The sequence below is a fragment of the Equus przewalskii genome, chromosome 9 (genome assembly GCF_037783145.1).
Source record: "Equus przewalskii isolate Varuska chromosome 9, EquPr2, whole genome shotgun sequence".
Classification (NCBI taxonomy): domain Eukaryota; kingdom Metazoa; phylum Chordata; class Mammalia; order Perissodactyla; family Equidae; genus Equus; species Equus przewalskii.
In genome coordinates, this window is record NC_091839.1 from 33,272,079 (window position 1) to 33,383,055 (window position 110,977).

At 38.4% G+C, this 110,977-nt stretch overlaps 1 protein-coding gene across 3 annotated transcripts; it reads right to left on the bottom strand.

Annotated features, from left to right (window-relative positions):
• Nucleotides 1-24,492: 24,492 nt before the first annotated feature.
• Nucleotides 24,493-92,481, bottom strand: LCA5 (lebercilin LCA5). Of its 3 annotated transcripts, XM_070559016.1 has the most exons (9): nt 91,969-92,150; nt 86,976-87,063; nt 71,603-71,993; nt 65,342-65,871; nt 33,454-33,591; nt 32,397-32,493; nt 31,530-31,672; nt 29,243-29,375; nt 24,493-27,337 (listed from the first exon to the last, which is right to left on the bottom strand). In XM_070559016.1, exons 3-9 carry the CDS (start codon nt 71,799-71,801, stop codon nt 26,478-26,480), a joined length of 2,100 nt encoding a protein of 699 aa, XP_070415117.1. In that variant the 5' UTR covers nt 71,802-71,993; nt 86,976-87,063; nt 91,969-92,150; the 3' UTR covers nt 24,493-26,477. The 3 variants fall into 3 exon arrangements, with proteins under 3 accessions (XP_070415117.1, XP_070415114.1, XP_070415116.1); XM_070559013.1 differs by lacking the exons at nt 86,976-87,063; nt 91,969-92,150 and adding an exon at nt 92,258-92,481; XM_070559015.1 differs by lacking the exon at nt 86,976-87,063 and having other exon boundaries at nt 91,969-92,171.
• Between the last annotated feature and the right edge of the window lie 18,496 nt (nt 92,482-110,977).

The following is a 110,977-nucleotide window of genomic DNA, read 5'->3' on the forward strand; positions in this document are numbered from 1 at the left end:
CCATGTGCCTTTGAGTCTATCTCTCCCTCCATCCTATGGAACTTTTCCTTGTTAATTTATCCTTTTCCTGTTTTTTGTTTTTTTTTTTTTTTTTGGCGAGGAAGATTGGCCCTGAACTAACATCTGTTGCTAATCTTCCTCTTTTTGCTCGAAGAAGATTGTCGCTGAGCTAATATCTGTGCCAATCTCCCTCTAATTTGTATGTGGGATGCCACCACAGCATGGCCTGACGAATGGTGTGTAGGTCTGCGCCCAGGATCCAAACTCGTATACCCTGGACTGCCAAAGCAGAGTGCACAAACTCAACCACTACACCACTGGGCCGGACCCTTATCCTTTTTGTTGAATTAGCAATGGCTCCCTTTTTATTAGGTCATTTGCTTATGCTTATTCTTCTTCACCCAAAATCAAAGACAAAAATTAAAGTTAAATCAAGTTAAAATTTAAAACTCAAAGCTTCCTCAAACCTGCTACCCCATCAAGCTACCTGGGCTTCCCACCACAGACATTGAAAGCACAGTCTGTATTCATTGCCCCAGCTCAGTAATGTTGCTCTGTCTCCATGCTCTGCTGAATCTGCTCTCTCCGAGTCATTTTTCTGTAAACGAATCCAAATGTCAGGCCAGTCCCAACTTCTCTGATCACCACATCCTTCTCCTTGAAACTCTCTCCTCCTTTTTATCCATTTATCTGATCAATATTTACTGTTGACCTACCACATGCCACACACTGGGGTAGATGCTGAAAGTGCAAACGTTGATAGAAACCAGTCCTTGCCCTCGAGGAGGCCAGAAAGGCTGGTGGGAAGACAGACAACGAAACAGGTGAGAGCCATGGCAGAGGCACATGAGAAGAGGAAGCATCTAAATCTACTAGGAATCGGAGAAGCTTCAAAAAGAGGCAATTCTTGGACTGTTTTTAAGAAAAAGTAAGGAGTCTGTCAATTGGAAAATGTCAAAGGCACAGGGATGAGCAAGGTGCAATCAGGGAACCACAAGTCCTCAGTGTGTGTATTGGGGGTGGGGGAGGGTGGGGGAATGTGGGCAGGTGGGATGAAGTTGTTCCAGAAGGCCGAAGCCACGTCGGTCAAGGGTTTGGACAATGTGACAGAGATCATGGGTAGCCACTGAAGAACTCTGAGCCATTTAATGGCATGATCAGATTTATATTTTAGAAAGATCATTCTAGTGGAATGGTGGAGGACAGAACAGGCCAGCAGATGCCCAAGAAGCTGGAGGACTCGTAAGAAAGGTGCTAAAGAATTCACATAAAGATGAGGATGTTTCTGAACTACAACTGTGGTGCTGTGTGTAAAGAAGGTAGAATAAAGTCGAAAGATATTTAGGAAATAAAAATCTATAGCATTTAGTGTGGGATAGGAAGGAATGACCAGTAAAAAATGGGGAAACCAAGTGGGAAGAGAAATTCAATAATGTCAAATATAGCAGAGTGACCAGTGAAGAGAAGGACACAGACTCTTCCTGGTTTTCTCCTTACTTCTAGGACCAGTTCTCACTCACGCTTGGGCCCCTCAGCAGAGGCGCTCCCAGTGACACAGCCAGAGCAGGCTTCCTGACACCCTCCCCTTCACGTCATCGTCTGGTCTCATGACTTCAGCAATTACAGCTATGTCACAAACCCCAGATCTACATATTTGAGTCTGACTTCTTTCTCAGATTCCAATGCGAGTTTTCAGTGGCTTCCTCAGTGTCTTTATTTGGACGTCCACTTACGCATTCTAACTAAATTGAAATCATCATCCTCTTTCCAAACTTATTCCTTCTCTGTTTCCTAATCTGTCAATGCTGCTACTGTCCTTTTAGCTGGACAATTTGCTGTCACATTTGTATCCTTGTTAGTCCATTCATTTATCTATCAAATATTATTGAGCACCTAAAATATGTCCTGCACTCTTGTGTGTGCTGTGGACATAGCAATGACCTAAACAAAGTCCCTGCCCATATGGAGCTTCATTCCAGTGAGGGAATACAGGTCGTATCATATCAGATAAGCACAATGATTTACGATGAAGTAGGATGCAGAGCATTAGAGTGACAGAATGCTTGCTTCCCACATTCAGTCAGTGGGGAGGGCCTTTCACTTCACTTCTGACGCCTCTGGCGTTTTTCCTCTCCCCTCTATTCCCACACTGTCCAGTTTGCCCCCATGGCCTTTATCAAAATCCTATGAATTGGCAGAGTCTATGAAATACAAGAAATTTGAAGAGGAAATTTTAGTAGACTATCTCCAGACTTTAACAAATGTCTGAACAAAAATACCATAAATATAGTTTCTTCCAAAAATATGTTAATAATTATCCATTTCTAGAATGAGACATTATTTCCCAAAGAGGTGCTAATTTGTCTTTCTAAGCAAAAGACTGAAGTGTTTAAGTTCTGTATCAACTTACAAAAGGAAATTCCCATTTAGAGGACTTTCAAAAGCAAATAAACCAGCTGAAGTTTCCAAATATAGACCTATATGTGTTGAATTAATCACTTGTCGTAACCACCAGCATTCTGGTTTAGCTTCTGAATTATTCTGTACATGGGAAATCTCTTCAAAGTATAGATTTGGAAAAGAGTGTAGTAGAGTACTAATAGCCTACTATATGAGTAGATTTGAAGCCCCATATGATTTCAAAATTGGCCAACTTTGCCATGGGCTCATGAACAAAGGTTGCCATAGTTTCAGAGAATCAATAGTGCCCTCTAAAGGAGATCCATGTGAGGTACATTCAATATCTACGTTTAATTCAGCATTTATTCTGCCAAAATGTTACCCAATTGTCATTCACACTATGGATTCAAAAGTGTAAAAGGAATGCAGGCCAGCCTTTGTCGTAAGTCCCACAGGTCGCTGCCCACCCCACTTCTGGACAGGCAGAACAGAAAGGCCATTCTTCAGCCCAAGACGCTTCTGCTGACTGTGAACTGCTGTCAGCATCCTTGAGGAAAGCTCCTGGAAAGGGAAAAGGTGATGATTTCTGAGTTGTGGGTTGGGCATCCTGGACTCTGAGAGATGGGAAACTCAGAAGGGGATCCAGGTAGATGTCTCAGGAAAGAGTGTTACACTGAAGGAAAAATGGGTAGAATTGATACTGAGGAAGCCGTGTCAGCTTTTTGCCCAGGGCCAATTCTGAAAACCTATATATTGGGAAGAAAGCCAAATCAGCTGAATGGGAAGGGGTTGGGCAGTGTAGGATGGCTGAAACACATGAAAATTAAAAGAAAAAAGTGATACGAAACTTTTATAGATTGTCATCTGTCCGTCTAATTTTGTGGTTCATTCTTACATTTTTCTTCTGTCCTTTTTACAGGATACCCAGAGAATTATTCACAAATTGCTTGATAATGTTACAAGAAATACTGGGCTAAACTTCATGTTGTTATTATCAATTAGGAGCAGGGTAACTCTTAGAGACTAAGATCTGCCTTAGAGACATAAGAAATCAGTAAGTACAGATGACTGCTAATCCCAAATATAAACGCCTGCAGCAGTTACTATTGTCAGAACGAGATGGTTGAGAATGAAGTTTAAAATATTTAATGTCTTCTCTTACCAAAACTACACCTTTAGAACACTGTGTACATTTTTAAGACTTTTCCTTCAGAGCTCAGGTCCCATGTTCTCAGACGATAAAGACCACAGATTAGGCTGGCGCTCAGCACAAACATCTGGAGCAGGCCGACAGCTCACCTGCACATTCGAACATAATGCTGCCTGTGAGCCTCGCAGCGACCTTGCAGAGCAAGAAAAAGATCTCAGAGAGTATGAGCAGCATTACGTGGGAAACAATTTTCCAGTATCATTTTTTCTACTTATTAATTGGAATATTAAGACATTTGAAGATCTATTAGGTTAAATATTAACGGAAGTTTCAAAATCTGCTGAGATGCCCCATCAGCCACAGTCAGCAAAGCTGGTCCCCAGCTTTGGGGACAATCCAGGTTAAATGGCACATTCCAGCAGAGCCCGCCGTGCTTAGTAGAGCCAGGTGACAGCACTGCACCATCTTAATCAGATGTGACACGTCAGTCTGAAGAAATGTGAGAGTTACGGCGAATAGAGTCATTCTGAGCAGATTGCTCAGACTCCTCCCAAATCTGGCAGGGGCGTCATCAGAGCGGAGGCCTGCAGGAGCTGCAGTGACTCACAGGCCTCCTGGGCTGCATCTGCCTTCAGGGGCTAGAGTTAAAAGGGGTTTAAATGTTCTTTTAGGGTTCCCTTCCAAAATGGCTCTAGCGAAAGACAGACCCAGAAAGCACAGATTCCTTTAAATTTCCAGGGCAGGAGGTAACACAAGATCCCTCCTCCTGTGATTTATCCTTTTTATTGATTTATTTTTATTGAGTTCATAATAGTTTACATCAATGTAAGATTTCAGTTGTACATACTTCTTGTGTCACCACATAAGTGTTCCCCTTGAGCCCCTGTGCCCACCCCCCACTCCCCTTCTCCTGTTAACCACTGAACTATTTTCTTTGTCCATGTGTTTGTTTATATTCCACATATGAGTGAAATCACCTAGTGTTTGTCTTTCTCAGTCTGGCTTATTTCACTTAGCATAATTCCATCCAGGTCCATCCATGCTGTTACAAATGGGATGATTCTGTCTTTTTTCCTGGCTGAGTAGTATTCCATTGTATATATATACACAACATCTTCTTTATCCAATCATCAGCTGATGGGCATTTGGGTTGCTTCCATGTCTCGGCTATTGTGAATAGTGCTGTAATGAACATAGGGGTGCATATGTTACTTTGGATTGCTGATTTCAAGTTGTTTGCATAGATACCCAGAAGAGGGATAGCAGGATCATATGGTATTTCTGTTTTTAGTCTTTTGAGGAATCTCCATACTGTTTTCCATAGTGGTTGCACCAGTTTGCATTCCCACCAGCAGTGTATGAGGGTTCCCTTTTCTCCACACCCTCTCCAATATTTGTTATTTTTAGTCTTAGTGATTATAGCCATTATAACAGGTGTAAGGTGGTATCTTAGTGTAGTTTTGATTTGCATTTCCCTGATGATTGGTGGTGTTGTACATCTTTCCATGCGTTTACTGGCCATCTGTGTATCTTCTTCGGAAAAATGTCTGTTCATACCCTCTGCCCATTTTTTGATCAGGCTGTTTGTTTTTTTGTTGTTCAGTTGTTTGAGGTACTTATATATTATGGAGATTAACCCCTTGTTGGATATATGATTTGCAAATATTTTCTCCCAATTGGTGGGTTGTCTTTTTGCTTTTTTTAAAAAATTTTTATTGAGATTATGATAGTTTACAACCTTGTGAAATTTCAGTTGCACATTATTGTCAGTTGTATTCTAGGTGCACCACTTCACCCTTTGTGTCCACCCTCCACCCCCTCTTTCCCCTGGTAGCCACTAATCTGCTCTGTTTGTCTACATGTTTAACTTCCACATATGAGTGGAGTCATACAGAGATTGTCTTTCTCTATTGGGCTTATTTCATGTAACATAATTCCCTCAACGTCCATCCATGTTGTGAATGGGATGATTTTATTCTTTTTTATGGCTGAGTAGTATACCATTGTATTTATATACCACATCTTCTTTATCCAATCATCAGTTGATGGGCACTTAGGTTGCTTCCATGTCTTGGCTATTGTAAATTATGCTGCAATGAACATAGGGGTGCATGGGACTTTTGGAATTGCTGATTTCAAGTTCTTTGGGTAGATACCCAGTAGTGGGATGGCTGGGTCATATGGTATTTCTATTTTTATTTTTTGAGAAATCTCCCTACTGTTTTCCATAGTGGCTGCACCAGTTTGCATCCCCACCAGCAGTGTAGGAGGGTTCCTTTTTCTCTTCAACCTCTCCAACATTTGTTACTATTTGTTTTAGTTATTTTTGTCATTCTAATGGGTGTAAGGTAATATCTTAGTGTAGTTTTGATTGCATTTCCCTGATGATCTGTGATGATAAGCATCTTTTCATGTGCCTATTGGCGTCCGTATATCTCCTTTGGAGAAATGTCTGTTCATGTCTCCTGCCCATTTTTTGATTGGGTTGTTTGATTTTTTTGTTGTTGAATTTTGTGAGTGCTTTATATATTATGGAGATTAACCTTTTGTTGGATATATGACTTGCAAATATTTTTTCCCAATTAGTGGGTTGTTTTTTTGTTTCAATCTTGTTTTCCCTTGCCTTGAAGAAGCTCTTCAGTCTGATGAAGTCCCATTTGTTTATTCTTTCTATTGTTTCCCTTGTCTGAGAAGGCGTGGTGTCCAAAAAGATCCTTTTAATACTGATGTCAAAGAGTGTACTGCCTATATTTTCTTCCAGAAGCCTTATGGTTTCAGGTCTCACCTTTAGGTCTTTGATCCATTTTGAGTTTATTTTTGTGAATGGTAAAAAAGACTGGTCAATTTTCATTCTTTTACACGTGGCTGTCCTGTTTTCCCAGCACCATTTGCTGAAGAGACTTTCTTTTCCCCATTGTAGGCCCTCAGCTCCTTTGTTGAAGATTAGCTGTCCATAGCTGTGTGGTTTTATTTCTGGGCTTTCAATTCTGTTCCATTGATCTGTGCACCTGTTTTTGTACCAGTACCATGCTGTCTGGATTACTGGAGCTTTGTAGTATGTCTTGAAGTCAGGGATTGTGATGCCTCCGCCTTTGTTTTCTTTTCTCAGGATTGCTTTAGCAATTCGGGGTCTTTTGTTGCCCCATATGAATTTTAGGATTCTTTGTTCTATTTCTGTTAAGAATGTCATTGGGATTCTGATTGGAATGGCATTGAATCTGTAGATTGCTTTAGGTAGTATGGACATTTTAACAATGTTTATTCTTCCAATCCATGTGCATGGAATGTCTTTCCATCTCTTTATGTCGTCATCAATTTCTTTCAGCAAAGTCTTGTAGTTTTCATTGTATAGGTCTTTCACTTGCTTAAATTTACCCCGAGGTATTTTATTCTTTTTGTTGTGATTGTGAATGGTATTGTGTTCTTGAGTTCTTTTTCTGTTAGTTCATTATTAGAGTATAGAAATGCTACTGATTTATGTAAGTTGATTTTATACCCTGCAACTTTGCTGTAGTTGTTGATTATTTCTAAAAGTTTTCCAGTGGATTCTTTGGGGTATTCTATATATAAGATCATGTTGTCTGCAAACAGCAAGAGTTTCACTTCTTCTCTCCCTGTTTGGATTCCTTTTATTCCTTTCCCTTGCCTAATTGCTCTGGCCAAAACCTGCAGTACTAGGTTGAATAAGAGTGGTGACAGTGGGAATCCTTGTCTCGTTCCTGTTCTCAGAGGGATGGTGCTCAGTTTTTGCCATTGAGTATGATGTTGGCTGTGGGTTTGTCATATATGGCCTTTATTGTGTTGAGGTAATTTCCTTCTATACCCATTTTGTTCAGAGTTTTTTTTTTATCATAAATGGCTGTTGGATCTTGTCAAATGCTTTCTCTGCAGCTATTGAGATGATCATATGGTTTTTATTCCACAATTTGTTGATGTGGTGTATCACATTGATTGATTTGCGGATGTTGAACTATCCCTGTGTCCCTGGTATGAATCCCACTTGATCATGATGTATAATCCTTTTGATGTACTGCTGAATTCAGGTTGCCAAAATTTTGTTGAGAATTGTTGCATCTATGTTCATCAGCAATATTGGCCTGTAGTTCTCCTTTTTTGTGCTGTCCCTGTCAGGCTTTGATATCAGCGTGATGTTGGCCTTGTAGAATGCGTTAGGCAGTGTTCCATCCTCCCTAATTTTTTGGAATAGCTTGAAAAGGATAGGTATTAAATCCTCTCTGAAAGTTTGGTAGACTTCCCCAGGAAAGCCATCTGGTCCTGGGGTTTTATTCTTTGGGATGCTTTTGATTGCTGTTTCAATCTCCTTCCTTGTGATTGGTCTGTTCAGATTGTCTGTTTCTTCTTGACTTAGCTTTGGGAGGTTGTAAGAGTCTAAGGATTTATCCATTTCCTCTAGGTTATCCATTTTGTTAGTATATAGTTTTTCGTAGTATCTCTTATAATCCATTGTATTTCTGTGGAGTCTGTAATTTCTCCTCTTTCATTTCTGATTTTGTTTATTTGAGCTTTCTCTCTTTTTTTCTTTGTAAGTCTGGCTAGGGGTTTGTCAATTTTATTTATCTTCTCAAAGAACCAGCTCTTTGTTTCATTGATCCTTTTTACTGCCTTTTTTGTTTCAATAGCATTTATTTCTGCTCTGATTTTTATTATTTCTCTCCTGGTTTGGTTGTTCTTGCTCTAATTCAGTTAGGTGTAATTTGAGATTGCTTATTTGGGATTTTTCTTGTTTCTTAAGGTGTGCCTGTATTGTGGTGAATTTCCCTCTTAATACAGCTTTTGCTGTATCCCATATGAGTTGGTATGGCATGTTATCATTTTCATTTGCCTCCAGATATTTTATTTCTTCTTCAATTTCTTCAATGATCTATTGGTTGTTCAATAGCATATTGTTTAGTCTCCATATCTTTGTCCCTGTCTCAGCTTTTTCCTTATTAATTTCTAGCTTTATAGCATTATGACTGGAGAAGATGCTTGTTATTATTTCAATTTTTTAAAATTTACAGAGGCTTGCCTTGTTTTCCAACATATGGTCTATGCTTGAGAATGTTCCATGTGCACTTGAGAGGAATGTGTATTCTGCTGTTTTTGGATGGAGTGTTCTATATATGTCTGTTAAATCCAACTGTTTTAGCTTTTCATTTAATTCCACTGTTTCCTTGTTGATTTTCTCTCTGTATGATCTGTCCAATGATGTGAGTGGGATGTTGAGGTCCCCTACTATTATTCTGTGATTTTGGGTATCTTCTTTTAGGTTTAATAGTTGCTTTATGAACTTTGGTGCTCTTGTGTTGGGTGCATAGATATTTATAAGCGTTATTTCTTCTTGATGTAGTGTCCCTTTGATTATTATATATTGCCCCTCTTTGTCTCTCTTTACCTGCCTTATCTTGAAATCTACTTTGTCTGATATAAGTATTGCGACACCTGCTTTCTTTTGTTTGCCATTAGCTTGGAGGATCGTCTTCCACCCCTTCACTCTGAGCCTGTATTTGTCGTTGGAGCTGAGAGGTGTTTCTGGGAGGCAGCATATTGTTGGATCTTGTTCTTTAATCTATCTCACCACTCTGTGTCCTTTTATCGGAGAATTCATTCCATTTATGTTTAGGGTGTTTATCGATATATGAGGGCTTAATGTTGCCATTTTATCACTCATTTTCTGGTTCTCCTTTCCTTTCTCATCCTGTGTGTTTTCGTGTACTAATTGAGTTATGTAGTTTATGTTGAGTTTTTTTGTTTTCTCCTTATGTATTATTTGTGTCTCTGTTCTGCTTTTTTGTTTAATGGTTACCATGAGGTTTGTATTCAAAATCTCATGGATAAGATAGTCCATTTTCTGATGGCCTCTTATTTCCTTAGACTAAACTGATTCAGGATGCAGTCCCTTTCCTCTTCCCCTCCTAAGTTGTTTTTCTCACATCTTATTCCATCTTTTGTTGTGAGTAGTTAAAATGACAGGATTATCTTTGTTTTCAGTGTTTCCTTCCCTTTATCTTTAATGTTATACTTCAGTATTTGCTAACCTGTTCTGATGTATAGCCACACTTCTCTGATTTTGTCTACCTATTTATCTCCTTACTCTGTGCTATGTAACCCCTTTATCCTTTTTTATTTTTCATGTATGAGGGCCTTCTTGAGGATTTCTTAAAGGGGTGGTCTTGTGGCTACAAACTCCTTTAGCTTTTATTTATCTGGAAAAGTTTTTATTTCTCCATCATATCTGAAGGATATTTTTGCTGGGTAGAGTATTCTTGGCTGAAAGTTTTTGTCCTTCAAAGATCTGAATATGTCATTCTAGTCTCTCCTAGCCTGTAAGTTTTCTGCAGAGAAATCCACTGAAAGCCTGATAGGGGTTCCTTTGTAGGTTATTTTCTTCTGCCTTGCTGCCCTTAGTAATTTTTCTGTCATTCACTTTTGCGAGTGTCACTACTATATGCCTATGGGATCAAGGACAATTTTCCCATAACGATCATCAACTCAGTAATGCATACATGCATTGGATTTCCCTCATTTCCCTGTTTCACTCTCCCTGGTCTCTCACTCCTGTTTCCTGGTATCACTTCCCAAATAAATTCCTGTACACAAGCTCTTGTCTCAGGATCTCCCTTTCCCAGGAACAGAAGGTTAGTCAGGCATGGAAATCTCACCCTCAGGATGGCCTGGAACCTAATTCACCAGTCAGATGGCAATAAGAACCCCACTGTGGTGGAATGAACCCAAGGTAACTGAGAGACGACTGGGAACCTTACCACGAAAAGATTGCCTATGAGCACTGGAGATATTTAGCTACAGAATTAAGACTAAAGCAAATGCAGAATAGAGTATCAGATCAGAGTGCAAATGTTTTACACCCTAACATTATGGAAATTATAAAGCTAATAAAATTTGAGAAGAGAGAGAAATAGGAGGTATAGTAAGTACATTAACTACTTCTGTAATACTTTAGAGTTAAAAGATAGCATTTAAGGGGCTGGCCCTGTGGCTGAGTGGTTAAGTTTGCGCGCTCCGCTGCAGGCGGCCCAGTGTTTTGTTGGTTCGAATCCTGGGCACGGACATGGCACTGCTCATCAAACGATGCTGAGGCAGCATCCCACATGCCACAACTAGAAGGACCCACAACAGAGAATATACAACTATGAACCTGGGGGCTTTGGGGAGAAAAAGGAAAAAATAAAATCTTTAAAAAAAAAAAAGATAGCATTTAAAACTGATGACCCAAGAAGTAGAAATATAATAATATTTAACAATAAAAGGGTAAGAAAGATAATATTATCAACTAGAATCTGTTGTTGGAGAAAAGGGGTGAAGAGAAAGAAACATGCTAATTTTTAACACTGTTGGAAAGGGAATTAATAGATACTAGTCCAAATAGTTAATAGTCCAAAGTAGCAGAAGACTAATAGGCAATAGAAAAAAGAATCCTCACAAACCTTTCTTCATATCAACAAAAATACACACACACAGGTATACGCATGTGCAAAGAAAGCAAACTACACAGTGAAACACATTTGAAAAATTGCTATAAAGAGTATAATACAGTGGAACAAAGATTAAGCTTATCTGATTATCAATAAGTGTAAAGTTACTTAATTTATATATTGAAGGAAAGATTTTCAGACTGGACCACAAAGTAATACCTAACACTATGCTTTATATAAAAGACATATTTAAAACAAAATGATCCAAAAAGTTTCAAAACAAATACTAGGAAAACACCTCCCCAAACAAAAATAGGATCAGAATCCTAATATCAAAAAAGGTGGAATTCACACCAAAAAGCAGTAAAAAATACACAAAAATAAGGACTTTCTTAAACCAAATGGGCACAATTCATAGTGAGTGTATAATTATTAATCTTTCACGCACCAAATAATACGCCTGCAAATTTTATAAAGCAAAAATTACAGAACTGTAGCTATACACACACAAAAAATAGAAACACATTCTATTGATATAATTCATCACATTATTAGACCTAAAGAGAAAACCATATAATCCTATCCATTGCCACCAAAAAAGCATTTGGAAAACAACTGAATCACCATTCTTGATTACAAATATTCAAGTAAAATGGGAAAAGATTATTATTTGCTTAACATGATAAAATAAATCTATCTCAGCCCAAAGGTCAGCATCCTGCTTAAAGGGAAAACAACAGAAGCATTCCCACCAAAAATTATGGACAAAACAATTGTGACCAGTGTCACTACTATTACGTGCTGGAGGTAGGAGCTGATGCAATCAACCAGGAGAAAGAAATGAGAGATGTGTGAAACAGAGACAAAGAGCTAAATCTATCATTACCAAAATGATCACAAACCTGGAAAACTCAAAAAATAGCTTTTACATATACAAATAGTAATCTGATAAAATATATGATGAAAGTAAAGTTGCTATTTACAATAGCAACAAAAAGATTAAAAACCTAGGAATGGACTTAACAAGAAATGTGCAAGACCTATACAAAAACAACAACAACAAAACTTTAAAACATTACTGAGGGATACAGAAGAACTGAACAAATGAAAACACGTATTATATTCTTAGATAAGTCGGCCAAATATTATAATACAACTTAATTCAATTTTAATAAAAACATCAAAAACTTTTTGTAAAAAATTGGACAAGATGATTCTAAAGCTTATAAGGCAAAAAGTAACATATATCAAGGAAAACTCTGAGAAACATGAGATGAGCAATGGGGTGGGGATCTAGTGCCACTAGATATTAAACATAGTTTCAGAAGTTAAAAGTGTAATATTGGCACACGAATAGAAAGGCAACCAACGGAACAGAAATTCCAGAAATAGATCCAAATACACAAAATAATTTCATATATGATAAAGGTGGAATTTCAAATAAAAGTCCAAAGAAGGACTTTTAACAAATAATGTCAGGACAATTGGACAGCCATTTGGGAGAAAATGAAGTTGAAACCATATCTCACAGGATATACAAGTATAAACTCTATATAAAATGAAACTAAAAAATTGTTAGATGAAAATAATTTTTTTATAATGCTACAGTGATTCAGAATAAATAACTGATAAATTTTACATAAAATAAATTATGCATGTTGAAAACAAAAAACAAATAAGCAAAATCAAAAGACAAAGGACAAACTGGAGGGAAAAGTTTCCATGTCATGTCACAGATAAAGGGCTAATCTCTCTAACATCAATAATCCTAGATATAAAGATCAATAACCTAATAAAAAAATGGAAAAAGAATATGAACAGGCAGTTCAGAAATGTAAATGGCTCTTAAACACAATTGCACACTTAGTAAGGGAAATACAAATTAAAACTATATCAATATCTATCAGAAGGGCAAAACAGGCACTTACATTGCTGATGAGTGTATAAGTTGGTTAAAACCATGGAGGATAATATTGTAGTATCTGTCAAAATAACAAATGATATACCTCCCGGCCCATTAACCCCACTTCTGGGGATTTGTCCTACAGATATACTTAGATATACCTGAAACTGATGTACAAAGTCATTCGACAAAGCATTCTTTGTAAAAGCAAAGATTGGAAGCAATGCACATGCTCTGGTTATCCATAACAATGGAACACCATGAAGCTACTTTTAAAAAGTGAGGATGCTTTCTATCTAATGATGCGAAAAGACGGCAGTATTAGCTTCTCAGGGCTGCTTAACAAACCACCCCAAACTGGGTGGCCTTAAAACAACAGAAATTGATTCTCCCACAGTTCTGGAGACGAGAAGTCTGAAATCAAGGTGTTGGCAGGGCCACATTCCCTCTGAAGGGCCTGGGAAGGATCTGTTCCCGGCTTTTCCTAGCTTCTACTGGTTGCCGGCAATCCTTGGCACTCCTTAACTTGGAGACATCACTTCAATATCCACCTCCCTCTTCATATGGTGTTCTCATTTAGATTAGTGTTGGATTAAATAACTGGGTACCACAGCTAGCCAAGTTGACAAATAAAACTAACCATCACAATTGCCAAGAAATAAAGTGAAAAATAAATCAAGGTACAGAATAGTGTTTAAAACATGCTACCTTTTATTTACAAAAGAGGAAGAATAAGAATTTGTATTGCTTGTATTTGCATAAATTCTGGAAGGCTTCTCTCAGTTAAATGTGTGCTTGTGTAACTGGTTACATTACGGACAAGGAAAGGAACAAGAATTTACTATATACCTTTTTATATCATTTTGATTTTTAAAACATGGAATGTATTATCTAGGCAAAATGTTTAGTTAAAAAAAAATGATGTAACAGTAAGATCTGTGGTATTAGAATGGGAAAAGATCATCAGAACAAGATACAAAGTCCAAAAATAGAAATAAACATGCACGCGCGCACACACACACCCCCTAAAAGTGGTATTTCAAATAAAGGTAGAACTATATGTGAATTTTACGTTCTTTTGCTTATCTGTATTGTCTATTTCCTCAATGAACTTTCATCTGCAGCACTAGAAAAACGATGTAAATGTCTTTAATCCCTTTTGGGAAGTTTAGCAGAGGCAAACGACTATGGATCACAGCCTTTTGAGAATCAGAGAATCCCTCCCCTTCCTAAAAATGTTTAAAAATTGATAGCCTCTCCTACTTGTTGTAAAGATACATTTCTTACCTTGAAGGATTTGAAGGGAGGAAAGAAAGGAGAAAGGCCTAGCAACTTCATAAATTGTGCAGCTCAGGTATATACGAAACTCAGAATTAAAAGCGTGAAATGATCTTTAGGGAAACTGTTTGACGTGATTTTCTTATTTCTATTTATACTTTTTACACAGAGTGACCTTGTGCAGACCCGTCTACACATTTCATACATGTGGAGTGAGTCTTAAATCTTCCTTCCGTTTGCTGGACCCGTCCATAAGGACATCCCAAAACCAACTCAACATGCTTGCAATGAAACTCCTCATCTCACCTCCTACCTCTCAGATCTGTTCTTGGCATAGTCCCCATTTCAGTCCTTGTCACTGTCTTTTTTTTCCTTTTGGCCAGCCCTGATGGTTTAGTGGTTAAGATTTGGTGCTCTCACTGCTGTGGCCCAGGTTCATCTCCCACTCGGGGAACTACACCACCCGCCTGTCAGTTGTCATATTGTGGGGGCTGCATGCTGCTGTGATGCTGAAAGCTATGCCACTAGGAGTTCAAATACCAGCAGGGTCACCCATGCTGGACAGGTTTCACCAGAGCTTCCAGACTAAGACAGACTAGGAAGGAGGACCTGGACACCCACTTCTGAAAACATTGGCCATGAAAACCCTATGAAGAGCAGCGGAACTCTGTCTGATACAGCGCCAGAGGGGAGAGGATGGGGCAAAAAGACCGGGCAGGGTTCCACTCTGCTGTACACAGGGGCGCTGGAGTCGGAATCGACTCCAAGGCACTAACAACAACATTGTCATTTCTGCAGTTACTGGGGGGCCTTTTTTCTTTCCTCCTCTCCTGTATCTAATTGATTACCAAGTGCTGTCAATTCTCTCTCATAAATAAGTCTACAATTCATCTTTGTGTATGCCCATTGACTCATTATTTCTTTTTTCCAGTTTTACTGAGATATAATTGACATACATCACTGTATAAGTTTAAGGTGTATAGTATAACGGTTTGACTTACATATACTGTGAAATGATTACCACAATAAGTTTAGTTAGCATCCATCATCTCCTATAGGCACAATAAAATGAAAAAGAAAAAAGAGGAAAAAAAATTTTTTTCCTTGTGATGAGAATTCTTAGGGTCTACTCTCTCAACAATTTTCTTGTATACCATACAGCAGTGTTAACTATAGTCATCATGCTGTACATTACATCCCTGGTACTTATTTATCTTGGAACTGGAAGTTTGTACATTTTGACCACCTTCTTGCAATTTCCCCACTCCCCACTATTCACCTCTGGTAACCACAAATCTGATCTCTTTTTTTATGAGTTTGGGGTTTTTTTAGATTCCACATATAAGTGAGATCATACAGTGTTTGTCTTTGTCCAACTTATTTTACTTAACATAACGCCCTCATGGTCCATCCATGTTGTCACAAATGGTAGGATTTCCTCATTTTTTACAGCTGAATAATATTCCATTGTAAATACATACCACGACTTCCTTATCCATTCATCTGTTGATGGACACTTAGGTTGTTTCCATATCTTGGCCATTTTAAATCATGCTATTGACATGGTGGTGCATATATATAACTTTTCAAGTTAGTTTTTTCATTGCCTTTGGATATATTCCTGGAAGTAAAATTGCTGGATTATATGGTAGTTTTATTTTTAATTTTTTGAGGAACCTACATACTGTCTTCCATAGTAGCTGCACCAATTTACATTCCCACCAACAATGGACAAGGGTTCCCTTTTCTCCACATCCTCCCCAGCATTCGTTACCTCTTGTCTTTTTGATAATGGCCATTCTAACAGGTGTGAGCTGATATCTCATTGTGGTTTTGATTTGCATTTCCCTAATGACTGATGATGTTGAGCACCTTTTCATGTACCTGTTGGCCATTTGTATATCTTCTTTGGAAAAATGTCTATTCAGGTCTTTTGCGCATTTTTTAATTGGATTATTTGGGGTTTTTTGTTACTGAACTGTATGAGTTCTTTAGCTATTTTGGGGATTAACCCCTTATCAGATAAATGGTTTGCAAATTCATTTTCCAATTCAGTAGGTTGCCTTTTTACTTTGTTGAATTGTTTAGAAATCCACTGATAGTTTGATGAGGTCTCTCTTGTGTGTAACTTCTCTCTTTTCTCTTGCTGCTTTTAAAATTCTTTCTCTATCTTTGACGTCTGACAGTTTAAGTGTAGTGTGTCTCTGTGCAGCCCTCTTCGGGTTCACCTATTTGAGGTCCCTTGGACCTGTTGGATCTGGAGGTCTATTTCTCTCCCCAGGTTGGGGAAGTTTTCAGCCATTACTGTTTTAAATATACTTTCTGCCCCTTTTTCTTACTCTTCTCCTTCAAGAATTCCCATAACAAGAATGTTGTTTCTTTTCACTGTGTCCCACAAGTCCTGTAGGCTTTCTTCACTCTTTTCCCTTCCTTTTTCTTTTTGCTTTTCTGTCTGGATAATTTCAAATGTCCTACCTTCCTGGTTGCTGATTCTTTCTCCTGCGTGGTTGTTTGCTTTTGAAGCTCTTTATTGAATTCTTTGAGTTACTGTGCTTTTCAGCTCTAGGGTTTCTATTTAGGTTTTTTGGATGGTTTTTCTTTCTTTGTTGAACTTCTCATTTTGTTCCTGCATTGTTCTAATTTCACTTAGGTGTCTGTGTGGTCTTGTCGTTCACTACATGTCTTTCAGAGGATTATTCTGAATTCTCTGTCTGACAGTTCACAGATCTCATTTCTTAGGATCAGCTATCAGAGCGTTGCTAGTCCCCTTTGGTGCTGTTGTGTTCACCTGATCTTTCGTGATCCTTGACTCCGTGCGTTGGTGTCTGCACGCCTTAGGCAGTGGTGTCCCCCTCCAGACTTTGCAGGTTCACTTTGGCAGAGCCAGTTCTTCCCCGGTCAGCTCAGTCTGGGCTTCTGGAGTGTCTGCTGGCTGCAGGGTGGGCTCTGCTGTTGCCTGGATTCTCTGGTCAGCCTTACTAGATGGTCGGGACTGGGTAATATACTCAGCAAGAGGTGGGGCTACGAATAAACTTTGCTGCCGTGGTGGGGCAGCCAGATGGGACCCAGGGCCCACAGAGCTTGTTGTTTGGGGCCCGGAACCAGACAAGAGTCTGCACTGAATATCCTGGTCAGGTGAGGCCATCAGTTTTGCTCTGCAGACAATGAAAGCCACAGGCTGTGCTGTCTGTTCAAGTGCCACCGTAAGCAGGGCTGTTGTGTGGGCTCTGCAGCTCCGTGTGCTCTGGTAAGGTTTCCTGGTCGAGTGGGCTGAAGGCTGTATTCAGCAGTAAGTGGGGCTACAAATTAGTTTCCCTGCCTGGTGCCGCGGGAGCAGCAGCTCCAAGGCCACTAAGGCTCTTTATGGTCTTGACTCAAGCCAGCCTGTGCCCCAAGTTCCTTGGTTGAACAGGCCACTGGCTTTGCTCTGGGGACCATCAGTTCTGCCTGCCCACCTCTTGGCTCGAGTGTTGCTGGGTTACACAGCTTCCAGGTGTTCTCGCTGGCCCTTCCTGTGAGTTGGAGCTGCCACACTCTGCAGCAGGTCAGGCTATGACTAAGTTCTTCTGCTGGCCATGGGCAGACCAGGCTCCAGGGCTGGCAAAACTCCTTGTTTAGGGGCCTGAATTAAGCAGACCTGCACCCTGCGGAGTTCCCTGGTCAGACTGCGCTGCCGACTTGGTTCTGCAGATGAGCCAAGCTGCTGGTTGGGATTACTACCTGGGCTCTGCGGGTAGGAAGTTGGTCTGCCCAGCTCTGAGTGCTGGTTGTTGGAAGCCCCAAGCCCCCTTCTCTGTCACAATCAGATTCCCAGAGGTTGAGCCCTGTAGAGTTCCCTGCCCTCCCAGTGGGGCAAAACCAGAGTAGGAGCCCTCACAAAGTGGCCCACAGTGCTGGGGGGGCTGGATATTACCTTGGGCTCTCTTTTCCCACTGGAGGAACCATAGCTGTGGTGCTGGGGCAGCCTGGGGGAGGGGCATTGAGGTCTGCATGTAGCTGTTCCTCTCACCCTTCTAATGCAGTCTGTCTTGGTCTCTGTGATGAAGGGGTTTTCAGTCTCACTCTCCTGCTCTGGGGCTCTCTCAGTGGTGTCTTGTCTGTGAATAGTTGTTGTTCTTCTTGTGAGAGGGAGTGAAGTCAGGAATACTCATCTTGGTGGAGTCACTCTCTCATTATTCTTATGTGCAATTCCTGAATGGCTTAATCCATTTTCCACATTAGATGTTACAGTTCCAAAATGAAATCTTATGTCATCTAAAAATCGTCTTTTGACTTCTAGTAAATTGCATTTTATATTACAGAAGCTCCATAAACTCTTGTTAAAGGAATGAATAAATGGACAACTGGATGATGGGCAGTGAGTAGATTCAAGCAGTCATTTTCAGACTTATGAGCCATAAAACAATTGTTAGAAGAAATGCCAACCATTTAAAGCCATCTGCTAGTCCTTAGCCTCAGAAACAACTGTCCATATCACATCAAACTATTATAGATGACATTGTTTTTCTTTGTAAGTTTCTTGATTTTATTTTATTAAATCAACCAGAGACAATGATCACACTTCATATGAAATTTTGGGATTGAATACACCAATAAATAATAATAATAAATCTTAACAGAATTTCTGCTGTACTACAGATACAATGGATATATATTTCCAAGTGGTAATTTAAAATTCAGAATTCTTTTAGCTCCAAATCCATACACAGTGTGCACCACAAAGGAATGCTTTCCCTAAAATAGAAGTGACTAATTCTCACCCACTAAATCGCTATTCAAAACACACTCTCTGTAAGTATACTAAACCTCTCTGTCAAGCTTTAAAAGCAGCCAGAGATATAAAGTACTCTTCTTGCTACAAATTTAAATGCAATCCTGACCTGTATTTTTATGAATAAAAATCTTACTTGGGCAATCTGGGTTTTGCAGTTAATCAAGAAAATTGTATCTTTGACGGAGTATCCTAGCAACCTCTCAGCAGCTAAGGAAAGACACAACTGACAAGATACACTGATTTAATTATGCTGCTGGTCTCCATCAAACTTTGCAGTTAATCAAAAAGATACTTAAAAACAGAACCACAGTTAAGCCACAGGTGAAAATGAGACCTAGTAGCAAAGGGGCATAAGAGAAGAATTTCCTAACTAAAAGAGAAGTTTTTACTCTGGAACATGTTTATCAATAAGCAGTGTAGCAATGAAATTGGTAGTTATGGTTCTGCAAAGGAATTGGTAAAATTATGATTGCAGTGGGGGTGTCAGAACCAATATATTAATTACTCTAAGAGATTGCTGGTCCCGGGGCCAAAATTACAGTGGGATAATCACAGCTTTATAGATATATTTGAAACTAGCAACCCCGCTACATTTTGAATGGCCCATCCAAATGTACACTTTCTAGTGGCAATGCATTTTATGGGAGATAAGCCTTGGATAAATACGCTTCTCTTGAGTGCACATTTGGAATACAGCTAATTTCATCACCACCACCTCCCTCAACCACCAGTCGCCTACCCCATAATCACCACCACTATTTTACAAGGCCCAATACTTGGCACCATCTTTATCTGTTTATATCTACATCCGTTTCTAACAGATTACACAGACACAGGTCTATCCTAGATGAGACGAGGTTTTTTGGTAATAGATGCATAAATCAAGGGAGCCAGAGAAAAACAGATGGAGACTTTCTATAGCAAACAAAATCCAAACTCATGCAAACATGATCTACTTTGTCTATAAATAAACACTTTCTCTGGATATATGTAAGAATTCTTGTTTATATATATCTGTCTTCACAGATGCTAAAGAGTGGACACATGACAAATTTGAATAGTTTTAATTTTTCTTTTAACATATCCCCTGTATATAGGCTAACTTCTTTTAGATAACTTTAACATTTCTTAAACCTCAAGCACAGAAACTACTTGCCTGGACTGTACACGCACACATACACCCACACACACACACTCTTCTCAAACTTTGAAAAAGCTGAACTTAAATTTAAGAAACTTGTTGCTCTAACACAATGCATGCTCACAAAGAACGCCAAATTTAAACCACATTGATTAGTTTTTCTTCAAGGAATACTGTAGGACAACGTTTTGAAGGTTTTTCTGGAAGCTTGGGGCTTATAGTCTGTGATGGAGGAATGACATATGAACTACACAATCGTTTTGGTGCTGGTTATTCCAATAGCATTTCTCTTTCCTGACTAATTCAAATCTTCTGATATATTAGTCACAGACAACTGACAGTTACAGACCATTACTGGTTGGAGCCATAAAGACGACAGTGGTTTGTTTCTAGCCCAGACAGCATGCAGTGTGAAGGGGCAAAGGCAGTCTGTACACTGCACCTGCACACTGCAACCCCGCGCCCTAGGTGCTGGATTTGAATTTGCAACACGCCGCAGGTAGCCATTTCTGTCTATGTAGGAAGGCCGCCCCGCTAGTGTTACCGTAAAGCAGTGGTTCTTGCGCCACATCAGGGTCCCCTGGAGGGCCTGCTGAGATACAAGCTGCCCCACCCCAGAGTTTCTGGGTCGGGCGGGGTCCAGAGAGCTGGGAATGGGCATTCCTAGTAAGTTCCCAGGGGACACTGCTGTGTCCCTGGGGGACACATTTTGAGAACTACTGCCTAAAGTATAAAGCAAATGTGCCTATTTAAAGGATGCTGAATCTGTTCTTCAAAACCGTGGATATTGTCCAGGGAAATACTATTATTTTCTGCTTAGGACCAAGGAATGCATTTTTATTAAAAATCCGAGTTCAGAGTTACAGGCCCCATTGATTCTGGACCCTGGTGATAATGTTTGAGGTGATAACATTAACAGATTTTCCTGGCCTAAGTTCTTTGGTTCCATAGATTCTATTTCTCTACTGAAAACTATTTTAGATAAAGAACAGATTTGTGCTGATTACTTCAAGGAGCTCTTCTGTAAGTCCTTAGGAGAGTAAGTAGTACACATGTCACTGAAATGAGAAGCAAATATTGAAGCCAAATTTAAGATTTGGGAGGTAGTTCTTACAGAAGAAAAAAGACTTCAATAAACCTCTGTTCCTAGGTGTACCCAGTAGTTTATGGTATCCATGACTGCCCATGCAGGCTAATTCTGGGGTTCTTTTCATCAGAGGGAAAAAACACCTGAAGTGTATGATGTTCTTTTATAGACGGTGTGAAAGCAGGCTAACCAGGATCAATATCAACTGGGAGAGGAATTCTGAAAATTGACATTCAGCTCACAGAGAGGAAAGGCCACCGCCGTTGGCCCTGCTGTGCAGGGCGTCCTGGCTTGTCCACGGGGAGGCCGCATCCTGAATCCTGATGCCCTGCCTTCAACATAGTATGGCCCTGATTTCTATCTGTCACTCCTCCATGGAGACGCCCAGTGAAGCAAAACCACGCAAATCAAACTGCTTCTCCCGTAGCTGCTTGTTCAGAGCAGCAGCACAGGGCCTTGTGTTCTAGAAGAGTGTAACCTCTGCAGGGTCTGTACAGACAAGCGCCATTTCAAAGATGGCAGAGTGTAGGGGAAAATAACATGTTTAGTTTTTTGAATTTCATATTGACAAGCTTCTGCTGTTAAAAAAAATCGGGTGTGTTGATACAGAAATAAAAGAAAATGCTGAGTAGGTGATGTCTCGTTATTTTACTTATTCTCTTCTGTCAAGAATACCTCACCTCATTTGATCCTCACAATAACCTCGGACTGTATGATCAGCACCACTTCACATCTGAGGAACCTTAAGAAAAGTTAAATTATTTGACCAAAGTTGTAATTAGTAAGTGGCAAATTCCAACCCAACTCCCGACCCAAAAGCCAGTGCTTTTTCTACCTTACCCTGGCTACCCATTTCTAATTTTTTTGTTCTGGATCAAGATAGATTATATTCATTTATATATGGATATGTATTTCACGAATGTAGCATTTAGTATGGGAAAATATATATCTGGATCTCTAAGCCTTTTCTAAGAACTTTAAGAAGTGTAGTTTAAATGTCTTGCATATTCATCTTACCGACTGCTGAAATTGTTCACCTTTTAATAACAAAATAAACTTGATAATACAACTCCATGGGGTAATCATATCTTATTATGGAAATGGCTTATTGCTAGGAATAAGGCATGTTGAGGCTTTCTCCATAAGAGACATTAACTTAAAACTTTTTAATTGGAAAATACAGTAATTTGGGGGGGGGGGCAGGATACCCAAACTTCTTGCTCAGGGGAAGATGCCTCCCACATTCCATAGAAATCCTGACCATTCCATGAAGAGGAGGAGGAGGGGGGAGTCCCTGCACAATGCCACCAGCCCTACAGGTGAGCAGTAACATAAACTAGCCAACCAGACTTCTGCCAGAGCTACAGGAAAGTGTTTCTTTTTTTGAGGTGAGTGCCAGCTGAAAGGATGATGTGGGTCTGAGGCCATCAACTGCAATATTGTTACCAAATGTAGAATTTTCCTGGAAATGACACCCAGCAAGGCTATGAGGTAGACAGAATAAGCATTATTATTTGAACCTCCAGACCAAACCACACTTTCTTGAGCTTTCCAAATTCAAGCTAAAAATAATTTCCTTATTTTGCTTAAGCTAGTTTTATTTGGGTTTCTGTCACTTACCACTTAAACAGCACTAATGCAAAACTTTCAGATATTTTATTTCTTTGGACTTCTTAAATTGAGACTATTGGATGCAGTCTACTACCTGTGTAATCTATCACTTATATAGTATAATCTATTAGCTTTAACTATAAAACGGGAGGAACAAGTAACTACTTTAGAAAAAACTTGGTGAGGATTAAATGAGTTAAAGCACATAAATAAAAACACCAACTCCCAGACCTAGCATTCACCGAACATCAGTTCTCTCCCCCTTTTCTCCATTACCTTTCAAAACACCAACAACAATTATCTGCACATTTAAAACTGTTCTAAGTGTTTTTCATGTATTAACCCATTTAATGTACTCAACCACCCCGAGGCAGGCACTGTCATTAGCCCCATCTTATAGCTGCAGGAGGCGGGGGTGCCCAGACAGATTTTGTAACTTATCCAAGGACACACACAGACATTGTGGGAGAGCTGGGATACAAATTGTCAGATTATGCAATCAAGTCCTGTGTTTTCTGGATTTCACTTTCTTTTTGCTGCAAGGCTGTTAACTCTCACCTCTCCTTATGTCACTGAATCTGTCTTCAGAAAATCTTTACAAAGTTTAGCTTTTCTACTCTCCTGTGGATTCGGAAACAAGCTCATCAACCTTACTGCACAGTTAATGCTGAATAAAGTAAGGAAAGTCTTAAGAGGCAAAATACATTTAGTACAGATGCTTTATGATAATTAATTTGGAGCTTTAGAAGCTTCTCTTGCTAGTGCAAGAGTATAGTGTCAGTGTTGTTATATACACATACCTATGCTCTATTTTTTCAATTATTGCCTAAAAGAAACCCGTAATTAGCTATGATAGTAACAGCTGATGTTTACTGAACGCTTATAATGTACCAGGCACCATCTACTTCTCATAACCACCTTAAGTAATCTTACAAGAGACCAGCACCAGCTGAGGAACCCCAGGACTCCCAGGGAGTGGGCTCGGGTGCAGGGATGTGACCGGTGCAGCCTGGCTCCATGCTCGGCAGCCACTTTGTGAGTGCATGGCCAGTGGGGGGTCTTACTCTCCTGGCACCTAATACAGAGCAGGGCACCCAAGAAGCACTCAAACAGTTAATGAAGGAATACATGCTCTTCACTAAAAGGAGAGCACTTTCAAAGGATATAAAAGGGGACTTCAACGTGAAAGAGGCATTCATTGTGTAGAAAGGAAAGAGCTTTAAAGGCAGATCCTTTCTTAACAATTTATGGTACATTCCTTAATCCTAAAAGACCCATACTGTCACTGTAATACAAATGTCTCTTCCCTTTTTCATCTGGCAGATCTGCATGCTCTGCCCAACTGACACCCACCCAGGGACACCAGAGGTTTAGTATGCCTGCATATGAGACGAAGAGGAGGGTTAGAAACACAGTCAGCCAGGAAACAAGTTTAGGTTATGATTCAATTTAATCCTCTCTACCCCCACCTTTTTTATATTTTAAGCAATATATACTATTATGATAGCTATTAAGGGTGAAAGGATTAATTAAAACTCTAATTATGTGATAAGACTAGCATACTGTCTAACCTGATTTAGGGCAAATTCATCTACTTCAAATAAAAATACCAGACAGAAAAAAAAGGTGAATAATGAATAAAAATTAACCGTGCAGGTACTGTTTTTATATATTTCCTAAGTGACCTAAGGTATCATTCAAACAAAGAGTCATAGTGCATTTTTAATTTTTATTAGTAAGAGTTGGGTACAAATAGCAAATTTAACTTGATATTTAGAAAAAAATGATTCACTCACTAAGGTCTTCATAAAGAAAAATCCATTCTGTACATTTTAATCTCCAATTTTAATTCTTAACACCATAATGCTTCTAAGTCTGAAACTTCACTTTAGGTTTAATTTTAATAATTCTGTCTTGTTGCCTCTGGTTAAAGAGATTAGAAACATCAGGTAGAAAAAAAGCATGAGACTAATTAAAATCACCTGAATATAAAACTTAACTAGAAAGTTTTTAAAAATCTTTAAAACCACCTAAAAATGAGAATACTTTTGGCAGAAAAATTAGCAGCTATGAACGAAATTAACATTACATAATATTTTATCAAGAACCGCATTACAATAATATTGTGGTTTACATATATTAGAATGATTTGCAACATACTAAATGCCTATTTATATCAAATAAAAATCTCTTTATTAAACTTTTTTTTTAATATAGTTTAGCTCTTTTGGGAGATTCAGTTCCCAATAAATGACAAGAACACAATTTAGAAGATGATAGGTGGTACATCTTTTAATTAGAGACCTAACCAGGTAAGTCTGGTCAAATGGTTGTGAAATTATATCCAATAATAAGCATCTATAAAAACTCAAGACAAAAGACTAATTCTGCTCCCCTCATCAGGATGTGTGCTCGGTGTCAGAAATCACACTATGAGCAAATACATAATAAATTCTTGAAACAACAGCTCGTTTTAAAATAAGTGCCAATCTACATTTTTTTTATTCTTCCCCTGACACAATTTCTACTACTCTTCATTTTAAGTGTTTTCTCCTTGGTTGGTGGTATATTACTGCTTCTTAAAGACCAATCATACACAGCATATTCCAAGCTCATTAATTCCTTCACAGGTGAGCTGAAGGGAGCTACAAACAGCAAAAAAAAATGGATTTCAACAGCAAACCATCCACCCTACTCAGGCAAGGCAAAGCCCCATCTCCAAAACACTTCCAACCAAGGTTGCCCTAAAATTAGTCCTGTAAGTCCAACAGTATTACACTCTCATTTTCTCTTTGGTTTGACAGTAAGTTCATATCTTAAAAGGATATATTAAAATTTCCAAGTTACACTACTCTGGAAACATAATTGAGTTGAAAATCCTCTATTGGGACGAAATTTCTTCTATGCTGTGTATTTGGTATGAAATCTCACACCCAGTCACTGAGTTACAAAGAATGTAGGAGAACAAGGAGAGGAATTACTGACTGCACTGTCTCCAGGCCTCTGGGAGCCAGGACAGGGGAACTGCCCATGCCAACAGACAAAGGTCTTCTGAATTCAACCTAATATGTTAGCACAGTTGTAGCTAAGTGATTTGATGAGACTTGTACTGGGAAATGAGTAGCATTTAACTGTGGTTCCTTCCAGAGATATGGGAAATCCCAACATTGTCACTGCTTCCACTTAAGAGTAGCTTAGCCTTGCCGTGTAAGACAGGCGCCCCTGCCCCCATGCACAGAAGACAGTTTTCCACCACCTGGGAGCCACACTTTCCAACACAGAGCTTCTCACTCTTAATGGCCATTCAACAATCAGCAGGAAGACTGAACTTAGCTCAATGAGAATATGACCAAAAATAAATTAATTAATAAATAGGGATAAAAATTGGAAAAGAATATGAACACCAATGGAGTAAATCTTCCCATACAGCTGATTCGAGAGAGAAAATCTATTTGTAAATAACAAGTCAAAACCAAGTAAGACACATCTCTGATTTTGGTTTCATTCAAAAGAATCTTTCATTCCTGGCCAACTAGCTATGTGGTGCAATATGATCTACTTCTTTTTATTTACACTCTATCTATTAAAAATAATTCCTTAGTAAGGACTTGTTAATATTAAAAAGTCTAAATGTTTATAATAAATACTGTATTACAATATTTTAATATTTACAATTGGGAAAAATGTGTACTCTAGTCAGTCATCTCAGTGCTACTTCTTCAATTTCCTCTTCTACAGAATCAACTGCTTTTACTGCTGGTTTACTGTTTGCAGGTTTTAATCGGTGTCTATTTGGATTAAAACTTCTTCCTTCGCCGAAGAAAAAGTCATCATCTTCATCATGTTCTCTACCCCTCCTGCTTTTATCCCCAGGGAGAAAACTGAGAGGGTCAAAGTCTCCTTTGCTGGGAGCCAGGGAATTTGGGTCACTGCTTTTAGAGGAAGTGGTACTGCTGCCACTGGCACCAAAGAGCTGTTCCATCAGATTAGCTTTTTTCTCTTTTCTTGTAATTAAATCTACACTGTCATTACTAAGTTTCTCTAGGCTGTTTCTTTGGAAATCCAAAAGGCCACTTTTTTGGCTAAAAGGATTTGACTTTCCTGATGTTTTTGCAAATGAAGGTACATAGCTGCCAAATGTAAGCTCATTTGGAGAGGCTGGGCTTCTAATATTTCCTGGATTCTGACCATCTCCTTTGGTTAAAAGGCTGAAGTCTTGCAAATGATGCCCGTTAAACAATCTCTCTGAGGATTCAGAGAACATGTGTGTTTTGGGGCTTCTCTCTGGGGAGCGCAGTTTTGATTCCAAATCAGGCAGCAATGGCAGAGGAGGACATTTTAGATTCCGAGAATCTTGGAGTTCTCTGTTGATTTCATTCAGTTTAGCAAGTAGCATTTCTCTCTTCAGTCTTTCTTCCTCCTCTTCTTCCAGTTTATCAATATTTTGAATCTGACACATTTCCATTTGGTATCTTCCAGTTTCCAACCCTGGTTTTTCTTCTCTCTCCAGCAAAGATGTCTTTTCTTTCTGCTTTTTAGCAAGCTCTTCTTTTTCCCACTCTGTATGAAATCAAATTTTAAAAATGGGATTTTATAGCAGTCAATATTTTTAAAAAGGAAAACAACTCTCATCTTTTACAAAACAACAGTCATTACCTAATTTTGGTATTATCAGTACATTGAGGATGGATATCACAAATTTCATCTCTATACTTGACATTCTGGGATTCCAAAAGAATATACTTGATGTGTATTGCATTTAAGATTCATTTACAGAAACAATTTTGTTCTTCAATTTAGGGGTGGGGAAGAATTTCTTGGTTCTCTGCCTATGTTTTATACCTAGTATAGGTTCGTACACTGAATGGAGGGTGGTGGGATGGATGCAACAAAGACTTTTATTTTAAACTTAAAAATAAATTGAAACTCTGGATGTCATACCCTGAGAAGGACACAACATCACTTATATAATATTCTAACAGAAGAAGCATTAAGCTGAATCTAATGAAGAGAAAACTTCAGATAAACCCCAAATGAGAAACATTCCTTTTAAAAAAATGAGTCTGTATTCATCAAAAATGTTAATCTCACAAAATATTTTAAAAACGCTGTGAAACTGTTCCAGATTAAAGGAGACAGAAGAGATGAGAACTAAATGTAATTCATGATTATATCCTGAAAGGAAGAAAATGCTATAAAGGACAACACTGTGTCAACTGACAAAATTGTAATATGAACGGCAGATTAGAGAAATGTGTTGTATCCAAGTTAAATTTCCTGAAATTGAAAACTGTACTGGAATGATATAAGAGAATGTCCTTATTTTGGAGAAATACATATGGAAGTATTTTAGGGTATGGGCAGGAGGTACACAACTTACTCTTAAATAGTTCTTTGGCTATTACTGCCATTTTGCTATAATTTTGAAATTATTTCCAAAATTAAAACATTAAAATATGTAAGAATACTATAATTGATAGCTTTAGTAAATAGCATACATTCTCACTAATGTCAGAAATCATTCCATGTAGATTCCAGGAAAAAAAATCAGTCAAAAATGACAAACAGAAGTGACAGTCTTCTGTTACTTTATTCCTTTTCCTGGTACCTTCACAGAACTGACCACAGTATCTAATTTTCTGTTCTATAGTTTAACATGTGAAAGCATCTCCCTTTGTGCATTAGCCAACAGTGACGTAAATATACCTTCTATTTCAGCTGTTATATTGTTTTAAATACATACACACACACACAAATATACAAATACTAATTTAAGCAACAATTAGGTCATGATTTTATGTTCCACTGACTTTAAGGAAATAAAAAAAAAAGGATTTCTCTGTAAGCAGTTACTTTATAACTATTAAAATACATTCAAAGGACTAGAGTCTGGCATCCCTCTCACCTACACCTTTAAGACATTTCATCCAGATGGAAATGAATTTATTCCTGAACTTCATTTCTAGTATCTGAAACTATGTGAGTTGGTTCACTAAACTTCCACACTAAATGGCTGAACATGTTAAAGATTTACTTTACATGTTAAAAACAAAGAAAAATTAAAGGAATATATTCAGGACCTCACAATTCATTGATTTTAAAGCTTGGGCTAGTCTACAGATTCATGAGTCTCAAGGTCAAGCCAACAAAGAGGCTTGTCTTTCAGTTATCTCTTCAACAAGCTTTAGTTAATACACATTTTCCCCCTTATCTGAATTTTCTGAAGTCACCTGTCCTTACTCCCTAACCCCAAACAGCAACTGACTGATAGTCTTCATTGTTTTCTCTTCCCTTGGCAACTTCATTCAAATGTTTGTGACTCCTCACAGACCATCCCCCACTTCTGAATCAACCTCTTGCTCTGTATGACCAAGTCACTGTTCAGCTGAAGGCATCAGGAGAAGCTAACCCTCTCCTTCCCCAAGGATGCTGACTCATCGTTCGCTCGAACAAACTCTTTCTTACCATCCTCCAGTTCCTCAACCTCTTGTTTTACAACTTGGAGTCCTTGATCTTTAACGAACTTTTCTTCTCTTTCCACAATTGAATTTAGAAGCCCTGCTTCTCCATGCTCATCCCTCTCTTGAGATTCCAGGTCCTATTACACATTTTTTAAAAAAACGCAAGTTCACATGTAGGAAAAGGGGAAGAAATTATCTAAATATCATAGATTTATCTCCCACTAAGCATGATACCAGGCTTAAGTCAGAAATAAAAGCAAATTTAAATTAATTTCAAATTTCAATGAATAAAGCATTAAGTCACAAGTTACCATCCCTTGAAAAGCACACAAAATTATTTCTTAGTTAAAATTTTTAAAAAGCATTTCTAAGACATATCAGAACCAACATAATGGAAGCAAAGCCAACACCTTACATAAAATTCTGAAGAGACAAGTTTCAGAAGTATCCTTGCTTTGTACATTGCACAACAAAATCTGATTAATTCAGTTAACCAGAAAAGGCTATTAACCAACTATGGAGGCCAAGTGAGATGGTACTGGAACTGTAACACGGGCAGTGACAACTGTATTGAATCTTTCAAGTTTACACTATACCCAAAGCCTCCAACTAATAAATTTTATAATATTTAAGTCAAATAAAAACGTAAACAAAATTCCTTGTTTCTTATGGTCCCTTTCACGTGCATGTACGTAATTTTTTAAAATAAATGTAAAATACCTATTATTAGTAGACTTATATAGTTGAGAACTGTCCCCCAGAATGCATTCTCTCCTTCTTCCTTTTAGATACAGAATCCCTTGAGTTTTAGCAGGGCAGACAGCTGTTCAACTGGAGACTACATTTGCTAGCCTCCCTTGCAGCTAGACAGGACCAATGGGATGTGAGTGGAAGTTACATATGCAACTTCTGATCACACTTATAAAAACAAAAGCTGCTTGCCCTCCACTTCCTCATTCCTTCTCAAAGGGGGGCTGAGCCAGTTGCAACCAGACACTCTTTAAGATGGAAGAGCAATAAGAGAGAGGATGATTATCATGGAACAAAGCTGTCTACCTGGATTTCCTACTGACCTTCAGCCTATAACAAGAGAAAGAAACTTGCATCTTGCTTGAACCCACTGAATTCTGGGTCTCTTTACAATAGCAACTTAGTTTCCATAGCTCCCATTTGCTGAGGCCCTTTAAAGTGGCAGGATCAGTCTTAAGAGCTTTACAAACTTCATAAACAGTTATAAGCACAACCCTGAAGGGTAAGCCACCCCTGTTCTATAGATTAGGAAACTGAGGCTCCAAGAAGTAACAACTAAAACGTTAGAACTAGAATGTAATTAAAAAGCAGTGCTAACTCCAAGACTACACTCTTTTCACTGTATCAGGTTGCTGTTCCTCCTGTTGAACCTTATAAAGACCAAGGTTTTTTATCCTTTTAAAGAATTACTTTGCTATCCTACACTTTACCTTTCTCAAAAAGACAAATTAGCTTCAAAGTACAAACATAGGAAGAAACACACTTAGCAGATAGAGCTAACTTGTCTAAATTGTAAAACAAAAATGAAATAAAGAAACAAATAAAAAACTAGAGTACACACAGGAACCAAATCAGTCCATCCTTTCTGTTTTATACCACAGGAAGAGATCTCGGGGTGACTGAAAAACGTACATGGCACACAAATATAAGATCATATGAAACACACAGGATCCCTGGTATATTGGGTTTTTGGGAGCTTAAACTGTAAATACTAAAGAAAAAACCTCAGAGAAAAGGAACTTCCAGTATTCAGTGTATAAGCCCCTTTAAATGAAGGTCCAACGCAGAACCTCTGAATTCCATTCTCATTTCATTGATACAAAGTCAGATTCCACTGGAATTACTTTGCTCAGCATTCAGTTAACCTATAAAATTCTCTTACATAGGAGGCCAAAAAAATTAAATGTAGTCAAATTCTAACAAATCATTTGAAAACTACTACAATTTGCTATTAAACATAAAAGCAAGGAGGATTTTTAGTGACTATTTGGGTACATAAAGGTAAGAACTTAGAAGGCAAATTTTTCTTCTCTTCTACCTCCAACCTAGAAGGAACAATCAACCTTTCTGAAGCATCTGAAAGACGCAATGTGAACTAAGAGTCAATCCAAAGAAATTTAACAAAACGCAGATACAACAGTTGCATATTTACACAGATAGAGCACTAGATTCACTGTTGAAATTTTTAAATGTTTCACATTGCGTTTTTAGGAATAACTTCAAACCTAGAGCCTAGTATCTGATCATATTGCTAAACTCACCAAAGTAAGATGTTCAGGTTCTTCCCGTTTGTTTTCATAACACATAACTGTTTGTGGTGATAGAGGAAATGCTTCCAGCTCCAAGTCTTCACTGGTTTGTACTCCTTTTGTACACTGGTCTGTAAAATCACTCTGGCATGCAGCTATCATAAAAATTATAAGAGATTTTTTCTAATCATATTGAACAATGCTAACATATATGGAATTCAAACTGCATTATGTTCACCATCTAAATAAGATAATCCATGTTTTGTTCAGCTCCACGACTACTCACCATTACTATTATTGTTTCTAGGATTTACTGGCAATTATGTAATTTGAAGGCAATTCTGACAGGTAAATCCTATTAAGCTCTTACAAAGTTCATGTTTTTAACATTTTATAATTCACAGAAGAGAGAAGTTTATACTTGTGTTTAAAAAAAGTAAAGATATGCATAACAATACCAAAATGTTTATGAGTGAAATGAAACAAGAGCTGGGATTTACTTTAAAATACTCCAGAAAAAAAGCAGAAAACATAGATGAAATAAAATTGGTAAAATATATAACTGTTAAGGCTAAGTGATACATAAACAAAGGTTCATCATGTTATAGTCTCTAGTTTGCGGTATGCTTATATATTTTCATAAAAGTTTAAGAATTATAATAAGAAAAATTTTTGAAAATTACGTAAAGCATAATGTTAACGGCCTCAGGAGAAAAAGCTGGGAAAGTTGAAAGGATTTCTGAAAATTAACTATAAGGAAATTTAAATTTATTTCAATGAAGTTCTTTCCCCTTTGCCTTCCTTCTACTTCAGAATTAATTTATTTTATTAATAAGTAATAGCCTACAGTATGTTTTTCACCCATAATAGCTACTATACCATTTTTTCTTGGTGTAAGTTCTTTTTCTTTCTTTGGAGAAGACTTTGGAAGACGATTAGAATATATGTTTTTTATATCCAGCTCTCTCTCCTTTTCCTGAAAACAAACCCAACATAATTAACAATGCAGAGTCTCAGTTTAAAACAAAACAAAAACTCTCACCTTGTCAACTGGTATTTTCCTGACCAAACTGGAATATATGTAATTCAGCTTCCCTTTGTAACTACTAAACTATAGAAACGAGTATCCCTGAGCCATTTAGGTTAGAGTAGAGCAATGACTCTCCCTAAAAAGTCCAACATGCACTGGCAGCAAGAAATTGAGAGCAAATACCGAAAAATTCATTTTCTACCCATACCACCTGTTAGAGCTAGTATTGTCTTAAACTGTCTTCCAGGCTTAGCCATAGAGACAAAGAATTTAGTTAGCATCCTTCAAATGTGGGTTCTGAATTACCAACGAGTTAAAAATTAGCCCATTTTTTTAAACACATATGTTCTTGACTATTTTGGGACTATGGCTTTCTCTAAGAATTTGATTAACAAAACAAAAATTCCACGTAAGATAATAGATAGAACCTCAATTTTGCTAAAAATTTCAACCCATCAATGACCTCTGGATAGAATTAACATCTGCTTTAACAAAATTAAATAATTTGAATGTTTCCTCTAAACACTATGTACATGAAGGACATTATTTGAAACAATTTCTAAAATAATCAATCATGGGGTTATCTGAGGAAGAAGACTGAATTATTCAACCATGAAACATAGAAAAACTCTAGTTTCCATAATTTTCTTCCAGGATTTTATCCCTCAGTTCAGTTATATCTCTCCTATTAGTGTATTTGATGTTTCATTTTTAGCACGCGTTGTAGTGATTATACTAAAAAACCTTTTCTTTCTAAGTGCCAAAGATAATGTTAGAATTTTGTAAACTACACTGTACCAACTTACAAATATGAATGGTAACAGTGTTTTAAGTATTGAGTTCTCATCTAATATATATTATAGTGAGAAATAATGCAATTTTTAAATTTATTTTAAAAGTGCTTACTTTTAATTTGTGATATAGACGTTGTAGCTCCTTTTGAAGAACTTTATTCTCATCATGAGCCTCATATGCCTTTTTCCTTTCAGCAAGCAACTGTCGTTGGAAACTGCTAGTACTCAGCTCAAGGTTTTTCGACAGTTCCTGTGATGTATATAAACACATAAAAAATAGTACTTGAAAAAAATTCAACTGTAAAACACTGCATTTAGCATCAAAATGACATTTTTAGTGGTACTGTACAAGACATAAAAATCAGGCTGGGCTTAGTGTTCATGAACATAAACTGGGAAATAGATTTACCAACAATTTAGTAAGGTACTTAGCCTATTATTCCTTTCTTTGTTTTTCACAGATTTGTAAATAAATTCTTAAGCATTTGCCTGAAATATATAAGAGCAAAAGACAGCCAAAGGATGTGATGAGAAACAACGGCTTTTGGGAATCATTGTTTGGGTAAACAAATACCAATAAAGCTGTGTAAAATAACACAGCACTATTCAAGGTACAGAGATTACCTTGTAAAACATTTCTAGATAAAAACAAGAGCAATTTCCATGGTCTTTAAACACGTTTTGTGAAGTTTATGAAAGAATTTAGGGCAAAATATTTTCTTTGAGGTGACATCAGCAGCATGGCAGTGTGAGTCATTTCTTTTTTCTCTCTCCTTTGATTTACAACTAATCAGACATCTATAACCAAACAAAAGCACCTCTGCACAGCACACCAGGACATCTGAGAGATCCATCCATCTGTGCACCCAAAGTGGGTGGACTGGAACTCAGAGGAGGCTGCAAAGCCAGGGGAGTGGTGGTGATAGAGGCAGGGGCCATGGGCCAGCATGACCTTTCTGGCAGAGGAGGTGGAGGGGGAAGGTAGTGAGTGAGGGTCTGCCGGGCATGCACGCTGCAGCTAGCATTGCTCAAAGAGAGACCACAACGACTGGAGGAGGAGAAAGAAAGGGATGAAGACAGACAATGCGTTTCCTGCTGTCTGCCCTGGGATTCTGGCAAGAGATCCACCCACAGACCTCTCAGACTCCCCTACTGGAGGACCCCCTACCAGGCCATGGGCACACCCAAAGCCCCAAGTCCTAAGCACATACCTCCCCCAACTCTGCTGCCACCCATGTTTTTCTCTCCACCTCCTTTTTTTTATGTACATGCTCCTAACCTCAGCAGCAAATCAGCTCTCATTAGAGAAACCAAAAACTCACGGTATTGTGCCACCTTCTGAAAAACAAAAGAAAGGCTCCTAATTACCAACCTGTTGAACTGTTATAATCAAAGTAAACAAAGCCTTACCTAAAGAAGGAAGATGTTCGCTACTTAAAACACAGCAGCAGAGACACTTTTCATCAAACACTACAAAAAATTATAGTACAGTATTACAAAAAGAAAAGGACAATTTTCCAGCAGCCAAACCCAAAGACATGGAATATCACAAACTAACTGATAAAGAACTCAAAATAGCTGTTATGAAGAATGAGCTACAACAAAACTAAGAAAAGCAATACAATGATGTCAGAAGTAAAATTAATGAATAGAAGAACTTTACCAAAGAGACTGAAATTCTAAAAAAGAGCCAAATAAAAATTCTGGAGCCAAAGAACTCAATAAATGAGATGAAAAATGTATTAGGAAGCAATGGAAAGAGAGCAGATCAGATGGAAGAGAGGACAAGCAAGCTCGAGAATAAGAATTTAGAAATGATTCAGGCAGAAGAGGAGAGAGAAAAAAATTTTTTTTCTGGTGAGGAACATTGGCCCTGAACTAACATCTCTTGCCAATCTTCATTTTTTTATGCTTGAGGAAGACTGTCCCTGAGCTAACATCTGTGCCAATCCTCCTCTACTTTGTACGTGGGATGCTGCCACCGCATGGCTTGATGAGCAGTCTGCAGTTCCATGCCCAGGATCTGAACCTGTGAATCCTGGGCCACTGAAGTGGAGTGCGTGAATGTAACCACTACACCACCAGGCCAGCCCCAAGAACTAAAATTTTTAAAAAGTGAAGAAACCCTACAAGAACTATCAGATTCCATTAGAAGAGCCAATATAAGATTAATGGGTATAACAGCAGAAAAAGCAAGGGGGAAGAGAGCAGAGAACTTATTTAGAGAAATAACAGCTGAGAAGTTCCCAAATCTGAAGAAACTGGATATACAAGTCCAAAAAGCTAACAGAACACCTTACTATCTCAAGCAAAAAGATATTCTCAAACACACATTATATTAAAACTATCAAAGAATTGTAAAGGCAACCAGAGAAAAAGAGACTGTAACATACGAAGAAACCTCCACTAGGCTATCAGAAGATTTCTTAGCAGAAACTCTACAGGCCAGCAGAGAGTGGAATGACATGTTCAAAGTATGGAAAGATAAAAATTGCCAGCCAAGAACACTCTATTCAGCAAAGTTATCCTTCATATCTGAAGGAAAAATAAAGGCTTTCCTAGACAAACAAAAGCTAAAGGAGTTCACCGCCACCAGATGTGCCTTACAAGAAATTTGAAAGGAGCTGTTCAAGCTGAAATGAAAAGACGAAAGGACACAAAACTCTGATTAGGGTGAAAGACAGAACTAGAAATCTGTAACTCTTTTTTAGAATAATATATTAAATGGTTATAGCATAAAGGTTAAAGGAAAAGAGCAGTAAAAATAACAATAAAGAGCACTAAAAGTAAGTAGTATAGTTACTACAACTTGGTAACAAAATCACAGCACGAAAACAGAGAATTTCTGACAACAAAAAATGTAAAATAGGTTAGAGTAAAACAATGGGACTTTTATAAGTTGATGAAGATAAATTGCTTTCAGCCGTAAAAGGACTACTACATTGATGAGATGCTGTACGTAAACCTCACGGTAACCGCAAAGCAAAAATCTAAAGCAGAGACATAAAACATAAAAAAAGGGGAGACTGAGCAAATCACCATGGAAAACCACCCACTGACAAAGGCAGACAGAAACAGAAGGGAAAAGAAACAACGGAGAGAAAAAATAACCAGAAGGCAAAAGATAAAATGCCAGCAATAAATCCTTACATATCAATAATCACCCTAAATCTAAATGAATTGAACTCACCAATCAAAAGGCACAGAGTGGCTGAATAGATTAAAAAAACAAGAACCAACTATAAGCTCCCTACAGAAAATTCATTTCAGCTCTAAAAGCACACAGAGGCTCAAAGTGAAAGGATGGAAGATGATATTCCAAGCAAATGGAAACCAAAAGAAGGCAGGCATAGCTATTCTTATATCATACAAAACAGACTTCAAGCCAAAAAAGGTAATAAGACAAAGAAAATCATAAGACAATGATAAAGAGGTCAATACATCAAGAAGACATAACAATTGTAAATATATACGCTCCCAACACCTGAGCACCAAAGTATATTAAGCAAATACTGACAGATCCTAGGGGAGAAACAGATAACACAATAATATTAGGGGACTTTAATACCCCACTACCGGAAATACATAGATTTTCTTGGTAGGAAATCAACAAGGAAAGAGTGGAACTGAACCACACTTTAGAACATGGACTTAAAATACATACACAGAACACTCCATCCAACAGCAGCAGAATACACATTCTCCTCAAGTGCACATGGAACATTATTCAGGATAGATCATATGATTGGCCATGAAACAAATCTTAGGAAATTTAAGAAGAATGAAATCATACCAACTATCTCTTCTGACCACAGTGGCATGAAACTAGAAAGTAACAACAAGAGGGAAATGAAAATATCTACAAATAAGTGGAAACTAAACAACACACTTCTAAACAACCATTGAGTCAAAAAAGAAATCAAAAGAGAAATAATAAATTATCTCAGAACAAGTAAAAATGGAGATACAACATATGAAATCTTGTAGAATGCAGCAAAAGCAGTTCTGAGAGGAAAGTTTACCACAATAAATACATATATTAAAAAATTAGAAACATCTCAAATAAACAACCTAACTTTACACCTCAAGGAACTAGAAAAATAAGAACATATTAAGCACAAAGTTAGCAAAAGGAAGGAAAAAAATAAAGATCAGAGTGGAAATAAATGAAATAACAACCAAAAAAAACAAGAGAAAGAATCAATGAAACTAAGAGCTGGTTCTTTCAAAAGATAAACAAAATTGACAAACCTTAGGCTAGACTAAGAAAAAAAGAGAGAAGACTCAAATAAATAAACTTAGGAAGGAAAGAGGAGACATTACAACTGATAGTACAGAAATACATAGAATCATAGGATGCTACTACGAACAATTATAAGCCAACAAATGACATAACCTAGAAGAAATGGACACATTTCTAGAAACACACAACCTCCCAAGCCTGAATCAGAAAGAAACAGAAAATCTGAACAGACCAATAACGAGTAAAGAGATTGAAGCAGTAGTCAAAAAAACCCCAACACAGAAAACTTCGGGACCAGGCAGCTTCACTGGAGAATTAGCACCAATCTTCCCAAAACATCAAGGAGGAGGGAATCCTTCCAAACTCATTCTGTGGAGCCAGCATTACCTTGAAACCAAACCAGAGAAGGACACCACAAGAAAACAAAACTATAAACCAATATCCCTGATGAATACAGATGCAAAACTTCTCAAGAAAGTATTAGCAAACTGAATTCAAGAAAAGATTAAAAAGGATTATACAACATGGCCAAGTGGGACTTACCCCTGGGATGCAAGGATGGTTCAACATATGCAAATCAATAAATGTAATACATCACATTAATAAAATGAAAGAGAAAAATCATATGATCATCTCAACAAATACAGAAAAAGCATTTGACAAAATACAATACCTTTTTCTGATAAAAACCTTTAATAGTATTAAAGGAACATATCTCAACATAATAAAGGCCCTATACAACAAACCCACAGCTAACATTATACTCAATGGAGAAAACTTGAAAACCTTTCCTCTAAGACGAGAACAAGGCAAGGATATGCACTCTCACTATTCCTATTCAATATAGTACTGGAGGTCCTAGCTAGAGCAATTAGGCAAGACAGAAAAATAAAAGGATCCAAAATGGAAAGGGAGAAGTAAAACTGTCACTATTTGTTTAACTACTATATGCCTTGGAGAAGGTCTTTTTACACTGATATAGTCAGGAGAGCTATTGGATTCTTTCACTTGTATTTCTAGCTCCTTTGCCAGGTTTGGGAAGTTCTCAGCTATTATGTCTTTCAACAAGCTTTCTGCTCCATTCTCCTCCTCTTCTTCCTCTGGAATACCTATAACCCTTATGCTGCATTTTCTAACTCAGCTGGATATTTCTTGGAGAATTTCTTCATTTCTTTTTAGTCTTACTTCTCTCTCCTCCATCTGAAGTATTTCTCTATTTCTGTCCTCCAGACTGCTGATTCATTCCTCCATAATATCAGCTCTATTATTCAGGGAGTCCAGATTTTTCTTTATCTCATCCACTGTGTTTTTCATCTCCAATATTTCTGATTGGTTCTTCTTTATAGTTTCAGTCTCTTTTGTAAAGAAGTTTCTTATTTCATTGAACTGTCTATCTGTATTTTCTTGTAACTTGTTAAGGGTTTTTTTGTTTTGTTTTTGGGGGAAGATCTGTCAGCCCTGAACTAACATCTGCTGCCAATCCTCCTCTTCTTGCTGAGGAAGACTGGCCCTGAGCTAACATCTGCGCCCATCTGCCTCTATTTTATATATGGGACGCCTACCACAGCATGGCTTGCCAAGCAGTGCCATGTCTGTGCCCAGGATGCAAGGGGTGAACCCTGGGCCGCCAAAGTGCAACGTGTGCACTTAACTTCTGTACCACCAGACCAGCCCTTCATTGAGCTTTTTTTATGATAGCTATTTTGAATTCTCCGTCATTTAGATTATAAATTTCTGTGCCTTCAGGATTGATTTCTGGGTGCTTGTCATTCTCCTTCTGGTCTGGAGATTTAATACATTTTTTCATACTGTTTGAGGGTGTGGATTTGTGCCTCTGCACAGTGATAGTATCTGGTCACAGCTTCCACCCGCCACCACTGGGTTGGGGTCAAGAGCTGTGTATTCTGAGCCTGTCATGATCCACGGCTCACTTGCTCACAGGCACTGCTTTTCTATCTGTGTGGGTGCTCTGGCCAACCGCTCAGCTGGAGTGTCAGGCTGGAGGAGGGGTGCTTTCTTTTGTCTGTATGATCCCAGAGGCATTCTCACTCTGCCCTTGCTATCTGCTCTCCTGGGGCGCTAGCTCAATGAAGACACCCCAGAAATAGCTTAGTCAGCTCTGTGTGGGTCTTTTGCACAGGTTGTGAGGAAACCTGGAGACTGAAGGCATTCCCCTGGAGGGATGCCCCTACCCCCTCTCCTCTCAGAGCCATGCAGTCCAGAGCTCAGGGTCGCTGCCACTGAGGGAGGGAGAGGAGATCCCCTTATCTCCTTCCACTTTCTTCACCTCCACCTTCAGAAGTTTGGATGCGTGGGTCTCTCAGCTGTCTTTTGTGATGTATGAATGTCCTCTGTTGGTATATGAATGTCCTTTTGGCTGTATCTTAGGGGGGAGAGTCTAAGGGGAGAGCTCATTCTGTCATGATTCTGACACCACCAAACTGTCGCTGTTTGTTGATGACATGATCTTATATACAGAAAATCCCAAATAGTCAATCAAAAAACTGAAAGAATTAATAAATGATTTCAGTAAAGTGGCAAGATACAAAATCAACATATAGAAATCAGTTGCATTCTTTTATACTAACGATGAAGCACCTGAAAAAAGAAATAGACAAAACTCTCTCATTGATAATAGCATCAAAAACAATAAAATACTTAGGAATAAATTTACCCAAGGAAGTTAAAGATCTGTACAGTGAAAACTACACAAATTTGCTGAAAGAAATCAAAGACAGAAACAAATAGGAAGACATCCCATATTCATGAATCAAAGAATTAATACTGTTAAAAAGGCCATACTACACAAAGCCATCTACAGAGTCAATGTAATCCCCATTAAAATACCAAAGGCATTCTTCACAGAAATACAAGAAACTATCTGAAAATGTGTGTAGAACCACAAAACATCCTGAATAACCAAAGCAATCCTGAGAAAAAAGAGCAAAGCTAGAGGTATTGCACTTCCTGTTCCAAACTATTCTACAAAGCCATTGTAATAAAAACGGTATGGTACTGGCACAAAAATACACAGAATACATATTCTGTTCCAAACCAGTAAAACAGAATAGAGAGCCCAGAATTAAACCCTGGCATATATGGTCAGCTAATATTCAACAAGAGCCAAGAACACATATGGAGAAAGAAGAGTCTCTTCAGTAAATCGTGCTGGGAAAACCGGCGAAAAATATGCAGAACAATGAATTTGGATCACTAATCTCAGATCACTCAAAAAATTAACTTGAAATGGATCAAAAACTTAAATATAAGACCTAATACCATAAAACTTCTAGAAGAAAATGGAGGGAAGAAGCTCATCAGTATTGGCCTTGGCAATGACCTTTTGGACATGATGACAAAAGCACAAACAAAAAAATGAAAAAAATGAACAAATAGGGGTGGGACCAAGATGGCAGAGTGAGTGGTCTTCTTTGTCTCTTCCCCTTCAAACCTACAACTAATTGGACATTCACCGGTTAACAAAGGATATCCAGATAGCATCTCAAGATGCCTGAGAGACTCATGCTGCTATACATCGGAAGGCAGACGGACTTCCCCCCGGCAGGAGGTGGAAATAGGTGAAAACTCTCTGAACCCCGACCCCCAGACAGACTAGTACCTGCAAGAGGCTCTCTTCCAGCGGACTCCCCCATAGCATCGCCACACACCAAGGGCAGGAGTGTGCACTCACCGGCAAAGCGATGGTGGAAACAGGTGACAACAGCCCTACCTAATCCCCCGCTATTACACCTAAGCCCAGGGGGAAACTCCAGGGCCCCGCACCCGCTGGCAGGGAAAGCCTCTGCTCGCCATTAGCAGAGAGGCTCCGCCCAGCATTAAGAACAAGGGGAAGCTCCCAGGGAGCAGATTCCCCGGCAGGGCACAAGCCCGCCAGCTGATGCCAGGCCCACGGGCTCCGGCTGTGCACGGGACAGTGCAGGAGGCACCCAGACTTCCGGTGGATGTGCTTGGGGACTGGGTGGAGCTCCAGCACCTGGCTCTGCGGCCCAGGGGGAAACTCCAGGGTCCCGCACCCACCGGCAGGGAAGGCCTCTGCTCGCCATTAGCGGGGAGGCCCCACCCAGCAGACAGAACACCAGGAGACTCACAGGGAGTGGATTCCCAGGCAGGGCACCAGCCCGCCAACCGCTGCGGGGCCCACAGTCTCTGGCTGTGCACGAACAGTGCAAGAGGCGCCCAGACTTCCCATGGATGTGCTTGGGGACTGGGTGGAGCTCCAGCGCCTGGCTCCACAGCCCAGGGGAAAAATCCAGGGTTACGTACCTGCCAGCAGGGAAAGCCTCTGCTCGCCATTAGCGGGGAGGCCCGGCCCAGCATTTGGAACGTGAGGAAGCTCCCAAAGAGCAGAATTCCCTGCAAAGCAGCAGCCTGCCAGCCACCGCCAGGCCCACGGACTCTGTTTCCCAGATGAGGCAAGGGGCTCCCAGAGATTCCATGAGAGTGGTGTGGGGCTGGGTGGAGCTCCAGTGGAATGGCTACATGGCCCAGGGGGGAACTCCAGGTTCTCACAGCAGCCTCAGTGAAAGCCTCTGCACAGCACTAGTGGAGAGGTCCCGACCGGCAATCACAGGATGGAAGGCCCTGGGGCAAAAGTAGCACAGCTAGGTGAGCTAACCAGAGACTGAAGAAGATACCCATAGCTCTGCTGGGACCTATAGTGGACAAGTGTGATCTTGTGGGCTCTGACAGCGACAAAGCTACGATTATATGTGATCCTGCTCCCGGCTACTGGGAAAGCCCATAACACCACTGCAGACCCCACGGAGGGAGCGTGTCTAGGTGGGCTGCAACAGTAGGCACCAGCAGCCTGAGGCCCCCTTGCGATTGCCCCCACAACTGGCGAGGGACCCCACAGGACCACTGTGATTATGAGGAGAGACCCAGGTCCAGTCAGTAACAGCTGACAGGGTTCCTGGTTGGTCCATTCTAAACAGCCGCTCTCCCCCCAACACCAGTTGCAACAAGTGGAAGCAGCGACTAAACTCTAGCTCTATGCGGAGGCACAAATCCATGCCATCAAGCAGTATGAAAAAATATATTAAATCTCCAGAACAGAAGGAAAGTGATAAGCACCCAGAAAACAATCCCAAAAACAATGAAATCTATAACCTAAATGACGATGATTTCAAAAAGCCATTATTAAAAAACTCAAAGAGTTAAAATAGAATTCAGATAGACAACTCAATGAGTTCAGGAGCTATGTCACAAAAGAGCTTGATACTATAAAGAAGAACCAATTAGAAATACTGGAGATGAAGAACACAATGGAGGAGATTAAGAAAAATCTAGACTCTCTGAACAGTAGCGTCGATAATATGGAGGACAAAATTAGCAATTTGGAGGACAGAAATATAGAAATGCTGCAGACAGAGGAGGAGAGAGAAGTAAGACTAAAAAGAAACGAAAAAACTCTCCAAGAATTATCTGACTCAATTAGGAGATGCAACATAAGGATTATAGGTATACCAGAGGGAGAAGAGAAGGAGAAGGGGGCAGAAGGGCTGTTCAAAGAAATAATGGCTGAGAACTTTCCAAACTTGGGAAGAGAGATGGAACAGAGATGTGACAGAAGCCAATAGATCTCCAAACTTTATTAAAAGACCAACCCCAAGGCATATAGTAGTGAAGCTAGCAAAAGTCAACGACAAAGAGAAAATACTAAGGGCAGCCAGGCAGAAGAAAATAACTTACAAAGGAAACCTCATAAGGCTATCAGCAGATTTCTCAGGAGAGACCTTACAGGCTAGAAGAGATTGGAATGAAATATTCTGCAGCCAAGAATACTCTACCCAGCAAAAATATCCTTCAAATATGATGGAGAAATAAAAACTTTCCCAGATAAGCAAAAGTTAAGGGAGTTCATTGCCACAAAACCTCCTCTTCAAGAAATGCTCAGGAAGAACCTCATACCTGAAAAATCAAAAAAAGGAAAGGGGTTACAAAATCCAGAACAAAGGAGATAAGCAGAAGGACAATAACAGAAAGTAGCAGCTCTCCATCAGAACAGGTTAGCAAAAGTTAAATAAAACATTAAAGATAAATGGAACGGAAACACCAGGAATAAATATAACCTAGTCATTTTAACCACAAACTCACAACACAAAAAAGAAGAGAAAAAAAAATTCTGACAATAACAACCTAGAAGGGGAAGAGAAAAGGGATCGAATGTTTTAATTTAAGGAAATAAGAGGCTATCAAAAAAAGGACTATCTCATCTACGAGATGTGTTATACAAACCACCTGGTAACCAATAAACAAATAACAAGAATAAAGACACAAATTACAAATAAGAAGAAAGCCAAAATTAACATCACCAATGAAGAACAGGTGCCTCCAGATGTGGTATCTTAAGGAGGAATAACATCACCTATTCAGTATTACGGCCTAGAAGGCAAAAATCACAGTCTAATAACAATGAAACAGAGAAATGCAAATTAAGAATACTCTATTAAATAAAAAGGGATGGGGTACCATATTCTTTAGAAATGTCAATGTCATAAAAAGACAACAAAAGTATAAGGAAAATTTCCAGATTAACAAAGGCTAAAGACACCTGGATAACGCAACACAATACTTGACTCTAGATTGGATCCTGTACTAGAAGGGGAAAATTGCAATGAAAGACCCTATTAAGTCAACTGAAAAAATTGTATTGTGGACAGGAGATTAGAGAAAATTACTGCATAAGTGTCAATTTATACTGTAATTGCACTATGGTTATACAAGGTTAGATCCTTTTTCTTAGGAAATAAAACCAATATGTTTATGGATAAAGGACATGATGTATGACATTTACTCTCAAATAGTTAAGAAAAGAAAATTATGTGTGTTTGTGTGTGTATGCATATTACAGAGAGAGAGCGTATCTGTGTAAGACAAATGAGGTAACATGTTAACAGAAGGTGAATCTGGGTAAAGAGTATGGGAGTGCTGTTAGTACTACAATATATATATATTGCAACTCTCTGTAACCTTAAAATTATTCCCATATAAAAGTGTATCCTTAGATATTTTGGGGCAAAACAGGAAACCCATTGAACTCAAAGAGAAAAATGTTAATAGCTACCAGAGATTTAAAAAAATACTTTCAAGTTCTAAATGATAATAACTGTCACCCTAGAATCCAGGACCCCGTAAAATTATCATTCAAGAGTGAAGACAAAATTAATTATTTTAAGATAAAGACTAGAAAATTTTACCACTCAGAAGCCCTCACTGAAAGAATGACCAAAGGATATACTTCAGTAAGAAAGAAAATGAACCTTGAAGGAAAGAAGCAATAATGAGCAATGGTGACATGCAAGAAACAACAGTGAGCAAAGAAACTTGGTAAACCTCATAAGTACTATTAAAAAACTGATAGGTTTCAAAATAAGGTAATTTAAAACAGATAATAATATAGAAGATGACATGAGAAGAGACAGAACAAAGTACTCTACTGTCCTGATAGCATTTGAAAAAAGGGAGATATTAACTGCTCCAGACTTCCTTAATTCAAGTACATATATCTTAAAAATTTAAGGATAAACTCTAAAAGAACAGAAATAGGATGTGTCACTTTGAAATCACCAGAAATGCAGGGCAAGGGGCACAAGGCAGGAAGGAGAAAAAAGAGGCAGAGAGAAAAGACGATAATTTTGTTTTTATAGACAACCCATGTAGACCCAAATATCTCAGTAATCACAACAAATGTAAATAAGTAACTTTGTTGAATAAGATACTCTTATGTTGGATTCTTTTTTAAAAAATTTAGTCAATATTGTACAAGCACAGAGATAAAACATTAACAAAAAAAGATAAACATTAAAGAAAAAATATATTAGGTAAAAATATTAACCAAAAGAAAATTAGTATAGACCAAATAGGCTTTAAGATTAACAAAAAGCATTATTAGGGAGAGATAAAGAGTTATTATTTAATGATTAAAAGAACAACTCACCAGAAAGGTAAAACAAGTGAACATGTTTTAAATTCAGTTCTAAAACTAAAAATAACACAGCTTCTAAACATGCTAAATTTTTTGGCAAGCTTTATCAAGAAAACAAAGAGGTACATATTAATACATTAGGAATAAAAGTGGTGCATACTACTACAGAAATGATAAACATTTTAAATGTCAAAAGTCTATGAAAAACCTAATGCCAACAAATAGAAACTCTGAGATAAAATGAACAATTTTCCAGAAAAATATAAATTACTAAAAGTAACTGAAAAAGAAATATATGATCTGAATCAATCTAAATGAAGTGAATAAGTAGGAAAAAATAAAAAGACAAAAACTCACAAATAAGCACTAGATCTAGAAGTTTCAAAAGTGATAACTACCAAATTTTAAGAAAGAGATATTCCCTATCTTTTACAATCTAGAAAAGGGAAAAGAAAAAAGGAAAAACTCTCCAAGTCATTCCTTATAAGAATTTTTATAATATTGATGCTGAAACTGGATAAGGACAGCTTGAAAAAATAAATCATACGCTATTCTTATATATGAATATTGTTGCAAAAATCTCAAGTATTAGCAAAAGGAATTCAGCAATGTACAAAAATTACACCACAACTAAGTAGGATTTATCCTAAGAAAGGCAAGGATAAGAGTAATTTAACAATGAAATTTAATTTTCCATGTTAATTAAATGAGAAAAAATACTTGCTAATTTCAACAGATGCAAAAAAAAAAGGTATTTGAACATTTGATAAAATTCAACACTAAACATGATTTTAAAAAATACTAGCAAGTTACTAATAGAAGGAATTTCCTCACATATAATATATATAATACACACACACACACAGAGAAAGATCCAGAAGGATATACACTAAGATGCTAAAACTGGTGGTACCGGGGAGTAAGAATGTTAAGTTTTTATTTTAGTTTTTATTTTTCTCAAGGTTTTTTACAATGCACATGTGTTACTTATGTAAAAATAAGGACATTTCTAAAAATATATTTAAGTGAAAAGATAAAATAGGAAGGATATATATCTACCTACTTCAGAAAAGTAGTTATTTCTGAGGAGGGAGAGTAGAAGAGGGATATTTTGGAGAAAGTGTACAGGGGAACTATAAAGTAATACCTTATTTTTAAAAATACAATCTAAAGCAAAAGTAGCAAAATGTCAACATGAGTGTTTTAAATATTATTCTTTTCTGTACATTCAAAATATTTCATAAGAAAAAAATTAAAAGTGCTTTAAGAAATTAAAGATATTGAATGGAAAAAGAAGAAAATGTAAACGTAGTGGTTATCTTCAGCTGGAAGGACTATGGGTGTTTTTCCCCCCACTTTACCGTAAATTTCAAAATGTCTTTAAACAAACATTTTAATAAGACAAAAAAAATTTTAAATACTTTGATTTTTTTCCAAAAGGAAATATCACAGAATTCTACCAATTTTTAAAAAGCAAACCCAAAGGATAACTAATCTTAACTTCACTTATTTTTTACCAAGAAATAAATAACATACTTAAATAACAATATTGCATTTGTTAAAACAGGTCTATAAATGTCAATTGTTTTAATCTCTTCTCAATGTTGTTATAACTCAATTCTGAGGACTTCTGCCCTTGTGTAAGCAAGGACCCTAGCCCATCTTACACAAACAGTTTTCACAATATTTCTAGTAGGTGGTCATTTAGCCTTTGTACAAATACTTCTGGTGGTAGAAAGCTCGATAATTCAAAGGGTATTCATTTCATTATCATCAGATAATTCTAGCTATTAGGAAACTCTTCCTTATGAATGAGCAGAAACCTGTTTCCCAGAACTATCCATTAGGTTTGTACTACCTTCAGGGATATTCAAAAGCATATCCACCTCTCTTCCACACAATAGCTCTTTAAATACTGAGGTAAGTTACCCTTAGTTTTCCCTTAATTTGAATCTTATCCATGGTTCCATGGTTCTTCCACTGTTTCTTATATGCCAGGTTTTCCTGCTTGCTCTTTATGTCAGTTTGTTACCTACAATTTGGTAGCTTTTATCAGATGTGATCTGGCCAGTAAAATTAGGACCTAGGCACCACCAATGCTTGGTTAACGGTTTTCTTCTTCTGTTAACACTTTAAGTAGCTATATGATTACTGCTTCATCAGCTAAAACCCTATACAGGCATACCTCGGAGATATTGCGGGTTCCGTTCTAGACTACCACGATAAGGACAGTATCGCAATAAAGCGAGTCACACAACCTTTTTGGTTTCCCAGTGCATGTAAAAGTTATGTTTACACTACACTGTAATCTATCAAGTATGCAACAGCATCATGTCTAAAAAAACAACGTACGTACCTTAATTAAAAAACGTTTTATTGCTAAAAGATGCTAACCATCATCTGAGTCTTCAGTGAGTCATCATCTTTTTGCTGGTGGAGGGCCTTGTATCAATATCTGTATCAGTTACCAGTATCTTGTATCAGTATCACAGAACAGTATCTGTGAAGTGCAATAAAGCAAAGTGCAATAAAACGAGGTATGCCTGTACTTTTTAAAACCTGAATTACTTTCAAGCCAGGTCTCCCCAGATGCTACCCATAAAAAAGATGGAAAAAAATTGAGGACTTAATAGTTAACTTGACTAAATTTTATCTTGTTTGTTTGAAGTCAGATTTTGAACCTAAGGAGATCAATTCAATCTTAATCTTGCCATCCATCAAATTAGCCGTCCCTCCTATTTCTGAACCTGCCATGAATGCCACTTTATTTCATTGATCCATCCATCCACTCATTCCTTTAAAGGACACTAATTCTAGCTAGATAGTGTGTCAAATGTTGCAAATACAAAATCAAATAAGACTTGTTATTGCCTTTGAGGAGGCTGGTCAAATTTTCTGATAATCAGGCTGAAAGGGACAGGGCCTAAGATGGTCCCCCAAAGCACCCACTTAGAAATGTTCTCTCCAAGCTGACAGCTGTTTATTTATTTGTACCCTCTGGGATCAGTTACTGATCCGATTGTAAAGCTTTCTAACATTATTTTTGACCAGTCTGCATGTCTCCATTAAAATACAAACATGAAAGATTTACTGTATCTACTATATACTATCTCTACGATATCAACAGTATATCAAGATATACCATATCTACTAGAATTGGGTAGATACAGTATACACCTACAGAATATAGATGTATAATGTACATATTATATACTATATAAGTGGTATAGTATGTAGTACGCACTATATCATATATGGTGTAGTATACAATTTAGAATATAGATGTATATAGTATATGCACATAGAATGTAATATAGTAAATCTTGATGTACTAATCCAGTAATCCTATGGGAGAAAAAATAAGGATAGTTCTAAGTGAGAAATATTTTCCAAAACATATTCAAAAATTTGGCAGAGATTAGCATTAAGTTTACTGATAGCTAACTTCTAACATCTACCTCTGCTTAACTTTAAAAACACTAGTACTCGTTTTTTCTCACTTTTCTTACCTCTCCTAGTATCAGTATCTGTATCAGTTATCAGTATCTTGTATCAGTATCACAGAACAGTATCTGTGAAGTGCAATAAAGCAAAGTGCAATAAAACGAGGTATGCCTGTACTTTTTAAAACCTGAATTACTTTCAAGCCAGGTCTCCCCAGATGCTACCCATAAAGCATCTGACAAAGGCTCTGAAATCACATTCACAGGGTTCTTCAGTCCTCTAGTGTATAATTGATCGGAATCTGGAGAGGGAGCTCAGTTAAATGAACTACCCATCTCTCAATATTTCTTTATCTGCTTTGAGCAGGACAAGATACAAGCAAACTTGGAATCCAGGAGTTATGCTTCCTTTGAGCATTACAAGTAGTGGGCTTTGGCTTATTACTTTAATGAAACCTCTGCTGTTTTTCTTTAAAAAGTTTTCAAGCCTTTGCTTACTCTGAGTTTTTGTCTTCCAACATAGCTAGATTTACTCCACAGTATTTACCACAGTTATCACCAAAAATAAAACAGACTTCAGAAGTGGTTGCTGCTCAACAAATTGCATATAGAAAATAAGCATGATATAAAAGATTTCAAAAAACTATTTCTTTCTTTCACAGCATGCGAAACTTTTTATCAGAAGATACGGTACTCCCCCCTTATCTGCGGGGAATATGTTCCAAGATCCCCAGTGGATGCCTGAAACCACAGATAGTACTGAACCCTATATGTACTACGTTTTTTCCTATACATCCATACCTATGATAAAGTTTAATTTATAAATTAGGCACAGTAAGAGATTAACAACAATAACTAATAATAAAATAGAAAACATAATATACTGCAGTAAAAATTATGTGAATGTGGTCTCTCTCTCTCTCTCTCAAGATATCTTACTGTACTGCACTCACCCTTCTTGTGATGATGAAGTACAACGCTGATGTGATGAGATGAAGTGAGGGGAATGATGTAGGCACTGTGATGCAGAATTGGGCTACTACTGACCTTCTGATATGTCAGAAGGAGGATCATGGAGCCATAACAATGTCGACAGATGGATGTCAGGAGCAGACAAGGTCTGCAGTTGACCACGGAAAGTGAAACCACAGATAAGGGAGGACTACTGTACTGACAAAACAGCCAGAATTAATTTTAGTATTTTAACTCATGCTGTCATTAAAAATTATGAAAAAAACATAAATGTATTACTATAATAGGAACACACTACTCAGCTTTTAAATACATGATAAAATTCCACATAGTTTACTACAATGATAATAGAATAATAAAAAGGGCAACAGAATGGGGCACAGAAGGCTGCAGCTGTAGTCCAGGACAGGTGGTTCCAGTGACCTGTGTGAGTCTCTGTGACCTAGAAGGCAAACACCGTCTCTCTGTCATGGCCTCCTCAACTGTGAAATGCTTGGGTTGGACTAGACTAGAGAGCTCCCAATGAGGGTGTTTCAGGAGCTGCCTCAGATTGCTGGGCAAGAGAGTTTCCCAAGCCCTCTTTACAGCTTAACTCACTAATCACCACACCAAATAGTTCAGTCTTTATCTGTTGCCTGTGAAGAACTGTTCAAATCTAAAAAATAAAAGGATCAAATCAGTAGTTTTATACTTTAAAAAAAAAAAATAGAACGCCTGATGTCCACTGAGCTCAATTTGAAAACGAACGCACTAAACCATTCCTATGGTCCTTTCAAACTCCAGAATACTACCATGCTGTGATGTATTTACTTTTAAATGATGTACTTTTCTTTAAGTGTATTTCTCTGTTTTTACAGACACTGAGCAAGACGCATTATGAACTTTATCTCTAACACCTGACAGCTTTTACAGCCTGGAAACTGAGGTTCAGATAATCTAAGTGACATAGCACATCATAAAGCTAGCCTGGTCTAGAACCACAATTTGAACTCTGTTTATATAATGTGTGTTTAAATTTTCAAGTTTCCTTAGGAACTTAACAGCTTAAGAGGTAGGTATTAGATAATAGCATAATTAAACTATAAACTAAATAATTTATTTGGCTTTGAATTCTAAGCCAATAATTCTGACAACCAAGTTGGCAAAATTCACCAGTTTCCATATTAAAGATGCTTCCATAAAAAGATTTTTTAAATATGTTTTAAAATCTTCTTGGGTGATATTAATCGCAAGGCAAGCCAATTTAATTCTAAAAAAATAGAAGAATTTAAGTATAATTACTGCAAGAAAAACTATTATCCAGTAGCATTCTTTACAACCCTTCTATTAACAAATAGCCAAAAATGATTTTAAAATGTTTTACTGACTTACACTTCCAGGAATTTTCCATTAGTATACTTACACATGCATGCAAAGACTTATGTTCACTGTCATATACATTTATACTACCCCTAAAAAAGACACTATTATATACATGAATACAATGGAATAGAACATAGCCTTTAAAAGGAATGAGGCAGGAGAGAGTGACATCACCAAGACCGTGCCATAGTTCATCTTGACTTGGCTCCACCTCACAAGAAGAACAAATAACACCTATTCATGGACAAGACACCATTGAGAGAGCCCCAGAACAGGAGAGTGAGACTGAAGACCCCCTGCATCACAGAGACCAAGACAGACTGCATTAGAAGGGTGAGAGGACCAACTACACACAGATCTGAATGCCCCTCCCCCAGGCTACCCCAGCACCACACCTGTGGTTCCTCCAGTGGGAAAAGAGAGCCCAAGGTAATATCCAGACCCCCAGCACTGTGGGTCACTTTGTGAGGGCTCCTACTCTGGTTTTGCCCCACGGGGAGGGCAGGGGAATCTACAGGACTCAATCTCTGGGAATCTGATTGTGATAGAGAAGGGGGCTCAGGGCTTCCAATAACCAGCACTCAGAGCTAGGCAGACCAACTTCCTACCCAGAGAGCCCAGGTAGTAATCCCAACCAGCAGCTTGGCTCATCTGCAGAACCAAGTCGGCAGCGCAGTCTGACCAGGGAACTCTGCAGGGTGCAGGTCTGCTTAATTCAGGCCCCTAAACAAGGAGTTTTGCCAGCCCTGGAGCCTGGTCTGCCCATGGCCAGCAGAAGAACTTAGTCATAGCCTGAACTGCTGCAGAGTGTGGCAGCTCCAACTCACAGGAAGGGGCGGCGAGAACACCTGGAAGCTGTGTAACCCAGCAACACTCGAGCCAGGAGGTGGGCAGGCAGAACTGATGGTCCCCAGAGCAAAGCCAGTGGCCTGTTCAACCAAGGAACTTGGGGCACAGGCTGGCTTGAGTCAAGACCATAAACAAAGAGCTTTAGTGGCCTTGGAGCTGCTGCTCCCGCTGCACCAGGCAGGGAAACTAATTTGTAGCCCCACTTACTGCTGAATACAGCCTTCAGCCCACTCGACCAGGAAACCTTACCAGAGCACACAGAGCTGCAGAGCCCACATAACAGCCCTGCTTACGGTGGCACTTGAACAGACAGCACAGCCTGTGGCTTTCATTGTCTGCAGAGCAAAACTGATGGCCTCACCTGACCAGGATATTCAGTGCAGACTCTTGTCTGGTTCCGGGCCCCAAACAACAAGCTCTGTGGGCCCTGGGTCCCATCTGGCTGCCCCACCACGGCAGCAAAGTTTATTCGTAGCCCCACCTCTTGCTGAGTATATTACCCAGTCCCGACCATCTAGTAAGGCTGACCAGAGAATCCAGGCAACAGCAGAGCCCACCCTGCAGCCAGCAGACACTCCAGAAGCCCAGACTGAGCTGACCGGGGAAGAACTGGCTCTGCCAAAGTGAACCTGCAAAGTCTGGAGGGGGACACCACTGCCTAAGGCGTGCAGACACCAACGCACGGAGTCAAGGATCATGAAAGATCAGGTGAACACAACAGCACTAAAGGAGACTAGCAACGCTCTGATAGCTGACCCTAAGAAATGAGATCTGTGAACTGTCGACAGAGAATTCAGAATAATCCTCTGAAAGACATGTAGTGAACGACAAGACCACACAGACACCTAAGTGAAATTAGAACAATGCAGGAACAAAATGAGAAGTTCAACAAAGAAAGAAAAACCATCCAAAAAACCCAAATAGAAACCCTGGAGCTGAAAAGCACAGTAACTGAATAAAAGAATTCAATAAAGAGCTTCAAAAGCAAACAACCACGCAGGAGAAAGAATCAGCAACCAGGAAGGTAGGACATTTGAAATTATTCAGACAGAAAAGCAAAAAGAAAAAGGAAGGGAAAAGAGTGAAGAAAGCCTACAGGACTTGTGGGACACAGTGAAAAGAAACAACATTCTTGTTATGGGAATTCTTGAAGGAGAAGAGTAAGAAAAAGGGGCAGAAAGTATATTTAAAACAGTAATGGCTGAAAACTTCCCCAACCTGGGGAGAGAAATAGACCTCCAGATCCAACAGGTCCAAGGGACCTCAAATAGGTGAACCCGAAGAGGGCTGCACAGAGACACACTACACTTAAACTGTCAGACGTCAAAGATAGAGAAAGAATTTTAAAAGCAGCAAGAGAAAAGAGAGAAGTTACACACAAGAGAGGCCTCATCAAACTATCAGATTTTTCAAAAGACACTTTTCAGGCTAGAAGAAAATGAGATGACATACTCAAAATATTGAGGGGGGAAAAACCCATCAATCAAGAATACTATGCCCAGCGAAACTGTCGACACTTCAGAAACAAAGAAGGAATAACAGCTTTCCCAAACAAATAAAAGTTCAGAGAATTCATCATGACTAGATCTGCCTTAGGAGAAATGCCAAAGGGGGTTCTTTGAGTGGAAATAAAAGGATGCTGATTAACATTATAAAAACACAAGAAGGGTATATAAAACTCACTGGTAATGGTAAACATAAAGTACAAGTGGGATTTATCCTAAATAAACAACCTAAATTTATGCCTTAAGGAACTAGAAAAAGAACAACAAACTGAGCCCAAAGTTAGCAAAATGAAAGAAATAATTAAGATTAGAGCAGAAATAAATGAAATCGAGAACAGGAAAATAAAAGAAAAGATTAACCAAATGACGAACTGCTTCTTTGAAAAGGCAGACAGAACTGACAAAACTTTAGCTAGCGTAACCAAGGAAAAATGAAAGAGGATTCAAATCAAAAGCCTATAAATAAAAAAGGAGACATTACACCTGATACCACAGACATATAAACATCATAAGAAGTCAGCATGAATAACTATACACCAACAAACTGGACAACCTAGAAGAAATGGAAAAATTCTTAGAAACATACAAACTACAAAGACTGAATCAGGAAGAAATAGAAAGTCTGAACAGACCAATTACTAGTAAGGAGATTAAATCAGTAATCAAAAATCTCCCAAGGAAGTAAAGCTCAGGACCAAATGGCTTCTCTGGGGGACTTTACCAACCATTTAAAGAAGAATTAATGCCAATCCTTCTCAAACGCTTCCAAAAAATTAAAGAGGAGGGAACACTCCCAAACTCATTTTATGAGGCCCAGCATCACCTAAACCAAAGCCAGAAAAAACACTACTAGAAAAGAAAACTACAGACCAACACCTAGTGAATACAGACGCAAAAATTCTTAATAAAATACTAGCAAACTGAATTCAGCAGCACATTAAAAGGATAATTCCCATGATCAAGTGGGATTCAGACCTGGGATGTAAGGATAGTTCAACATATGCAAAGCAATCATTGTGATACATCACATTAATAGAATGAAATAAAAAATCAACTGATCATCTTAATAGATGCAGCAAAAGCATTTGCCATAATTCAATACCTGTTCATGATAAAAAAACTCTTAACAAATTAGGTATAGAAGGAACATACCTCAAAATAACAAAGCCCATGACTAACATAATACTCAATGGTGAAATGTTAAAAGCTTCTCCTGTAAGATCAGGAACAAGACAAGAGTGCCCACTCTCACCACTCCTATTTAACACAGTAGTAGAAGTCCTTCACAGAGCAATCAGGCAAAAGAAAAAAAGAAAGAAAGAAAGAAAAGGCATCAGAGTTGGAAAGGAAGAAGTAAAACTGTCTTTATTTGAGGATGACATGATTTTATACAAAGAAAATCCTAAGGACCCCACAAAAAAACACATTAGATCAGTAAATTCAATCAAGTTGCAGGATACAAAATTAACATACAAAAAGCAGTAGTGTTTCTATAACTAACAATGAATTATCTGAAAAAGAATGAAAATCCCATTTAAAATAACATCAAGAACAATAAAATACTTAGGAATAAACTTAACCAAGGAAGTTAAAGAGCTCTACTCTGAAAATTACAAGACATTGATTAAAAAAAACAAAGACGACACAAATAAATGGAAAGGTATCCCGAGCTCGTGGATTGGAAGAACTAATATTGTTAAAATGTTCACATTACACAAAGCCATCTATAGATTCAATGCAATCCCTATTAAGATTCCAATAGCATTTTAGAAGAAACAATCCTAAAATTTATATGGAACCAAGACCCCGAATGGCTGAAGCCATCATGAGAAAGAAGAACAAAGCAGGCACATCACACTTCCTGATTTCAGGCTATACTATAAAGCTGTAGTAATCAAAACACTATGGTACTGGCATAAAAACAGAAAAATAGATTAGTGGAACAAAACTGAGAACCCAGAAATAAACCCAAGCATACACGGTCAAGTAATATTTGACAAGGGAGCCAAGAATACTCAACGGAGAGAAGACAGTCTCTTCAATAAATGGTGCTGGGAAAACTGGATATTCACATGTAAAAGAATGAAACTTGATTCCTATCTTACACCACTTGCAAAAATTAACTCGAAATGGATTAAAGACTTAAACATAAGACCTGAAAACCATGCAAGTGCTGAAAGCAAACACAGGAAAAAAGCTCCTTGACACGGGTCTTGGCAATGATTTTTTGGATATGACACCTGAAGCACAAGCAACAAAATCTAAAACAAACAAGTGGGACCACATCAAACTAAAAAGCTTCTGCCCAGCAAAAGAATCCACAAAATAAAAAATGAAAGTTTTTATGATACTGAATGGGAAAAAATATCTGCAAGTCATATATCTGATAAGGGGCTAATATCTAAAATATTTAAAGAACTCATAGAACTCAATAGCAAAAAAGAATAATAATTCGTCCAATTAAAAAATGAGCAAAAGACTTGAATAGGCATTTTTCCAAAGAAGATATGGTCATGTGTCTCTTAACAATGGGGATATGTTTTGAGAAAAGCATTGTTAGGCAATTTCGTCATTGTGCAAACATCACAGAGTATACTTATACAAACCTAGATGGTATAGACTACTACACATGGGCTATATGGTACTAATCTTATAGGACCACTGTTGTATATGCAGTCTGTCGTTCACTGAAACGTCATCATGCAGCAGATAACTCTATACAAAAGGTCAAAAAGTACATGAAAAGATGCTCAACATCATTAGTCACTAGGGAAATGCAAATCAAAACCACAATGAGATATCACCTTATGCCTGTTAAAACCAACATTACCAAAAAGACAAGAGATAAGTAATGCTGGCAAGGATGTGGAGCAAACGGAAGGAACCCTTGTGCACTGTTGGTGGGATTGTAAACTGGTACAATCGCTATGGAAAACAGTATGGAGGATCCCCAAAAAATTTAAAATAGAACTACCATATGATCCAGCAATTCCACTTCTGGAAATACACCCAAAGGAAATGAAAACACTAAGTTGAAAAGATATCTGCACCCACGTGTTCACAGCAGCCGAGACATGGAAACAACCTAAGTATCCATCAACAGATAAACGGACAAAGAAGTTGTGGTGTATATATACAATGAAATATTATTAAGCCATAAAAAAACAAGAAAATCCTGCCTTTTGCAACAACATGGATGGGCCTTGAGGGCATTACACTAAGTGAAATAAGTCAGACAGATAAAGACAAACACTATATGATCTCACATTTATATGTGAATTCTAAAAACAAAAACAAAAACCGAACTCATAGAATGAAGGTCAGATTTGTGGTTATCAGAGGTGGGGGATGAGGGAAGAGGCAATTGGAGAAAGGTGATTAAAAGGTATAAACTTCCAGTTAGAAGATAAATAAGTACCAGGGATGTTATGTACAGTATGATGACCGCAGTTAACACTGCTCTATGACACATATCAAAGTTAAGAGAGAAAATCCTAAAAGTTATCATCACAAGGAAAAAAATTTTTTGTCCTTATTTTGCTTTCTCTTTTTATTGTATCTATATGAGATGATGGATGCTAACTAAACTTATTTGGTAATTATTTCACAATAAATGTAAGTCAAACCATTATGCTGTACACAGTAAACTTACAGAGTGATATATATCAATTATATCTCAATAAAACAAAAAAATCAATGAAAAGAATGAGGCAGATTTTATATGTGTGAGTATATACATATATATATATATATATATAAAAGAACGTGTGCACGTAGAAACAATTTCTTAGTGATTATTTCTTGAGAAGGGGCCTACAATGACAGCATAGAAGGGATACACATTTCATTGTATCTCTCTCTATTCCTTGAATTATTAGGCCCTTTTTTAGTGATTGTATTACTTTTTCAATAGAAAAACTGTTTTAAATATTAACACAAAATTGCTGTAACATTTGTTTTATCTAAATGAGTGGTTTCTAAGGACCCTGCAAAATTTACTCTCTGAAATGGTTTTAAACTTTATTCTTCAATCACAGATCTCACAATTGTAAATCTTCTCCCACAAAAGATAGTAAAAATATTTGTAAATAATAAAATCTAGCCAATTCTTTGAATTATTATACAATAAAAAATTAGTAGGCTCTCAATGAATGATATTTTATTTCACAAGAAGTTCCCTTTTTCAACATTAGAAATCTTTCATTTCTCCAGTAGTCAATAATAGATACAATAACAATTTTTTTAGAATATGATTTATGATGCTAAAAACACTTTTGGCACATGAAAGCTTTAAACATATGACTTAGAGTCATCAGATTCCAGAACTGAAAGTGCCTCCGAATCATCACATTTAACTCCTCAGATGAAGCAACTGAAACCTGGGTGTTACGAAAGCTAAACAAAGTCAGACAGAGTTGAACAAGACCAGAGCTGACCTCCTGGTTTGACCTCCATTATTGTGTCCTAATTAGCTTCGTTTTTTAGAAACAATGCAGAACAGGGAGGTGAGGCAAAGGCAGACCTTCTGGATTTGGTTTCTGAAGGGTGAAAGGGCAGAAAAGCATTTAGACAGATAGCTAGCTAGCCACTTGAATAAAGCATGCCACAGAAAGATGCAGGAAAAGGGACCTAGTGGCCCAATACCAGATAGCTCAATTCTAGTTCTGAATAAACTAGGAAAAGTTAAGGGAAGATAACGCTGCATCAATTCTTACTTTCGAAAACGGTTTAAAGTAGAAGACAATATCATTTTTATCAACACGAAATGAATACCTTCTTGAGGACAGCTCTAGGGTCAAGGGAATTTTAATACCAGTCTCTTACAGGAAAATCTATCAAAAGAAAAAGAAGTCTATTCAAACTTTCTTTCACAGCTCCAGGATACTCAGGCTACTCAAGTTATTCCCCAAAATCTTTAGAAATTTCTAAAAAGGGAAAGAAAGCTTTGTTAATAGTTTCATTATGTTTTTCCGACAAAGTAATTCACTCTGTGCTAATTCAATGTTAAAACAGAGTTGAATTTTTTTTAGGAAGATTAGTCCTGAGTTAACTACTGCCAATCCTTCTCTTTTTGCTGAGGAAGACTGGCCCTGAGCTAACATCCATGCCCATCTTCCTCTACTATATATGGGGGATGCCTACCACAGCATGGCTTTTGCCAGGCGGTGCCATGTCCACACCCGGGATCCAAACTGGTGAACCCCAGGCTGCTGAGAAGTGGAAACATGTGAACTTAACCGCTGCGCCACGGGGCTGGCCCCCAGAGTTGAATTTCTTTATGTATTAAATGTGTGCCCAACAGTTAACTGGAGTCCTTTTAATAATTATGTACATGCTATTCCATTTAATCTTTTCATAAAACAATTTCCCAGTTAATGATTACAGATTCTTATGATAGTTACAATTCATATTTACTTTATATACCGCTGGTCATATCTGTAACTAATTCGCCACTGCATCCCTGGATCGGGAATGCAACCACAACTGTGAGTCTTTCTTATGCAAGGTGACACTGGATTGGCACCTTTACCTTCAGCCCATATTGGAGGCCAGTCCCAAGCCCAGTAAGCAAGGGGGCAGTTTGGCAGTCATTAAAGGAAACTGCTTACTGGAGGAATCGCTAATGAAATTGCTAACAAAGAACTGCTTATATTAAATCAGTGATTCTCAAACAGTGGTGCAGGGACATGTAAAGGTCCCTGAGACACTGTCGGGAGTCTGCAAGGTCAGATCTATTTTATAATACAATATTATTGGCTGCTTTCACTCATCATCATGAGTGTAGACTGGAGCTTTCCAAAGGTTATATAACATGTAATATTATATATTATATAATGAAACACAAACATTTGGAAAATCTACCTAATGCAATGTACAAACATTTTCCAAATGATTAACGCATGAAATTACAAAATCATTCATGGGTAAAACATTCATTCAAAGGAGAAGAAAGATCAATGGATTTTAATGTGACAAAGTACAAAAAGTTCAGATATGGTTTCAGATTACACAATGCAAAAACACCTTTAAAAAATACTGCTGACTGAGTTTTAATGTAGTATCAGAGAAGAATATCCAGTTATCTGAAAAGGCTACTTAAAATACTCCTCCATTATCTAACTCCTGGAGACATCTATGTGAGGCTGAATTTTTTTTTGATATTTATCAACCATAACAACATATTGCAACAGACTGAATTCAGAAACAGCTATGAGGACCCTCTTGTCCTCTATTAAGACTGATGTTGAAGAAATCTGCAAATATATAAAACGATGCCACTTCTGTCCCAATTTATTTTTGGTTTAGAAAAGAGACATTTTTCATTAAAAGATTTCATGATAACATGTAGTGAGTTGGTTACTATTATTTTTAATTAAGAAATGTTTTTAAATATTCTCAATTTTAATTTCTAATAAATATCAACAGACACATCAACAAAAGCTTAATTAACATGTATAACTATTAATATTAAAATAAATAAACATACTAAAATGGAGCTGCTACTTTGACAGGATCCTATTCAATAAATTTATTGAAGTAAAAGCCAAAATAAAGATATAAAGCCAGCTGTAAATAAAGTAATAAACACGTAGTCTGATTTAGCTGTCTTCCCCTTTGTAAAGAACTCAGCAAGTTCAGCCCCATCAAGGCGTTCTTCATCCCTGGTACACGGCCCAGGATCGGGCAGACCACATCGCACAAGGTAGGGGGAAAACAGCTCTCGGGCGGTTGTCTCCACTCACACCTTTGGTTGTTTGTTTGTTTGGTTGGTTGTTTGTTTCTCTAACCACTTCTAAACTACTGTGCTCTTAAATTACCGAGAGTGTGCATTCTGTTACTTTCATCAAGTAACAAAATGAGCCTGAATCCAACTTACACGTTGATATTCAGAGGGAAGTTTTACCCAGCTCAATTATTTATAGATAACCCTGAAGAATGCTTTTTTCCCCCTCCCCTAAGAAGAAAATGTAACTCATAAGGAGAATAAGAATTGTGCCCTGAAATCCTTCCTGGAATGACACAATCTATAAACAAACAAAACTGCCTGCCATAAGTTCCAGCTTAAGAACAGACTCTTAGAACAAAAACTACGCCAAATGAAAAACAGAAAAAACACCATACAGACAGGCATCCTTAGGAAAGAACAGCACAGAACTTACAGACAGCACTACTAGACTTTCACTGCAATCTCAAGGAATACTCGGGACTTTCTCAGGTTTTAGTTAATTTGCAAAATGAAACAACAATCGGGCTCCTAGATTTCCCCCTTACCCAATTAGTGGTACTGTCTATAATCGACTGAGTTCTAAGAAAAAAGATTAACTCAGTGTTGGATGGAGTCCACTCTGAATAACTGAATGAGGCATGAAAACAAAAGCTAAATTTCACACTAAATTAACAAATTCAAAAGTAAATATTTCAAATTCTGGATTGATTACTGAGATTATGGAAGACATAATTATATACAGTGGGCCAAAGGCTTTAGGAATATGAAAAGATAAGCTAAAAAGTGAAAATAATTTCCCTCAGGTGGGTTGCAGAGGCTCCTCCATTCAGAAGAGAGTTAGTATGGTGTGACAGATGAAATAAGATTGATTTGAGAGAAATAGGTTCATAATAATATATTAAATGTTGATTCCAATACAATTTCAATCACAACAGAAATGAAGCAGTTTAGATCTCCCAACCAAACTTTGAGGCTTAGAGCTAACAAAATCAACACTCCTAAAACTTGAGAGGAAACATAAAATCAAGCCATTCTTGGTTTTATAATTATTATAAATTATATATAAATATAATAAAAATAATTACTACAACAAAAATAAGCTTTGAAATTTGAAAATAAAAACTCACAAGTAACTTTCTCATCTAGAAAGAACTGAGACTAATTACAATTGCTCCAAAGAAAATGAAATATTTAGGAATAAGTCTAACAAAATCCTAGGATTTGTATCCTGAAAACTACAAAATGATGATGAAAGAAATCAAAGATGACCTCAATAAATGGAGAAATATACTGTGTTCAAGAATGGGAAAGTTCAATGTAGTGAAGATGTCAATTCTCCACAAATTGATCCACGTTTAATGCAATTCCTATCAAAATCCCAGGAAGGTGTTTAGAGACACAGACAAGCTTCTTCTAAAGCTTAAAGGGAAAGGCAGAAGACCTAGAGCAGCTAAAATTTACAAACAAAGCGTAAGACGAGAGGAGTCACTCTGATTTTGTTAAGGCTTACCATGTAGTCTAATGAAGAGTGTGGTACTGGCAGACGGACACACATATAGATCAATAGAACAGACTAGAAAATCCAGAAACAGACCCACAAAAATATGCCCAACTGATTTCTGACAAAGGTGCCAAATTCAATGGAGGAAGGACAACCTTTTCAATAAATGGTACTGGAGCAACTGGGCCCACAGGCAAAAAAAATTGAAGCTCAACCTAAACCTCACACCTTATAAAAAAATTAACTCAAAATGAATCACGGACTTAAAAGTAAAATAAAACCATAAAACTTTTGGTTAAAACACAGTAGAAAATCTATGGGGCTACAGGCAAAGGGTGATAGGTATAGGCGAAGAATTCTTAGACTTGACACCAAAGCACAATCCATAGAAGAAAAATCTGATAAACTGGACCATATCAGAATTTAAAACTTTCCCTCTGATAGAACCTGTGAAGAGGATGAAAAGAGAAAACTACAGACTGGGAGAAAATATTTGCATACCACATATTTGACAAACAACTTCTATCTAGAAAATATAAAGAATGCCCAAGATCAACAGTAAAAGCACAAACAATCCAATCACATATTTGACAAACAACTTCTATCTAGAAAATATAAAGAATGCCCAAGATCAACAGTAAAAGCACAAACAATCCAATCAGAAAGTAGGCAAAAAACAAGAACAAAATGAATAGAATCTACAGATGGCAAATATGCACATGAAAAGATGCTCAACATCATTAGCCATTAGGAATAACGCAAGTTAAAACCACAAGATAGTACCACACACCTATCAGAATGGCTACAATAAAAAAGAGTGATAACACCAAATGCTGTCAAGGATGAGGAGAAACTGGATCACTTATACATTGCTGATAGAAATGTAAAATGGTACTGTTACTCTGGAAAAGAGAATGGCACTTTCTTACAAAACCAAACATGCGCTTATCATACAACCCATCAAGTGCACTTTCAGGCATATATTCCAGAGAAATGAAAATTTATGTTCACACAAAAACCTGTAGAATACATGATTATAGCAGCTTTATTAGTTAATGGCTAAAAACTGAAAACAATCCAAATGTCCTTCAACAGGACATATCATAACACTCTATGATATATCCTTACCAGGGAATACCACTCAGGAATAAAAAAGGAACAAACTATTGATATTTGCGATGACCTGGATGGAGCTCAAGAAAAGAATGAAATCTGCTAAACTCAGAAGGTTAAATACTGCATGATTCTATTTATATAACGTTCTTTTTTTTGAGGAAGATTAGCCCTGAGCTAACTACTGTCAGTCCTCCTTTTTTTGCTGAGGAAGCCTGGCCCTGAGCTAACATGCGTGCCCATCTTCTTCTACTTTATATGTGGGAAGCCTACCACAGCATGGCTTGCCAAGCAGTGCCATGTCCGCACCCGGGATCCAAACCGGCAGACCCTGGGCCGCCGAGAAGCGGAGCGTGCTCACTTAACCACTGCGCTACCAGGCCGGCCCCTATAACGTTCTTAAAATGATAAAATTATAGAAATGGTGAACAGATGACTGGATGCCACAGGTTAGAGACGGGGAAGGCAGGAAGGTAGCTGTGCCTATAAAAGTTGGTAACACAAGGGATCCTTGTGATGGAACTGTTCTGCATCTTGACTATGGTGGTGGTCACATGAATCTACAAATGTGATAAAATTGCATAGAACTAAACATACACACACACAAACACAAGTGCACATATATAAAACTGGTGAAATCTGAATAAGGTTAATGGATTGCATCAATGTAGCACAACCAATTTCCTGGTTGTAAAATTATATTCTAGTTATGCAATACGTTACCACTGGGGAAACTGAATGAAGGGCATATGGGGTCTCTCTATATAATTTTCTTACAAATGCATGTCAATCTACAATTAACTCAAAATAAAAAGTTAAAAAGCCTTTTTAAAAAGTAAGAAAAAGAAGAATTGAGGACACTAAACAGTTAACAAGTATTTCAAAGACTTTGTATTAGATTGCTGATTTTCATGCTCCCAAGTGGGCAGCCACATAATTTACCTCCATCTACAACTTAAAATCCACAGACTTATTCTGTTTTTCCTTCTTTCTGTTTTCTCCTCCCTCTCCCATCACTCCATCAACCCCCTTCATAACTGGCTAGAAGAGAGAAGCACAGTAAATAGAGTGTATGTGTGTGTGTGGACGCACTGCAATTCCATGTTCTATTTTTATATAAAGACATAAAGAGGGTTTTTTTAATTGTTCTTATTAATTAGCATTCTGTGCCTTTGGTTCCTAATTTAAAAATCCACCATGTGGCACATTTAATACATTCCTTTAAAAATAATTTAAATGTCAGCTATTTGTTGTTTACGACAATAACTGCTTCCAGCCCCTACCTCCACCCCACCTCACAGGCCCTTAAAAAAAAGTTTCCACATGTTTGCTCTGCAATTTGAGTTGATCACTGGTGGAGCCTATACAATAGGATATCTTCAGTGTACTGAAACGAAGATAAGGATTGCTAATTTTAGAGAATAAGCTAGGCACTTTTTCTGGCCACTGATGTACACTGCATTAAACAAGCGACTGCCCCTGGGCATGGCATTGACATATGGAGCATGGTATATAATCCAGACTAAGAAGTACTATAATAAACCATGTATTAAAAACACCTAGTTAATACACTGCAGAAAGCTTATTAATTTCTAGTTCTGACTTTCCCTTGCTCAGAGAGCTTTCACAGCAGGCATCATTCCCACACTTTTTCTCTACTTTCCTTTCCAAACTACTTGCTAACTTTAAGCAATTCTAAGCGCTGGCTCAGGACTTCTGTTTGATGTATAGATATTCAGCAGGTAGCACCTAACATAAGTTCCCTATGTAACAGTCATGGGCTGGTACTCTTTTCCTCTCTCGTTTCAAGCAAAATAAAGTTTTAAAAGATCTGTTGTATTCTCAAAGTAGTAATTCAACTTTCTCCCACCCACCTCTCATAGCAGTTTTTATTCTAGGGAGTAGGGGTACACCCTGCCCCAAAAGATGCCTTTCACAAATGTTCAAAGAAATAAAAACAGAAAGTATTGTTCATGTGGCATTTCTTACACGATGGCCCCAAAATGTCAGTTTTATATAGTTACTATAGTATTTTCAATTTTAGAGAAACAATCAGATAATCAAATAGTATACTTCCCCAAAATGACTAAGCTCCACGAAATTAAACACTCATCCATTAACATGTAGCCCATTAAGGCATACAAGCTGTTGCATCTTGCTCTTAAATATACAATCTTAAATTTTTCCTAATCTCTTACTCACAAAGATAATCCGAAAAAGAACGGTTTTAATTTCCAAGAAAATGCTGAACTGCAATAAGCAGTCTTAACAGAGCACATTAAATGCCCAATGAAAAACAATGCAAAAAAGCACAACTAGAAGCTGTAGAAATTTTACCTTAATTCTTCTTTCGGTGTCATCTAATTTTAACTCTGCTGAAACTAGTTTCTTTGCCAAGTCATCTCGTTCAGGTAGGTGTCTAGCTTCAGAGATCTTTTTCAGTTTCTGTAAGGAAAATTTGGTCCTAGATAGTTCACCTTCTGTATCTTTCACCCTTTTCTCAGTTGCCCGTTCTTTCTCTTGAGATTTTCTTAAGCGCTCTTTCAGTGCTGTCATCTCATTGTTATGACGAGCAATAAGTTGTGAGATTTCATTTTCTGTGTCTTCAAATTTATTCAGGGCTTTCTCCTGTCTGTACTGAAGCCTTTTCAAAGCTTTATTTTCTTTTAGCAGCTCAGCTAACTTGACCTGGAGTTCAGTTACCTCATTCTGCAATTCAGTGATTTTTAGCAGTCTTGCAGAAAGAACCCGTTTTGTAACAAGATCAGTATCTTTCCGAAGCGGCTCCCTATTGAGGCTCTGGGAGCGAAATCCCACTCGGACTCCCTTTCTTTTGGGTGGGCCCTTAGGGCTTGGTTTCCTAGGGGCTAAAAGAGAAACAGTAATAATGTACAGTGAAAGCTGTACCAAACGCAGTATTATTTATTCATCCTAACACAAGTGGATCCTTTAGATATTTTGTTCCTTAAAAAATGATTTTACTAACTTTAGTTAAATAGCAGGTTTTATTTAAAGCTCTTGATATAATGTTTTTCTTAAGAAAGACTAGGAATATTTTAAGAAAGGTCAAGAATATTCTTATCCATCAAAATGACATGCCAGTAGTTTACAGGGAATTATTTTACATTGCTTTAAAAGATGGCAGTATCAGGCTTTACTGTTTTTTTTAAACATTGGCACCTGAGCTAACATCTGTTGCCAATCTTCTTTTTTTTCCCTTCTTTTTCTCTCTAAAGCCCCCCGGTACACAGGTGTATATTCTAGTTGTAGGTCCTCTGGTTGTGCTACGTGGGACACCACCCCAGCATGGCCTGATGAGTGGTCCCATGTCCATACCCAGTATCCAAACTGGCAAAACCCTGGACCACCGAAGAAGAGCGCACAGACTTAACCACTCGGCCATGCAGCCGGCCCCAGGCACTACCATTTTCAACTTTACAGATAAGATGGCAAGCCAGAATTCAAACACGGGCAGCATTAGCATGTGGCCTAATAAACACTGGAGAAAACATTGTAATATTCAAGCCATCTGTGCCAAGATATTTGGGATCATTATTTGAAATGTGGAAATGTATGTTTTCTCTAAATTAATTAGAACACTTTTTCTTTATTTGGGGAAACAGGATGACAACATGTTGTACAGTGAGAAGATTCACGTTTGGGACTCAGACTTCCAGTTAGTAACTCCTTGGGCAATTCGACTATGCTATTCCAGGTCTATTTTCCCTACCCATAGAACGAGGATACACCATCTATACAACAAGGTTGTTGTAAGGATTAAACGAAGTATGCACATAAGAAACACGCTTCTACGCAAATATGCCATCAGTAATAAGAACTTCATCCCATTTATCAGTGATTAAAAACAGAAACCAGTTTAGCAGTACAGATGTGATTCTAAATGCTTTCTCACGGGCTTTCTTTTGTGTGATGTTCAAATCAAAAACATCTGACATAAATTGAGAACAAAATAAAAACGAAAAACTACATTCTAAAAAATATAAGCACATGAAATCTTTAAAGTATACACATTAAATCACATTTCTCAAAAATTTGGAATCTTTCTCTTTTTATGTATGAAACCTAGACCTCAATATACAGAGCACCTGCCCTTTAAAAGAGGCATCTGGGGGCTGGCATAGTGGTTAAGTTTGCACATTCTGTTTCGGTGGCCTGGGGTTTGCAGGTTCGGATCTGAGGCACTGACCTAGCACTGCTCATCAAGCCACGCTGTGACAGCATTCCACATAAAACAGAGGAAGATTTAGACAGATGTTACCTCAGCAACAACCTTCCTGAAGCAAAAAGAGGAAGATTGGCAACAGATGTTAGCTCAGGGCCAATCTTCCTCACAAAATTAAAAAAGAAAAAAAAAAGGAGGCATCTGGAAGTCTGCCACAGTTGAGAATGAACTTTAATCTCCAAGGTGACTGCATTTTTTCAAGAAGGAGATACATTCCAGAGGAAAAAAGAAAAAATGAAGAAAAACTAGAAAATCCAACCTTTCTCTACTGATCTCCCAACCACGGATACCGATTCCATTATGTAAACAAGAAAAGAATAACAAGTAATATTCATTACTTAACATTACAAAGTTTCACTAAAAAGATGGAAGATTTTATAGAAGCTGTTTTGAATGTGTACTGATTTAGGATTCCTACTCCGTAAATGCTTGAATACGTGAAGGGAAGTTATAATAAAAAGAAATGAGGGAAAACCTACTGGCACCTTTGAAACTCTGCTATCCAGTACAATAGTCATGAGCCACGTGTGGCTACAGAGAAATCCGCAGTGTGGGCAGTCCAAATTGAGATATGCTGTAACGCTGAAATACACACTGGATTTCAAAAAGGACACTTAGTTCAAAAAAGTAACGCAGAGGGGCCAGCCTAGTGGAGCAGCGGTTAAGGTTGCACATTCTGCTTTGGATCCCGGCTGCGGATCCCGGCTGCAGACATACGCCACCGCTTGTCAGGCCATGCTGTGGCAGGCGTCCCACATAAAATAGAGGAAGATGGGCACAGATGTTACCTCAGGGCCAGTCCTCCTCAGCAAAAAGAGGAGGACTGGTGGCAGATGTTAGCTCAGGGCTGATCTTCCTCAAAAAAAAAAAAAGAAGAAGAATACACAATATTCCATACACAATGTTTTCTATTAACTATATTTAGAAATGATAATATTTTGGATATGTTGGGTAAAATAAAACATTATTCAAATTAATTTCACCTGTTTTTCTTTTTAATGTGGTTACTAGACAATATAAAATTACATGTGTGGCTTGCATTTCTGACTTGTATTATATTTCCACTGAACAGCATTGCTTCAATTTTAAAATGAAGCATCCATCATTGCAATTTTATTCTTTCCCAACATACTCAGTTAACAGAGTTTTGGTATCTATATCCTATTATGGAACATGTACTCAGCTCTTGGAATGACACAAACTTTATACATTAAAATGATTATACATAAAGATGAATGTCAATCGTTCCAAATCCGATTTTTATGTATAAAATTACATTGCTCAGCAAACAAAATTTCATATAAACAGAAACTTGTTTTATTTGAAAACTTAAAGCCTATATAATATGAGAATCGGGATAAAAATTTTCCACTAATATTTCAACTATTTAGTCATACAGAAAGGGCTTCTACAATCAACTTTTTGACATCCTAAAAATCTGAACATTTATTTTTAGCACATTCTATTAGCATGACTACAAACTGATCGTTAAAGGTACTCTTAGGGCCAGCCCCACGGCTGAGTGGTTAAGCTCGCGTGCTCCGCTTCAGTGGCCAAGGGTTTTGCTGGTTCGGATCCTGGGTGTGGACATGGCACCGCTCATCAGGCCATGCTGAGGTGGAGTCCCACACAACACAACCAGAGGCACTCACAACTAGAATCTACAACTATGTCCTGGGGGGCTTTGGAGAGAAGAAGGGGGAAAAAACGAAGATTGGCAACAGATGTTAGCACAGGTGCCAATCTTTAAAAAAGAAAAAAAAAGATAGAAAAGGTAACCTAGTAAAAAAAAAAGAACACAATTTGAACTCAAAAATATCTCCCATCTTTCATCTATGTTTATTTTCATTTTTAAAACTATCAAGATGAAATATAGTGCTAATAGGAGTGAGAAGAAGAAAGATGACTGACTGTCATGTATATCATTCTTCATTGCCCCCTTGTAAAAGTCACCACCAAAAAGAGGGTGGGAAAATACTGCTTTTTTTCTTCCTTCAGAGATTAAAAACAAAATATGACTCATTTAAAAAACATGCAGTAAAGATAAACTATGCATCTACCAAAAACTCAAGTTGTTTTTATTACTGATAAAACAAGAAATATAAATATGTAATACACAAACATGAATAACCTATTATTACATTTTATCATTATACATATAACTTCTCATAGAGCACCAATTTCATTTTTAAAAATAATAAAATATGCTGAAAACTAAAAAGGAGGAGGAATATACTATCAAATATGCAATCCCAGAAGTTCAAGTGTTCAAGATGCTATTTTAATCACGTTTGTTCTTCCCTTAGTTTAGCCTACCCTAGTGACTGCAACTTAAACCCAGAGAAATTAACTTAGCACTTAAGGAAAGGTTTCAGTTTGATCCTACTGCTTCATCTGAGATAGACAAACTGCCACAGACTTTAATTCAGAAGACAATGCAAAGCAAACAACAGTACAAGTCAAACTGAAGACGATAATTAAAATTTTTCTCGGTGATGCTGAAACTGTTTTTCATACCTTTTTCTCAACTATCTTCTCAAATAAGATAAGGCTTAAGAAGTTCTGACTCCTTAATTGGGTGGCCTCCTAAACTGCTTCTGGGGAAGAAATAAAAAATTAAAGTATTCCTACCAATAATTCCCTAGATATGTAAATTATTTCTTGGGAATCAATAGGACTTCTAAGGTTCAACTCTAATGTCTGTTTATTCTTAAATATATAGCAAAACTTTAATATCAGATCATGCTCTCAACCACAAAATCAAAACAAGAGGCCTGCACTGAGACAGACTTAGAGGAAGAGACCAAAAAACCTGCAGCTCCCTACGAAAGAAAAAAAAGTGCCCAATGGGTAAAAGTATGGACATCCCTGGGAAGCCAGACCAGGGGTCCACAAAAGGGCTGCTTTCAAAAGAACATATATTCTTTGTAGATTTTTAGAAAGCAAATATTACTTTTCAAAGTAAAAATTTATAAAGGCAAATTTAATTACACTCCTGCTTAAATCGTTTCAAAAGCTAACTATTCCCCCACAGAAACAGTCAATATATTAGCATACAATTCAAGGCGTTTCATGACCTGCCCACTGTTTTCCTTTTTAGCTCTCAAGTTTACCACTCCCTGCTGTGCAACCTAAACTCTCACCATTCTAAGCTACTGCTGTTATAGCTGTGCTGCATTTATTAACCCATGCTATAATCACCTTATTCACCTTAGCTTATTTCTCTATGGTGTACTTGTAGCCCTTACATATTTTGTTACTTAGTATATCAGGGTTTTCTTGACCAGGGATTTATTAAGATGAAGAAGAGATTTCTAGAACATTACCTAATCAAATACCTAGTTCCAGACTAAAAACATTTTAATAAGAAAAATTATGTATTTGTAATGATTAATCTTGCTTCCATTATAGAACAGTTTAACAGAAAACAGACTGGTGGTCCTGAGTCCCAAATTCCATTTCTAGGTTTAATTTGAACTTTTGCAGTAAGCACTGTATTACCTAGGGGAAGTAATTTTACTCAATCTACAGAAATACCCCTTAACCACTTTATATCAGTGCCTTTCACTACTTTTTTAAAATGGAGACAAAGAAAGGTACAAATGTTTTGTGATTTATTCTTTTTACCTTTATAAAACCTCAGAAACCCCAAGACAAGCATTTATTTAGGAAGAAGAGAAAACAAAATGAGAAGCCTTAGTTACAGTGCTTTCTTCTGTATATAGGATGACTTTGAATATAACAAAGGATAATACACAGCACCAATAGCACAGCACTAATACTAATAGAAGAGTTTCATTCATAAAGCTCTCAAGCACTCAAAACGAGTCTTCTATGGGCCGGCCCTGTGGCCAAGTGGTTAAGTTCGGGTGCTCCGGTGCAGCAGCCCGTGGCTTTGCCGGTTTGGATCCTGGGCACAGACGTGGCACTGCTCATCAAGCCACACTGAGGCAGTCTCCCACATGCCACAACTAGAAGGACTCACAACTAAAAACACACAACTATGTACCAGGGGGCATTGGGGAGAAAAAAGAAAAATAAAAAATCTTCTAAAAAATGAGTCTTCTAGGGGTCAGCCTGGTGGCGCAGTGGTTAAGTGCACATGTTCCACTTCTCAGCGGCCCAGGATTTGCCTGTTCAGATCCCAGGTGTGGACATGGCACCACTTGGCAAAAGCCATGCTGTGGTAGGTGTCCCATGTATAAAGTAGAGGAAGACAGGCATGGATGTTAGCTCAGGGCCAGTCTTCCTCAGCAAAAAGAGGAAGATTGGCAATAGTTAGCTCAGGGCTAATCTGCTTTAAAAAAAAAAAAAGAGTCTTCTAGATCTAGCAAACTCTTTTAAAGAAGACTTACCTTGGTGATGAACTTGGCTATCTGAAATTTGTCTTCTGGGATTTTTTCCCTTAATACTAGTAGGTGAAGAGGAATTGACCAGCGATGACCGGGCAGAAGATTGTGGAGTAGTTCCAAAATCAGATGAACAGTAAGAGTAGCGGTGTCGGCCTGCCTTACTTTCTCGATCAGTATCTGGACTTCTTTCTCTTTCCCCCATGGTTTTGAATAATGGTCTCTATTCACATAATTTCACAGATTATTTTCTCCAGAAAAATCCATGACAAGCCTGAAGAGCATTTTTTAGAGTCTTCAGATTCTGTTGATAATACTCCTGACTGTGCAGTTTGTTTTCTCTACAGATCCGTAGTCCACAATTCACAATAGCAACCAGAAGATACACTTTCTTCCTCTACAATTAAGGAATGGGGAGGGAAACATCATATTTCACGAAACAGATTTACACAGTTAATTACAATGAAAGACACCAAAAGTAAAATAATACACTGCTTACAAATTTTTTAAAAGCTATAATTTAATTCATCTATATTTTCACATGTATTTACAGTATTCAGAGAAAAGATCGATGGTCATTGCCTAGATAGAGAACATATAAAGTACCTGACATTTAAGTGCTTCTCAATAAATGTTAACTGAATATGATTCTCTTAAACCTTACGATTTATATCAACACAAATGCTGATTTTTAACAGGTGAATAATGATCAAATAACCAGTGTTTTATTTTTTGCAGGGATACTGGTGGCGGTGGTAAAGAACAGGTCTGCTAGTAAGGACAAAGAAAAATATCTAAGATTAACTACATAAAAATATATAACTAAAGTATATAAAATATTAATAAAATTAAAACACTTGATAAAAAGCATTTGTACCATGACAGAAAAATGGTCACCATCCTTAACACATAAATAAATACCTTATATTACTCCATAAGAAAAATATGAGGTCAAAAAGTTAAATGGGCAAATACATGTTAAGACCCACAGCGGGCACATAAAAATACTCAACCTCAGATATCATTTTTAAACCTATCAAACTATGAAAAATTTTTCAAAACAACACTCAATGTTGCCAGAATGCCTGTCAAGAAAAGATCCACAGAATTCTCGGGGGAAAAAGTTAGCAAGATGTATTAAAACTTTAGTTTCCAGGGTAATGTCAGAAACACAGTGGAGTGAGCTGTTTCCTTCACCTCTCCCCCTTTTGAACTACAACTAAATGGGCATTCACTGACCAATGGAGGAAGCCCACACAGCACAACAGGACGCCTGAGAGACACACACAGCTGCACATTTGAGGGTGGATGGACTGGCCCCATGGGACATGGCAGAGAGAGGTAAGCATGCCCTGCTCTCCCCTGGTAGCCCTGCGCACGCACATGAACGCTTTCCAAGCTGGTGTAAGCCCCTGGAAAGTGGGAGCACGCACTGGGGTGACCGTAGGAGGAGGCGGTGGTAACTCTTAGCCTACGCTTGTGGTCCCAGTGGGGAGGGGGAGCCAACTGCACCCCTATGCTGCCAAGGAGCAGCTGTAGCTCAGGTCCCAGTGAGGAAGCCCTGCCCGCCAAGCACAGAGGCCCCGTGGATGGCAAACCATAAACAGAAACCTCAGCAGATCTATGTGCTGGGGCAAACGCTTCCTCGGAGTGTGTGTGAGGGAACGTGTCCCAGGCAGCTGTGAGAATAGGCACAGCAGCTTTGAGCCCACTGGTAATCAATTTCTGGTGGGGTGGGGAAGCTTAGAGTGCCCCTGAGGCACCAAAGAGTGGCCCTAGCCCAGCGAGTAAGCCCACCCGACAAGGACAATCCACACAAGTGCCTGAACGCACCCCACAGGCTAGGGTAAACACCCATAATACCCGCACAGCTTGCAGCAGATGGGGTGGGGCCAGAAACGCTGCTCCAGTGTCACCCTAGAGGTAACAGGGAATCTGAATCCTAAGAATACCACAAATGCCCCGACAAAAGATTAGTTTGTCAAACACCATGAGAAACTGCAGCAACAATTCAGACCAGAAGAAAAATGACAATACTCAAGGAAGCAACACTCAAGATATAAAAATATACAACCTAAATGACAGAGAATTCAAAATAGCCATTATAAGGAAACTCAATGACTTACAAGAAAACACAGAAAGACAATTCAAGGAGTTCAGCAATAAAATGAATGTCTTCACCAAAAAGATTGAAAACCATAAAGAAAAAATATCAAGGGGGCCGGCCTTGTGGCCCCGCAGTTAAGTGGGCACATTCTGCTTCAGTGGCCCAGAGTTCACCGGTTTGGATCCCAGATGCAGACATGGCACCGCTTGGCAAGCCATGCTGTGGTAGGCATCTCACATATAAAGTAGAGGAAGATGGGCACGGATGTTAGCTCAGGGCCAGACTTCCTCAGCAAAAAGAAGAGGACTGGCAGCTGATGTTAGCTCAGGGCTAATCTTCCTCAAAAAAAAAAAAAAAAAATCAAGCAGAAATTCTGGATATGAAAAACACAATTAATGAAATAAAAAATAATCTAGAATCATTAAGAAATACAACTGATCTTATGGTGGAAAGAACTAGTCTTCTTGAGGATAAAAATGCAGAAATTCTACAGGTGAAGAAGGAGACAGAAGTAAGACTTAAAAAAAGTGAAGGAATTCTTTGAGAAACATCCGACTCAATTAGGAAAAGCAACATAAGGATTATAGGTATTCCAGGGAGAAGCGAAGGAGAAAGGAGTCGAGAAGTGTTCAAAGAAATAATTGCTGAGAGATTCCCAAACCTGGGGATGGTTTTAGATTTACAGATTAATGAAATTAATCGAATGTCCAACGTGAAAAGACCCTCTCCAAAGCATATAATACTAAAAATGGCAAAAGTTTGGGATAAAGAAAGAATATTAGGAGCAGCAAGGCAGAAGAAAGTAACCTACAAAGGAAACCCTATCTGGCTTTCAGCAGATTTCTTGGCAGAAACCCTACAGGTCAGGAGAGAATGAAATGATATATTCAAAATACTGAAAGATAAAAACTTTCAGCAAAGATTACTCTATCCAGCAAAACTTTCTTTCAGATACAATGGAGAAATAAAAGCTTTCCCAGATAAACAAAAGCTGAGGGAGTTCATCGCCACTAGACCTCTCCTACAAGAAATAATTAAAGATGCCCTCACACTGGCAACAAAAAGGCAAAGGTCTACAGAGCTCTGAGCAAGGAGACAAACAGAGAGACATGATCAGAAACCTGCAGCTCTCAACCAGAAGTAGGGAGGCAAAGAATCAATTACAACTTAAAAGAGAAACCGAAAGAAAGCATCAAACATAACGATAAACACTTCAACTCAGCCACACACACACAAAATTCAAAACAGAACAATTTGCAACAGCAATTACTCAGAAAAGGAGAGGAAAGGGAAGGAACCTACTTAGGTTAATGGAGAGAAGAGGCTATAAGAAAATGGACTATCTCATCTCCAGTATCTTTCATACAATCCTCACAGTAACCACTAAACAAAAAATCAGAGCAGAGCCACAATTCACAAAAAGACAGAAAACTGAGAAATCTTCCTCAGAAAACCACCAAAATGAAATGGCAGTCAGCAATACAGAGAAAGAGAAACAGTGGAAACATAGAACAACCAGAAAACAAGACATAAAATGGCAACACTAAGCCCTCATATAGCAATAATCACTCTAAATGTAAATGGGTTGAATTCTCCAATCAAAAGACACAGAGTAGCTGAATGGGTTAAAAAACAAGACCTAACAATATGCTGCCTCCAGAAAATGCACCTCAGCTTGAAAGACAAGCATAGGCTTAGAGTGAAGGGATGGAAGACAATACCCCAAGCTAATGATCAACAAAAGAAAGCAGGTGTTGTCATACTTTTCTCAGATAAAGCAGACTTCAAGTTAAAAGAGACAATGAGAGACAAAGAGAGGCAGTATATAATGACAAAAGGGACATTCCACCAAGAGGACATAACACTTACTAATACATATGCACCTAACACAGGGGCACCAAAGTACATAAAGCAATTATTAACAGGCCTAAAGGAAGAAATTAACAGCCACACAATCACAGTAAGGGAGCTCAACACCTCACTTATTTCAATGGATAGATCATCCAGACAACACATCAACAAGGAAACAGGAGATTTATATAAAACACTTGACCAGACGAACTTAATAGATATATAGAGAGCATTCTATCCCAAAACAGCAGAACATACATTCTTCTCACGTGCCCATGGAACATTCTGAAATATAGAGCATATGTTGGGTAACAAGGGAAGCCCCAATATATCCAAGAAGATTGAAATCATCCCAACCATCTTTTCTGACCACAACACTATGAAGCTAGAAATCAACCACAAGAACAAAACTGGGAAAGTCAGAAGTATGTGGAGACTAAACAACATGCTACTGAACCACCACTGGATCACTGAAGAAATCAAAAGGGAAATTAAAAAATACCTGGAGACAAATAAAAATGAAAATACAACATACCAAGTCTTATGGGATGCAGCAAAAGTGGTCATAAGAGGGAAATTAATAGAAATACAGGCCCACTTCAACAATCAAGAAAAATCTCAAATAAGTAATCTTAAAACACACCTAACAGAGCTAGAAAAAGAAGAACAAAGCCCAAAGTCAGCAGAAGGAGGGAAATAATAAAAATTAGAGCAGAAATAGAGACTATAAAAACAGTAGAAAAGATTAATAAGAGTTTAATAAGATTAATAACAGTACAAAATCAATTTTAAAAAATCAGTTGCATTTCTATATACTAACAATGAACGAGCAGAAAAAGAAATCCAGTGGGTTCTTTGAGAAGATAAACAAAACTGACAAACCCTCAGCCATACTTACCAAGAAAAAAAGAGAGAAGGCTCAAATAAATAAAAGGAGAAATGAAAGAGGAGAAATTACAACAGATACTGCAGAAATACAAAATATTATAAGAGAATACTATGAAAAACTATAAGCTCACTAATTCAATAACCTATTAAAAATGGAGGAACACCTAGACTCACACAACCTCCCAAAACTGAATCAAGAAGAAACAGAGAATCTGAATAGATCAATCACAAGTACAGAGATTGAAACAGCAACCAAAACCTCCCAAAAACAAAAGTCCAGGACCAGATGGCTTCTCTGGAGAATTCTACCAAACATTCAAAGCAGATTTAGTACCTATCCTTGCCAAACGATTCTGAAAAACTGAAGAAGATGGATGCTTCCTAACACATTCTATCAGACCAACATCACCTTGATCCCAAAACCAGACAAGTACAACACAAAAAAGGAAAGTTACAGGCCAATATTGCTGATGAACATACATGCAAAATTCCTCAACAAAATACTGGCAAACCGAATACAGCAACACATGAAAAGAACTGTACACCACGATCAAGTGGGATTCACTCCAGGGATGCAGGGATGGCTCAACGTCCACAAATCAATCAATGTGATACACCACATTAACAAAATGAGGAATAAAAATCACATGATCATCTCAATAGATGCAGAGAAAGCATCTAACAAGATCCAACATCCATTTATGATAAAAACTCTCAATAAAATGGGTATTGAAGTAAAGTACCTCAACATAATAAAGACCATATATGACAAACCCACAGTCAACATGATACTTGATGATGAAAAACTGAAAGCCATCCCTCTGAGAACAGGAACATAGTACTGGAGATATTGGCCAGAGCAATTAGGCAAGAAAAAGAGATAAAATGAATCCAAATTGGAAAAGAAGTAGTGAAACTTTTACTACTTGCAGATGATATGATTCTATATAAGAAAACTCTAAAGAATCCACCACAAAACTATTAGAAATAATCAACTACAGCAAAGCTGCAGAGTACAAAATCAATTTTAAAAAATCAGTTGCATTTCTATATACTAACAATGAACGAGCAGAAAAAGAAATCAAGAATACAATCTCATTTACAATTGCAACAAAAAGAATAAAATACCTAAGAATAAACTTAACCAAAGAGGTGAAAGACCTGTACACTGAAAACTGCAAGACATTACTGAAAGAAATTGAAGAAGACATAAAGAAATGGAAAGATATTCCATGTTCAGGGGTCAGAAGAATAAATATAGTCAAAACGTCCATACTACCTAAAGCAATCTACAGATTCAATGCAATCCCAATCAAAAACCCAATGACATTCTTCAAAGAAATAGAACAAAGAATAAAAAAATTTATATGGAATAACAAAAGACCCCGAATACCCAAAGCAATCCTGAGAAAAAAGAACAAAGCTAGAGGCATCACAATCCCTGACTTCACAACATACTACAAAGTTACAGCAATCAAAACAGCATGGTACTGGCACAAAAACAGACAAACAGATCAATGGATCAGAATTGAAAGCCTAGAAATAAAACCACACATCTATAGACAGTTAATCTTTGACAAAGGAGCCAAGAACATATAATGAAGAAAGGAAAGTCTCTTCAATAAATGGTGTTGGGAAAACTGGGCAGCTACATGCAAAAGAATGAAAGTAGACAGGGGCTGGACCCGTGGCCGAGTGGTTAAGTCCATGCGCTCCACTGCAGGCGGCCCAGTGTTTCGTTGGTTCGAATCCTGGGCACGGACATGGCACTGCTCATCAAACCACGCTGAGGCAGCATCCCACATGCTACAACTAGAAGGACCCACAATGAAGAATATACAACTATGTACTGGGGGGCTTTGGGGAGAAAAAGGAAAAAATAAAATCTTTAAAAAAAAAAAAGAATGAAAGTAGACCATTACCTTGCACCATGCACAAAAAATGACTCTGAATGGATTAAAGATTTGAATGTAAGAACTGAAACCATAAAAACCCTAGAAGAAAATATAGGCAGTACACTCTTTGACATGGGTCTTAGCCACATCTTTTTGAATACCATGTCTACTTGGGTAAGGAAAACAAAAGAAAAAATTAACAAATGGGACTACATCAGACTAAAAAGCTTCTGCAAAGCAAAAGAAACCATCATCAAAATGGAAAGACAACCCACCAACTAGGAGAAAATATTTGCAAATCATTTATCAGACAAGGAATTGATTGCCAAAGTATATAAAGAACTCACCCAACTCAACAACAACAAAAAACCCAACCCAATCAAAAAATGGGCAGAGGATATGACCAGACATTTTTCAAAGGAAGATATACAGATGGCCAAGAGACACATGAAAAGATGCTCAACATCACTAATCATCACGGAAATGCAAATTAAAATTACAATGAGTTATCACCTCACACCAGTCAGAATGGCTATCATTACCAAGACAAAAAACAACAAACGTTGGAGAGCACGTGGAAAAAAGGGAACCCTCATACACTGATGATGGGAATGCAAACTGGTGCAGTCACTATGAAAAACTGTATGCAGATTCCCCAAAAAACTAAAAAGAGAAATACCATATGATCCTGCTATCCCACTTCTGGGTATCTACCCAAACAACTTGAAATCAACAATCCAAAGTAACATAAGTACCCCTATGTTCACTGCAGCATTATTCACAATAGCCCAGACATGGAAACAATCCAAGTGCCCATGACTGACGACTGGATAAAGAAAATGTGGTACAGACATACAATGGACTACTGCTCGGCCATAAAAAGACAAAATTATCCCATTTGCAACAACATGGATGGACCTGGAGGGTGTTATGCTAAGTGAAATTAAGCCAGACTGACAAAGACAAATACCAGATGATTTCACTCGTATGTGGAATATAAACCAACACATGGACAAAGAGAACAGTTCAGTGGTTACCAGGGGAAGGGGAGTGGGAGGTATGCACAGGGGGTGAAGGGGACACTTAGGTGGTGACAGACAAGAAATAATGTGTAAATCAAACTATCATGAATCTCAATTTTTAAAAAAAGATGTATTAAAACTTTAATTACGCTTTTAACCTTTGATCCAATAATTCCATTCCTGGATACCAAGAAAAATAAGGGGAAATTTGTGCATAAATGTTTAATGCAGTACAATTTTTATTTTTTCATAAAAAAGAAGCAACCTAATGTCTAACCATTGTGGAATAATTAAGTACTGTAAAAATCAATACAGCATAATACACAGCTGTTAGAAATGTTTACAAAAAGTTTGTGTTAACAAGGAAAGTGCTTATATAACTATTATTGGAAAAAATAAAATTCAAACCAGTATATACAATATGATCTCAACTATACGTATTCACTGAAAAAATACTGAAAATAATGAATATCTTCCTATCTGAACTAAGGAACTGAAAAAAAAATTACAAAGCAAGAGATACATATACTCTAAAATAGTGTCTGGGCAGCATCAATTTTAGATGATTTTATTTCTCTCAATATATTTTTATTTTCTAGTAAAATGAAATTGTATTACTTTCATAATTAGAATAATTGGTTTTAATATTTAGAAGAACTAACAATCCCATTGATAAAATTAGTGTTAAAAGTACAGTGGTTCTAGTAACGTATGAAAAATGACATGCGCACAGCAGCACTACTCCTCTTCACTGCAGCACTACTGAAGTAGTAAAGGACTAAAACAGTCAAAATGACCGTCAATAAGGAACTGGCTACATCCACTACAAACGCCCACACCACGAAGGACAGTACTATGAAGCTATTAAGGGAATGAGGACTATCTGTATATTCTCTGCAGTCTGAAGTGATCCCCAGGATGTATGAAGAAAAGGAAGAGAGAGAAAAGTATGTATAGCATGCTACCATTTATCAGAGAAGGACAGTTATAAACTTACATATGTAATTTTTATATTTTTAAAAAGCAGAAGGATAAACTAAACACTTAAAAAGAAAAATGGGTCCTCTAGGGCAGGGCCATCCAACAGAACTTTCAGCAACAACAGGGGTGTTCTATAATCTGTGCTGTCCAGTATGGTAGCTGGTCACATGTGGCTACTGAACACTCGAAATGGGGCAAGTGTGACTGAGGAACTAATTTTTAATTCTGTTGAATTTCAATTAATTTAAATTTTAAAGGCCATGTGTACTGGCGATTAGCTGATTAACAATACAGCTGGAGGGGAAAGGGGGAAGCACAATTTAGGGACAGGGGTAGGCGCTAGACTTCTTTATCTATAACTTTTGTAGACTTGACTTTGGAAATTATAATTTTTAGAAATTAGATTTTTTAAAAGCAATTCTTATAACAAAAGGAAATGAAACAAATCTAACTACATACACAGTTGGTAAGATCACATAGATTAACCAGTTCAAATGACTTTAAAACACAATGATTTTACTTTATATCCCTAGTGAGATATATCTATATCCTACTGACAAAAAAAGCGCAGAAAGTCTTTTTATAAACTATTTTCAAAACTCATATTGTTGGTATTGTTATTCTCCGACTAGTACATATACATTGTAAAGCAAATGAGTAATTATGTTGCTGCGGTTAGACATTAGAATTTTCAACGTGGGAAGAAACAAAAATAAGCTAATATGAGTATTAAAACCAGTGAAAAATGTGAATTAGGAGTATCAGTATGAATTTATGATAGACTATTTCTTAGCTCTGTCCACTGAAAAATCCTAGAAATAACAAACTAGTAGCAACAAGCATTCCTAGCACCCAGATGTAGTGTCTAAATACTATTTCCTTTTAAAAGAAACTAGAGCTCTCTATAAAATGTCTTATTCCATTCCTGAGAATTCCATCCCATCTTGTACAGAAACATACAAGATGAAGCTAAGAATCTAGAAATTTGGTCACACTAGAAAGCAAGGAAGACATCAGACACTACTGATGGAGTGTCAAAAGGGCTCAGGAGCCAACTCGATGAAGCTCCTACTAGCTAGAGATGGGACAATCTCATAATCAATGAGAATTATATCACCAAAGGATTAAAACACATTAAATATGTTTAAATCCATGAGGCCATATGATATTTTAAGAAACTAGTTCCCTTTGGAAAATGCTAGGGAACCAACGCATTCATCTGAAAATCAATATGTAAAGAGAAAAAAATCAAACATGTATCTTGCCTACGCTGTTACAAGCTGTATCTCAAAACAACAAAATAGCAGATAACGGGCAGTATGTCTTAACAGAATTATACTAGCTAATAAATGAAAAAGGAAATATTAGAATAACAGAACTGGAATATTGCCATTTTGCAGTCACTAATGAAATAATGAAGCTAGACAATGATCACTAACAGCTGCTAACACCACAGAAAAGAAAAAACCAGACACTGCGTGCCTCCAGATAGGACACAATGATACCGGTGAAGTAATCTGCTCCTCCTACAAGAAAAATTAAGTCTGATTCTGATCAAATCTCTAAATGTAAATGACAAGTTACAGAAAACAGAAGGGAGAGATGTACAAGGAAGCAATTAGCAAAATCCAGACTGGCAAATTCTATAGGACAAACTGGTTTCTTTAACACATGAATTGCAAGCAGAAAAAGAAGAGATACAGTGATATCTATATATTAAGAAAGTCTTATGGAAAACAAACAATTGCAATCTGTGAACCTTATTTCAATCCTGATTCAAACAGAACATGAAAAAAATTATAAGATAACTGAGAAAATTTAAACATTGACTAGATGTTTCATGATATTAAGGAATTACTATTGCTTTAGGTGAGATAATGATATTTGTGGTTATTTTTTTAAAAAGAACTCTTATCTTTTAGAGATATATATTGAGATATTTATGGATAAAATTAAATAATGTCTGGGGTTTATTTCAAAATAACCCAAGGGGAAGTAGGTAAAGGTAGAGATGAAAAAAGATTGGCCATGAGTTAATACTTATGTAAACTGGATGACAGAGATCGCGGCTTCATTATTCCAGTATCTCTACTTCTGTAGCTGTCTGAAATTTTCCTTAGTAAAGAATATTTTTTTAAAAAGTAAGCAAACAGACAAAATTAGAACTCTGATTTTACTTCCTGCTTTATTAGTGCCTGGCAATCTCAGTCTGTTACAATTAACTACTGGATCTGAAATCAGCAATTCCAACAAATACTAATATTAAAAAATATATAAATTGGCCCGAATCTTTCACTCTGCAATTATCAAAGAAAATATTTACACATTTTTTAAAAACTATCTAGGGACCGGCCCAGTGGCACAGCAGTTAAGTTTGCAAGCTCCACTTCAGCGACCCGGGGTTCACCTGTTGAGATCCCGGGTGCAGACCTAAGCACTGCTTATCAAGCCATGCTGTGGCAGGTGTCCCACACATAAAGTACAGAAAAATGGGTATGGATGTTAGCTCAGGGCCAATTGTCCTCAGCAGAAAGAGGAGGAAGGGCAGCAGATGTTAGCTCAGGGCTAATCTTCCTGAAAAAAATAAATAAAAATTTAAAAATAATAAAACAAAAAGAAATTTTTAAAAGACTGTCTAGAAAACAAGGATGATGGATTAGAGCAATTAAGTGGCTCCACCACTTATTAGCTATGCAAATCTGGAGAAGTCACCTAACTTCTCCATCTAAATCTAAATCTCAATTTTCTCATTTATAAAATGGGAAAAACAATAGTAATTTCCTTAGAGAATTGTTGTGATGATTAAATGAGATAATTCACTAACTATCACACAATAAGCACTAAGTAAAGACCAACAATTATATTTACAATTCAAACATACAAAATGCTCAATAAGTTGATTGGTGTTCCTTGTTAAAGACTTTCAGTTTTAATTCAAATAACATAAGTACAAGTTGATTATATGGTATAGATGAAGATTATTTCTGTTTATACACGTGTATTAGAAACAGCTCCCTAACACCTGTCCCATCTAAGTCAGAGGTGCCACCTAACTTTTCACTGCAAAGATTAAGAATCCACAAAACATTACCTGCCACTCATATCCTATGTACCAGCACTCGCTCTCTCCCTCTGCCCCAAATATATGCATACAGTTTAAAAAAAAAAAGAAGAGGGGCCAGCACAGTGGCGCAGCAGTTAAGTTCACGTGGTCCGCTTTGGCAGCCTGCGGTTCACCAATTCAAATCCTGGGCCTGGACCTACGCACCGCTTACCAAGCCATACTGTGGCAGGCATCTCACAAATAAAGTAGAGGAAGATGGGCACAGATGTTAGCTCAGGGTCAATCTTCCTAAGCAAAAAGAGGAAGATTGGCAGTGGATGTTAGCTCAGGGCTGGTTTTCCTAAAAAAAAAGAAGAGGAAAAAAGGAAATACGCAGAGCCCCATTATGCAAGTCCTACTCCCTGGAGAACTATTTTAATGGCTTATATTTTTATGCTTATACTATTTTTTGAATTAGCAATTTTAGACTATGAAAGATGAGGATTTAACTCACATCTCATTTTAAATGGTTCAACATGCAACTACACATTGGTTATGCAGGAAATTTTCCTTATAATTCCTAATTGTCCTTTTTTCTTATTGAGAGGAAAAAACATCCTTCTTATCATATCACAGATATCTATCAGCTTCTTAGTCATTCAATCTACAGCCTGAAATCCATTCCATTCTTCCTCTTAAGGATATTTTTCTTGGAGACCAATGATTTCCTAATCTAACTTAAGCCAACTACTTTCCAGACCTGTTACACCACTGTCATTCTGGAATTACTTTTATTGTACTCCTGAGTTAATCTATTATTTCTAGTAGCCCATGGCATCATCTTTATTAGTTTTCATCATCATTTTACTGGTCCATATCCTCAAGTAACTTCTTGAGAAAGGGTAAATGGATTAGGAGGTAAATGTTCCGATTTCCCGTAGCCTGGGAATGTCTTTATTTTGCCCTCATACTTGATAGTTTTCATAGGTTCCAAATTCTATGACAAGTCATCTTCTCTCAGAACTTTGGAGACACTGTCTCACTGTCTTCTAAGCCCTCAGAGCTGCTAGTGAGACGTTACAGTCATTCTCTTAATCAACAGAGTTTTTTTTGAGCTCTCACTATGTAACAGAAATGAAAACAACAAATCTTTGCCCTTATGGAGTTTACACACTAGTTATGCTCATCTGATTCTCTTTCCTTTATAGGTTTCTTTTTTTCCCTCCCTAGGAGCTTTTAGGATGTTCCCTCCTGTAATAAGGAAATTTCACAACAATTTGCCCAGGTGTTGGTCTTTTTTTCACTGATTGTGTTGTCCTATTCTCCCCTTCTTCCTTTCAACCTAGAAACTTACATTTTTAAGCACCAGAAATTTTTTTTTAAAGATTTTATTTTTCCTTTTTCTCCCCAAAGCCCCCTGGTAGATGGTTGCATTATTTTAGATGTGGGTCCTTCCCGTTGTGGCATGTGGGACATGGCCTCAACATGGCCTGACGAGCGGTGCCATGTCTGCACCCAGGATCCGAACGGGCGAAACCCTGGGCTGCCACAGTGGAGTGTGTGAACTTAACCACTCAGCCACGGGGCCGGCCCCAGCACCGGAAATGTTTTGTTACTTTTTGATAGTTGATTTTTCCTTTACTCTTTTTGAAACTTCTACTGGTTAAATAACAGACCTGCTCTCTTTGTCTTTTTGCTATTTTCAAAGAGATTTACTCAATTTGTCTTCTAAACCATCCAGGTGCAAACATCTTAATTTCCAAGAACTGTTTCTTATTCTCATCTTTAAAATAATTATTCTGTTCTTGCTTTACTGAGGCAATATATCTTCATTTCTCTGAGAGCACTACATAGATATTTTATGTCTATTCTGTCTAATTCTGATCCAGGAACTATCTCTGTTTCAAATGGTCATGGTTTTTCTGTTTATCTTAGGCTTCTTATTTATATACTGCTGGTTTTATTTCTTTGAGGGTAATTTTTGGTTGGCCATTGACAGTTTAGAAAGAAGAGAAAGGAAGAAGAAATGGAAACTGTGTACATGTGAGTAGGGCTTTCCGACAGGCACACGTTGCTTTAGGATGAACAGCAGAGAATCAGCCATTATGCAGGGGCCTCCCTAAAAGCTAGAATCAGGAGGGATTATCTCCTAACACAAATGTCCACCATGGCAACTCTGCTTCTCCTTAGTGTTGTCTTTGTTTTTATTTCCTGAAGAAATTACCTCTGTCTTTTCTGATGCGAAAGGGAGGGAGGCACAAGGGGCAGGGAGTATTACACTGACCATCACTGTGCACGGGCTTGGGTGGGAAAGGAGGCACAAGTATTCCATATATAGTTTTTCAATTATTCTTCCTTCCCGTTTGCAATTTATCCTTTCTCTCTGACTTTTTAAATCCCAAGATTCTCTGAGATTCTGTTAGATACACCAGAATCTTTCTTTACTGCAGTTCCCTCTTAAATATTTGGGAAAATAGTTCTCTCCTCTGTTTCATCCATTGTTAGTCTTTGTATCTTTCAGAAATGTGTTGTAATCTCTCATCTACCGCAAAAACTCTATCATCCCTTCAACGTTATAGGTTTATTCTTTTTTCCTTAATATTACTTTAATGTTGCCTCCAAGGAGAGAGGAGACGAGAACATATGGTCAGATCTACATCTTTAACAGCAAATATAAGTCATTTTTAAGCCAATTATTTCTAACAATTATTCTCACCCTTTTAAAACAATTTGATATATGCACTTTTCCTAAATCCATGAAACTACTATTTAATTCATGCACTCATTGAGTCAACAAAAATTACTGACGATACAGATGCCATTTTAGACAATGAGGAAACCAAGATGAGCAAGAATACACCGAGTTCCTTTAGGGCAGGACCTGGCTCTTCCATCAAAGAGAGATAATTAAGAAAAACATTCCCAATAAGTTATTTATGCATCCTTTATATATTCCCTAAAAATATTACATGCTAATTACATGAAAACACTTTCTTAATAGTGATAACAAATTCAAGAATATCCCCAGAAACACTAGAGAATATTTTATCTTTGCCAGACTTCTGATTATTTAGGATTTATTCTGAAATAAGGCAGGTATTTCTAACCTACATATACTGGTATCACCGCATACTACGTTACAATTTTTCATGACAACAAACAAGTATTCTTTAGAAACTATAGCCACCCAAAGATGTAAGCCTTCCTAGAGAATGGAAATTTACACACTTGTGAAAATTCACTTTTAAAAAATTCATCCTTGATCCTTGTAGAAACACTGTTGCCTGGCTGACAGTGCTGTCAGAAAAACAGTTCAAACAAGCAAAGAGGCAAACAAAAGTTAACAAATTAAAGAAAAAAGGAAGACATGAAATATTATACCAAAAGAAGAAAGGAAGAAATAGATAAACATGAGGTAAGGCAACTATTAGAATAATAATTATTAATTTTTTAATAAAGTATAAACAAATAAAAAAGTGCTATAGCTTAATAAGATTACATAGCAATTTAGCACTGGAAGGAATCCTAGAGAACCACTCCTTTCTTTGCAGAGATTAAGGAAACTAAGGGCCAGAAAAACAAAGGGACTTACCCAAGATCACAATGTATCCGCGGTCACGGAGCTAAGTTAGTAAAACTTGAAATGGACTACAAGTTTTTCTGACTTTTAGTTGAGTGACCTATTTAATATTTCGAAATCAGCAACCAGATGAGCATGACCTCACCTCTGAAGCCACCTCCACCTGCATATATCCCACACCGTTGCGCTCCCTCTGCTAAAACTGAAGAAGCATTTCTGTTCCTTTTAAGAACTAAACCTTTCGCCTGTCTTCTTTCCCACACCTTCTCTCCGTCTCAAGGATTGTGCCCTCTCTACAGGATCATTCCTATCAACAAAGAGGCTCTAATAAACCTCTTGCTTGACTCCATGTCCTACCGCATCTACAACCCAATTTCTCTACCCCAATTTTCCAATAAATTTTTTTTGAAGAGTAATCTATAATCTAGAATGTTATCTCTACTTCTTTTCCAACCATTTTCTTCTGAATCCACACTAGTCACGTTTTCACCCCTACCATTCCACTGAAATAGCTTTTGTCAAAATAGACAATGATGGTCATTTTGGCTAAATCCAACAGCCAATTTTCTGTCCTACTCGTCCTTGACCTCATAGCAGGATTTGACACAACTAACCATTCCCTCTTTCCTGAAATACTCTCTTTTCTTATTTAGTTTCCACAGCCATCTGCTCTCCTGGTTTTCTTACTGTCTCACTGGCTGTCTCTTCTCAGGCTCCTCTGTTGAATCTCCCTGCTCTTCCTGATCTCTAAATGTTGGAATACACAAGGCACCACATATTGGCCCTCTTTTCTTTACCTACACTCTCTCCTTAGGTGATCTCATCTAGATTAATTTACCTTGACTTCCAGATTCATATACTCACGTTCCTATTCAACAACTCCATCTGGGTATCTAAAAATCATTTCAGAATTACAGGTCCAAAACCAAAACCATGATCTGTCCCCTCTCTACCCCCACCCTTTCCTATTTTTCTGATCTCATTAAATGACACCTCCATGTACTAAATTACTCATGTTGCAAATCTAAGGATCACTTTTGATTCCTTCTTAATCTTACATCCCAACCATCTGTAAAACCAGATGGTTTTATCTCCAAAATATATTCCAGATTTGCTTATTTCTTACCATCCCCACTGCTACTGCCCTAGTCCAAGCCACCATCTTTTCTCACTTGAACTTCTGCAACCGCTTCCTAACTGATATGCAGCATCATCCTTGCTTCACCAGTCAGAGAAAGCTACCTGACACAGACATTAGACAGCATTATTCTCCTGCTTAACACCCCTCAACGGCTTCCTACAGTCTTCAGATTCCTGAACCAGATCTGCAAACTCCTACAAGATCTAGCCTTTCTGTGTACTTCTCCATCCTTATTTCATGCCACTCGTCCCCTCACCTGCTTTTTCAGCCAACGTGGCCTTCTTTTGTGCCCCCAACATGCCAAGTTTTGTGCCCCCAACATGCCAGGTTTGTTGCCACTGCTGCCTGGCTACCTCTGCTGCCAGCAAAAGAGCTCATAACAGGCAACTAGACGTGTAAAATAAAAATGACCTTAGAGAGAAAGATATAAATAAGGAAATCTCTCTCCCCAAAAAGGAAAATAACTAACTAAAGAAAAGGAAAAGAACTAACTAAAGACGGGATAAAGATAAAAACAATATTGCTGCATTGAAACTGCAACCTCTTCTCTCCTATAAAGGAGAAAAAATGTTTAGAAACAAATAAAACCAAGTAGTTTTTCCACTCCTCTACTCATATGTTCCAGGATATTCCTGAGCATTTTCTTATCCTACATTTATTTACAGAACATCTGCTCTTGCTTAAACACAAAACTATGTTTACATTTTAAGGATGGTTTCCTAGACTTCAAGTCAGATCACAGTAAATTCTAGACTTAAAATTTAAGGCATCATCAGCTTCTTTTAAACAGCATTTTGAAATAATGGGTCAAATGAAAGCATCTTAACTACAGTGTATTCCTAAAGTTTAGTCAAATGAAAACACCAGAGAATATTCATTCATTCATTCATAAGGCATTTATTGAACAGCTACTAAGTGTCAGGCACTTAACTATGGATCAAAGTGGAGATACAAAAATAAGTAAGACACAACTGATCCCCTCGTTAAGAGTTAAGGAACTCCCCAGACAAGAAGAAAAGGTAATGCAAGAGTAAACGTACTAACGATAAAGGGAAGTTAAGGAAGCTAAGTAAACTCAAAACTAAGAACAGAGGACAGAAGGGAGTTTGGGAAGGTTTCCAAAGGAGGTAAGGCCTAAACTGAGTCTTTAGGTATTAGCAGAGGTTAAGCACAAGTATGATTTAGGTTGTGTGTTTGTGTTCTGGTGGGGTGGAACGATAGATGAGGCTAGTAAAAGAAGGCAGTTGGTGAGGGAAGACCCTATTTCAGTAAGACGAAGCAGCGTGTGCAAAAGTAAAAGGCATGAGATATATGTGGCATTTCATCAAAAGGCCAATAGTTTACAACTGTGCTGTCCAACACAGTGGCTACTGAGCACTGAAATGTAGCCAGTCAGATTGAGCTATGCTGTAAGTATAAAATACACATGAGATTTTGAAAACTTAGTGCATAGAAAAGAACATAAAATCTCTCGTTAATAATCTTTTTTATATTTATTATATGTTGAAGGAGTAGCTGAGATATATTGAGCTAAATAAAATATATTATTAAAATTAATTTCACCTGTTGGTATTTTCTTGTGTGGCTACAGAAAAAATGTTAAATTACGTTTTGGTCAACAACAAAACGCATATACGACAGCGGTCTCATAAGATTAGTACCATAGAGCCTAGGTGTGTAGTAGGCTATACCATCTGGGTCTGCGTGAGTACACTCTGTGTTGTTCACAACGGTGAATCACCTAAGGACATGTTTCTCAGAACATATCCCCGTGCTCAAGCAATGAAAAACTGCATATGGTTCACGTTACGCTTCTATTGGACAATCTTGGTTTAGAACTCCACTGGCTGGGGGGTAATGATAAAGAAATAATAAGTCAGGCACAATTAAGTGGAAGAGGCCATTAAAAGAAGGATCTTTACATCATACTAAGAAGTTGGGTGGAAACAAACCAAAGATCTTCAGTAGGATTAAAAAGATCAGATCTGACATTTACAAAGTCCATCTCCAACCCAAGAATTAGAGGGCAATAAGGCTGAAGAAAGAAGACCAGCTTGTCTTGAAATCATTTGACAAAGGATAGCGGTGTGAACTAAGGTAGGATAACTAGAGATACAGAGTGCAAAACTGAGTCAGAAATGTTTATCAAATAAAATAAACTGGACATGGTGAGAGATTATACATGGAGTACGAGAAGAGAGAAGAAACTAAATGAATTCCAAAGTTTTGGGCTTGCAAAACTGGGTGAATACGGTACCACTGAATAGGACAGGTTTGGTGGGGCAAGGGGATGGGTTCAATATTAGACAAACTAAGCTAAGGATGCCTGTGGGAAATCAAAGCTAATACAAAAAATTAGCTATATAAATTGGGAGCTAACTCAAGAGTTCCAGGACAGAGATAAAAAACTGAGACTACATCAACAAAATACAGATGGTGGAAGCGAAGACTACCAAACGCCTGAGGATGAACTAGCCGAGAAAAGAACAGAGTGAAGAGAAGGCAGAAGACTGAATTATGAGGAAACACAATAATTAAATGATGGGCAGAGGAGGAGGATCCCACAAAGGAGATCAAGAATGACAGGCAGGAGAACCAGGAGAGGGTAGCGTCTTTATCATAAAGGATTTCTACTGTGTCTTACAGAATTACAGCTACATGATTGTTTAACAGAACAGATGTGACTGACAAAAAAAAAAAATCTCTTTTCCAAAGTCACCAATTACTTTTTGATATTTGAAATAACACTTTGTCAACTGAGAGAATCAAAACAAACTCTTATTTTCTATTATGTGTTTGGATAATCGCATAAGTCAACATGCAACAAAAATCCCAAAGTGAAATATTTAGAATGGTAATATAAAATTCAAACATGGAAATACAACTGGAAAAAACAGAGATTAAAATAACAACCATGCTAGAGACAGTAAAGAATCTCCAGACCCATATCCTTTTTCAAGTTTTACTGTTTTCCAAACTGCATGGAGCCCCTCTCGCCAAAAAAAAAAAAAAAAATTTAAATGATGACTGTTGATCCTGAAGAAATATCTTATCCAAGTTCTTAACCTGAAGATAAAGGACGAACACAAACATGCACATGCCCGTGTACTTTCCTAGGGAGAGGAGCCAAAACTTTCTTCAGACTTTCAGCGGGGGGTCCACAAGGGAAAAGATTAAGAAAATCGCCAGTCAATGCAGCCCACAGAATAGCTCACACAAACCAAAAACCAATAACAAATCCATCCAATTTTTTTCATTTACCTAAGTAACATTTCAATAAAATCAATCCTCACAACATATCTACAATTTCCATTCTCAAACGGAAAAAAAATATGGTTCTAGTAATTTGTTACTAGGCAGTAATTCGTTGCCAATTGATGTTAGTAATCTGTCCAAGGCCACAAAGTGAATAAGAGGTTTATACTCAGGTGAACTGGACGGGTGCTCTTCACAACTGTTAAACACTGCTCCTTGGTCCTCCCAAGGTACAAAACCGAGTATCTGACCACCTACGCCAACTCATCTATTCCAACAAGGCACATTTTTGCCAACCCTCTTTCCTCCTTTCATCTCATCCGTGAAGGATGTGGAAAAATTTCACAGCCAGGACAAGTGAGGTTTTCCACTCTAACCAGTCTTAATCTCCCCCTATTTATCATCCCAGAGCTACCAAAAGCCTCACAGCCTCTTCCCCTTCTTGGCCCCGTCCCTCCTGGCTCATCTTCAGTCTCCACAGCCTCTAGGGTTTTCTAATAAATCCTAACCCCTTCTTCCAGGGCCTCCTGCACCGCGCTCCCTTTCTCCTCGTCCCGATCTCAACCCTTCCCCAGCTCCTCCTCCGCCCCGTCACTTCCCGACCCCCACCTGGCAGTCCCTCTCCCCTCCTCCGGCCCGCTGCCGCTGCCCGGGTCTGACTTCCTTTCCGAGGACTGTCTTCTCCCCGCTCGCCACAGCCTCCCCGCCTCTAATCCTTTCATCCTTCCCGCTTGGACAGCTCCACTCGCACGCCGCGACCCACGACCACCGCCTCGCCAGCTCCCCACGCCCCGGCCGCGTCCCCTCGCACCGCGACCTCACGAGTCTCCACGCCCACCCAGAGCCCAGCGCCACCCCCCGACCCCCTCAGGGCCGACGCGGCGGCCCGCCTGCTTGCCTTCTCTCCGCCGACCGGACTCCCCGCCGGGGCCTCGGCGTCGGGCCCCCGAAGAGCGGGTGCCTGGCTCCTGCGAGGCTGCGGAGGCCGCGGGGCGGGCGCCGAGGTTGCCGGGTTGCGGGAAGTTTGAACACAAGGCCAGGGTAGGGGCGGGGACGGCAGCTCCCAGGCGGCGGAGGCGCGGCTACCTCGGCTCCACGGTAACGGAGGCAAAGACCCAGACTGCACTGCGGGGCGACCGCAGCCAATGGTGCCCGCCCTCGATCTCTCATTGGTGTCTGTCTCCAGGTTGCGCTTTCTATTGGCTTAAGTGGAACGGGAAGGCGGGACGAGAAGGACGAGAGAAGGCGGCCATTGGTTGGTCGCTCTAGCGGCCCCGGCGATCTACAGTAGGAAAGTCGTTCGCGCCGCCGCTCCTCAAAGCGGCCGGCCATTTAGGCTGTATGGAGCCAGGCGCGACGCGGGGCGTGCCGGGCCTGGCGTGGTGCGGGGAGTCCGTGAAGTGGACTGTAGAAACTTGTCGACTGCCTGGTTGCAGACGTGAAAATCGTCTCGAGTCCCTTTTTGAAATCGCTCGGTTTTAAATTAGAAATAAGTCATAAATAGCTAGTTACTTCTCGGGGTGAGCACTGAAACTGCTGATTTACAGGCGCGTGCGGACTGCGTGTGCTTCCCGTTAGCCCCCGCCTCGAGGTCCTGGCCTTCGTGAATCGCGGACGCGCGCGAGTGGCTGGAAAGTGATTTTTAGGTTTTGTAACCGGAGTGAGGTGGAGTGACATTTGAAACGTTTGCACACAGTCTTGAAACATGTGTGGTGCGTGTCAGTTATGTATGGGGAGCTGCTGTATGGCATATTTTCCCCTTTAAAAGATCGACGATGCATTAAATGGCATTAATTCTGGGAGGCAGGGAGGGTAAAAAGAAAATCCTCTCTTCGGTGAAGGTTATTTTAAGGCTTTCTGAGCCTTCTGCCTATCAAGATGGTTTAACACCGTTCTCCGCTGTTCTCGCCACTGTTAATTTCTCGAGAACTGGCTTTTACCTCCTTTCTGCAGAGAATCTAATTCTCGAAGGCAAATGCGTTCTAATGAATCTTCTGACCATGAATTATGGTAATTCCGTTTTTTGCTTGGCCTCGTTTTCCCACTTTGCATTGTTTCAAAGCCTTCATTTTATCCTGTCAATATATTTTACCTTTAAGTTACAGACTAACCCACCTAACCAATACCATAATTAAATGTAATTTTCCGTATGCGCAATGTATTGGTAAATGATCGCAATCATATGTTAGTGAAAAACAGGAATGAGTAATCCCTAAAACTGCGCTGAAATAATTTTGCATCCGTTTGCTTAAATCTCCTAATACTCTTCTTTATAATAGCTCACTGGTTATCATTGACTCCATTAGAGTTAATACTATGTAGTTTAATAAACGCATCGGCGGATTACTTTTAAAGAAAGTTGCTATAGAGTCAAGAAACACGCTGTATTTAGGGGAAAATACAAACGTCTTTCCCCTGAGAGTCAAGTGGGGGTTGCTTGCCCTCAAGGACACTTGAGAATGAAGCTAACGTTTATACAGCTCTCACAATGTGCTAGGCAATGTCTCATTCCATCTTCATTCGTGATTCTAGACTGGTATTGTTATTCATCCTTATACCCGAGGAAACAGATTAGGAGACGTTGAAGAATCTCCCAGGAGATACTGAAGTGGTAGGGCCAAGAGTCAAGCCTAAGTTGGCTAAGTTCCAGGTTTCAAATTTAATGCCTTAATGTGTTTCACCTACAGGTTAATAGAGTCGCTGGAAAGCAAGAAAGTATTTAAAAGGTCAGGATTCTGAAAAAAATTGTCCAATTGTATGTAACATTTTCAAGATCTTTACAATGTGCAGTTTTGGTCACTCTGTAATGTTTGGAATAACAGTGACTATCAATTTATTTGACCTTGAAAAAATACTAAAAGAATTTATAAACTTACAGAAGTAAAAACCACTTTATTGAACTAATTTTTAAAAGGTTACCCCAAACTATGAGATAATTTCAAATGTTTTATGTTATTTTACATGGATTTGATATCATCTTTTTGGATAGGATTAGAATTTTCTAAGATTATGCCATTTGTCATTTCATTTCACAGGAAACAAGCCAACAAAACTACATTTTTAGATTTTTGCCACTTGAATTATGTTTAACAGGAATCAGGCTTCTTATTGGTTTTAAAGATTATATTTATGAAAGAAATTATACTAACAACACTAAGCACTTTCGAGTTTTATTTTTAATATTCCTGGGCTTACACTGATATTGCAATATCACCAGATTTGTTATATTGCTTACCGAATGTTCATTTGCTACAGGACTTTTTTTTTTCTGCAGGACTTTGATTGTGTTATTTAATGCTGTGTCTTGATGCAGATAATATTAATTAAAATCTTCCTAGAAATGCTTACCAATAGAATTATTCCCATTTTCTGTATGGGGAAACTAAAGAGTTTAAACAATTTGTTAGAAGTTTCATAAAATCAATAGGCAGAGTAATAAGTAGACTTTCTAACTGTAGATAGTCTGGAAATTACAGTGACTATAATTTAAAAGGGGCATAAAGGGGGCCAGCCCCATGGCGTACCGGTTAAGTCCAACGTGCTCCACTTTGGCAGCCGGGTTCATGGGTTCAGATCTCCAGTGTGGACCTACACCACTCATCAAGCCATGCTGTGGTGGCAACCCACATATGAAATAGAGGAAGACTGGCACAAATGTTAGCTCAAGGCTAATCTTCATCAATCAAAAAAAGAGGAAGATTGGCAGCAGATGTTAGCTCAGAGCAAATCTTCCTCACCAAAATAAATAAACAAATAAAAGGGGCATACATAAATAATCATTCTTGGAAAGCACACTAATATAATTATCCTTCGCTAAAGTTCAATTGTTCATTTAATACCACTCAAAAAATAAAAGCACTGTCACAATTTTATATATTTTACCTAGATATGTGACAATACAAAATTCAAAAATTTTAAATCTAACTTCTTTGTGTCCATATTGCTAGAAAATTTTAAGTTTATTAATAAATTCCAGGTAAAACGTATGTTGTCAGCATACAAGATTAACTTTTAAACAATATCTAATATGCTAAGTATTTAAAAGAAATTGAATGGCTTAGGAAAATGAGTTGGGTGTAAAGATCAGTAAAATTGGAGACAGAAAGTGGTCTGCTCTTAATAAAGAAATTTAGTCTAATTGATTGTTATTATTTGCCTTTGCAGTACAGAAAGCTGACACTCTGATTATTGCTTTGTTTAGTTAGAAGATAAGTATTTTTTGATCACAATGAAATTTACAATTATTTTGTTAGTGGAGAAAGATAAAACTACTGAAATGTTTACTAATATTTTTCTTCTTTCATAATTGGTGAGTAATTGAGTTTCTCAATTTCATGGAGTTTATTTGAATTTGGTGGGCTTTTGCTTTTGTTTGCATAAAAAGATCTAAACCAAAAGTTGGCTTAAGCTAGTTTTTAATACATGTTTTCAGATTTTGTTGTTCCACAATTAAATCTTTAAGTAAATTGACCTACCAAGTACTATCTCCAAAGCAGGAGAATAGCATTGAAAGAAAACATAATTCTGTTTGCATTCACCTTGTTAGATTTGAAAGAGAGAAAGTCAGTACAATTGTCTTAGTAGAAAATTGCTTGTTTGTAACTGAAAATAATCCACAGAAGATTCTGTTAAAAATCAATGACTATGTTTTTAATTGACAGTAAATATTCTAAGTAAAGAAAAAGTGTTTCTACTACTTTGGAATTGTAGCATAATAAAATAGCCAGCTATTTCTCCAGTGAAAACAGGAAAATGGCACAGCAGAATTGCAATGGAAAATTTCTAAGTTCATTCATGAAATACATATTGAGTACTTATTAGGTACCCTTGGGAAATAGAGATGAAAAATGAAGTCCTTGTCTTCCAGCTGCTCACTGTCTAATGAACAAGAAAGATAAGTTTCTCCGATGGCAGGTGCTGTGTAATAAGGGCAATTATAAAGGTAGGCCTAGGGTGCTAAGGGGCCTTGGAGGAGGGACTCTTAACTCAGCCTTGTGGTCCAGATAGACTTCCCAGAGGAAGTAACTCTTGAATTGGCGTTTATGTTACATAAAAGCTAACCAGAGGGGAAGATATATGAGATAGAAACAATTCAGTACACACCCAGGCACTAGAGAGGCAGGGCAAGTCGTTTAGGAAGACATGATGGGGGAAGACGTGATGGACAAAGGTGGGGGTGCACTGGGAGAGGGAGTGGCAGAGAGGTGGCAGGAGCAGAGGCAACAGCTGGACGTCAAATGCCTTTTTAAGAAGCTTGTATTCAGTCCCAAAGCCATAGGTAGTGACTGAATTTTTGAACACAGGACTGATATGATTTGATCTGCATTTTAGAAAGATTATCCCAGTAGATCATGCAGGCTGAGACAAGAAGCTGAAAGGTCAGCTAAGACCTTTAAAACTTCAGGAAGGGACCATAACAGAGGCAAGAAATGAGGAAGACCTGAATCACCTAATATCTACTGAGCACCTTCTCTTCCTCGCCCGGAGCTGATCATTTTACATACTCATTTTAATCTTTGCTACAACCAATTTTAATCCTTACCACAACTCTGTGGGGAAATAGTACTTCCATTATTATTTCTTTGTTACAAGTGAAGCCAAAGGCTGCTTGGCCAAGGTTCCCGTTACAAGTAGAGGACTAAGGATTGAAACCCTCGTCTCTCCGCCTCCAGGATCTCAGCTTTCCACCACCTATTTCTCAGACTGTGGTTGTAACTCATGAATAAATCAGTAAATCAATTTATAGTTTATGACCACATTTTTTAAATGGATATAGAAAATATCAGTGTATACCGTATATAAGAAGTATCATTTTATGCAACTTTTTTCAGTTATTTTTTATATACATGTAATATGTATTTTTTTACTATGCCCCAAAGCAAAAAATGTTTCAAAATGGCTGTATTATGTTACACTGTAATTCCAGTGAGGAAAGAAAGAAAATAGATATGCACTACGGTGTCACAAGACTGGGTGACTGATTGTATGTGGGAGGGTGGTGGCAGAAGAAGGGGCCTCGGCTGACCCCAAATTCCTGGCTAAGACACGTGGCACTCTTCAGCAAGACAGTGACTTCAGAAAGGCAAATGTGACATAAAGGACAGTAGTAAGCAGTTTGGGGACTATGTTTGAGGTATCTCTGGGACAGCCAGGTGAAAATGCAGATGGCATTTCTTATGAAATTAAACATACGTTTCTGGGGCTGGCCTGGTGGCGCAGCGGTTAAGTTCGCACATTCTGCTTCGGCGGCCTGGGGTTCGCCAGTTTGGATCCCCGGTGCGGACATGGCACCACTCATCAAACCATGCTGTGGTAGGCGTCCCACATAGAAAGTAGAGGAAGATGGGCATGGATGTTAGCTCAGGGCCAGTCTTCCTCAGCAAAAAGAGGAGGAATGGCAGCAGATGTTAGCTCAGGGCTAATCTTCCTTGGAAAAAAACACAAAAAACGTTTCTAACATGAATTAGTAATTTCACTCCAAGGTATTTACACAGGAGAAATAAAAGCATATATCCAAAAAATACTTAACAGTATTTATAGCGGCTTTATTCATACTAAGCAAAACTGGAAAAACCCAAAGATCCATCAATATGACAATAAACTTTTAAAATATAGTATATACTTGCAATGTAATGCTGGTCATCAACAGAATTAACTACTGATCAACATGGATGAATTTCAAAGACATGATGTTGGACAAAAGAAGTCAGAAAATAATATATTCTATATATTTCCATTAATAATCAGTTCAAAAACAGGCAAAGTTAATCTATACTGGTGAAAATCAGAACCATCAACTAAGGGGATAGGGTAGGGATTGACTAGAAGGGCATGAAAGAGTGATGTATCTGTACTATATCTTGACTGAGGTGGTAGTTAAAAGAGCATTTACTTTCTACAATTCACCAAAATTTATACTTAAGATGGATGTTTTTCATTGTATGTGGACTTTACCTCAATTTTTTAAATGGCTTAGTGAAAAAAATGTTTTTATTGCCTTATATAATAGAAAAATCTAGAAGTAGACCTGGTTCCAAATATAGTTGGATCCAAGTGCTCAAAGTCATTAAAATTTCTTTTCCTCTTTATCTCTTGCATATACTTTCCTATGTGTTGGTTTTATAACAGGCAGGCTTTCCCTGCCAGGTATGACCACCAAAGCTGCCAACTCACATCCTATTCACCTAGTTTTTCCCACTGGAAGCAGAACACCTCTTTTCCAATGGGTGCAGCAGCAATCTTGGTATTAACTCTGATTGCTCATACTGGAACAAGAACTAATTACTGTGGCCAAGTGGTTGCTTGGTGTGAGGGACGGGTGGGCATGATTCAGTCACCTGAATGTTCATGTTCTCCCAGAGGAGCTTAGAGGGCTGGTTCTCAAAGGAAAACTGGAATGCTGTTAGTAGAAGAAGGAATATTGGACAAAATCAATAGATGTCCGCAAAGGAGGTGATGATAATTTTATTCAAATAGGTTCATAGATGAGTCTAATGTACTTGTTTTTAAAATTCAATTAAGAAAAACACATGTAATTCTAAGCTCCCCAGTCTGTAAATACAGGTAAGATCAACCAAATTTTGTTGTCTTTTGACCCCGTCTACTTTATAGTAGCTCCACTGTCAAAAGATTTCCCCACCAACAATTTCTTGGACTTCCAGAGTGACTCTCATACTTTTAAACTCATCCACCTTCACCCGTGATGCCTGCTAGGAGAGACAGCAGGACTGCCGTTCTGTCACACAACAGTCTATGGCATTTCTCTTCAGAACCCAGCAGTTTCCTTTGGTAGCTGTCACTGATTCTCTTAATACCACCACTTATGCCAAAGCTGAACTGGAATAGTGCCAGTTATATGCTTATTCTCAGATCCTAGCCTGCCTTTCTATATTCTATTATGTGACACTGGGGCGAGAACTTAGCAAACTACATTTCCCAGACTCCCTTGCTGGTTGGCTCACTGTTAGGTTCTGCCAAAAGGAGGCATTAGGGAAAGGTTGGAAGGTGAGTGTTAGGGAGAAAGAAGTTCCTTCTTGATTACTGCAGCAGCAGCAGGTCACTCTAGTCTCACGTGTCTCGTGCTGCTCCTGGGACTAGATTGCTAGAGCTATCCCCTAGGGGTGTAGACCCAGCTCTGTGGGGCCTTTTTCTGAGTTCCTAGGTTCCAGTGACTCCACCTCTATTCTTTTGTTCCCTTAACCATGCAGGTTAACTGCTCACTGAAGTTACAAATTTCTGGGTTATTTCAGTGTTCCCTTTGTGATCTTTCAGTCTTTCAACAGTTATGTAACAATTCCCTACATTAAATACCACCTGTTTAAACCTAGTGTTGTTTCTGTTTTCCCAACAGCATCCTGACTGAACTAGTATCCTAGAAACGAATTTTGGAGGTAAAGGTGAAATGCCTCCTTCCCTATGTGTTACTGCGTTAGATGGGTCCCAGTGAATTGTCACTTGCTGTTACAGACTGAATCTTTGCGCCCTCTAAAATTCATATGTTAAAATCTGATCCCCATTGTCATGGTATGAGGAGATGGAGCCTTTGGGAGGTAATTAGGTCATGAGGATGGAGCTCTCATGAACGGGATTAGTGCTCTTATAAGAAGGGCCAGAAAGCTAGCTCTCGGCTCTCTGACGTGTGAGGATACTACGAGAATACGGCCGTCTGCAAACCAGTTAAGTAGGTCCTCGCACCAGACGCCAGATCTGCCAGCATCTTATCTTGGACTGCCTAGCCTCCAGAACTCTGAGAAATAAATGTCTGTTATTTAAGCCCCCCCATCTATGGTATTTTTGTTGTATAGCCTGAACTGACTAAGACACTTGTTATGCCCAGATATTTTACATAATTTAGTGAAACTGCTTTCATTTCTCCTGCCTTATGACATAAACACAGTGGGGAGCAGGCCTGTAATTGATCTGAGTAACAGTCACTGGCTATAGTCACTCTCTACTCTGACAGCTCTTGATGGAGATAGCTGTACTTGACTTTTTTCCCCTTGGAAAAGTTCTTTCCCAGAAGGATTCTGAGGTCTATGGCTCAAGCTGAGATCCTCACTGCATGGAAGTAGCATCTACCATCTATATGGCTCAGTACTGAAGCTAATGACGGACTCAGCACACACACGGAAAATAAATGAGAAGACTGAATGAGTGTGCTCATTATCAGGTTTGTAACCTACACTATTACTTTACCTCCTCCTAGACTCGCCCCAGAAACGTAAGCAACAGCAGAAGAAAAAACTCCACAAAACGTTTCTTACCATCTTCCAGGGAGCAACTAAAACAACAGGTGACCAAAGCAGTATTCAACTGCCTTGGAATATGAGCTTATATTCGTATAGCAGTTTGCAGAGCACTTTCACAAAGATTACCTCATCTGATTTGAAAATAACCTTGAGAAATAGGAACAGCAGATATATTCTACTTTTAATAGATGAGGAAACTGACCCTGAGGTTAAATCTGATTTGTCTAATGGAAACGTAATGTAAGCCACATACGTAATTTTAAATTGTCTAGTAGTCACATTAAAACAAGTTTAAAAAGAGAAATTTCTATAATGTTTTGTTTAACATATCTAAAGCATCATCTTTTCCATATGTAATCAATATTTTAAAATTATCAATGATATATTTCACATTACTCTTTTGTATTAAGACTTGGACACAGTGTATATTTTACAGTTACAACACATCTCAATCAAGTCACATGTGGATTGTGTCTATGCTTCTGGACAATATAGGCTTAGATTACTTATTATTTAGAGTCGTTTAATAGAAAGTAGTGGTTCCAGGTAGCCAAGCTTTTGAAAAAGAGAAATAATGCCCTGGAAACCTAGAGACCTGAATTCCAGACATGAGTCTACCCCTTAATGGTTGTGGAATAGTGGATAAAGCACTCTTTTAATGCTTGGTTTCTGGTTTGTTAAACAAAGCAAATAGTATTAATCAGATGCCTTTACTTATTTCCCCCACCCCGCACAGCAGAAGACATTCCTCAAATGCAGTCTTGTATGGAAGCCCAATGTTTACAACATAGGAAGCATATTTAAAACATAAAAGCTGCTTCTCTGTTGAAGAGAGCATGGCAGCGGGGGAAGGGAGGGGGCACAAGGGGATTACAACCTGTTTAGTGTATACACGTGTTTACACACACACACACACACACACACACACAAGGGCACCATCTGAGAGGGCTCTGATGAACCCTTCAAGCATATTTGAAAACTCTTGGAGGAAATCATCTCTAGGATCCTTCTCATTTTAAAAACATCTATAATTCAGTGGATGCAATTCCTCAGGCATGGTTGACTCTTTCAGCCAGTGTTTAGTTTTAGATTTAACCAAGAAAGAGAAAGTACCATTGTCAGTACAGTACTGTCCACAGACATTGGTGTATCGATGTTTGACTCACATTTTTAGTTTCATATAATCATCAATTTTTTTTTTGAGGAAGATTAGCCCTGAGCTAACATCTGCTGCCAATCCTCCTCTTTTTGCTGAGGAAGACTGGCCCTGAGCTAATATCCGTGCCCATCTTCCTCTACTTTCTATGTGGAACGCCTACCACAGCATGGCTTGCCAAGCGGTGCCATGTCCGCACCCGGGATCCAACTGGGGAACCCCAGGCCGCCGAAGCAGAACGTTCACACTTAACCACTGTGCCACGGGCCGGCCCCAGAATCATCAATTTTTATAAATGAAAAGGCTCTTTAAGATCAATTATTCAAGCAGTTTTCTGATTTTTTTTTCCCCTCTGTAATAGAAGCTTCTCTTCAAACAGTACCTTACACAGAAATCTAAAACACTCTATGACAGGGTCAGGACAGCTCTGGAAAGTTGAAGTTCCAAGATATAAAGAGCCAGAATCCTAACAGCTCAGCACCTCCCAAATACCCCCTTCCAGAGCAGCCCCCAAGAATCCTCTCTGAAGCCACCAAGGCAAGACAAGGCACAATTTTTAACCACCAAAGTTTAAGCCCAGCTCCAACCCTTTCATCCCATGAGGAACGCCAGGCCCAGTGAGGTGGGCAAAGTTCCACCACTAGTTTGGTGTCAGAGCTGGCAGAGAACCCAGTTCTTGACATGCTAGAGCTCCCCAGTACTGGCTCACACGAGCCAATTGTTACATTTTCAGAAATTGTGCAAGCCAGTTGACATCACTCTGGTAAATGGAAATAAGCCATGGTGAAAATATTGACACCATAGAAATTAGCAAAAAGTACAAACCAGGGCTGCCCCAGAGAGCCGGCTGTTAACCTCCCCCAGCACACCTCTGCACCCAGCGTTGCCGAGTCCTGGTCTCTACGAGGCAGCAGCCTGACAACAGACGCACTGCTTTTAGGAAACACAATTCCGTTAATAAAAAATTTAAAATAAACTACACTAAAAATTGTGCTTGTTCACGAATAAAAATACCTAAAATAGCAATTTTTCCCAATATTTACCACTGTCTATTGTTCTGCAGGTACTGGTTCATTTGATTCTTTCGAGCTGTTCCTTCGAGTCTTCAGCTACTTTGGGGATTGATTTTTAATATTAGGTGAGCCAGACAGGTCAAAGCTTTAGAACATTAGTTAAAATTAAAGTCTAAACATACAGAGAACATGAAAGAAACTATCGAAACTGCCGTTGGAGGAGCAAATGGTCTGATACACCTTTTCTCTCCATCTCCCTCTGCTTCTATTTCTGGCTAAGAAGGTATTAAAAGGTCGGTGTAAACAACTGCGGGTCTCCAAGCTTCTGGGCTCGCCTCGTGCCGGCTCGCGTTTAATCCTCTCCACTGAACTCCTGATTCATCTCCCGAGCACGCCTCGCTCCCTCGCGCCGCTCCCTGCCCGCGCTCCTGCCGCCCTTTGTGCGCCGCTGCGCCCCTCCGCCGGGCCTGTTTGGGCATGCTTGTGATGTCAGACGCTTGCACTTCAGCTGTCCTTTTGTATCCATGGTGATGGATGAAAAATAAGCCGCTTTGCAGCGATTTGAACTTTAATCCTTTCAAATGATGCATGCTTTATTACTCAGGTGGCTTTCCCCCCATTTCTTCCAGATCACTAAAATCTTGAATTATTAACGAGAAGGAAAACGCTTTTTCTTTTCCTTTCTTTCTCTCTCTCTTTTTTTTAACCTTTTATGCCTTGGTAAATTCAAATAATCTTCCATCTCAGCCCCTGAAAATTTTTCCTTGATAATTAAATCAATAGGAAAATAATTTCAGAAATATGATCCCAAAGGAAACGAAATTATAAAAGGTATTTAAAGTGCCTTCTCACTACATGTGTATAAGTAACTTGTATTAAGCTAAGTCACGCTTGGAGGACCCACGTAACAGGAGGGAAAACATGACAGAAACTGTCAAACATTCACAAAGTAGTGTTGCCCCAAACGTTGGCCCCTTAGCACTGTCTTGAAATTGCTCTAGTGCTCTATAAATAGAGTATTAAATAACTGACTTCCAATTTTTCTGAATTCAGGAAACAGAAAATTGCAGACTCAGTAGCCTTTAGGACCTTGCTAATACTTGCTAATAATTTTTTTTAACAACAAGAGCAGACTTTTTGTACACGACCTTTGCATGCAATAGGTTTTAACTAAAATGTAATAATTATGCTTAACTTCTGTCAATTTTCATAGTTTTCTTCTGTTTATAAGCAACACAGACTTTCCAGTGATTGTAAAGTTTCCTTATATTGAAACAATGATGTAATCAATACTATAAATGGTACAAACAAATAGCAAAAATCCTGAAGGTAATAGTCACAGGAAACTCAGTACTCAGTACTCTATAGTCAACAGCCAAGATTTGCCTCTTTGGGGGAAGGGGGCATATATTTATACACTTTTCTTAAGTTAACTATTATCTATCATATTTTCCTGCTTCAAAAGCCTGGACACTCAATGATCAGTGTATCTGGAGGTGAGTAAGCCTTGGGAAAAACATTAATGTTATATGAAGATTAGAGTAGGCAAACCCATAGAGACAGAAAGTAGAAGAGAGGTATCTAGGGACCGGAGAGAGCGGGGAATGGGGAGTTCTCGTCTAATGGATACAAAATTTGTTTGGGATGATGAAAACGTTCTGGAAATGAACAGTGGTGATGGTTATACAACCTTTTGAATGTACTTAATGTCACTGAATTGTACACTTAAAATGGTTTAAATGATCAATTTTATGTATATTCATGTATAGTTTACCACAATTTTTTAAAATATTGCAAATGTATGGCTGTTATCCTTGGTGAAAGAAGTTTTAGTGGCTTGACATAGGCAGAAGCTAGTGTTGGGTCACAGTCTGGCATTAGAGTTTAGTGAAGCTGACGTGCACAGGATGCCCCTCCTGAAAATTCAGAGGACATATGGCAAGTCTGGGCTGTGGTTGAGTATCATGATCGTGCAGTTCACTAGGTTGGATCCTGAGACGAGAACAGGGGACCTGGCTGTGTAGGGTGAGGAAGGAAGTCAGACAGCAGCAAGCAAGATCCCACTTGCCCTGTTTGGCATCACTGAACTCTGTTTCTTCTTATCGAGGGCATCGTGGCCAATTGCCTGCTCTTAGTGACAGGATAAGATCGGGTCGAGGTCATGGTATCTGGAGCAGACAGCAGGGGAAGGAGAACAGGGTAGCAATTTCATATGCCTTCGTCTAGTCTATAACACCAACATTGACAACTGGGAACAGAAACCAGCTAGGCTTTAATACTATAACATTACTCAAGACATTTAGGAAACTGGTAAGAGTTGGATGAATTAAGAGAATTTTTTTCAGATACTACAAATTAAACAATACAAATAGTCGGGGTAAAAATTATTAAACTTTAAAGTGTCTCTAGCCTTCCCCTTTCCCACTAGCTGCTAAGAGGAATGTTGCCTGGGATTTTTCCTGTTGCCCCAGAATTGTGGCTACTGCCCAAAGCTAAGATCATTCTCTAAAGAGCCATAAATAATTAGGACTCCAAATCTTCCACCCAGGGCTTATTAAAAAGTGCAGAACAACCTTGCTACTATCAACCACCACCCTAGGAAATTCGTCTTTTCATCTTCACCTCACCAAAGGAAACATCTAGTGGTTAGGGGTGAGGGGAAGAAATCCAGGAGAATAATGCACAGCGATTTGTAAGGTACCTTGAAGAAGGGGAGCCTGGCACCTTGCTCTCTGACTCATGCCTGCTAACTTGCAGCCCCTTTGTAACTTTGTGCTGCCGTTGGAGTAAAGCACTTGAGGCAGTTCTGGGGAGAGTTTTTCATTGTTCACAGGGCATTCAAAGAGACTAATGTCCATTTTAGTCCAGAAATTTCTGAAGATGGGAGTGGAAAGGCCACTGCCAAGAGAGCTTAAATATATAGTATGCCTAGAAGAAGATGAGGCCTCCTGTCCGCAGTCTAGTTTGCCATGACCTTAAAGAACATGGCAAGGACGTCTGAGGTTTCATGATTCCATGTGGAGGAGCGGGGAGTTAGAGGAGAAGCAGAAGAGCACAGGGCTGCCCAGAAGGCTGCTGGGTGGTTGATGATAACCCAAAGAAGAAGCTGGCAGTGTGAACTGCTGGTCAGCCTGGAGGAGGTCTAGTTTGCTCCCTCTCTTCCTCACAGCGAAAGAGAGGACCTGGGTAAAGCTGAGCTTTGCCCTAAGGGAACCACACCTTGCCTGCCTGGAGACTGTCCCATTCTCTAGGGTGTTGGTGTCAGACAAGAACATGCTGAACCGGTGTGAGGCCAGTGATGCCTCCCCACCTCTGACCCAGGGGCCATCCACATAAGAAGATGGATGTTTTCCCCTCCTCCAGAGCCAAGGGCACTGACTCCCCTGCTTCAGTTGTGTTCAGAGTCCTAGCTTCTACTGCGTGGGGGAAGGAAGAGAGATTGAATCAGAAGTCAGACTGAAGTGTTAAAACTGGACTATATCTCAAAATTTGAAAGTAACCTGAGTGTTATGGAATCTGTCCAAGATGTTAATCTGAAATTCAGTAGAGCACAGGTGAAAGCAGTGACTGGAAAAAAAATGATACTATTTTTATAGTATCCCACTGAGCTGAGACAGCTCAATTAACAGAGTCAATTAACATACGAAGTCAAACTATATACATAATTTTATATCATGATTTTTCGCTTAATAACAATTTTCTCATCTTAAAAAATCTTCATAAATATCATTTATGATAGTCTCATATCTTCATTTTATGGATATATCATAGTTTATTTAAACGTTACTCTATTATCGGACATTGGCATTATTTTCAAATTTTAATAATTGAATTATAATTTTAATTTGTTCCTTTAAAAGTGATTATTATTATTAAATATCCACCGATCTATGGACAAAGAGATCCTGACTACCTAGTAATTTATTAGAAGACAGTTTCAGGCATTGATATGCCAGCCAGGAGTTTTCATGATGTGTTTACTAAGCTGACAGCATTGGACATTTTTTTCTTACAGTGTTTGCCGATTTGTGTGGAGCTGATGGCTGCAGTCCTATAGGGTATAACATATTCCTGCCTTCTAGAATATAAGCACCACGGGGCGGGAGTTTGTCTCTGTTTCATTCCCTGCTATATGCCTATCACCTAGAACAGGGCCCAGCACAGGGTAGGCACTAAAAAAATACTTTTTAAAAAAATTAATGAATGTAATTTTAAGTAAGAGTGGGACAGAATTACTCCTCAATTTCCCTTCGGTTTTTGTCGAGTGGGTTTATGAGAACCTCATAAGTAGGTGGTTAGGGCAAGAATGGATCTAACAAGAAATAAAGAAAGGAGGCAGGGCCTATAGCAGAAGACAGAGACGGGGAAGAGGGATCTTCAGAGTCTGGCGTTTGAGTAAATGTTGATGTGATCCTATGGCTTTTTTATTAAAATCTAAACTCATGAATCCAATTAGTAAGATATGAGGCTCATAATGAGGTGTCTGAAGCCAAGCAATGGCCAAAGGGGGGGAATTATTCCTAGTGTTGTCAAGTGGCGGATTGGACAAACACGTCCGACCCCCAGCCTCCCCCAGTCCCAGTGAAATAACAGAAGAGCCGTTAAATAAATTCTTTAGCATGCTTCTTAAATATTAAAAATAGCATTAAGGGAGGGCGGTATGGAACAAAGGCAGCGGTTGACCAAAGGTCTGAGGAAATTCTGGAAGACAGAAACCAAAAATGATCAGACTGAAGGAGCAAACAGAGGAGTGAAAAACTGGAGTCCAGCCGCTCAGGGGCGGAGGAGGCCTTCCCGGGAGCCCCAGAGAGCCCAGAGCGGGCGGGGCCTCGTCAGCGCCACCGCTGAACGACGTGGGGAGCGGCGCGGCCTTCCCGCTCCCTGCTCCCTGTCCTTGCCCTGGGTTTACGTTTCCAAACTCAGAGTATAAACACAGCCTACGGAAGCTGCTTAAAGCCCTGAGACAACGTCAACATTGCAAACTTTAACAATTAAAAAAATATCACAAAAATCAGGCAGGACAAGGGTCCGTATGTGTAAGTCTTAATTTCCTCATCTTTCATAACATTGAGAGGATGAATACTGCCATCCTCTCAAGTAATAGTCAGGAAATAGCAATGACATGTCTTGTTTGAGGTTAAGGCGTACCACCACAAACAAAAAATTCCTGAAAAACATGCAGTGGCTACTGAGGAAAACGATTCTTTCTGGGGCGAGAGACTTGGCATACGAGGTGGGGGGAGGGGCAAGGAGTCTTACACACATTTGTATGATTTAAAGGGTTTTCTAAGTTTTGATGTTGCTTTAATAAATACTAATTTTCAAAGAGGAAAATGTAAAGAAATACACTAAAATGTTGAGTGGTTGTTTCTGAATGATACGAATTATGGACTTTTTTTTTGGTTTTCTACAATTCTACATTTTCCAAGTTTCCTTGCTTATATAGTACAAAAAAAATTACCTATATAGTAGAAGAAATACCATTACTTATATGGTAGAAAAAATTCCTATCAAGGAAATATCATGACCATGGGGTTGCTGTAAAATGTTATACGTGCAAATAAAGTTTAAAACAATACTTAGCTGAAGGGAGGAGGATCAAAGAGGCCAGGAGGGAGGGCTGGAATTTGCAGATCCTGGAAAAGGGAAGACACAGAAGTTGGAACTGAAGAGAGGAAGCTGGCACCCGTTTCAGAAAGGAGTCATTTCTGAATGTGCACTGGAATGGAGAGTTTGACCAGCCATGGAGGTTACTGAGCCACTCCTGGGTTTTCCCCCACAGTTCTCCTCTGCTAATCTAGATTTTTCTGTATGATGAGACATGCATATCCATTTTTCCTCCCTTATTTATCAAAACCAGATAAAAATCTGACCAGCACAGAGATCACAAGAGACCTTCCCTGTTGGACATACTCTACCTGGAGCTGCTGCCTCCTGCTTTTGGGCTCGCTGGTCATGTCCGCCACAAAGCAGACATGATCTTATAGAGTTAGCTTCATGGTCACCTGACTGCTGCTTCTGCTTGGTCAAGGAGTAAGGGCTGTGCAGGCTGCTGAGTTCTTCTATAGGAGGGTCCCCACATAACGGTGTGGTTAGTGCAGAAGTTAGCAGAAAGTAACTGGCTGCTATAAGAAGGCCTCTGCCTCCATGCAAACCTGCCTGTAGCAACCCCGTCTTACTTGTACGTCAATGTCATGACCATGTCGTCTGTCTTTCTGCCTTTCTTTTAACGCTTTTTCTGCCAATGTCCCAGAAGTGCATATTCTTTCATGTGATATCTAGCAGAGATTTTCTACAAAAGTCAGTGGTCAAGGATGCAGCGTTAATTGAGCATCAAAAGGGTAGCATGCTGGCCTACAACAGGGCAAGAGCCCCTTCAGAAATATCCACCATTTCGGGGAGCTGTGATGAAGCCCATTGGAGAATTTTTATGCAACACTTCCAAAATTTGAAGGACAGCTACTTTTTGAAGGACCTTTTTTACTGGTCCCTGTGGTGGGCTTTTTCCGTTAAAGACTGTAAAGACATTTTAAACTGTGTACAAGTTCTTTGCGATTACAAAGCCTCATCCCCAAATTCTTTACTATATAATGGAGCAGTAGAAGCTATTGAAATAGTAAGGGAGCCATGGCTGCCTTCTCAGTGGACTATCTAAAAGTCAGCTGGGATCTTTTTTGGCCAAAGTCTTCCTTCTCAAAGTTGGGTCCACGAACAAGCAGTGTCAGCATGGCTGCCAATTATTCAGAATCTCAGGCCCCACCTCATACCTACAGAATAAGAATCTTTATCTCAGGTGATTTGTATGCACAGTAAAGGTGGAAAAGTACTGGCCTAGGAGAATCCAAGGTTGCTTTGGAAGTGTTCTCAGCTGTCAACACAGAGGCTCTACATCTTGTGAATTTCATATCTAACTTCTGAGTGTATTATACTGGTTATTTGATATTCCAGGCATGTTAGGTGGTTCTCATAATGGTAGCAGTATTTCACATCACAGTTACTCTAAGCATGAGACGCTATGCCCTGGGGTTTGGAATCAAGCCCTTCATTGCCTTGGTGATTCAGACCCTTTTGATTGTGATTGCAGTAGACCAGAGAAGATTCCATCTCCAAAGAGGATTCGGTTTTGGATATGAAAGCTGCTTTTCAGTCATTGCTAGAATTTTCCTTTGAAAAGGAAAAAGCACTTACATAATCTATACAGCCAAATGAAGAAAGAAAAGACAGTTTATAACTAATGTGAGTCAAGGAACAAAGTTCTGGTTTTACCATCTTATCTGCCATGGCCTCTGAGTTTGTACCTGCCAGTCCCAATGTTACTCTGATCAAAAATACAGAATGCTAAGGAAGATGGTGTTTATATATTTTCTTACACGTGGAAATACTTTGCAAGACTGGATTCCGATGAACCTCTTCAAAATCACAGCAAAACCTCAGTTTTAGACAAGACACACACGCGTTCAAATGAACTGACTGCAGAAGGAAGAGTTTATCATCTCAATGAAAATAATCCATGCTTGTAGCCCCAGTGAAGAGAAGGGACCCAAAAATTTAGTGTGTGCTTTGTTTTGGGTTTGTTTCTTTGCTTTTTTCCACTTGAATGAACATGCAAACATGATATATCAAAACAAGAAGGGTGAGTCCTGCAGCCACGATGACAGAAACCACCAGAACGCCAAAGATCCTGGGTGACTTAATTTTGTAAGACTGACCCATTCTCCTTCCTCTTCCGTAAGAATCTTTGAGAAGGTACAGTTTCTTGAAAAAATTATATGGTCTGGTCCCATTTTTTTAAGGACTCTACTTCATTCTGAAGAAATGCTCCAGCTATTGTTCATAAGCTATTATTTAATATGTCATCATCCATTTCTTAAAAGTCATTTCTTTATTATGTGCTCAGTTGAGCTGTGTTGAGAAACTTCAGCTCATGAATGCAATTCTCAATGACCTCTTATTTTTCTTGTTCTGACTACAGTAGGTATATTAATACTATGTCATTATGATGGTTGTCTAGTGTATAAAAAAATTAACTAGGAATTTCTAAAAGAGTCTAGAGGCTTTTTTATATAAGAAATTCCAGGGGTAGGAGGGAGACGTAATTTTTAAATCACAAAGTTTGGGCTAAGGACATAATATATGCAAAAATATTAATAGAGCCTTTCTAATCTTCTTTTGACAAATTCTACTGACAGTCATTTGAGAGT

Coding starts and splice junctions, on each gene's coding strand:
- LCA5 (XM_070559013.1), bottom strand. CDS start 71,801: ATGGGGGAAAGAGAAAGAAGTCCAGATACTGATCGAGAAAGTAAGGCA. Junction 32,494..33,453: donor GTCTATATCACAAATTAAAA/GTAAGCACTTTT, acceptor GTTTGTTTTCAG/GAAAAGGAGAGAGAGCTGGA. Junction 27,338..29,242: donor GGTTGAGGAACTGGAGGATG/GTAAGAAAGAGT, acceptor GATTTCATACAG/AGTGGGAAAAAGAAGAGCTT.